The sequence below is a fragment of the Chiloscyllium punctatum genome, chromosome 26, assembly GCF_047496795.1.
Source record: "Chiloscyllium punctatum isolate Juve2018m chromosome 26, sChiPun1.3, whole genome shotgun sequence".
NCBI lineage: Eukaryota > Metazoa > Chordata > Chondrichthyes > Orectolobiformes > Hemiscylliidae > Chiloscyllium > Chiloscyllium punctatum.
The window spans coordinates 35105960-35250138 of record NC_092764.1 but is presented as its reverse complement, the minus strand read 5'-3'; positions in this window follow the sequence as shown (position 1 = coordinate 35250138).

The following is a 144179-nucleotide window of genomic DNA, read 5'->3' as shown; positions in this document are numbered from 1 at the left end:
TTGAAACAAATGTGTGACTATTGGGGGACTCTAGGAGGTGGGGGAGGTGGTAAAGTGTAGTGAGACAATGTATAGGGAGTAAGAGGCATCATGGACTGTTGGGAATATATGTAGGAGGACCCCAAGGTCCATTGGGATGTTGTGAATACACAGTACCAGTCCTACTGTCCTGCCATACTGGATGACAGTATGAGGGTTCCATTTGATAGCCTGACCAAGCGGACAGAAAGATCTATTTTGAATCCTGGGTTTAGGTTTGGCCTCTGTAGTTTGCACAAGTTCTGTCTTGACCTTGCCGATGGTAGCCTTACTGTTGGGATCCTTTAGTTCCCAGAAGTAACAAACCTCTCAGCTGAATTGTGAAACCTCAGCATCTTGCCAGTGGATATTGTATGTTTTAATAGCTTTCTGTACCTGATCAGGTAAGACGGTTATACATAGGGCATTAAATTGGGATGATCGCCCTTGTGGGTAGTTAGTGTCACCAGAGTAAGTGCCATAGAATTCCTTAAAATGGGTAAGGAACTCCTCAGCCCCTTTGCCCGAGCTGGGCTTATGTGTTAAGACTTTACCCACATCAACTGCACAACACACTGCTTGGTGGAGACAGGTATAATTCAATCTGATCTGTTGGGTTCGGCTGGACTACAAGCTGGGTATGATTATTACATTGTAAAATTTCTAAGAACTCAGCCCATTTTTTAGGGTGCATTCTATGAGGTGAAGTAGGTCTTAGGAGGCTGCATTATAAATGTTCCTAGTCTTATTAATGTAATTAACAACTCCCTCAGGATTCTTTCCATAATCTGGAGCCCTATTGATAATGCTTGAGAGTTCATGAGGTTTTCATGGTTGATAAAGATCCACAAATTGGGCTTGTCCTGAATTCAGGGCCTGTGGGTTAGGAACTCTTCTATTCAGAAAATCTCTCTTTGGCCCTCCCACATCAGGGTGAGTGCAAGGACTGATGTTAAGGTCCCGAAACTTTGATTGTCTTTGGGATTTCTTACAATAAGTGCAATGGAAATCAAAGGAGTCTCTTCAGTGTTCCTTCCATGTTTTAATTTTAATTGACTCCTAGTGCACTAGGCTACAGGTTCATGGTAAGCTGAACCCTTATTTAGCTGAACAGTTGGGGGAAGGGCATGGGCCTTGGCACGTTCTTCCTCAGAGTAGGGAGGAGAAGTCAGCGACTTTTTGTTTTATGAAGCGTGTTCGCCTTGGCTGTACTGTGGGTGAGTTTTGAGTGGGGAACCGGAGGAGGTCGGCTCACAGGATGGGAGGCATAAAATATTTCCTCCTTCGAATCTGAGTCCCATCTGTTATCCACAGATGGATCAGGTTTCTTTAGTAATCGGTCTTTGGGAGAAGAGAGGGTGGGGTATAAGGACCAGTCTTTGTTTTGAGTTTCATCCTGTGTGTCTGCAGTCTGTTGTTTATTCACCGGTTTTCCTTTTCTTTGAGGCCCCTGACAATTCAGTTTAGGCTGTGATTCTTTACTTTCCTTTTGTTTTATTTTCTCCCTAGCCAATTCTGCTTCTAAATCATGTGCTTCACATTTGTGTTTTAGTTCTATCTAATTTAGTTCAGATCCTTCCTCAGTTAATAGACTAAGTCCCTTTTTAATACAGTTTTGTCTCCATGATGATTGCATGGATATTTCCCATTTTCCCTCACTACCTTTTTCTACGCTGATACGGCTTCTTTCTGCTCACTTCCTTTTCTTTTTCCCAAATCCCTTGTTCAATTTTAATGAGTAGTTTTAAATCATGTGTGTCTCCTAAAGGCCAATCTTTATTCTGTTGAGCAGCTGCAGGTGATATTTCCCTTAATTGTTTCTCATAATTAGCATACAGACTTATTATTTCTGTTAGGGGACATTTGTCCTTCATCTTATCTAGGGTCGTACCCATACTTATCCTACTAACGTTAAACCTTCACAAACTACTGATCAACAGGGTCTCCAACCCCAATTACTAAGGGGCTCCAACCCCACAAAACTCAGGGGCTCCAACCCCACAAAACTCAGGGGCTCCAACCCCACAAAACACCGACACAAAACGCAAACATTCACTCACCAACAAGCAAATGTGCATCCAAACCAAATCTCAAAGGGTTAAACCTTCTGCAAGCTGCAGGGAGTCAGCCTCTTTCCACAATGTAGGGATTCGCTGATTCTCTCAAACTTGCTCATTCTCCCATTAACTGTCATGGTTGTGCTCTCAAACCACCCTCATGCTTGCAGTCTCTTTTACCTCTCCCTACTGAATCACCCTTGCTCTCTTTGTCTCTCTCAACCTCTCTCATATATTATCGCTCTCACTCTCACACATTTACTCACAAATTCATGCACTCTCTCCAATGCTTGTGGTCTCATGCACCATTATGCTTGTATTTTCATGCTGTCTCTCACATTTGGGCTGTCATGCTCTCTTTTACACTTGTGCACTTTCATGCATGAAGATATACGAGCAGAAATTAGGCCATTCAGCTGCTCCACCATTCAGTCATGGCTGATAAATTCCTCAATCCCATTCTCCTGCTTTCTCTGCGTAACTCTTGATCCTCCTTTACAATCAAGAACCTATCTATATCCATCGTAAATATACTCAATGACCTGAAATACTGTTTTCTCTGATTCTATCTTCTCTCTGTCAAAATGCGGAGTAAATTTGATCATGTTATGATCACTGCTTCCAAGGGTTCCTTCACCTTCAGATCCCTTATCAAATCTGCCTCATTGCACAGCACTAAATCCAGTATTGCCTGTTCCCAAGTGGGCTCCATCACAAGCTGCTCCAAAAAGCCAGTTCGAAAACATTCAACATATTCTTTTTCTTGCGAACTCACTACCAACCTGATTTTTCCAGTCCACCTGCATATTGAAATCCTCCATGATCACTCTAATTTTGCATTTCCTACACATCTTTTCTATCTCCTGGTGTATCTTGTTCCCTAGCTCATGACTCCTGTTTGGAAGCCAAAGACTTGCTTTTACCTTTGCGGTTCTTCAATTCTACCCAGACAGATTCTACACCACCTAATCCTACTTAATTTCTTACTAGCGATTTAATTTCATTTCTTACTAATAGGACAACCCCATCTGCCTATCCTTTTGATAGGATATATATCCTTGAATATTCAGCTCCCAATCCTGATCCCCTTGCAACCACGTCTCCATGATACCCACATCAAACCTGTCAATTTTGATCTGCGCCACAACCTCATTTGCTTTATTCCTTACAGCATGCATTCAGATATAACATCTTTAGACCTGTATTAACTATCCCTCTTCTCATTGTCATTCATTTGTCCAGTGTACTTGAAGTTTTATTGCTAATCTTTCCCAGATACTCTGTCCTACTTGTGTCTGTGCTGGAGATTTTAATTATCTGTCTTGAGTTCTGCATTCTTACCTCCTCTTTTAATTCAGATTTTCTAATTTCCCCTACAACTGAACTCCACCCCCTCCCCCCTTTTAGTTTACAGTCCTGTCCACAGCACTAGTTACGTGATTTGCTAGGACTCTGGGCCCAGCACGGTTCAGATGAAGGTGGGTTATTGTTCAGAGGGTCGGTGTGGACTGGTTGGGCCAAAAGGCCTGTTTCCACACTGTAGGGAATCTAAACTAATCTATCCTCCTAGTTACATCCTGCTAACCATAAAACTAACCATTTATCCTGACTCTTTGCTTTCCATTGGTTAGTCAATCCTCAATCCAAGCTAATAAATTACCCAAAATCCTCTGTGATATGTTATGACACGGGGTAAACTCTCCTCTTAAATTAAAACCAGCAGCACTTAAATCTGTGATAATGCATCTGCGATTACATTCTTCTGACCCGCAACATGGATGATTTTTAAATTAAATGTCTGTAACATAAGACTGCAACGAAAAGTCTCATATTCTTATCTTTAAAATGTTCTAAGAATGTAAGCAGATTATGGTCAGTGTACACAACTGTCTCCGACACACTGGTCGTGACATAAACATTAAAATGTTGCAAGGCCAGTACCAAACACAATAGTTCCTTTTCGATTGTGGAGCATTTCTTCTGGTAGATGCTGATCTTCTTCGAAAAGTAACCAACTGGCAGTTCAATCCCATCTTCATCTTCCTGTAGGGATACAGCTCCAACTCCAATGTCACTAGCATCAATGACAACTTTAAAAGATTTTGAAACGTTTGGTGTAGCTAAAACTGGTTTGATTGTTAATATTGATTTCAAATAGTCAAATACCTCCTGGCAAGGTTCTGTCCATCAAAACTTTGTGTTCTTCTTCAGAAAATCAGTTAATGGTGCCACTACACTGCTGAAGTTTGGAACAAACTTCCAATAGAATCCGCTGAGAATTGAAGCACCTCTTTCTTCGAGGTTGGTCGTGGAAATTCCTCGATGGCCTTCATCTTTGCGTTCCGTGGAGTCAACTTTCCTTGACTGATGTGATGCCCCATGGAACGTCACCTCTGCTTTCGTGAATTCCGCTGTATTTAAGTTTATCACCAGTTTTGCTTCTCGTAGTCATTCAAAGAGCTCTGTCAACTGTACCATATGATCTTTCCAGGACTTACTAAAGATCACTACATTGTCCAAATAGACTGCACAGTTTGTTAACCCAGCCACAACTCTGTGCATGAGTCTTGTGGAAGGCACACTCTTCATTCTAAAGGGCATAACTTTAAACTGATATAGCCCATTTGGGGTTACAAACGCAGAAATTTCTTTGCCAACTCTGATATGTGTACCTGCCAGTAGCCATGCATTAAGTCCAACTTGTTGATGTAACTGGCTTGTCTGACTTTCTCAATACAGTCCTCCAGTCTAGGAACTGGATATGAATCCAATTTTGTAACAGCGCGACCTTCCGATTATCCATGCAGAATTGTTGAGTCCCGTCCGGTTTGGGAGCTAAGACGATCTGCAAACTCCACTCGCTCTGGCTTGATTCGATGATGTCCTCATCAAGCATGGCCATCTGGACCTATCTGGCTTTGAAAGGATTAAGCCAATAGGGGTGTTGTTTTATCAGAACAGTATTTCCTACGCCTACTTTGTGTACATAGCATTAGTCCTCCCCCATCTGATTCTTACATAAGTCCTTGTACTGCATAAACAAATCTTTCAACTGCATTCTATGCTCCTGAGACAAATAGCTTACTAACCTATCCCACTCCTCGAGCACCTCTTCATTTTTTAATCTACCTTGAGGCACCTCAAAATCCACATCACCTGGATTTGATTCCTCACTCTGCGGGACAGTAACTAATACTTGTTTCTCTAATTCTATCTCTCTAGTATTATACGGATTCAACATGTCCACAAGACATACCCAATACTTTTATTTTCTATCTGGCATCTTTACTAAAATAGTTTACCTGACTGAACTTTTTCTGAATTTGATAGGGGACCACTAAACCTAGCCTTGAAGGGATCTCCTACCCCTGGTAACACTACTAATACACTATCCCCTCGGGAAAACATCCAAGTGTCAGAGCTTTTATCTGCCACCTGCTTTATTCCCTACTGTGCTCTCTTTAGGTGCTGTATAGCTAACTCACCTACTCAGTTTAATTTCTCCCTCACCTCCAATATATAATCGAAGTGTGAGACCTCCGATTTTGGTCAATTTTTCTTTACTTTCAAAGGACCTCTCACTCCATGCCCGAATACTTACTCAGCCCCTGCCTCGGCTGTGTATTCTCCTGCAGCTCCTCGGCTCTTCTTGGGGTCTCCTTTACTACCTTCACTAATGCCATTGGCTTAGCTTCTTTTACCACATCTTTTCCCACAGCACCTTTCTTTAATGACCAGCACTGTGTCTTCTGGCAGCAACAATACCTTTTCCCAGTACTCTTCTGAAACCACCGGCACTGTAATTTTCTGTGTCCCACTCCATTACAGTGAAACCACCTGAGGCCTTTCACCTTCTGTCCAACCTCTTGGGCTTCTTTAACCTGTGGTAAAATCTTAACAGTGCTCTCTTGGTTTCGTAGTGTAGGATCTCCCTTTCTCCCAACTTCTATCTCTCCAGGACGAAATTCTGGCCGAAACCTTGTCTTTTGCACCAACATATACTCATCTGCTAATTCCGCTGCCCTTCTCAGTTTCTGAACTTTCTGTTCCTCTACGTGAATTCTTACCATGTCTGGAAGTGAGTTTTTAAACTCCTCCAGCAGAATAATTTCTCTTAGAACCTGAAATGTCCTATTCATTTTCAAAGCATGCACTCATTGATCAAAATGACTATGTTTAATTATTTCAAACTCAACATAAGTCTGACCTGGTTCTTTCTTTGTGTTTCTGAACCGCTGTCTATATGCTTCTGGTACCAATTCATAAGCACTTAAAATAGTCTGTTTAACCTCTTCATAATCTCTTGACCCCTCATCTGACAGTGTGACAAACACCTCATTAGCTCTGCCTACCAGTTTAGTCTGAACTAGCATTACCCATAAATCCTAGGACCACTCCATCTGCCTAGCTAATTTTGTAAATGAAACAAAGAAGGCTTCAACGTCTTTCTCATCAAAATGTGGCAGAGCTTTTACATATTTATATATATCACTACCATCTCTATTAATCTCCATCCTGTCAACTTGAGTTTGATAACTAAGTCACAACTTCTCGAGTTCAAATTCGCTCCTTTTTTCTCTCCCTTTCTTCTTTCTCTCTTTGCTCAGCTAAAAACCTTTTCTCTCTCTCTTTCTCCCCCTCTCTCTCTTCTTTCTCTCTTTCCCTTTCTCTAACCCTCTCTCTTTCCCCTCTCTCTTTCTTTGTTTATCTCCTAACTCCACTTTCCTCAATTGTATTTGAAGTTTTTCTACCTCTACTGCGCTTATCTGTTTCTCTGACACACCTAAGTGTTCGAGTAACCCCTTTACAATTTCAGCTTTACTTTTGTCCTTGGTTAAACCCAAATCTAACTTACTTGCTAATTCTAAAAGTATGGCCTTTTTCTTTCCTTCAAAACTTTCTTGGCAAATTTGACAATCATCTTCAAATCCCAGAGCCTCTTTAGCAATTTTAAGAGCCATTTCTCTCACTTTTAACTTAATCAACCACAAGTCACCGAAGTTAAACAAATTGTCTCACCAATGTTTTATTTAAAGATCAAGGACACAAACCTGCAAGTGTTTATATCAGCTGGGATTTTTTTTTTACCCCTAAATCTGTTCAAATCTGTCTAAACCAGTTCAAATCATGGACCCAAACCCCTAAACTGCTAGGACATGGGGTAAACTCTGCTGCTTAATTTAAAATCAGCAAGACAGGAAAGATTTATTCCGCACAGTAATCTGTAAACATTCGAGTGGCCAAGAACTATTTAAAGTAAACATTAACAACTTTATTTCTTAAAGTATAGCAGAGAATAATTAACTAACAACTATGTACAAGTCCTTACTCTAACCTATCCTTTACCTTCCCTTCTATAATACTAGTCCAATAAAACTCCCAACCAAGATTTACAAAACAACACTCCTTATCTCAAAACCAGGCAGCTTTCGGTTCTTCTATATGGATCTTCCTGTGTCTTCTTTTCTTCTTCTTAGGGATTCTGCTTCACAGGTTACTGATCAAAAAAGGTACTTTTAAGAGAGCTATTTTTCAGGTAGTCTTTTACCTGCTGGGGCTTGGCAGTTCTCCTCCCAACTATTCAATTTTTCTTTGGTCTTATACCCCAGAGCATCGAATTGTGTCATTGGCTTTTAAGATTGCCAATATACTCAATTCAAACTTGATTGGAAATTAGCATTTTTTCCCGGGAATTGTCTAAACTGATTGGCCTAATTCAAATCTGTTTTTGCTGTTTTCAGGCGACCAGTTACTCCAGTAGCTGTAGCACATGTTACATTGTGTCTTATTAAGAACACTTGGTGCTGTCACTGCTAACTTTTAACTTTCTTAAAATGTATAGTTTACCCACATTTTCAATGTAATATACATTACATTGTATATTAAACTGTTGAATGACACCTTATCCAATGCCTTTTGGAAGTCCAGATATAATACATATACAGAATCCCTATTACCCAAACTGCTTGTTACATTTTCAAAGAATTCTCACAAATTAGTCAAATGTAATTTACCCTTCATAAAATCATGCATTTCATAAAACCATCATCTTCATCTGTTTTATGAATGCTTTCCCCCATACTCTTGAAACTAGTTTCCTAGTTCTATTCCTGACATAGCAAGTGACAAATAAGCAGTTAATTACGATCACGTTTTGCTCTCTGCCTTCCCTCCCTCAGTTCTTGCATTCTTTCCAGTATTCATGTAACAGATAAACATGGGTTTTATTTCATGTGTTATTTGTTTATTTTTCTCCATAGATTGAATTATGCCGAGTGATCATGGGATGTATCACCTAATAGTTTACCAAAACGTAAAGTATATTAATAAAGCATCTAGAGTGTTCATATTAAATAATATGGATATCTTAGGCTTCGAAGATGAACAGAATGTATAACTGATGCTGAAATGACTATTTCAGCAGCGCAGTTAGTCACTGCAGATATTGAGCTATTTTTAAACTCCTTGAGAGCATTTGAAGAAATCCTGTTTTTTTTTGGTTTTTTTGTTAGGTATGTATAGCTTTTCAGTCTCTTTAAAAAGAATGGCATTAGAACCTTTGATGATTTTTCAATTTTTAAATTTGTATTCTTTAATCAATTTCAGCTTGGAGCTGTGTGAGGATGTTGTGAAGCTTGAAAGGGTTCGGAAAAGATCTCCAAGGATGTTGCCACGGTTGGAGGAGTTGAGCTATAGGGAGAGATTGAAAAGGCTGGGGCTGTTTTCCCTGGAGTGTTGGAAGCTGAGGGGTGATCTTATAGAAATTTATAAAATCATGAGGGACATGGATAGGGTAAATAGATAAACTCTTTTCCCTGGGGTGGGGGAGTCCAGAACTAGAGGGCATAGGTTTAGGGTGAGAGGGGAAAGATATAAAAGAGATCTAAGGAGCAACCTTTTCACACAGAGGGTGGTGCATGATTGGAATGGGCTGCTAGAGAAAGTGGTGGAGGCTTGTACAATTGCAACATTTAAAAGGCATCTGGATAGATATATGAACAGGAAGGGTTTGGAGGGATATGGGTTGGGTGCTGGCAGGTGGGACTAGATTGGGTTGGGATATCTGGTCAGCATGGATGAGTTGGACTGAAGGGTCTGTTTCCATGCCGTACATCTCTATGACTGTGTACTTGGAATTGTGATCTGAAGATAATCTTTAGACTTTGGAAAGCAAGTTGTGGTAAAAGGAAAAGAACAGTCCAAACAAGCTTTTGTTTGTTTGTAATTCCAGCCCTAGAGATTGATTGCAAACTTGATTTTTGATTAAAAGGTTCCTACCTGGCACAGCAACCCCATAAAGGGCATTGTGTTTAAACGTATTGCAGAAGTTGGTTATGAATGAGGTCAGCACCTGGGAGCAAGTCTGGGAGAGACTGTATATTCAAGCAGATGGAGATGGTGAATGAGGCCTCAGGCAGTCTATCAGGCAGGGACCAGATTGAAGTTGTTTTTGAACTGTGGGGAGAAACTGAGAAGTTCTGGCTGCTGATAACACAGCATGAAGATTTTGAGATATCCATGCCTGACCTCCCTTGCCAGCTTTTGGAAGCCCAGAAAATAGAAAACTGAGTTAGAAGTTTGCCTGAGTGAACTGAAAAGATGATCCTTATAGATATCACCAGGTGTGAAACAATGCATCGTGAAAATTATTTAAGTAATTTGGCCAGTTTTCTTATTTTCTTTTATTTTCTTTGAACCAAATTGGTTTGTCTGTCTTTTTGTTATTGGGGGCTAGAAACTAGCAGACAAAAATTAAATAACAAATCTAATTAATATCTATGCCTTCAAACCAAAATGCTTGTTTTTGCATATTTAGTAAATTTTTTAGTCTCCTGTTTAAGATGCAAAACCAGTGTCTGGATTCAATTATTCAAAAGTATGGTTACCATTGGAGTAACTACTGAGGATCTTTACAGATTTTAATTTTACTCTGGTGTGAATACAGAGGTAGAAAGGCTGATTGGTTTGGCTGTCTTCTTGCAACAATGATATTATCTGAGCACATTGATTAACAGGGAATTAAGTTATACTTTTTACTGGAATGTTTTAAAAATTAAAACTGCAGAGAGATTTTGTGAAATGTGAACCATAGTCACAATTTGGAATTGTAGAAGAGAACTGGTGTGCTAAAGCAGCTAGCAAATAGATGATGAGCAACAAACTATGGATGTTGAGAATCAGAAATAAAATTGAAAATTCTAGAGACTTTCAGTAGAGAATAGAAAGTTTGTATTTTCATGGCGACGCAACCCTTCATCAATACTAGGAAAAGCTAATTGCTGAAAAGAAGTCAACCTTTTCATGTTATGTTCATAAAATCATAGAACAGAAATAGACTATTTGGTCCCAAAAATCTGCCCCTCAACTCATAAAAAGGTCTAGGTGTGTGCCTTTTGCAAAACAAAAATCTACTGCTTTGAATTCAAATGTCCTGTCATCTGCACAAGAAAACAGTCCCAATATTGAGCAAAGATATTGCTCCTAGCATTTAGCATATTGCATTTCTTCACACCTATTTATTCAGGAAGGAATTCGCTATTCGAATAGATCTTAAGCTATGAGAAATGATTTGATATAAATTACTGACTATACAACCACACTTGCAGTACTTAGCTTGTCAAGGTGCAAGGAAATGACTTTGAAATCACGTACAAGTCATGTTAAACAAGATTAGATTATCCAATTCACATGAAGGCCAAGATATTCATCCTGACCTCTCATTGATGCTCTTAACTATGAAGTTAAAGATGTGCTTAAGGTAGATCATGTTACACTTCAGCCACAGCCAGTTTAAACAGTTCCTATTGACAACAGCCAAAGATAGGCAACTACAAGACTTGCAGAAGACCATTATCCATAGATGGACTTACAATATTAAAAGATTCCTGAGAATATTTGTTAGTTTTGTCTGTGTTTGAAATTCAACTGATGATCTTTCTTTCTATTGAATCTAATGTACAGTTTCGTGTTCTTTCGTGTGCAAATTTGGAAAGTGTATCGAACATGATGAATCTTTGACTACTTTATGTCTTGACATTTATTAATGAAAACCTCTGTCTTGTAAATTTGATATTTTTGTCAGAATGATTTGACTATTTTCCACAGCAAGATGCTGTATAAAAGAAAACTACTTTTCAGTGTTATTTATTTGAAAGATTCAGTCAAATTTTAAATACTTAGAAAGTATAAGTTAAGGGATCCTGTTTTGTATTGACACAGTTGTAGTATAAATATGCCTGTGATCATACATTCTCTATTTTGAATTGTAGAACAGTGTGGAAACCGGCCTTTCAGCCCGACGAGTCCACACCGACCCTCTGAAGAGTAACCCACCCAGACCCAATCTCCCTACCCTACATTTACCCCTGACTAATGCACCTAACCTATACATCCCTGAACACTACAGGCAATTTGGCATGGCCAATTCACCTAATGTGCATGTCTTTGGATTGTGGGACGAAACCGGAGCACCCGGAGGAAACCCAAGCAGACATGGGGAGAACGTGCAAACTCCACGCAGACAGTTGCCCAAAGCTGGAATTGATCCCAGGTCCCAGTGCTGTGAGGTTGCAGTGCTAACCACTGAGCCACTGTGCCACCTGCACAGTGGAATACTTTGGAAAGTATTTTTCATGAAATTTTCATGTGTCATCATATTACATCTTCTGGAATCTCCATTCTCAGTGATACAAGAGTTTCTCTTGTCAAATACAGACACATTGCCCCATTAAATATGCTGAATTATTTATAAATTAATGATTTTGAAACCTCTGGACATCTGGCACAAATTAATGACCTATTTGCAAAAACATACAAATTTTGTGACTTTGAGCTGCATTCAAAGCATTGCATTCGTGATCATGTCAATATTATAAATGCATTACTTTTATCTTATCCAAATTTTATCCTTCTTCCACAACACTATTCTATCCTGTTACTTTAGTATGGAGGTATATAGGATTTAAAATTTCAAGACTGATAATATTGATGTGCTTTTAAATAATTTGGAGATGAAAAAACAGCGATGACTTCCTGAGAATGAAATCGTTCCAATAATGGTAAGAAATCTGAATGTCAATCTTTCCTTGTTTTAAGCTATTCAGCCTGTCTTATTTCAGGTAAAATAGGCTTGGATATTATTTTTGGGAACTTACTGACTTGCACTTCAACATCCTTGGCATTACCATTGACCAGAAACTCAACTTCACATGAACACAATGGCTACAAGCCCAGGTCAGAGACTTCGGATACTGCATTAAGCAATTCACCTCCTGCCTGCACAAGGCCTATTCACCATGGACAAGGCACAAGTCAGGACAGTGATGGAGTACTCCCTGACTGCCCAGATGGGTGCAGCACTCAAGCTTGATGCCATCTAGGACAAACCAGCCTGTTTGATTGACACCATATCCCCAAGCATCTACTCTTTCTATCACTGACGCTGAGTCATTAGCAATGTGTACTATCTACAAGATGCACTGCAAAAATTAACCAAAGATCTTCAAATAGCACCTTCCACACCTATGACCATTTCAACCAGAGGGACAAGAGCAGCAGATACATGGGAACACTACCACCTGTAAGTTCCCCTCCAAGCCACTTACCATCTTGTCTTCAATATATATCACTGTTCCTTCATTGTTGCTGGGTCTAAATCCAAGAATTCCCTTCCCACGGGCATTGTGGGTCAACCTTACAGCATGTGGACTGCAGCAATTAAGAAGGCAACTTACCACACTTCCTTAAGGGCAACTAGAGAGGGCAATAAAAATGCTGGCCAGCAATAAACACGTCCCACAAGTGAAGAAAACAAAATTTCCATCTCCTGTCTTTTTTCATGTATCTGAGGTCTTTGTTTTTCATTGACCAATGCAATCCTTCACTGTGACCATAAACTTCCTTCCTTATATACAATTGCTCACTTTCAAATTATTTCATCTGAATGCCAAGTAACTGGTATCATGTGTAGTACCTGATTTCCCGTGTTAGTTAATGGAAGTAAGTTAATTATCTTCAACAATGTTTATTCATATGGAAGCCACTGTCATTCTCACTGGTTAGTATTGTATTTGCTGTTGCTGCTCTCTGCAGGTGATAGTCTCACCCACTGCCAATTTCCCCGTAGCATGACCTCATTGGTCTTCTGAATAAGAGTGTTGACTGAGAAACAATTTTCATACTTTATCAAACAACATTAAGGGCATCCAATTTTATCATTCATATGGTTCAGGAATGTAACTTCTAGTTTGGGAATTGAGATGTTTAAGTTTTAGCTAATTGAGAACAGCTCGTTTGAGAACCTATTCACCAGAGTTAAGGTGATTGGCCATTGTTTGATTTGCAATGTTTATTTTATAAAGTTATAATGGGAAGTATTGGAAACAAAATTGTAATTACCTTTCTGAGCTTCTAGGAGGATACAGGATGTCCACAGCTGTCTGAAGGGATTTGCATTATTCAAATGGTATTCTTAGACAAAGGGGAGGTTTGGGAATTGTTGGCAATTAGTTTATTTTTCTATGTGGGACATTGCAGTTGTGCCATATTGCCAGGAGATAGATAGTAGGGACACCTTTTACAGTTTTGGATATTATCTATGTGATTTCTCACTGAAGGGGCCAGTTGAAGTCTAGGTCTAGAGCTGTTTGGAGTCACAGACTCTTGCAGCATAAACACAGACCCTTTGGTCCAAATCATCCATGCAGACGCATTTTCATAAAATGAACTTGTCCCATTAGCCTGAATTTTTCCCCTATCCCTCTAAATCTTTCTTATCCATGTACCTGTCCAAGTGTCTCTTAAATATTGTCATCGTACTCACCTCTACCATTTTCTTTGGCAGCTTTCTACCATTTTCATTCCATATATGCACTAATCTCTGTGTGGAAAAAGTTGCCCCTCAGATCCCTTTTAAATTTTTGCCCTCATCTTAAACCTATGTCATCTAGTTTTAGACTTCTCTGCCCTTGGGAAAAGACTTTTGCTATTCATTTATCTATGCCCCGTATAATTTTATAAACCTCTATCAAGTCATGCCTCAGTCTTGAAACTGCCAGAAGCTATAGAGCAGCTGTAGTTTAATAGCAATGAGCTAGCAGGTATTATGGTATTGATTTGAAATGACTGGTCCTTGACCTCAGGAGTCTACAGTTATGAGGTATGGATTCATTTGAGGATTCATTTAGTTGAATGCTAATGAAAACTCACAACACAGAGAACTGCTAGAACACAGGAATATTAAAGTGAATTCTTAAGAGGGGTGGAACATCTTGGTTTTTTCCCCAGAAGAAGAGATTGGGCTGTCATAATCTTGTGAAGCACTGCTTTTAAACATTTTCCAATTGTGATCCCATTTTGAGGACAAAAATTGTCTCGACCCTTAAGTGAGATTGAGAGGTGGGTGGGGAGGGAATCCAATGAGAGTGAATGGTATCTGTGTAAGTGGATGTTAATTTAGGATATACTTGTTATAAATCAGTCAGAGTTTGGTATTCGAAACTCATGATTCCCCTCCCCCCATTTTGGGGAGCCCTGCTATAAAAGTACAGGGAAACATTTGAATCAAACTAAAACTAGATTGGGAAGTGTTTAGTTCAGATTGTAGAGTTCAAAATATGAGTTTTTTGTAAATATCATGTTATGTTATTAGTACTTTGTAAAGTAAAAGGTCTTTGTTTAAAATATGAAATCTTGTGACAAAATCTGTTCATCTAGTAACGAGAAGCTTAATTTTCTCCTTCGAAGTTACTGATCTCTACTGAAATTGTAACACTAGTTCAGCAATAATTTTAACACGGTAGTAATTATTCCTTGCTTCTATGACAAATGACTAGCCTAAGTTTCAAGGGAAAGAAAGACTTGAAAATCACCAATCAAACACTTAACTGCCGACCTACCTAACTAATGCCTGTGGACTTCAACTCTCAGGTTTTATTATCTCTTGCTTGCGTCTCAGACCACTTTTATTAAATGAAAGAGTAAAACAAACCTCTTTCCTTGCACCCTCAGAAATTATTGAACAAATTGCTGAGCTCAGTACTCAAACATTAGTCTAATATTACTCCGTCAAATTAATTTCCATGTACTTTAGGTTCAAAATGTTAGAAAATTAATGCTAAGATATAAAACTGAGGTGGTAGAAATGCAAACTCTGATTGTGGCACATTTATCAATGGTCAAGCTAAATTATTAAATCAGAGATCTTGAGAGCATGAGTTCCTGAGACTCCTAGAGAACGATGTTAATGAAATGATGCTGCGTCAGAGAGTGAGAGTTTCTTACAGAGGGAAAATCTAAGATTCATTTTCTAAAAACATGATCTTTGTGTTTTTTCTCCTCCACATTGCTTGCATTTCTAGTTCTACTCCCATGTTTCCTCCAGATTTCACCATACCTTACTGCTATCATACAAAATCTTAATACAGCAGCATGGGCCAAAGTTGATTTTAGGAAAATAAAAACAAATATATAAGAGTGGAATCTGCTGCGTGTATTCAAATCTGCGTGTATTCCCTCATTTCAGTATTGTTCTACCCCTCAGTAACATCATACAAAAGCGCTGCATTAGTTTTGACAATCACACTGTCAACACCCGGCTGTTAGCTATCTATGGCCTCTCAAATCATTCACTATTGCCAGGTTATCATGTTGCTTATTTAACCTCCATAGATGAGTGGAAATTTTCTCCAATTAAGTATTAGAAAGTCTAAGGCCATTGTCTTTGGTTCTTGCTAATAGTTCCAATTTCATAATGACTGACTCTCTGGGATCATATCCGACAGACAATGCCCCAGACACTACCCAGCTATCGCTAAATTGCCCCATAATGTTAGGTGCATTAGTTAGGGATAAATATAGGGTTGGGGAATGGGTCTGAGTGGGTTACTCTTTGGAGGGTCAGTGTGGACTTATTGGGCCGAAGGGACTGTTTCCATACTGTAGGGAATCTAATCTAATCTAAAAAAAACAGTAATATGCAGTCAGGAGAGTGTCATCCAGGGAATTCTCAAAATTTGCTCCAGATTGCATGAGGTCGCATGGCATTGGCTCAAATCTGCGAACTAAGCCTCCTGCTGTTTAGCACATATTGCCCTTTCTTGGCAGAAAATTAATTGCTTCTCCTTTTTTAAAGATTACTTAGAGGAAACTCTGAGGGTGTTAAGGATACAGAACATACCAAGGATGGGCAACTTCAATCTCTATCAACATGGCTTGCTTGCATCATTACTGATTGAAATGGCTAAGTCCTAAAAGGTCCAGTTGTGAGACGATGTGATCTAATCATGTTGAGGATACTCTCCATAGTGCTATATGCTACATGAGACAGGTACTGAATAAATCTAGCAACTCAAAACTGGGCAACCACAAAGCATTCATTGATGGCAACTGTCTGATGCTAATGCAGATTAATGCCAACTTTGGTATATTTGATCATATGAGCTTCTGACTACATGTCTTTATCATCACTATACCTATGCCTACCGCTATAAAATTGCCTGGCCCCATGTTTACTGAGCTGCTGCTGAAACCCTCCCTGACCAAACAGGGTTAACACAAGACATTACTTTTCCAATGTGTTCCTGGTTAGCTTCTCACACTTCGCCTTCATTAACTTGAAATAATGTGCTTGCTGTCCTATATTCATTTATGATCAAATTATGCTTTGACTTGAAAAATGTTCATACTTGTTTTAAATTTGTCTATGATGCAATCTTTCTCATTGCAATGTTCCCTTATCCCCTGAAGTTCCTTTATGTTCATCTAATTCTCGCCTCTTGTAAGAATATAAGAAATAAGAGCCTGGTTGGCGATTTGATGTCTTGAGCCTACTGTCCTATTCAGTAGGATCTTGGCCGACGATTCTGGTCTTAACTGCACTTTCCTGCCTTTTTGCACCCCGATCTCAAACTTATTTGGTACTGAAAAACTAAATTAATTTGAAAAAGGAGTATCAGTTGTTGAAGAAAAAAAATTGAAGGGGAATATCTCTATGACTTCTCCTATCCAGGGAAAGAAAGTATTTAACAGTTCTTTTGAAATTATATTTTGAGATTGGGTGTTCATGACAGCACTTTATTACTGAGTGATCATTGTCTGAAATAATGAAATTTGACCCTGTTATTTGCAGAATGACCAATTGTTAAACCAGAAAATGCCAGAGAATGTCAGTGGGCCTGGCTGCACTGATGATACAGAAAAAGTTCATGTTTCAAATCCAGTATTTTTTTTGGAACCTATATTAAACTAGCATTGTCATTTTTATCCAAAGTACATTTGTACGCACAAGTTGTGTTGTCAGCACAGCTATGATAGGTTGGTGATGTGAGTGAGATCACAGATCGTCTAACGGAAGAATTTGAAATTTGGAGGAGTTTCCAGCTAACCAATGAAGGGACGTGAGTATATCCTTTGCTTGAGAAAAATACTCACGATCCAGTCTAAAATTTGCGTTATACAAATGGAATGGACCGATCTTTCATAATTGCTGTCCCTAAAGGGATTATTAGATGATTGGGGTAACATGAACAAAACAATTTGGTTTGTGCATGGGACATCTGAAAATGTTTTTAACAGCTAGCATTATTTTCCAAGTATATTCTGATAATCTAGCCTAATAATTAGTTAGAAAAGGAAAAGGGAAAATGCAATGGTTTTGACTTGATGCAGTTCTGGAAGTATACAATGCAATTGAGAATTTGCTGTAGTGAAGTGATTGGATGCAGCAATGAAGGACGTTTTGAGCAACTCTACAATCCCAATCCTTTAGAAATTGCAGCAAGTTTTGGGATGGAGAATCAATTACTTAATGATGTAAGTGGGAATAAAGCTGTTAACTGCTTATAATTTTGGAGAATTTCAAGAAAGAGTGTTCTGTGACAGTTTTGTTTTCAGCATAAAATGTGAATGCATTTGTATTACAACACGGTGGTGAACCCTTATGCAAATTAAACCAAACACACAGAAAAGTTTACCTCGCCTCATAATCTATTAAAGTATGAGTGACAGAAAACTACCCAAATTTGACTATTTAAAGAAAAAAATAACAATTTTATTCCTTAACTCCAAAAGAGAATATTGAACAACAATCATTTACAACTATAAGCCTCCTTTCCCTGAAAGACTTGTTATTGACCTCCCATTCTATAACAATATACTGATTCAATAAAGCCCCTACTAACTTTACAACAAATCAGTTTTCAAAACCAGACCCCGGTTGTCATCTTTGGGTGTTAATTCTCCCCTGTTTGTAGCTCTCCCTGGGCATTCTGTATGACAATGGCAGTTGGTGCTCTTTCTCTGGCTAACTGTCCAAAATGCCTACTTTTTATACCCCAGAACATCGGATCATCTCATTGGTTCAATGCTTTTGAAACAGTAAAATTCAAATTTGATTGTGTTTTAGTATCTTGGGGCATACCTTAAACTAATTGGTTGAATTCAAACTGATGTGAAAACAGCTCAGTATCTATGTTACAGCCAAAAATGTTATATCTTTCAATGTTCCAGCACATTCTGTGTCATCATAGGTGTTTATCACCTTTCACTCTCTCTTAAAGGTACAGTACATACCTTCAACTTCATAACATTTGCAAAAAGATAATGTTACTACAAGCAATTTTGGACACAGTTCATCAAAAGGCAGTATCCTTGGGCTTGGAGGAACATGAAGTTAACAACCATTATTCTTCTGCAAATATTAATAAACTGCAGATGAGTAAGCAAACAGTACCAATGATGGCAGTGGATGATAGCCATAAAAGAATAGGAGAAGACCATCTGGGTTGTAGTTTAGGCGCATTGTTTATTTGTGAAGGCAGAATGCTACAGCTGCATGAAGAAAATTGTATTGCAAAGGGATATCACAAAAGATTAAGGGGGAGAACATTGTCAGAAGGAAATGTGAATTGCCCATTCAATCCAACCAGTCTGTGTTGAACATTACCCCAAATTAAACTAATCCCACCTGCCTGCTCCTGGCGTATATCCCTCCAAATCATTCCTATTCATGTATCTATCCAAATGTTTGTTAAACGTTGTAATTGTACTCACATCCACCACTTCCTCAGGAAATTCATTCCATATGCGAAAAAAAATAGCCTCTCATATCTTTTTAAAATCCCTCTCCCCATCTTAAAAATGTGTCCCAAGTCTTGAAATCCCCCATCCTAGAGAAAAGACAACTACCATTAACTCTATCTATACCTCTCATTATTTTATAAACTTCTTTCCCATTGCCTCTCAACCTCCTACCAGTGAAAAATATTCCAAGCCTATCCAGCCTTTCTTTATAACTCAAACCTTTCATACCTGGCAAAGTCGTGGTAAATCTTTTTCCAAACCCACTCCAGTTTGAAAATATCTTTCCTATAACTGAGTGACCAGAACTGGATACAGAAGAGGCCTCACTTATGTCCTGTACAATCTCAAAATGACTTCCCAATGCCTATGTTCACAAGGACTGAGCAATAAAGGCAAATGTATCAAATGGTTTTTTAACCACCCTGTCTATATGTGACACAAACTTCAAATAATTATGGACCTGCACCCCAGGTCCCTCTGTTCTACAACACTACCCAAGACCTTAGCATTAATTGCATAAGAAGTCAGCAACAGCTAGAACAATTGTAAGCAGAGTTACATCGTTATAATGGGGAGAAGGTTCTCACAATTGGATGTGTTAGTTATGGACATGTACAATGAACAATGTACAAACTTGCCCACCTTTGCTGTTAAGATGAAATACCAGGCCTGTTAGGAAGAAACTGATTTACAGCACTTAAATTAGAGTGGAGTGAACAAGTTCACATTTAAATTAATTCACAATGTAAGATACTGTGGTCAAGTATCCTCAGGTATTAAGTGAAATCAGCAAACTATTTCAAAGGTACAAGGCTTATATGTGAGTGCAGAGGAGTCTTGAGTCATGGCTATGTTGTTGCAAATCGCATTTAGAGGGAAGGTTGAGCAAAAACTGAGCAGACTTGAGACTGAGAACATTATTTGAAGGTGGAGCAAAATAATTGGACTATTCCTTCATTGGTCATGTGAAAGTTAGGTGGGTTTATAGGAGCATGTGGTGTTTAATAGGAATGGGAATATAATCAGTTGATGATACTTTGCCAAATGTGAAGAATCCCTTCACAATGTTGACAAGGGGCTAGATTTTATCTAAGTTAGATCTGATAATTGATTATCTCCAATTTAGCTTCGACAAGGAGTTTATGTTATGGTGGATAATCAGTGCACAATTGAATATATATTAGTCTAATGCATGTCTCTCCAGGCCTATTCCAAGGAGTAATGAACAAAACTTTGCAAAACATGGAGAGAAAGGATGACATACTTATTTCATTTGTAGTTGTAATTTCATGACTGAAACAGTGTATAATACACTGGCTATTGTAAATCTGAAGTAACATGTACCCATATTATCTGAAGCTCAAATGCAGAGTTGGGGTTTAACCTTCTCTGTGTATGAGTACAACATTAAATGCAGGTAATTGGAAGAACATTGTAAAACTGGTGGGATGTTTCTACTACTCTCTCCTTAAGAGGCAGAGTCCATAAGGAAGGAATATTTTCTTTTCATACAGAGGTGAAGTGCCAGTCACGGTAGATTGTGATAGAACAATTGGTAAAAACCCTATATTGAGAAGGATGTATGACTAAAATGCAAATGGATGGTCAACAGAAATGCTGTATTTACAAATAAGGTAATATTTTCTGGATAGGAAAGAATTAATAGTTGATTCAGATTGTGGGGAGCGACAATAGTCATTGTTGGACAGTCCAGTTGCAATTGCTGTATTGATCTTCATGTTGAACACTTGACAGTGTGTGTGACAAAAAGCTGAGTTGTTGTTGGTGGTCAGGCTTATGCAAGAACATAGAAAACTCAGTGACTCACTGGTGTCAAGCAATAGAAAATAAACTACCTTTTGTGGTACCTTTGAGGAGCTGGTCAGCAAGGGTGTAGTTTCCAATGGAACAATAAGGTGCACAGTGTTAATTTAACTTTTTGCCATGCAAATTTGAAAAACCACTTGTTTTAATTAGATCACAGACCGAGTAACTTTGTTTACCTGAAATAACACAGCTGACACTGCTGCCAGCAAAATGCCAGCTGAATTGCTTCTTAGAAGACACTGTAGAAACTTTGGTTTCACTCCTGGAGCCACATGTAGCACCTTTAGTAGTAGAGGAATAACACATTTAGACTGAGAATCATAATAGCTGAGTGAAAGAAAGAAGTCTGAATTTGAATAAAATGTTAGTGTGAAGAATTATCACAAGTGGCTGATGTGGCTACCAGGAAGAATTGTAAACTTGTGTGGTTCTTGCACTTATTTTGTTTTAAAATAATTAGTAGTGGAAAGGCTAGCTTTGTGAATATAGATCATGTTTTAAGTTTAAAAGTTCACAAAAAAGAAATTTGGAAAGTATCAAATAAGTCTTATGAATTAGAAAATTTGGATGTGTGTCAAGTATCAAAAGTTAATCCAATCCAAAGTCCAAGTCAGACAAACAATTCTGTTCAAATGGAACATTCAGTTGTAGGTCAAGACCAAATCAGTCTTTGTTGGAGAAAACCGCACCTCTTCCTTTGATCAAAGATTGGTCAAGATCTTTCTATAAGTTCTAAAAGTCTTATCAGGAAAAGATTTTCTTTGGAATAAGAACCCAGTGGTTACGTTTGATAAAAACAAGCATTTATTAAGTTTGTGTGCAAATTGAACATATTGTTGATTGTGACATGTATTTAAAAACAGAATCTGAAAAAAATGAAACAAACACTAAAATTATTGTCATATTTCGCAACAAAATGAGTTGTATTATAAAGTTCCCATTTGAGATAGGAGTGTAACAGTGCCATCTTGTGACCATTTGTCTTTAAGAAAAATCAGTCTCTTGACTTCAATATTGCCCAAGAGTGATGTTGTCAGGAAAGACATGAAATGGCATGAGCTGGTAGACTTCAAGGTCATTTGCCAAAAATTGTGCTTAATCGGTTTTGAAAATATTGGAGAATAATTCAGTATGAACTTTGTCAAGTTAAACTGGGAACAAATGGGAATAAGGGATGGCATTTTTACAGGAGGCACAGAGGGAGGAGATGGAGTCGAGAGTGTGGTGCTGGAAAAGCACAGCAGAAGGAGCAAGAGAATCGATGTTTTGGACATAAGTCCTTTCATCAGGAAGGAGTCCAGGTCACTGTGGCAGCCCATGGGTTTGTAGTAGTGAGAATACTAGGCCATCGCTTGGAGGAAAGCTTTCAGGGAGGGGGAATGGTGTTCCCATGTATCTGCTGCCCCTTGTCCTTCTGGGTGGAAGTGGGCGTGGGTTTGAAAGGTATTGTCTGAGGATCTTTGGTGAGCTTCTGCAGTGCATCTTGTGACTGGTATACATTGCTGTTACTAAGCGTCAATGGGGGAGGGAGTGAGGGGATGTTTGTGGGTATGGGGCCAATCCAGGGGGGGCTGTTTATACCTGGATGGTGTCGAGCTTCTCGAGTATTGTTGGAGGTATCCCCATCCAGGGCAAGTGGGGAGTATTCCCTCACCTTCCTGACTTGTGCCTTATCGATGGTGGGACAGGCTTTGGGGGGAATCAGGAGGGGAGTTATTCGCTGCAGGATTCCCAGTTTCTGACACTTCTCTTGTAGCCGCTGTGTTGATATAGTGAGTCCAGTTGAGGTTCTGGTCAATGGTAACCTCAGGATGATGATAGTCGGGGGATTCAGTGACGATAACACCATTGAAAGTCAAGGAGGCAGTTGTTAGATTGTCCCTTATTGGTGATGGTCACAGCCTGGCATATTGTGTGGCATGAATGTTAATGGGGGAGGGAGAGATGGGGGTTAAGAAGGAATACAGTGGGACTTGGCAAGATGGTGGCGATTCTGTAGAACTGCTGTGGACAGCTCTGCCTAACAGCCAAGGCATACCGGTGTTTTTTGCCATCCCTGGCCAACTTATGTGGTGGAATTATTAGTTTAAAACCTTACAGAACACATATTTGTTAATATTTGGGAGTGGGAAGGATGCCAAAGGGAAAAGGAGCAAGTAAACAGCAGCAGGGAGGACACTCCCCTGCAGCACCTACAACACCAGAGACTGCAGCAGCAGCAGCCTCTCCTGACCCCCCCAGGGACCTGACAGACTCTCAGGCATTGGCTGCGGTGATGGAGAGACTTACCTTGAAAGTTGCAGCTGTGATTGAGGAAATCTGTGGGGAGATTCGTGCCCAGGTCCAACCTATTGCATCCATGCTGTCGAAACATGAACAGGAGATCCAGGGCCTCGGAGAGAGGCTGGAGGACGTGGAGGGTCAAACTAAGGCCTCGGAAGCTGCGAGGAGTTCTCATCCAGTTTGGATCCAGGTGCTGGAGCGAGAGGTGTGGGCCTTGTGAAACCATGGCGACGACCTCGAAAATCAAGGTCAAAGAATAAATCTCTGAATTGTCGGGCTCCCTGAAGGTGAGGAAGGTGAGCTGCCAGTCAGCTTCTTTGAAAGCTGGCTGCTGAAGTTTTTGGGCCTTCACATCGAGTCTAGCAGGCTGCAGATTGAAAGGGCGTATCGGGTTACAAGCACAGGTCAGGCCCAATGCAGCACCCCCGCTCGGTCCGAGTGCTCTTCCACTCATATAAGGGCAAGCAAAAAGTCATAGAAGCTTCCAGATTCCTGGGAAAAGATCCGCAGGCACTGCTATACAAGGGGTCAAAAATCATGTTTTTCCAGGATTTCTCTGCAGTTGTAATTTGAAAGAGGAAGTCCTTCGATGAAGTTAAAAAAAGGCTGAGGAACCTAGGCGTCCAGTACTCCATGAGATACCCCGCAGTACTTCATTTCAGCCACGAGGACTTAGTTTATACATTTGATTCGCGGATAAGGCTAAAAACTTTGTGGACACTTTAAAATAGATAGATTGGCCTGAAGAATATGGTTAATGTTTGTTCTCTTTCCTATCTTTCCCCATGTTTTACCTTTTTTTTATTCCTTTCTTTCTCCCTAATAATTTCCTTTTTGGAAAGGGGGGAAAGACTGGAATAAGTTGTTCCTTTTTTTTAATAATTGGATTTTCTGATGGGAAATTTATGGATGTTTTTTGTTGTCTCTCTCCCTTTGTTTTTTGTTTGTTCTGCTTCTCTTTTAGTCACAAGTTGGGGTGACATAAAGCCAGGGATGGGTGGAGTGCTCATCCTGACTTTGTCTTTTTTTCTGTTGATTTAAGGATCATCTCCTTGTTTTTTCTTCTGGCCTAAGGCTGGGGCACAGTCCAGGTTTGAAGGAGCTGTGAAAGAGGAGATGGGTAGGGTGAGTGCCCCCTGTGGGCAGGGAGAAGAGTCTTCCATTCAAGGTTCTATAATTGATTTTCTTTGTAGTTTTTTGGTAGCAATAGTTGTTTATAGTTATGATAGAGTAATTTTTGTATATATAGTTTTTCGATTCTATGAATCTTTATTTACTTATGCTTGGCGCTTTGTAAGCAGGGTTCTTCCTCCCAGGGGTTCAAGGGTGTCTGAAAGGGGATATGGCAAAGTGTCTTATTACATGGTGCACCTGGAACATTAATGGAAGTCATTCTCCTGTTAAGAGGAAAAAAGTGCTTTCTAGCCTTAAAAGGGTTGATATCGCTTTGTTGCAGGAAACCCATCTTGGTGATGGGGAACACCTGAAATTACAACAGGGGAATGGTGACCGGGTATTCTTCTCATCCTTTACTCCTAAAAGTAGGGGAGTGGCGGTACTTATCCAGAAAAATCTTCTGTTCACATTATCAGAGAGACTTTGAAATTAAGTTGATGTAATTTTAATAAGTGTTTATATTAGAACAGTATATTGTTAGAGAGTTAGAGGCAGATAATAAGCAGTTTAGAGAAAGGGGGGGCTTAGAGTTGTGAATAGTTGTTCAATGTTCACTTTTAGAGTTAAGGAATAACTTGATATTATTTTCTTTAAATAGTGGAATTTAGGAGTTCTCCATCATTCATACTTTAACAGATTATGAGGCATGATGAGCGTTTCTGGGTGTTTGGTTTAATTAACAGAAGAATTCCCTGCCATGTCATAACAATACCTCTCATAATCTTATACACCTCAATTATGTCTTCTTTGTTTTAAAGAAAGCAATACAAGCCTATGTCTCCTTATAGTTCATTTGGTCTATCCTCGGCAACATCCTCTGTACCCTACTACAACCTTCCTGTAGTGGGGTGACCAGAACTGCACACACGACTCCAGTTGTGGCATAATGCTCTGTACTACGCTAACATTACCTCTTTGCTTTTGTACTCTATGCCACTATTGATGAAGGCAACTGTCCCATATCTTAACTATCTTATTCACATGCTTACCAACTTCAAAGATCTGTGAATAATTACCCCAAGATCTCTTTCTTCCTCTAACTACGCAGTATCTGACCATTCATTAAATCCTCCCCCATCTTGCTTCTTCCAAAGTGCATCACCTCACAATTATCAGGGTTAAATGCCATCTTCCACTAATCTCTCACAGTTCCTTTTCCTGAATTCAGTACTGTTATAAAGTGGAAGTTGACATCTTTCTGAGAACTAAAACCAAAACACCCAAAGAGGAGCACCTTGCCCCATAATCTGTAAAAACAGTGTGAAAATGTGCAGTAACCTGCTTTTCAGCAGTTTCTAGTGGTTAAGTAAAATAAATCTTTGATACTCACTCTAAAATCTAACTAAGGGCGGCACGGTGGCACTGCCGGATCCTGTTGGGTGCTGGAAGGATGTTGAATGAATACTTCTTTTTGGTCTTCACTCTGGTAAAGGAGAATGTAGGTACTGTTGCAAAGTTGGGTACAGTAATTTTAGATGGGGAGACAGGATGTTAGGGGTTCGATTCCAGCTTTGGGCCACTGTCTGTGTGAGTTTGCACATTCTCCCCGTGTCTGCACAGGTTTCCTCTGGGTGCTCGGGTTTCCTCCCACAATCCAAAGATGCGCAGGCCAGGTGAATTGGCCATTCTAAATTGCCCATAGTGGTCAGAGGTGTGTAGGCTAGGTGCATTAGTCAGAGGTAAATGCAGAGTAATATAGGAATGGGTCTGGATGGGATACTCTTCGGAGGGTCTGTGTGGACTTGTTGAGCTGAAGGGCATGTTCCACACTGCAGGGGATTCTATATAGTAATAATTTATTTCCCTAACTGTAGTAGTGAACAAATTAACTGAACTATTAACAAACTGAATAAATCCCTTCTAACTACTAACTATTCCTGAATAAAACAAGATTCTAATGGTATGTTGTTCCAATAAAGACAAGTCTCACTCATATAACAAAAAAAATGAAATTTAGTCTCTCGAAATTACAGCCAGGTTTCATGTCTTCCGGAATGTTCTGTGTCTCCTTCATTGATTCTCCTGAAATGAATGCCTTTTTCTGTCATTGGTACCATCATTATTTAGTAGGTGCTTTCTCTAATACATAGATGACTGTGAGAGCCAATTTCTCTCAAGACAGCTGAGAGCTGTTAACTCTGGTAGATAGCAGTTAGCTCTTGCATTTTAAGTCTCTAAACACAGAAAAAGCACCAACTTTTAAAGGGACCATGCAATGCATTCCACATTTTACAATTTTACAAACACCAAATTCTAACTTCCTGTTTCCCAGTCTATAATTATTGTACCCAACTTCGCAATGGTGCCTACATTCTCCTTTTTCCAGAGTGCAGACTGAAAAGAAGTATTCATTCAACACCCTTCCAGTACCCTGTAGCTTCATATACAGGTCACCCCCTTGACCCCTAATGAACTCTACTCTCTCCATGGTTAACTTCTTCCTTTTACAGTATTTATAAAATGTCTTAGGATTTTCCTAATCCTGTCTGCAAATTATTTCTCATGTCCCCATTTTGCCTTCCAGTTTCTTTTTGCATTCCCTTTTGCACTTCTTATATTCCTCTCGGGTTGCAGCTGAAATGCTCCTTTTGGACTTGCTAAGAGCCACACTCTTCCTACTTTTATCCAGTCCTGAATTGTCCTCAACATCCAAGGTTTACTCAATTTTTTGCTCCTACATTTCCCTCTGAAGGGTACGTGTTGGACCTGTACTCTTTCTCCAGTTCTTTTTGGATACGTCCAATTGCTCCGCTGTTAACTTACCTGCCAGGAGGTGACCCCAGTCTACAATGCCAGCTCCTGCTTTATTTTAATAAAATCTGCCTTCTCCCAATCCAAAGCCACCATTGCAGGCCATCTTCATCCTTGTCCAGAACAATTTTAAACTGTACTGTATTATGATCACTTTTGCTTAAATGTTCCCCACGCCACATCAAACACGTGTCCAACTTCCTTACCCAGCACCAGGTCCAGTGTTGTGCCGTTCCCTGTTGGGCCTTCTGTGTATTGATAAAAAATAGTCCCCTGGATATATTTCAACAAATCCGCTCCTGTAAACCCTTAACACTATGACTATCCTAACTTCTATTGGGAAAGTTGAAATCCATCAGTATTATTAACCAATTATTACTCTTGCACACCTCTGTGAACTGTCTATGTATTTGCCCCTCTATTTCCTGCTTATTCTTTGGGAGCCTATAATACAGTCCCAGTGAAGTAACTGCACCCTTAATATTCCTAAGTTCTACCCACAAAACCTTTGTTTGAGGACCGTTCCAAGATATCACATCTCCTTATTGCAGTAATTGACTCCTTAATTAATGGTGTGACTCCTTAATTAATAGTGCAACAACACTGCAATTTTTACACCCTCCTCCATCTTGCCTAAAGATCCTATATTCCAGAATGTTAAGTTGCCAATCCAGCCCTTCCATCTACCATGTTTCTGTGATGACAACTATTATGAATTGAAGGTGTGTACTGTACCTTTAAGGGAGAGTGTATGCTATTCTGAACTGAGAGTTTACAAGCCCTGTGTATATGACTGATGGCAGTCTCAGAATGTATTAGAAAATTGAAAATATGTAACATTTGCCTGTGAAATGGATACCTGAGTTGGTTGCTGTTTTGACAGCAATTTGAATTTAACCAATCAGTTTAAATTATTCCCCAGGGTACTAAAACCCAGTCAAGTTTGAATTTATTGTTTTGCTAACATTGAACTAATGAGACTATGCCATGTTGGAGATAGAAAAATGCAGAGATTTTGAAAATTGGAGAGAGAGCAACTGCCATTGAGAGACACCCAAGAAATTAGAATCACACTCACTATCAATGGTATCATTTTCTCCCGGTAAAAAGAAAGATGACCTAGGGAATTCAGCAACTGGAAAAGTAAAGTCACAGAAGATGACAGTGGCTGTGTGCTTTTGAAATTACATTGATGTAATTTTAATAAATGCCTTATTGGAACAGCATATTGTGAGAGAATTGGAGGCAGGTAATAAGCAGTTAAGAGAAAGGAGGGCTGAGAATTGTGAATAGTTGTTTAATGTTCACTTTTAGAGTCAGAAAATGAATTGATATTATTTTCTTTAAATCGCGAAATTTGGGAGCTATCTGTCACCCATATTTTAACAGATTACGAGGTGAGGTGAGCTTTTCTGGGTGTTTGACTTACTTGACAGAAGGGTTCACTACTGTGTTGTAACACAAAAATATCATACTTCCATGCGTAAATCCATGCCATTAACTCATCAGTTTTATCTGTTATACTCCTCGCACTGAAGTCAAGACCATCCAGCCTTGGCATACTTTCTTGACACTCAACGTACCTGAACTCACTGTGACTTGCTTGCTTTGCTGTAGCTTGATGCGTTTCTGTTTCATTGCTATTCTGTATCCCCTCACCCTGTCAGACTAGTTTAAACTCCTCCCAACAGCACTAGCAAACCTACCTGGAAGGATGCTGGTCCAAATGTGATTCAGGTGCAGACTGTCCTGTTTGTTTATGTCCCACCTCCCACAAAAATGGTTGCAATGATCTAGGAATCTAAAACTATCCTCTTGCACCAACTCTTCAGCCATTCATTCATCTGTCCTATTTTCCTATTTCTAAACTCACTGGCGTGTGGCACCGGGAGTAATACATTGAGATTCTGTTTTTTAATCTACTGCCTAGCTGCCTGAATTCTTGATGCAAGACCTCATTCTTCACTTTGTCCATATCATTGGTACCAACATGTACAATGACCGCTACCTCATCACCCTTCCTTTTAGGATGTCCTGCCCTTGCTTAGTGACATCTCTGACCCTGGCATCAGGGAGTTGTTGTATCACCATAATCTTACCAGACCATAGGGCTGCTCTCTCATTAGAGAGAGAAGCGACTAGTGGTGGTTTGACCTGAAGACCACCATATCTCAGGCGAGGGAAGAGGTTGAGAAGGAGAGTCCTTCAGAGCAACCTCAAACCAATGATGGGAATTGAACCCACACTGTTGGCATCACACTGCTTAACAAACCAACAATCAGTGTGGACTTCACTATTTTTTCTCATTTACCTGCCCCCCCCCCCACCTTACCTCAGTTCCAACCTTCCAGCTCAGCACTATCCTCATGACCTGTCCTACCTGCCAATCTCCCTTCCAACCTATCCACTGCACTCTCCCCTCTGACCTACCACCTCCATCCCCACCCCCAATCACCTATTGTACTCTTTGCTACCTTCCCCCACCCTCTTCTCTGACCTATCACCTCCAACCCCACCTCCATTCACCTATTGTACTCTTTGTTACCTTCTCTCCCCCCCAGTTATCTCTCCACCCTGGAGGCTTCCTGTCTGTATTCCTGATGAAGGGCTTTTGGCTGAAACGTCGATTTTCCTGCTCCTCGGATGCTGCTTGACATGCTGTGCTTTTCCAGCACCACTCTGATCTAAACCAACAATCGAGCCAACTGAGCTAAACTGATTCCCACATTAGGGAGGCAACAAACCATCCTGGTGTCACGTCTTTGGCCGTGGAAGCACCTGCTTGCTCCCCTGTCTAAAGAATCTCCTATCACAATTGCTCTTCCTTTCTTCTTCTCCCCACAAATCAGAACCCTCGTCAGCTTCCATAATGTAATACTAGTTCGTGAGTGGGGTTCCAGGGGACTCCTGCTGTACCTGCCTGTTCTTTCTGGAGTATCTTATGGTCATCTATTCCTTTCCTTCCTCTAGTCCCTTGAGCTGTGGTGTGACAACCTCTATAAACATGGTATCCAAGTAACTCTCAGCCTCGCAGATGTACCACAGTGTCTCCAACTGCTGCTCAAGTTCTGAGACCCAGAGGCCCAGCTTCTGCTGCTGGGAGCATTTCCTGTACATGTGGTCATCTGGGATGCTGGCAGTTCCAGGACTCCCCATGTACTGCAAACTGCACATTTTGTATGTGTGTTATGAACTAATGTTTATTTTAGAAAGTAGAAGGAACTAAAATCAATGGTTTTGCTAAAGGATTGCTAAAGATTTGAAAAATTGAAAGCATAAACGAATATTTGAATGTTTTTTAGCAAAGGAGTAAAGGGCTTCTACCTCTGTTGGCTAAAAGATGTTGATCAAGTTAACATTTCCTCAACAAATAAAGCATCGCTACAAATGGTGACCCAACGTTTTGGCTAAAAGCCTACAATAATATTTCCAAGCAAATAAAAATTTGTCTGACATTTGAACATGATTTCTGATTATGGGACAAGTTCAGTTATGGTAATAATCATGTAACCTAGATTGACTTTGCACTTGGGTAAGTCAATCAGTGTATCTTGGGAATGGTAATTATTTCAACTGTTCTTCACAGTTGTTTCAGATTATTTGATTCTTCAGTGAATGCCGTGAAGACCTTTTGTTCTTTTGCATTTCAGAATTTTGAAACATTTGATTAGATTACTTACAGTGTGGAAGCAGGCCCTTCGGCCCAACAAGTCCACACCGCCCCGCCGAAGCGTAACCCACCCATACCCCTACATCTACATCTACCCCTTACCTAACACTACGGGCAATTTAGCATGGCCAATTCACCTGACCTGCACATCTTTGGACTGTGGGAGGAAACCGGAGCACCCGGAGGAAACCCACGCAGACACGGGGAGAACGTGCAAACTCCACACAGTCAGTCGCCTGAGGCGGGAATTGAACCCGGGTCTCTGGTGCTGTGAGGCAGCAGTGCTAACCACTGTGCCACCGTGCCGCCCACATTTGAATGAGCATCGTGTTTTGAACCTAAATAATTTACCCTACATCCCATTATATTTTGATCATTGAATCAGTCTATGAAGTACTCACTTATTCACATTAGAGTAGCAAAATACATTGCTGTGTCCTCTAAAAGATGCTTGTTAATTTCTTTCTTCTCCAGTTATCCTGCATGTTGGTTTTGGTGCAATGCAGTGTTTTGTGTCATGTAAGTGAATATATGTGAAAACATTGCTCATTCCTGATAAATTAGTCTGCTAGAGGCATAAAAAGTGATTGTGCACTGCTACTGTTATAGTTTCAGTAATTACAAGTAGCAAAGTAAATTTTACAAATTTAAAGTTCACAGAAATTTCAGACGCTCCACTTCGGGTAGTTTCTAACTCCAAAATGTTCAGTCAGCAGAAATTTCATATGTGCTATTCCATATTTTTCCAATGTTGTAATGAATTGGTATCTTTCATTCATCATCCTTCCAGAATTATATTCTCAACACCACTTTTATCCCTCATCTGACTGGCAGGTCTTAGTTTAATACTTCTTAAGAATGGCTTTCCTGACCGTGTAGCATTGTACAAAAGTTTGGAATTCAATTCAACTTTAAGTCTGAGATGGATTATTAGCTAAGGCCCAACTTGAGAAAGTTTGGTCTGGCTAAATACAAGAGAATTTTGAGTATGAATATGTTTAAACCAGTTTCATGAACTTATTATGTTTTTCAAAGCAAGTACAAAATAAATCACACTTCATAAACTAGTGGACTCATTTGATTCAAAATTGTATGCTGACTCGCACTTCTTTTCATGTGCTATTGATTGATGTTCTCCATCTGACTTCTTTGAGCACACTGGGCTTTATTAAGCATTACTAGATTCTAACCCCTGTCTGTTATCAGAGGCATCCTGAACTGTGATTGCTTTATTTATGCAAAAACAGTTCATAGTCACTTTTGGATTAGCTAGGTAATGTATGGCCAATTCTGATTATTTTTAAAGTAATGGTCTTCTCGGTAATTTCACTTCTTATTGTCTCCTTGTTCATTCTTTAACATGTCAATCACTTTGTAAGATTGTCCCTTTTGCAACAGCTTGTTCTTCTAAGCTTACAAATTTCATAGATCTTTATAATGACAATTTATGCATCTGTGAAGAGTATATAGTGTCACCTCCGAGTGATTAACTATCATTTCAATGTCCCAGTGACACATCAAAGAATTACAGTTTTTGTGGCACTGTGGTCATGTCCCTGCCTTTGCACCGTGCTGCCCTAATGTCAAGGAACTCCTAAGGGGCAGTGATTATTATATGACAGAATTTACCCTACATTTGAGAGGGAGAAGACAGAATCAGATGTGCCACAAAGGAGTAATGGTAACTACAGAGACATGAGGGTGGAGCTGGGCAAGGATGATTGGAAGGGAGCCTCACAGGGAAGGCAGTGAAGCAGCAAGGACAGGTGTTTCTGAGGATAATTTGGGGAGGCCCAATAGAAATTCATTCTAAGGAAGGAGAATCAGACGAAGGGGATGATGAGGTAAAATGGGAAGTCAGACAGTGCATGAAAGCAAAAGAAAAAGCATACAATGTGGTGAAGATTAATAGGAAGCCAGATGATTGTAAAGCCTTTAAAAACCAGCAGAGTATAACTAAAAGAGCAATAAGAGAGAGAAGATAAAATATGAGGGTAAGTTAGCGAGTAATATAAAAGGAGATTGCAGGAGTTTCTTTTTGATATAGAAAAGGTAAGAGAGAGGCAAAAATGGCAATTGAATCACTGAAAAATGAGGCTGGAGTAATGGGGAGCAAAGAAATGGCTGAGGAACTGAACAGGTACTTTGCATTTGCCTTCACAGTGGAAGACACCAGGAGCACATCAGAGGTTTGAGAGAGTCGTGGGCAGAGGTATCTGTAGTGGCCATCACTAAGGAGAAACTCCTGGGGAAACAGAAGGGTCTGAAGGTAAACAAATGACTCGATGGATTGTACCTAAGATCTGAAGGTGATAGCTGAGACATTTGTGGAGGTATTGGTGGTAATCTTTAGGGAATCATTGGAGTTAGGGAGTTGGCAGTTAGGAAGGCAAATGCAATGTTCATATTCATTTCAAGAGGGCTAGGAGCATTTCAAGAAGAAGCCCAGACCCTAGTTATTTTCTAGTTATTTTAAACAGATATAAGGTTAATATTCCAGGAGTGATGTAGCTGGTCAAACCACTCAGTTTTAAACAAAACATAATTTATTTACAGACTACCAAATTAAACATGAACAAAAGAGAACAGAATATAGAATAACTTAATCTATTTGAAAACCCAATCGACACAATATCCCCTTCAACTTAACAAAGAACTGTTCCAATTTCCTGCCTCATCCCATAAACACACCCCTTAACAAAAAGGATAAAATCACACATAGGTTCTTACAGGAGCAATGTTACAGAGAGAGAGAGAGAGGGGATCAGTATGGAGCCACATTTTACTCCAGCAGCTTCTCTGGGTTGCCAGCTAAAACTAAACTAAAGAAAAATCCCTGAACTGGGAGAACTGGCCACTCTCATTGTACAAGTGTTGCAAGAAAACCCAAACCTAAAAGCCCTTTACCCTGATTGTTGTCTTAGGCAGTATCTATGACCATAATTAAAGTAGCCAGTTCAGACATATCGGCATCTCTGCACTTACAACCCCTCTTGGGGAAAGAAACCAAGGGCAAAATAACTTTGTTAAAGGGGCAGCATTGTCACAACTGGATAGACCACATTTGGAATATTGTGAGCAGTTTTGGGTTACCCATACCTAAGGAAGGATGTTCTGGTGTTGGGGGGGTGGGGGTGGGGGGGGGGGGGGGGGGAAGGCAGGGGTCCAGAGGTTGTTCATAAGAATAATCCTGGTGATGAAGGGCTTGTCATATGAGGAGTAGTTGAGTCTGTACATTGTGGAGTTTTGAAGGATGAGGGGTTATCTGAAATGAAGTTTACAGAATACTGAGAGGCCTGGGTAAAGCGGAGATGTACAAGATGCTTCCACTAGTAGGAGAGACTAGGACCTGAAGGCACAGCCTCAGAGTGAAGATACGGCCATTTAGAACTGTGATGGGGAATAATTTCTTCAGCCAGAGGGTGGTGAATCTTTGGAATTCATTTCCATGGAAGGCTGCGGAAGCCAAGTCACTGAGTGTTTTTAAAATAGAGATAGATCGGTTCTTAATTATTAAGGGGATCAAAGGATATGGTGAGAAGGCAGTTGAATGGTATTGCGAAACGTATCAGCCATGATTGAATAGCAGAACAGACTCAATGGGCTGAATTGCCAATTCTTCTCCTATGTTTTATGCTCTAGAAACATACCTTTTTCCCTGGCCATGTGGTTTTTTTTCCCCCCATCAGAAATTGTTTAACAATGAACAACAATTACAGAGTATAATTTAATTTCTCACAATCAAGTCAAAATGATTAATTATTGAAAACTAATGCAATAATAACACAGAAATTTTGAAATATCAACCAAAATTATGCATTGAAGTTCTGTGTGGGACAACCAGTTTTGAGGGTGAAATATCTCCTCTGGCTCTAGTACACAGACCACCTTTTTGAAAGTGCAGTGTTACAAAGCTAAATCAAATAACACCAGGTTATAGTCCAACAGCTTTATTTGGAAGTACAAGCATTCAGAGCACTGTATCTTCATCAGGTAGCTAGTGGGGTAAGATCACAGGACACAGAATTTATAGTAAAACACCGAAGTGTCATACAACTGACGCTATATCAGCCATTCAATATATTCAAATATATATAGAATGAACCTAAATTGCTGTTAAGTCTTTTAATCACTTAGAATGGGGATGCAGGTTTCCATTAAATCAATCGAAACCTGCATCCCCATTCGGAGTGATTAAAGACTTAACAGCAATCTAGGTTTATTCAGTACATCATGTTAGTTATATGTAGGTGGGGTTACAGTGGAGAGAAATGAATCAGTACAAATGCTACAATATAGCACTAGCAAAGTAAAATGTTTTGCAACTGTATTTCCGTATGAAATCATTCAGTACGAGAAAAAGCAGTAATAATTGTCACATGAATTACTTTGGTACATCAATTACTTTCAAGTCTGTTTTAAATTTTCACACACGGATACATTGTATCATGAGAATTATTTGCATTTTTTGACATTAGATTGTATGCCTTTAAACTTTGTGAAACTAGAACAAGTTGCCAATTTTGTTTTTAGTACCTGCCTTATATAGCTGCAATAGCTAATTTACAATCCAGCACTACTGGAAAGGTAAGATGAACGGCGTTCAAAATGCTACAAAATATATCTGTGGAAGTTACTTGAATTTTGATTTTGGGCTCTGTTTAGTATGTTTAATTTGGCAAGGTAAGTTCCAACAAAAGCATTTGTGACTTATAGGCACAATGAGAGGTCTGTAGATTTGTTTAGAACAAAGAAAATGAAGTATCTTATTTTCAAAATAAGTTTTTTTTCTCTCCAGCTGATGTATTTACATTTGAAATACATTTTGATGAAATAAAACTGTCCAAACATGTTAATTGATTAAAGGAAGATGTTTGTTTAATTCCAGAGGTGAGGTGAGAGTGGACCGCCCTTGACATCAAGGCTGCATTCAATTGAGTGCAGCATCAAGGAGCCTTAGCAAAACTGGAATCAATGGGAATTGGGGGGCAAACTCGCTGCTGGTTGGACCCATATCTGGCACATAGGAATGTGGTTGTGGTTGTTTGAGGTCGGTCATCTCATCTCCAGGATGTGTCTTCAAGAGTTCTTCAGGACAGTGTTCTGAGCTTAACTATGTTCAGCTGCTTCATTATTGACCTTCCCTCCATCATAAGATCCGAAGTAGGGATGTTTGCAATGATTCCATATAGATCAGCACCTTTCACGACACTTCAGACACCAAAACAGTCCATGTCCATATGCAACAAGATCCAGACAATATCCAGTCTCAGGCTGACAGATGGCAAGTAATGTTTGTACAGCTCAAATGTCCGACAATAGCCATCTCGAATAACAGACAATCCAACCACCATCCCTTGACATTCAATGGCATTACTATCACTGAAGCCCACACTATCAATATCCTGGGGGTCAACATTTACCAGAAACTCAATTGGACTCCCATTTAAATACAATGGTGACAGGATCAGATCAAAATCAGATCATATTGCATCAAGTAATTCACTTTCCAACTCTCCAAAGCTTGTTTACCATCTAAAGGCACAAATCAAGAGTGTAATGAAATGCTCCCCATTCACCTGAATGACTGCAGCTCCAACAATACTGAAGAAGTAACACCATCCAGGACAAATCAATTTGCTTGATTGGCACAACATTCACAAGAGCTCACCCACAGCATCACTGGCATACATTAACAATCTACTGCTCCGCGTGTCTCCTCCAGACCAGTTTAGCCATAATCTGCACTGTATATGACAATATTCTCTTTGAACCATCACCACCACTGGAATCCATTTTTCTCCTGGTGTATAATATCAGACCAACACATCCATGAGGTACCCCCACCCTTCTGACCATCTATTTTCTTGATTTCACTCCGCTGCCTCTCTGGTCTCTTCTAGCTGCAGAAAGTCAAACATTAAGGTGGTTGAACATTAAGGATGCCAGCAAGCACTGAGTCGACTCATATGGTGTGTGCCTGTACAAGTTGAGGAACTTGTTGAGAGTTGTTGTCCTAGTGAACCTTCCCTTTGTAAAGCCTTTAAGGCCTGCTTCAAGATTTGTGTACATCTTGCCACCTGGTCATTTGTTACAAGATGATACAGAGCTGATCTCATATGTCTGACTCCGTGATTTTCTAAATGCTCCTTGAACCCGTGCACCACAAACTGTGGACCATTTTCGCTTCTGACTTGTTTGGGGTTCCTGAACCTGGTAAATGATTCATCTAGTTGGTTTATCATTTCTTCCACAGATACTGACTTCATGACTGTTCACCTCCGGCCACTTGGATTGGGTATCCATAATGACTAGCAATGTCTGTTTCTCTAATGATCCTGTGAAATCCAAATTAATTGTTCCCACAGTGATTGAGGCCACTCCCATGGATGAAGGGGCAACAACAGTGCCATGTTCCTTACCATGCAGGATTCCCGTGATCTTGTTTTCTCCTCAATCTAGGAGTCCACATTCAGCTACCATTCAGCCACCAAAAGTAGCTCCTGCAATTCCTTTAATTTGCACCATGCTGGGATGCCCCTGATGCACCCTTGTTAGAACATAGAACATAGAACATAGAAGAATACAGCGCAGTACAGGCCCTTCAGCCCTCGATGTTGCGCCGATCAAAGCCCACCTAACCTACACTAACCCACTATCCTCCATATACCTATCCAATGCCCGCTTAAATACCCATAAAGAGGGAGAGTCCACTACTGCTACTGGCAGGGCATTCCATGAACTTACGACTCGCTGAGTGAAGAACCTACCCCTAACATCAGTCCTATATCTACCCCCCCTTAATTTAAAGCTATGCCCCCTTGTAATAGCTGACTCCATACGTGGAAAAAGGTTCTCACTGTCAACCCGATCTAACCCCCTAATCATCTTGTACACCTCTATCAAATCACCCCTAAACCTTCTTTTCTCCAATGAAAACAACCCCAAGTGCCTCAGCCTTTCCTCATAGGATTTTCCTACCATACCAGGCAACATCCTGGTAAACTTCCTCTGCACCCGTTCCAGTGCCTCCACATCCTTCCTATAGTATGGCGACCAAAACTGCACACAATATTCCAGATTCGGCCGCACCAGAGTCTTATACAACTGCAGCATGACCTCAGGACTCCGGAACTCAATTCCTCTACCAATAAAAGCCAGTACGCCATATGCCTTCTTCACTGCACTATTTACCTGGGTGGCAACTTTCAGAGATCTGTGTACATGGACAGCATTTTTCCTCTTAACAAGGGAAAAATAACATCCCCCACATTAAACACTTGTCTGATACGAACATCTCCTAACTCCTGGAAAGGTAACAGCATATTTCTGGGTGGTTTCTATGACAGGTCCTTCCTTTCAGGACTACATCCACCTCTAGGCTCAAGACTGGGTCATTCCCAGTAGTGTTCTGCACCTGACTCGCTGACAACGGTACCTTCCTGGGAAAACTACATAATTTTCATGTTCCAGTTGGGAACATCCTTACTTCCCAATGGTGGTAATCTTGACAAAGTATCTGCATGGTGGTAATCTTGACAAAGTGCTTCTCCAACTGTCGGTATCTGACTTCACCTGAGTAGGCTGGCACAACCAGTGCAGGTGTGCTGTTGCCATTGATAGATTAGAGTTTTTTTAGATTACTTACAGTGTGGAAACAGGCCCTTTGGCCCAACAAGTCCATACCAACCCGCCGAAGCGCAACCCACCCAGACCCCTAATTTACCACTTCACCTAACACTACGGGCAATTTAGCATGGCCAATTCACCTGACCTGCACATCTTTGTGACTGTGGGAGGAAACCGGAGCACCCGGAGGAAACCCACGCAGACACGGGGAGAATGTGCAAACACCACACAGTCAATCGCCTGAGGCGGTAATTGAACCCGGGTCTCTGGCACTGTGCCACTGTGCCGCCCACAATAGTATTCTCATATATGGATCTTACATTTTTGAATGCGGCCTGTTGTCTGTCAGTAACATGAAGTGCCTGCTGTAAAGAAAATGGATGAACTACTGAACAGAGAACACTGATCCCCAATTCCTTCTTTTCCACTTGGACATATTTCTCCATTGTCTTTGGTAGTGACCTTTCCTTTCTGTTCAGCAAGGTGTGTGACAATACAGTGCCAACCCTAAAAGGAGAGAGATCAACACACCTAACTTTTTTAGAGCTTGCTCCCCCTTCCAGTAAGGCTTCTCACCTTCATGGGCCCATTTCCATAGTCGCCCTTTTCCTAGCAACTGATGCAGGAGCTTTATCACAGTGCCAAATCAGGCACAAACTTGCCACAGTAATTCACAAGTTCCAAGATTGATCTGAGCTAAGATACATTCTCTGTTCTAGGGGCCTTCTTGATAGCCTCCATCGTCTTGGGCACCTTATGCAGTCCTTTGCCATTGATTACATGGCTCAAATACTCTATGAAGTCTTTAAAAATCTTATATTTCTCCATTTTTACTTGTAGCCTGTTTTTCTGTAACTTATTTTTAAGAGTTCCCCATATGTTTTTCAAATGCTCCTCTTTGGAGTAAATATCATAGAGATAACATAGACACCTGACAATTCACTCAAAATTTGGGCTGTGGCTTCTGGAGTAGAACCGGCTCTGATGTGATATGAAAAGGCAGTCGTTCAAAGTGGAACAGTCCTCTGTGTGTCACTGTAGTCAGTAGTAGATGGCACGCCCCATTTGCAAGTAGACCTGCGAAAGATGCATTTTTGGGAATTTCTTTCACTAGTTATAGAGGGAGTTTAGCACACTGGTCCCCTGGCTGCATTTTTGCCAGTATATAGCCCCTCAGTGGCACCACTTGTTCCATGTATGTTTTTAAGCGTTAGTGACAGTCCCTATAAAGTTTCCCTATATTATTGATTCATGTGTCAGAGACACCACTGCACCTGGTATCCACTTGCATCTTTACAGTTTTACCTTCTGATTTGGAAAGGAGCCAGAAATGATTAGCTTCACCCTGTACTGACAGGATATTTAACCACATATTGGCCTTCTACTTCTCCTGCAGACCTGGCTTACTCTTGCTCTACTCCCTGGCTGGTGACAAGTACCTTATGTCCAGTCCTGTGAATTGTGTTTTTAAACAATCCTTCTTTTGCTTGAGTTGTACTTGGTAATTTCAGGCAATGTGGCTCACTCCCTGACATCTACAACACTGGGCTTCTCAAGTCCAACATCTTTACTCCTTATGGCCATTCTTGCCACATTGATGACATTCTACCAGACTGCTGAATTTCTGCTATTTTATGCATTTTATCATCATCTGCCTGTGTTGCTTCATTGGTGGCCAACTGCATCGAAGTAGTAATTTTGAAACCTGCCTTGAAACCCAAGTCTATCCAGATGAATTTCATTGAATATCATTGTGTTGGAAGCCACTAACAGAATCATCCAAATTTTTAATCTTCTGTTAAGCTCTTTAGGTTATGCCACAAGTTGGGCAATGGACTCTCTGTTCGATGAAGCACTCTACACTCTCAATCACCACACTCAGCCCACTCCACTGTGCATGCCATTCTTCCCTGATGTCAACCACAGCCCAAGTTCCCTCATGATTGCTTTCCTGATATTACTCCATAATTCCAAGCCATTTTTGGAGTCCAAATGTTGTCCTTCCTCCCAATTTTAAAATAAATGAGCATTCACATACAGTGTCTGCCCTGGTTTCATTCCTTGTTGGCAGTTGTGTTTTGGTTGACTAGATGGAGGGTAAACTAGAAGAGGGAATACTTCATTGACTCCTCTCAGTTCCATATTTGGTCTCAGACTGCCCTTCCAGCACCTGCTTCAGGGTCACCTGACCTGTTCTCTTAAAAGGTTGATATGCACATCTGAAAATGCTACCAGTTCCATGTTTTAACCATTGATGTATAAACTAATTTGAATCCATTGTGATGATGCTGCCCCCTTAAAAGGTTATTTTGTCTTTGATTTTCTCAAGAGGGGTTATAAAGGCATTGGTGCTAACAGAAACTGCCTAAGTCAATAATCACAGGAGGCCTTTTTTTTTAAACTGTTGTACAATGAAAGAGGAGTGGCAGTTCTCCTATTTCAGGTTTTTTCTAATTTTTACTGAGTTTTAGCAGGCAGTCAGGATCTGTTGGTAGCAGAGAAGCTGCTACAGTGAAAAACACTTCCAGGCTTCAAAAGATGTTTCTTGTCTGATTCTTCTCTCTGCAATCTCTCCTGCCTGTAAGAACCTGAGTTTGAATTTACCATTTGCCAAGGGGTGTGTTTTTGCGATGTTGCTGGTACTGGAACAGCTCCTTTGTTAACTTGTGATTTTGTGTCGGTTGGGTTTCTAAATAATTAAGCTTTTCTAAATTCTGTTTTGTTCTTGTTTCAAGTGTGGTATGTAAATAAGTTCTGTTTTGCTTCAAGCCAAGTGACTTGACCAGCTGAAATAGATCTCCCTTTAAAATAAGATAAGTTAGGGTCTGGGCTACCTTCTTAAAGTGTTTTGAGGGGGTCTGGCCTAGTCCATAATGCCATGTCCATCAGACATTAAATTTGGTCTTTTTAATGGAATAACTTGAATAAAGTTTATACATCTTACTTTTATGCATAGTGACTCACAATGTTATCTATATGTGCTGCATGACATTGTAACCTAAAAGTGCACCAGTATTACCCTGTGATTTGGACTGCATATTTCTATTTTTTTCACATATACTGCAGTCTCACTAAAGTGATAGCAGGCAATAATTTAGTGAGACAGTCCCCAGTTGAAGTCATTAAATTTTTTTTTCGTAGTAAGGTGATCGGATCAGGCATTATCATTAGACTCTCTTAATTAAAATAATTTTTACAGGGTAATACGAAGAAAGAAATCACACATTGCACCACAGTAAGCCAGTAGATCTGTTTCTTGACTGAAACATATTGTTTACTTTGTAAATTCTGCTCTTCTGTTTGTATGATAATCAAGGATCAGACAAGGCTTTAGAGCATTACAAGGTAGTCAGGAAGTAACTGAAGAATGGACTTAGGAGACCTAGAAAGGGGCATGAAAAAGCTTTGGCTGGCCATATTAAGGAAAATCCTAAGGCATTCTACACTTATGTGAGAAACAAGAGGATGGCCAGGATGAGAGTAGGTCTGATCAGGGATAGAGGAGGCAACTTGCACCTGGAGTCGGAGGAAGTAGGGGAGGTCCTTAATGAATACTTTGCTTCAGTATTCACTACTGAGAGGGACCTTGATATTTCTGATGAAAGCATGAAACATACTGATATGCTCAAAAATGTTGATGTTAGGAAGGAGGATGTGCTGAAAATTTTGAAAAACTTAAGGACAGATAAAACCCCTGGGCCAGATGGGATATACCTCCAGGTTACTGCAGGAAGTGAGGCAAGAGATTGCTGCGCCTTTGGCGATGATCTTTACATCCTCACTGTTCACTGGAGTAGTGCCAGATGATTGGAGGGTGGCAAATGTTATTCCCTTGTTCATGAAAGGAATAGGGATAATCCTGGGAATTACAGACCAGTCAGTCTTTATGTCTGTGGTGTGCAAAGTATTGGAGAGGATTCTGAGAGACAGGATTTATAATTACTCTGAAATACCATAGTTTGATTAGAGATAGTCAGCATGGCTTTGTGAGGGGCACATCATGCCTTATAAACCTTCTTGAAATTCTGAGGATTTGACTAAACATGTTGATGAAGGTAGAGCAGTGGATGTGGTTATATGGATTTTAGCAAAGCATTTGATCAGGTTCCCCATGGCAGCCTTATTCAGAAAGTAAGGAGGAATGCGATATAGGGAAACTTATCTGTCTGGATACAGAATTGGCTGGCCCATAGAAGACAGAGGGTGGTGGTAGATGGAAAGTATTCAGCCTGGACCTTGGTGGCCACTGTTGTTCCACAGGGGTCGATTCTGGGACCTCTACTTTTTGTGATTTTTATAAATGACTTGGAGGAGGAAGTGGAAGGGTGGGTTTGTACGTTTGCTGATGATAGGTCAGTGGAGTTGTGGATAGTGCGGAGAGATGCTATAGGTTGCGACGAGACATTGACAGGATGTAGAACTGAGCTAATAAATGGCAGATGGAGTTCAACCTGGAAAAGTGTGATGTCATTCACTTTGGAAGGTCCAATTTGAATGCAAAATACAGAGTTACAGGCAGGATTCTTGGCAGTATGGAGGAACAAAGAGATCTTGGGGTCCATGTCCATAGATTCCTCAAAGATGCCGTAGGTTTGTTAAGAAGATATATGGTGTGTTGGCTTTCATTAGCAGGATATTGAGTTTAAGAGCCGCGAGGCTATGCTGCAGCTCCATAGAGCCCTGGTTAGACCACACTTGGAATATTGTGTTCAGTTCTGGTTGTCTCATTAAAGGAAGGATGTGGTAACTTTAGAGAGGGTGCAGAGGAGATTTACCAGAATGCTGCCTGGACTGGAGGGCATGTCTTATGAACAAATGTTGAGGGAGTGAGGGCTTTTCTCTTTGGAGTAAAGAAGGATGACTTAATAGAGGTGGCCAAGATGTTGCGAGGCATTGGTAGAGTTGATAGCCAGTGACTTTTTCCTGGGGCTGAAATGTCTACTTCAAGGGGGCATAATTTTAAGGTAATTAGAGGAAGGTTTAGGGGCAATGTCAGAGGTAGGTTCTTTACTCAGAGAGTGGTGGGTGTGTGGAATGCACTGCTGGCAGTGGTATTAGAGTCATATACATGAAGGACATTTAAGCGACTCTTGGATAGGCACATGGAAATTAGTATAATGAAGGGTATGTAGGTTCGTCTGAACTTAGAGTAGGATAGAATGCTGGCACAACATTGAGGGCTGAAGAGCCTGTACTGTTCTATGTTCTTTGTTCAATCATCTTTAGCCTGTACTTCAAAATTTGACTGATTACTTTGTTTGGTGGCAGCTGTAACTCAGTTGGTAGAAGTATTTTGTGTGTCAGGTGACCCACAATAATCTAAGTATTGTATATTGTAAATGGTGTAATTAGTATTTGAATTAATCTGTCTCAGGTTTGTCAGTCTCCAGACAATTGAATACCAGACTTACTTTGAAAGATGTACATTGACACCTCACTGAACTCCCAAAGCAGGAAACTGAAACCCCAATAGGCAATTACTTGGTATCAGAAATTTTCCAACTAAATCCCGAACAAAGTTAAAGTTAGAGATTTTAAAGACTTAGTTATGTTTTTAGTTACTCAGGGAAAGTCAAGAGGGATTAAAATCTGCTCTAACACTACTAACTATAAAATTGCCAACCCATCTGACCACGACACCTCCTTGCCAATCACTTACACTGACATTCGGTGACATTCCTCAGAAGGCCTCGCCTGACTCCCATGCAGACATATGACCTCACTCTAACTGGATACCTGAACCACCCTATTCTCCTACTCATTTCCCTGCCACCTGCACTGTGCACCTATCACCCTAACCCCGTCTCCTATCCTTTTCTCCTTTGTGACACCACACTTCAACCCAGATTCTGTTTTCACTCATGTTTCTTTTGTATTCGGTTTGTTTCATTTTCCCTTCATTTAAATAATAATCTCTTCTAAATTATGGAGTCTCCATATGCATTTGTGTTGTCCCCATTTTGCATTTCTTTTCATTTGTCATTTATCTGTTCAAATCTAAAGTATGCTTCCATATTGTTAAGTCTATTCCTTACATTAATTACAATATTTGCAAATTGGTCATTCTGTTTGTGACTTGACCACTTACGAGGCTGCTTCCTGCCAGAAACAGTTGTCTTAAGGGCAATGTTTTAGCAGCCTGGGCAACACACATTGGTATTGGATGAATTTAAAGTGATCTCACTGAAACATTAAGAATTTTGTGGGTTCTTGTCAGAGCAGACACTGAATAGATATTTCTTCTGTTAGAAGAATCCAGAACTAGGGGGCACAGCTCAAAAGTAAGTGGTCTCCAATTTAAGACAATGACAACAAGAAACTTATTTTCTCAGATTGTTAGTTTTTGAATTTCTTAGTCACTGAAACCAGTGGAAGCTGGTCATTGAATATATTCAGGGAATGATGGCTCAGTGGTTAATGCTGCTGCCTCATACCAGGGACCTGGGTTAGATTCCAGCCTTGGGCAACTGTCTGTGTGGAATTTGTACGTTCTCGCTGTGTCTGCATGGGTTTCCTCCCACAATCCAAATGTGTTCAGGTTAGGTGAATTAGCCATGTTAAATTTCCCATAGTGTTCAGGGATGTGTAAGTTAGATGCATTAGTCAGGGGTAAATATAGGATAATAGGGCAGGGGAATGGGTTTGGGTGGGTTACTCTTCAGAGGGTTGGTGTGGACTTGTTGGGCCAAAGGGCCTGTTTCCACACTGTAAGGATTCTATGATAAACGTTACACAGATTTTTGATTAAGTTAAAAAATTACACAACAGCAGGTTATAGTCCAACAGATTTATTTGGAAGCACTAGCTTTCAAGGTGTTGCCTCTTCACCAGGTGGTTGTGGAACAGGGGTATAAGATACAGAATTTATAACAAGAGGTTTACAGTGTCACGGAACTGTAATGATATATTAAACAAATTCAGATGAAGTCTTTCATCTTTTAGAATGGGATATGCTAGTTTCGGTTCTTTAATATGTAAATCTCAGAACTCCTTTTAAGTTCCGTTCTCAAAATAGCTTCAGATTTTCTAACAATAGGTGCTATTGCAGTTCAGACAATGCATTAAAGGTGTGAGGTTAAAGTCTGTCTGTGTCCCCAATATTGAGTCAGACTGGTTCTATTTCTAAAGTGGGATTTACATAATCTTACATGAGTTCATGCAATTTTTGAGCAAAGTAAAATGTAATTCTGCAAATACAAATTCACCCCAGAAACGTGTATGAGGGAGACGCTCATGCAGGAGAGACAGAGAGAGTATGCGCGTGTACGTGTGAGTGCATGTGAAAGTGTGTGTGTGTGTGTGTGTGTGTGTGTGTGTGTGTGTGGTGCGTTCCCAGGTGAGACCATCCCCATGAGTACTGAACTTGGCTATTAGTCTCTGCTTGGCCACTTTGTGTTGTTGCTTGTCCTGAAGTCCGCCTTGGAGGATGGTCACCCGAAGGTCCGAGGCCAAATCTCCCAGATCGCTAAAGTGTTCCTGACTGGAAGGGAACATTCCTGCCTGGTGATCATCGCGCGGTGTCCATTCATCCGTTATTGTAGCATCAGCTCGGTCTCGTCGATGGACCATGCCTCAGGGCATTCTTGCCTACAGCGTATGAGATGGATAATGTTCGCTGTGTCACATGATACCTGCCGTGTACATACTCTGACACGTATTGCAGCGGCTGCCGTGACAGGGTTGTTCAGTGTCGCGGTTGATGTTGTCCTGAAGGCTGGGCAGTTTGATGCGAACAATGATCTGTTTGAGGTTTGGTGGTTGTTTAAAGGCGAGAAGTGGAGGTTTGGGGAAGGTCTTGGCAAGATGCTCATCCTTATCGATAATGTGTTGCAGGCCGTGAAGAACATGACAAAGTTTTTTGACTCCTGGGAAGTACTGGACAATGAAGGGTAGCCTTTCAGTTGCAGCCCGTGTCTGTCTCCTGAAGGGGTCATTATGGTTTCTCACTCTGGCACATCAGAACTGGCAGTCGACGAGTTGAGCATCACATCCTGTACTTATGAGGGTATCCTTGGGTATCATCTGAACAGAACCTGTGTATGCGTGGAGATTGTCCGTAGGGGATGGCTGTTTTAATATGTTTTGGGTGAAAGCTCGAGCCGTGTAGCCTTAAAATAAGGATGGAGTCCACACTCTCAGCTTGCACTCAAGATACAGCAGTACAATTAAGCAACAATGCCAAACTGACAAGGTGACAAAAGTGCACCATGTACATGCACACATCAAGAACACGAAACTGGAGAAATGTGGCATCATCGCCAGCAGTAGCCAAGACCCCCCCCCCCCACCGTACCATAGTTGAAAAGTACCACTGACAAAGTGGAATAGTCATCACATGGATCATTAGAGGAGCAACTGAAGAAGGAGTCGACTTAAGCCCCATCGAAGGGTCACTGCCCTGGGCTTGACATGTATGCTCAAACCATCAGGAAGTATGTAAATACCACATTCATCAGCTGCACCCACAAGATAAAGCAAAACATCACCCAGTCACAATGCAAAGCCATCCGTGCTCTCAAAATCAATTGCAACATTGTCATCAAACCAGCAGGTAAAGGAGGAGCCATCGTCAATCAGCATAGAACAGTTTACTGCATGGAAGTGTACCGACAACTGAACAACCAGGAACAATGCAGGCAACTACCGCCTGATCTGACCAAAGAGCACACCGGTGAACTAAAAACATTGACAAGACTTTTGACGCAGTCCTTCAGAGCTTCCTACACACTGTTACCCCACATTCTTCTCACGTAGATGACTTCTACTGCCTTCCGAAGATACACAAAGCCAACACATTAGGACATCTCAGGCAATGAGACTCTATGTGAGAACCTCTCTGGCTATATTGAAGGCATCTTGAAACCCATTTTACAGGAGACCCCCCCCAGCTTCTGTTGCGACACTATAGATTTCTTACAGAAGCTCAGCAACCACGGACCAGGCAAACTGGGAACATACCTCGTAACAATAGACATGTCAGCACTTTACATCAGCATTCCCCACAATGACTGCATCACGGCAGCAGCCTCAGTACTCAATACCAACAGTGCCAATCTCCGAGCACCGTCCTACAACTCATCCACTTCATCCTTGACCGCAATATTTTCACTTTTGACAACCAGTTCGTCATCCAGACACATGGAACAGCCATGGGACCAAAGTTGCAACCCAATATGTCAACATTTTCATGCACAAGTTCAAACAAGACTTCTTTTCTGCACAAATCCTCCAACCAACAATATACACCAGATATATGGATGATATTTTCTTCTTCTGGGTGCATGGCAAGGAGTCACTGAAACAACTCCACAGTGATATCAATGAGTTTCATCCCATTGTTAGGCTTACCAGGGACTACTCTTTAGTATCAGTCTCATTCTTGGACACATGCATCTCCATCACGCATGGCCACTTCAGCACCTCATTTTACCGCAAACCTACTGATAACCTCACAATGCGGCACGTCTCTTGCTTTTAAGCAACCACCAAACCTTAAATAGATCATTGTTCACAGCAAACTGCCCAGCCTTCAGGACAACATCGACTGCAACACTGTACAACCCTGTCACGGCAGCCGCTGCAAGAAGTGTTAGAGTGTTGACATGGATGCCTTCATTATAGGTGGGGACAGCTCTGACCATGTAAGTGGCAGGTGCTCATGTGATTCACCAATGTTGTCTATCTCATACGCTGCAGGCGAGGATGCCCTGAGGCATGGCACATTGGCGAGACCGAGCAGACACTACAACAACGGATGAGTGGACTCCATGAAACAATCACCAGGCAGGAGTGTTCCCTACCAGTCGGGGAACACTTTAGCAGTCTAGAACATTTGGCCTCGGACCTTTGGGTGACCATCCTCCAAGGTGGACCTTGGGACAAGCAACAACGCAAAGTGGCCAAGAGAGGCTAATAGCCAAATTCAGTGCCCATGGGTATGGCTTCAACTGGGATCTTGGGTCCATGTCACACTACAGGAGACCCAACTGCATGATACACTCTCTCTCACACACAAGCACACACACACACAAACCCATACACGTTTACAGACCTTCTGTCATACACAAGCTCTTTCTCATACTCACACACATGCACCCCCTGCACTCACACCATGCACACACCCTCTCACAGGCTCATACTCCATCACACTCACACACATACGTGACCAAGCATACACATACACATTCTCTTTCACATACAGTCACACCCATATTCAGATACTCACATTCACACTCTCACTCTGTCTCTCTGTTACGCCCTCACATGTAAGTTTATAGGGTGAATATGTATTTGCAGAATTACATTTTATTCTGCTCAAAAACACCATACAACCATGTAAGATTCTGTAAATGCCACTTAGAAATAGAACCAGTCTAACTCAGCACTGGGACACAGATAGACTTTAACCTCACACCTTTAATGCATTGTCAGAGCTGAGATGGCAAGGCGAAAGTGAGTACTGCAGATGCTGGAGATCTGAGTCAAAATTAGAGTGGTGCTGGAAAAGCAAAGCAAGTCAGGCAGCATCCAAGGAGTAGGAAAATTGACGTTTTGGGCAAAAGTCCTTCATCAATAATGAGCTGAGATGGCAATTATTGTTAGAAACGTTGAAGCAATCTTGAGAATGTAACTTAAAAGGAGTTCTGGGATTTTCATATTAAAGAACTGAAACTAACATATTCCATTCTAAAAGAAGAAAGACTTAATCTAAATTTGTTTAATATGATTACATTCCCTACAGTATAGAAACCGGCCTTTTGGTCCAACAAGTCCACACCGACCCTCCGAAGAGTAACCCACCCAGGCCCATTCCCCAACCCTAAATTTACCCCCGACCAATGCACTTAACACTATGGATAATTTAGCATGGCCAGTTTACCTGATCTGCACATCTTTTGGATTGTGGGAGGAAACCGGAGCACCCAGAAGAAACCCATGCAGACACGGGGAGAATGTGCAAACTTCACTCAGACATTCGCCTGAGGCGTATATCATTACAGCTCCATGACACTGTAACCCTTTTGCAATAAATTCTGTGTCTTATAGTCTTGTTCCGCAACCACCTGATGAAGAGGCAGCACCTCGAAAGCTAGTGCTTCCAAATAAATCCGTTGGACTATAACCTGCTGTTGTATGATTTTTAACTTTATCCACCTCAGTACAACACCGGCGCCTCCAAATCAGATTTTTGATTGACAAGGTTAATAACGGAATGGACAGAAAAGTGGAGTTGTAGACACAATCAGAACAACCATGGTCTTATTGAATGGTGGAGGAGATTTGATAGACTGAATGGGCTAATCATGCTCTTATTTTTTACGATTTTCTATTGAGCCTATTTATTGCATCTTCAAACAAACTGTGCATAAAGACTTCCAAAGACATGTAAGACCTAATTTTCTTCATTACACATCAAGTATATTTTATCATTTGTTTAGCACTTATGAGTAAGTGCTAAGGGGTATTATCTCTAACTGATCCACATTGAGTGTGAAACTAACTGATTTGTGGTTGCCAAGTAGTTTACCATGATTACTATCTTACTTTTTATACACATCCATTTATTTCCTTTATATCATACCCCAGATTATCATTATTGTTTGATGCATTTCCTTTTTTGCCTGTCCTTCCAGTACATCAAGTTTCCCAGCCTTCATCACCCTATAGTCACATCACTGTAACGGTATTTAGATCATACCCATTGCGTCTGTTTGTGCCAGCACTTCACAAGTGTTTTCTGTGCTTAATTTACTAAAATGTTCTAAAGAAACTCCCACCAAATTATTCACAAATTGCTTCATGTTCTGTTTTAACTCATTTACATTACATTGTTGTTCTTGCCAACTGCTAAATGTATTGTTGAGCAGCTGCATGCCTCATCAAGAGGTCCAGGTCTGTGTAAAACTTGTAACTTTTAAAGTAAACACATACTGCTTAAAGAGAGGTAGCACTCTTAAAAGAAAGCTACATTCCGGCTGGAGCAGATGCTGTAAGTCACTGGGGAAAGAATGCCAAATCTTTAAGCAGAGTGATTGTGGTGCATCAAAGGAGAGAGTTGTTGAGTAGATTGTGCTTCAAAGTTCTCACACATCCTGGATCAAAATTTCCAGTGCAATGGTAAGAAGGAGCAATGTTTTCCATCTGCAAGGCAATTGACATATTAGACAGATATTGCAAAGCCACTGAGGTCAAGTTGTAATCAAGGCAAGTAATCTAACCCCAAGCACCTGGAGCAGTAGAATATGACCTTCAGTGACCTAACATGAATGTTCAAGGTCAGTGAATGCATTTTTAAATTTTACAGTCTACCAACTGAACCATTTGGCTTCAGATTCTGCTCCAGTGTCTTTATGGTTTCGTGTACAGCCTGTAGGAATGGCATTCATCTCCAACCAAAAGAGAAAATGCTGGAAAATCTCAGCAGGTCTGGCAGCAAATGTAAGGAGAGAAAAGAGCTAACATTTCGAGTCAACTGACCCTTTGTCACTAGAGCTGCTAGTTTTCCCATCCATGCATTATACTGTCTCCAGTGCAAACTCTGGTTAAGAGCACTGTGGCATTGAATGTCAAGAGACAATGAAGTATCTTATTGGAGATGGTCAATGATAGTTGTATCTTAGACTCAAGATAGTTGTATCTTAGACTGTACTCTGAGGAACCCTTGTAGAGTTATCATGGACTTGAGATGATGGAACTCTAACAACCACAAGCATCATTTGTGCCAGATATGACTGATTTTTCCCTGATTCCAGTTGACTTCAGTTTTGCTGGGGCTCCTTCATGCCAGACTTGGTTGAATGCATCCTTGAAGTCAAGAGTTGTCACTCACACCCTCTCTGGAATTCACCTGTTTGTCCATGTTTGAACCAAGGCTATAATGAACTCAGGAGTTGAGTAAAGCTGTCAATATTGGATGTATGGATTTTTGTTCATGGTACGTTTCATTTCAATAATATAGCCAAGAAATCATGATGATCTCTAATAGAGGGAAGACATGTTTTATATACTGTTATCCATATGCTGAATTAGGCTAGAAAAGACTTATAGAGATGAGAAAAGATTTTATTTTAAATTTATAGTATAGCACAAACATCAGTTTCCATCTTTCCCTTCCTAGTCTCTTTCTCTGTGCAGAAGTCAACAGCCAACTGGAGAATAAATCAACTGTTCTTAATCAAACCAAATCAAGAAAAACAAAGCACTGCCCAGTAGGGGCTTTGTTACATTAACCAATAAACCAAAGAAAAATGCAAGGAGCTAAACCAAAATGGTGCTTGAGAGGGCAATAATGGATCCCTGACCCTGTGGTGCCCAATTATTCTGAATGGCTTCAAGGGTTACCACAAGTTTTACTCCAAGGACATCTGGGTGTGGACATTGCCATGAAAGTGGGTAGATAGTTGGGGATCAAAACCCTCTCTACAGCCCTCTTCTTGCACCTATTGATAGCTGCCTTGGCTTTGACCAGCATCAGGCCCACAAGGACCTCCTCTGACCTACCCGCACCCTTTTCTCATTGAGTTTACAAAGATCAGGGGTATGGGAATGAAGTAGAACCAAATGATTTCTTGGTTTACTAAGAAATTGTGCAATATTTCACAATCTATATACAACACTCCTGGGAACCCATGACCCACCTGTGCATGCAATACCCTCCAGCACAGATCTAATGGAAGGCAGGAGGTTTTCTGTGTAGCTAATTAAACAAGTAACAATTAACAAACACTGCCCAGTGAGACATATCATGGTTACAAGAAAAGAGGGAGGGAAATAGAGTTGGAGGGAGAGTTAATGGACTCCAGCTCCCCAAAGTACATCTCCCTTTAAAGACTTTGATGCTGCAGACATGGCATGCTCCCTTTCTAGAGGCTGTTGGGCACAAAAGCAGGCGCAGATGGTTGGGAATTTTGACCCCTTCCCCAGCCTGCCACCTGGACATTTTCACAGTTACCTGAGCTAGGACCAAGAGCAGGGCTACAAGGAGGAGCTCCAACCTACCCATTACCAACACCACCACCACCCTGCCACCCCTCCCCCCGCCCCCCCCCCCCCAACACACACACACACACAGACACACGCACACACCCTGTGCACTAGGTGTCCAATGATCAGGAGTATGGGTTTGAAGTGCAGCCAAAAGAACAAAAATAAGTTTTTAAATAGCTATAAACAGTTGCCATCACCCAAAACCAAAGGACAAGTTGTCCACAAACTCCACAGTGGAATAAAGAGTTGCGCTAGAAATCTGTGAGCCACCCTACTCTATGATTGCATGGATAGCTCTATGCCACACCTTCTAGTCCAGTCCCAAATGGAAAATTGGAGCACTGCCACATAATGAGCCCTCCACTGAGGACCCCAAATGTTTCCAGGTGGTGGATAATACAGGAGAATGCAGCAGCATTCCATGCAGGAAATCCTTCCATCACACAGAGGGAATTTCCATGAGATGGCTCAGTTTATGGGCATGGGCTTCTGAACAAGGAGAACTAAGATTTTTTTCTCCCCCTTCTGTTTAGATGTGCTATAACACACCTCTGGAGCAGGTGGGAGTTGAACTCCACCACCAAATCATCCAGTTAACAAATCAAAACAAACAAGTTACAAGCATTACCCAGCAGGGGCATTTCAACAACAAAAGTGAAAGGTTGATCAGGAAGGATGGATGGGTTAAATTAAAATGATGTTGGAGGGGGAGATGACACACTCTAGCCCCCGCAGTGTCCATCTCTCTCAATAGGCTTTGCGAGTGTTAATGGATACCATGTGCTCCTTCTCCAAGGACAGCTGGGCGTAATTGTTGTTGTGGCAAGAGAACAAAGCTTTTTTTTGGAAAAACCTACAACTATCACCCAGTTATCTAAATACTAAATAGCAATTAATGTACAGCAGGAACTCAGTTCTTTTTTCCTCCATCACCAAATCACAAAGGTAAATTACTGAATGATTATCAAGAAAACTCAGCTGTCTTGAGTTATGGTGCACTGAGAGTATCCCAAGGTCAGAAGGTCTGGTTTCAAGTCTTACCTTCCACTGACATGTTATAACATGTTCAAAAATGTTGATTAAAATAACTACATACAAACCCATTGAAGATTGAGATACAAAAAAAAACTCAGCTGTCCCTCCTCGTGGTCCTTAAAACGCTCTGTCAGTGGGCTGTAGAGGGGTGTTATAGTCCCCCATTACCCCTATTCTGTGGTTACATTCAGAATCAAGTGTACTTAGAGAGGGAGTTTGCAATATCCATCACACCCTCAAAGCCTTTAGTGAGAGTTGGGAAACTCTGTCCTTACTTCTTAGCCAAAAGAGCCAGGTTCAAGTCCCATCTACTCCAGACATGATAATGTTTGAGCAGGTTGAATAAAAATATCTAAAAACAGTGTTGGGGCTCTTGTCTTTCCCTCTGAGTCGGGGGGCATGGATTCAAACATTACATACTCCAAAGGTATGTAATAAAATCTCTGAGCAGACTGATGAGAAAGTATCACAAAGCTGAGTTCTTTTGGGCCATAGAGGAGGCTGTAGTTCCTAAATGCTTGCATCTCATCCAGTTATATTTGCACCAGCATGCCTATAAAGTCAGGGCTCTCAGTGTCCAACAATACCTGCAAAGCCTTTAGAGAAAAATGGGCAATCTAGGGATTGGAGTGTATCATTTGCCCCTCCAACCTCATTTTAACTTATCTGATGAAATAACCTAATGTATGACATCAGACTCCTGAAAAATCAAATTTATGCATCCACTACTTCTAATGTAGATACCTTGTTTGTTACCTCCTCAAAAAATTTGATAAATTTGTTAGGCATGATTTCCCCTTCATGAAGCCATGCTGACACTACTTGATTGTATTCTATATTTCTGAATGTTTTGCTGGTACATCCTTTACAATAGAATCTTAACATTTTCCCATAATAGATGTTAAGCCAACTGGCTTATAGTTATTTGTCTCCTCTTTTCAAATAAAGATGTTACATTTGCAGATTTCAATCTATTTTCAGAATCCAAGAATTAGTGGATGACCCCCATTCACTATCTCTGTACCTACTTCTTTTAATATTTGGGATGCATTTCTATCAGGTCCAGGGAATATAATGATCTTTAGCCCCAGCAATTTTTCTAGTTTTAACTCTAGTGATGACTATTGTATTGCTTCCTTTCCTCCTTTTGCCCCTTAATTACTCAATAATTTTGGAATGCTGTCAGTCTTCTGCTGTGAAGGCTTATGCAAATTACCTGTTGAACTCCTTTAACATTTTCTGATTTCCGATAATATTTCCCCAACTACATTCTCTTAAGGGACCTCTGTGCCCTTTGGTTTCTCTGTTCCTTTTTCTATATTCAAAGAAGCTGTTACTCCTCTCTCTTGATATGACTCAAAGGTTAGACTCAAAGTTTATTTTCTGCTTCTTTGTTTTTTTTATCCGTCCATTCTTAATTTTTAAAATTTTCCCAATCCTCTAGCATACTGTAACTCTTTGCCACATTGTATGTTATACTTTTAATTTTGATGGTACTGTCAACTAAAAATGGCTAAACCCAATAGTTGATTCATCCACTTTCTAGAATCGTTTTTCCTCACTGGAGTATGTCTTCGCTGTGAGTGTTATGGACTGGACCAAACCCCTCAAAACAGATCGAGGAGATAGCCTAGACCCTAACTTACTTGAAGGCAAGTGTAAAGTGCTGTGTTCCAGATATGATTTGATCGGTCAAATTATTAGGGTAGAAGCAAATCACACTTTATTCTTAGATCACAGTTAAAGTGCAAACAAGAAAGACTGAGCATAACTTTAATTCTATCAGAATACTTAAATTAAATAATATATCATTTAACTATGACTTATCAACTGATCCAAAGTAGCAGCATCCCATTAACACACAGTTGGCAAAGGCAAATTCAGCAAATCCCACACTTGCTATCTTCTCCAGTCCAGGAGAAGGAACACTGCCAGAATGAATCTAGCAGCAGAAAAAGCACTTAAGCTTTTACAGCAACAAGAGAGCTATATCTTGCATCTTCAACTCCAAAACTCCAACTTCAGCAACTGAAGGTGAAACTAAAGCCCTGAGTCTATGGGCCTGATCCCACTTACTCATGTTTCTTTTGTCTAATTGAAAGAAAACAAAACTAATTACTCTGCTTTTCATGGAGCAGACACTTCACCACTAGGTTTACAATGCCTCTCTTCGAGAGAACCAAGGTAGAACAAATCCCTCTTAAAGGCATATTTTGTCACACCTCTCCCCAATAATGAACCTTCATATATAGAAAGGCAGCTTCATTATCAAAGACGTGAGTCTTGTTATCAGAATGCTACATTATGTATAAATACATTACATTAAACCTAAGCATGCAAATATTCAATACTACAGTTCATCTCAGTCTATTTCACTGAACACCTCTATCTTCCTTTATCAAAATCACAATAAAGCATTGGCAATTACATTCTTTCATCTTGCTATGTGTATAATTTTCAAATTGAATGGCTATTACAATGAACTCCATCTGATAATTTTAAGGGCTTGTCATCAGTGTATACAATTGTCTTAGATACATTGCTGTTAACATTAAATGTTGCAATGCCAACATCAAATTAAAGGTTTCTTTCTCAATGATAGAATATTTCTTAATTTGAATATGCACCTTCTGCAAAAATATCCAATAGGTCTTCCTAGCCTCTTATTATCCTGTTCTAAGAGTACAGCACCAACACCCATATCACTTGCACAAATAGCCACTTTGCAAGGCTTTGCATAAATAAGTGTTGCTAACACTGAGAAGTAGTCAACACAGCTTCAAAGCTGTCAAATGTCTCTGACGCTCCTCTATCCACTGAACTTTTCTGCACTACTTTAACAGAGCAATGAGTGGAGCAATCACATTGCTAAAATTCAGAACAAATTTTCAATAAAAACCACTCAGTCCCAGGAATTGGAGTATTTTCCTTTTCAGTGACAGTTTGGGAAATTCCCAATAACCTGTTTTCAAATCCCATGGGGGTCATCTGTCCATCTGATGTGGCCTAGAAATGTGACTCAGAATCATAGAGTTAAACAGCACAGAAAAAGACCCTTCAGTCCACCTTGTCTGTGCCAACCAGATATCCTTAACTGATCTAGTCCCATTGAAAACCACTCCAAGTGACTTCTTCCACATCCACGAACCTCTTAGCCACTGAAAGAGTCATTATTACACAAGGAGCACTCTATTTAAATCAACCAAATGCAACAACTGAAAAGAGGATACTAATACTCACCAATCACTGCCTTTGAGTCGAATAATCCTAAACCAACTGTTTAGAAATTTTGATCCTGAAAAGAGCACTCAGTTTGTTATGGACCAGAGGAAATCCCCTCAAAATATATCAAGGAGATAGTCTAGACTCTAACTTTTATCTTATTTAAAGGAAAGTGTGAGGTGCTGCTTTCTAGATGTCATTCGATTGTTGAAACCACTAGGATTAAGCAAAACTTTATTCTTATACCACAGTTAAAATACAATCAAAAAAAGTGACACAACTACTGTCAAAATACTTAACAAAATAATATACTCTGCAACTACTACTCATCAACTGTTCCAATGTCTCATAAACACACCACTGCCAAAGGCAAAATCAGCATCCCAAACTTGCTATCTCCTCCAATCCAGGAGCAGAAGGAACATTGATAGAATGAATCTAGCAGCAAAAAGAGCACTCAAGCTTTTCCAACAGCAGCAAGGAAGCTGTATCTAGCAGCTTCGGCTCCAAAACTTCAACTTCAAGAACTATAAGCAAAACCAAAACCTGGGTCTGTGAGAGCCTGACTTTACCAATGCATGTTTCTTTTCGCTAACTTATAAAAAAGCTACTTACTCTAATTTCAATATGGACACCATGGTTTACATTGGTGTTAAGATACCTGAAAGTTTAACACACCTCTCTTCAAAAGAATGAGTGCAGAACAAGCCACTCTTAAAGATACATATTGTCTCATGAGGCATGAACCACATTCTTCAATGTCTGCCATTATTCCTCAACCATATTTCCTGCTAAACTCCTTTTCCAGTCCACTGCAGCCAACTCTGTTCTCATTCTTTTATAATTACCCTTATTTAACCTTTATATGGTTGTCTCCCAACAAAGTTCCTCCCTCTCAAACGGAATGCGACACACTACCACATTCTAGGAAACTGGCCTGAATACACTCTATACATTCTTTCTTCTGCCAACCTAACTATCCCGTTTTACATGATGACTATAATAATCCACAATTAGTGTTTTTTCATGCCCTCTTTTTCTCTGATTTCTGTCCCACACTATATCTAATGTTAGCGGTGCCTTTCAACTACTCTGACAATGTCTTCTTTCCCTTTTTATTTCTTGCCTCCATCCATATGTATTCTACCTTTTCAGATTCAAGATCATTTTGTGCTATTGTATATATTCCATCCTTTACCAACAGTGCTAGTCCATCACCCTTTCCTTCATGCCTGTTCTTTTGAAAAGTCACTTACCCCTGACTATTCCATTCTCAATTTTCTGTGTCTCCATAGTAGCTATAGGATCATACAAAGAACAAAGAAAATTTACAGACCAGGAACAGGCCCTTCGGCCCTCCAAGCCTGAGCCGATCCAAATGTACTGTCTAAACCTGTTGGTCAATTGCTAAGCATCTGTGTCCCTCTGCTCATGCATCTGTCCAGACGCATGAAATGAATCTACCGTACCTGCCTCAACCACCTCTGCTGGCAATGTGTTCCAAACACCCACCACCCTCTGTGTGAAGTACTTACTGCGTGTATCCCCTTAAACTTTCCACCTCTCACTTTGAAAGCATGACCTCTCGTTATTGCAGCCTTCACCCTGGGAAAAAGCTTGTCTCTATCCACCCTGTCTATACCATTCATGATTTTGTAAACCTCAATCAGGTCCCCCCTCAATCTCCTTTTTTCTAATGAAAATAAACCTAACCTACTCAACCTCCCTTCATAGCTAGCATCTTCCATACCAGGCAACATCCTCGTAAACCTTCCCTGCGCCATCTCCAAAGTGTCCACATCCTTTTGGTAATGCGGTGCCCAGAACTGTACACAGTATTCTAAATGCAGCTGAACCAATGTCTTGTACAATTTTAACATGACTTGCCAGATCTATACTCAATACCCCGTCCAATGAAGGCAAGCATACTAGATGCCTTCTTGATCACTCTTTCCACCTGTGCAGCAACCTTCAGGGTACAATGGACCTGCACTCCCAGATCTCTCTGCCCATCAACTTTTCCCAAGGCTCTTCCATTCATTGTATAATTTGCTCTCGAATTAGCCATTTGCCACTTTTCCGCCCAACTCTCCAGTCTATATATATCCTCCCGTATTCTCTGACAGTCCCTTATGCTTTCTGCCACTCCACCAATCTTTGTGTCATCTGCAAACTTGCTGATCATACCAACAGTGCCCTCTTCTAGATTATTTATGTAAATTACAAACATCAGAGGCCCCAATACTGACCTCTGTGGAACACCGCTGGTCACCTTTCTCCATTTCGAGAAACTCCCTTCAACTACTATCCTCTGTCTCCTGTTGCTCAACCACTTCTTTATCCACCGAGCTAGAACATCCTGTACATCATGTGACTTCACTTTCTCCATGTCTACAATGGGGAACCTTATCAAACGCCTTACTAAAGTCCATGTACGTGACATCAACAGCCCTTCCCTCATCTTAACAACTTGGTTACTTCCTTGAAGAATTCTATCAAGTTGGTAAGGCACAATTTACCCCTCACAAAACTGTGTTGCCCATCACCGATAAGCTAATTCCTTTCCAAATGTAAATAGATCCTATCTCTCAGCACCCTCTCCAGCAACTTCCCCATCGACGTCAGGCTCACTAGTCTGTGGTTACCCGCATTATCCCTACTACCCTTCTTGTACAGGGGGACAACATGAGCAACCTTCCAGTCCTCCGGCGCCTCACCTGTATTTAAGGATGCCACAAAGATATCTGTCAGGGCCCCATCTATTTCCTCTCTCGCCTCCTTCAGCAACCTGGGATAGATCCCATCCGGTCCTGGGGATTTGTCCACCTTAATAACCTCTAGCATACCCAACACATCTTCTCTACTTATGCCAACGTGATCCACACTAATCAAACTTCTATCTCTAACCTCAAGATTCATCATTTTCCTCTCCTCAGTGAACACTGATGCAAAGTAATCATTCAGAATCTCACCCATTCTCTCAGGTTTGACACACAGCCTTCCTTCATTATCTTTTAGTGGACCAATCCTTTCTCTAGTTTGCTTCTTATATAAGAATAAAATGCTTTGGGGTTCTCCTTAATTCTGCCAGCTAAAGCTATTTCATGACCCCTTTTAGCTCATTTGATTCCTTGTTTAAGATATCTCCTACTCTTCTGATATTCCTCCAGGGCCCGTTCTGTTCTCAGCTGCCTAGACCTTATGTACGCTTCCCTTTTCCTCTTGGCTGGTCGTACAATTTCTCCTGCCGTCCATGGTTCACGAATCTTGCCCTTCCTATCCTTTGGCTTCAACGGGACATGCCTATCCTATCTTTAACATATCTTTAAAAGCCTTCCACATCTCAAATGTGGACTTCTCTTCAAATTGCTGTGTCCAATCTACATTTCCCAGCTCATGCCTGTTAACCTGCATTTAAACTGTTAATTATTTTATTTAATTCAGAATAATATGTGCATTCAAGTCAAGGACGATTGAATTTGTCTGTTTACTGTTTTCCCCCCTTTGACCCTATTTAAATGTTTTTAAAATATGTTTGCACCCTTCTCATGCCATCTGGATATTACTATCCAAGATAGCTACCATGTAAAGCTGTCATATCCTGTTGACAGAAGTGCGTAAGGTAGTTCGAAGGGTTGAGGGCTCTGTCAACTGCTTTGGTATGTGGAAGTCCTTGGTGAGGATAAAGGATGAAATGTCGGTGGCATCCCTAACTGTCAACATGACATTGGCTACCTTAATTTTATCTGCTTCCCTTACCCATTCTTACCTGTCTCTCTCTAAACTTGCTGCACTCCATTCTCTGAGATCTAACCCAAACTTTGCATATCAATCCTGCTGAGATTTATTTTTTCAAACTCAAGCCCTCTTTTATAGCCTGGCCTCTTGGAGGCTGACAAAATGAAAAAAAGAGTAAAGCTCCACACTCCCCTATTCACTGTTAGTCATGAAGCACTCAGTCATTTCATTCTCTTCTATTACACTCATTGAAGTGGCAGTTCACCTCAAACATGAGGTATGCAATTTCCCAGCTAAATTAAGGCTACCCACAGTTTTAGTGGCTTTCATCCTTCTATGACCTAATTGAAGAAGCATTCTGAACTTAATTAATCAAGATCTGTAATTAATCAAGATCTATTTATGTATTCCTCAGCCAAATGTTTCCATATATCTTATATGTAACATTTTAATTTCCAACCTAAATATTATATTCTTAAACCTCAAAACATTAATTGGACGAATTAGTAGATTTTGAATAAACTTAATTTGTTCAACAGAAGCTTAATGGCTATGATGCAGTCTTGAAAAGTATTTTATAAAAATAGGATTTCAGAAGTGGTGCTGAAATTGATATAGTTAAAAACATTAACCATGTATTTAAACCGATTTGAGTTTAAGATATTTGCGTACATAAAATCTGTTGTTTTTCCTTTGGACTTTCTGACACTCATACTTTGTTCATGATGCTACCAAAATTTGTTAAAATTCTTGCTTATTCTTGATATAATTTTATTTTCTATTTTTATCATTAATTTCTGCATTTCTGATAGCCCATTTTAATTCAATTCTTGTATGCCTATAGCTTTTAAAGTTTTTGTGTTTATGTAATCATGTAAGTAACTTTGTTTTACTTTCCTATAATTTGCCAGATTAAATCCAAAGAGTTCATCATAAAATTAAAAAGTTAGAACATAATTAGCCATGTGATGTTTAATGGATGTAAGTACATTTACAAATCTGCTAATAAGGATCTTCTTCAAAAGTAGTCTATTACAAAGACTTAAGCCAGCCTGCACCAAAACTACTCTTCCAATGGGGAATAAAAACTGCTCAAGCCAGAAGTAGAAATAGGAGTATACAGTAAAGTCAAGGTGAAACTCCATCGGATTTAGGAGCCCATCAGGTCAACTCTGCCATTCAATGAAATCATGACCGATCTGATAATCCTTAACTGATTAGCAAGTTTGCACATACAGTAAGATTTGTAGAGTAGCAGATAGTGAAGGGGACTGTCAGAGAACGTAGCAGAATATAGATAGATTGGAGAGTTGGGCAGAGAAATGGCAAATGGCGTTCAATCTGGGCAAATGTGAGGTAATGCCTTTTAGAAGATCCAATTCAAGAGTGCACTCTGCCATAAATGGAAATGTTACAACATGACAATGAACCCTTCTGTTAATTAAACCAAACACCCAAAATAGCTCACTTTACCTCATAATCTGTTAAATATGAGTGACAGAGAACTCGTAGGTTCCACTATTAAAGAAAAAATACAAATTTATTTTTAACTCTAAAAGTAAACATTAAACAATTATTTACACCTCTAAGCCTCCTTGCTCTTAAATGATTGTTATCAGCCTCCAACTTGAAAACAATATACTGTTCTCATAAAAACCTACATTAAAATTACATCAATTTAATTTCAAACCACACAGTGGCTGTCGTCTCTGGTGACCTCCTTCTTTTGACTGAAGATCTCCCTGGGTCATCTTCTGTCTCTTACTGCCAAGATGTTTCATATGAAAAAAGGTATCTTTGATAGATAATGTTTTGAATGGTGGTCTCTCTCTCTCTCTCTCTCTCTCTCTCTCTCTCTCTCTCTCAATGGCAGTTTATTCTTTAACTTTCAAATGCCTGCTTCTTTATACCCCAAATATCGGATTGTCTAATCAGTTCAAAGTTGGCAAAAACAATAAATTCAAACTTGTTTGGGTTGTAGTATCCTGGGGTATAATTTAAACTGGTTAAATTCAAATTGTCAAAATAGCAACCAAGTCAGGTATCTGTTTCACAGCCAAATGTAACATATTTTTAATTTTCCAGGATACTCTGAGACTGCTAGCTAATCATACGGCAGGTGCTTGTAAGCTCTCAGTGCAAAACAGTGCAGAGGTACAATACACGCCTTCAACTTCATAACAGAAAAGCCCTGGGGAAAATTAATATGCAGAGAGATCTGGGTGTTCAGGTCCACTGTGTCCTGAAGGTGGCAATGCAGGTCAATAGAGTGGTCAACAAGGCATACCACATGATTTCCTTCATTAGACGGGGTATTGAGTACAAGAGTGGACAGGTCATGTTCCAGTTGTATAGGACTTTGGTTTGACCACATTTGCAATACTGTGTACAGTTCTGATTGCCACATTACCAAAAGGATGTGAATGCTTTGGAGAGGGTTCAGAGGAGGTTCACCAGGATGTTGCCTGGTATGGAGGGCACTAGCTATGAAGAGTGGTTTAGTAGATTAGGATTATTTTCATTAGAAAGACAGAGGTTGAGGGAGGACCTGATTGAGAACTACAAAATCATGAGAGGTATAGAAAGGGTGGATATCAAGAAGATTTTTCCCAGTGTGGGGGACTCAACTACTAGGGGTCACAAGTTCAAGGTGAGGGGGCAAGGTTTAAGGGAGATATGCATGGAAAGTTCTTTATGCAGACAGTTGTGAGTGCCTGGAATGTGTTGCCAGCGGAGGCGGTGGAGGTGGGCATGTTAGCTTCATTTAATATGTATCTAAACAGATACATGAATGGGCAGGGAGCAGAGGGTTATAGATCCTTGGAAACAGGTGACAGGTTTGGGTAGAGGATCTGGATCGGCGCAGACTTGAAGGGCCGAAGGGCATATTCCTGTCCCGTAATTTTCTTTGTTCTCTTTGTTCTTTTTTCTGACCTTCTGTTCAAGGCAAGAGTGGAATGCATTGAGTGCATCAGGGAAGAATGTGTTTTTGTTTGCTATGTAACTTCATTGCTTAAGAAAGTAAGGAGAGAGAAAAAAACGGAAAGTACAGCCCTGTGAGCCTGACATCGTTCTGAGGGAAAATACTACAATCTATAATGAAGGATATGAGTTGTGAGGAGGATGCAGCATAGCATCAAAGTAATATGGGGTTAATGTGGGAATATGGTATTGAGGAAGGAAATTAGCTGTGTCCTAGAATGTGTAGTACTGTATGGGAAGAAATTCTAAAGGAACAGCAAAAGTAAATTCGATGCACCACTTCAAGGTACACTTAATTGAGTAGGCAAAAATTAATTTGATGAAAGGCAAGTCAGGACTGATGCAAGGAGGAAGAAGACAGAAGTTACACAACACTAGATTATAATCCAACAGGTTTATTTAGTGCGCTGCTCCTTTGTCAGGTGAAGTAGAGGGAAACACACAGGTACAGAACATATAGATGAAGAGATAATGGCAAGATAATTCCAGGTATTATGACTGTCAACAGATAAGTACAAATATTGTGAGTGGAGTGTCAACAGGCTGAATAACAAGTCTCTACAGGTGATCAAAAGTTTCAAATGGTGTGAGTAAAGTGTCAACAGCTGAATAGCAAGTGAAGGGATGACCTACAAACCAATTAATTAAGGCAGAAATATAATCACAAAGAAATCAAAAATAAGATGGTGCAAGAGACAAAACAAATGGCAGGAATAACATGATAGGTATCAGAGTTGCATGACGAGAGTCTAACCAAAGTAACAAGTAATCCAAATTTAGAAACCAATTAAAGTTGAGAAATAATAACAAGTTCTAAAGGGGTTGGTGTCAAAAAATAACAGTAAGGAAGACTTTACAAAGAAAGAACAGTATGGAGGGGTTGCATTTAGCTTGACATGAACCCAAGATCATGATTGAGCCCATCCTCATTGGTACGAAACTTGGCTATTAGTTTCTGTTGGGCTGTTTCTTCTGTTGTTTATCTAAAAGGCTGCCTTGGAGGATGCTTACCTGAAGCTCAAGGCTGAATGTCCTTGACTGCTGAGGTGTTCCCAACTGGAAGGGCACACTTCTGCCTCGCAATTGTTGCACAGTGACCATTCATCCATGTGGTAGCATCTGCATGGTCTCGCCAACATACCATGCCTCAGAGCATCCCTTCCTGCAGCATATGAGGTAGCCAAAATTGGCTGAGTCAATTGAGTATATACCGTGCATGTGTTGGATGGTGTTCTCACATGTGATGGTGGTATCCTTGTTGATGATTTGACATGTCTTGCAGAGGTTGCCTTGGCAGGATTGTGTGGTGTCATGGCTGCTGTTCCCCTGACGGCTGGGTCTTTTTCTGTGAACATTGGTCTGTTAGAGGGTAGGTGGTTGTTTGAAGGTGAAAGGTGGAGGCGTAGGGATGGTCTTGGTGAGATGTTCATCAGCAAAGACATGTTGAAGAATGCGAAGAACATGGCATAATTATCTGCTCCAGAGAAGCACTGGATGATGAAAGGTCCTCTATTGGTTGTGCCCTGTGTCTGTCTTCTGAGGTTGTTGCAGTTTTTCGATGTGGCAAGTTGAAACTTGTCGTGTGACATCTGACTTTGTCCACTCAAGACCAATACCAGCGCATCCACATCATGACTAGGAGGAAGTGTCATACGCAAAGATTTATCAAAGGTTGAGTAGACTTCAGATTGAGTACTGAATACAAATTTTTCAAATATTTAAAAGCCACGTAGATGTCTGAATAAGGAGATTAAATATCTCATTTTGAATTTGTGTGGCTGAGTTGGATATCTTTGTGAAATTTGTGAAGTTTATGATAAAGAACATAGAACATAGAACATAGAACAATACAGCACAGAACAGGCCCTTCGGCCCACGATGTTGTGCCGAACTTCTAACCTAGATTAAGCACCTATCCATGTACCTATCCAAATGCTGCTTAAAGGTCACCAATGATTCTGACTCTACCACTCCCACGGGCAGCGCATTCCATGCCCCCACTACTCTCTGGGTAAAGAACCCACCCCTGACATCTCCCCTATACCTTCCACCCTTCACCTTAAATTTATGTCCCCTTGTAACACTCTGTTGTACCCGGGGAAAAGGTTTCTGACTGTCTATTCTATGTATTCCTCTGATCATCTTATAAACCTCTATCAAGTCACCCCTCATCCTTCGCCGTTCCAACGAGAAAAGGCCGAGAACTCTCAACCTATCCTCGTACGACCTACTCTCCATTCCAGGCAACATCCTGGTAAATCTTCTCTGCACCCTCTCCAAAGCTTCCACATCTTTCCTAAAGTGAGGCGACCAGAACTGCACACAGTACTCCAACTGTGGCCTAACCAAAGTCCTGTACAGCTGCAACATCACTTCATGACTCTTGAATTCAATCCCTCTGCTAATGAACGATAATACTCCATAGGCCTTCTTACAAACTCTATCCACCTGAGTGGCAACCTTCAAAGATCTATGTACATAGACCCCAAGATCCCTCTGTTCCTCCACCTGACTAAGAACCCTACCATTAACCCTGTATTCCGCATTCTTATTTGTTCTTCCAAAATGGACAACCTCACACTTGGCAGGGTTGAACTCCATCTGCCACTCCTCAGCCCAGCTCTGCATCATATCTAAGTCCCTCTGCAGCCGACAACAGCCCTCCTCACTGTCCACAACTCCACCTATCTTTGTATCATCTGCAAATTTACTGACCCACCCTTCGACTCCCTCATCTAAGTCATTAATAAAAATTACAAACAGCAGAGGACCCAGAACTGATCCCTGCAGAACTCGACTTGTAACTGGGCTCCAGGCTGAATATTTACCATCTACCACCACTCTCTGCCTTCGACCGGTTAGCCAGTTTTCTATCCAATTGGCCAAATTTCCCTCTATCCCATGCCTCCTGACTTTCCGCATAAGCCTACCATGGGGAACCTTATCAAATGCCTTACTAAAATCCATGTACACTACATTCACTGCTCTACCCTCATCCACATGCTTGGTCACCTCCTCGAAGAATTCAATAAGACTTGTAAGGCAAGACCTACCCTTCACAAATCCGTGCTGGCTGTCCCTAATCAAGCAGTGTCTTTCCAGATACTCGTAAATCCTATCCCTCAGTACCCTTTCCATTACTTTGCCTACCACAGAAGTAAGACTAACTGTCCTGTAATTCCCGGGGTTATCCCTATTCCCTTTTTTGAACAGGGGCACAACATTTGCTACTCTCCAGTCCCCTGGTACCACCCCCGTTGCCAGTGAAGACGAGAAGATCATTGCCAACGGTACTGCAATTTCCTCTCTTGCTTCCCACATAATCCTAGGATATATCCCGTCAGGCCCGGGGGACTTGTCTATCCTCAAGTTGTTCAAAATGTCCAACACATCTTCCTTCCTAACAGGTATCTCTTCTAGCTTAACAGTCCGTTTCACACTCTCCTCTTCAACAATACGGTCCCTCTCGTTCGTAAATACTGAAGAGAAGTACTTGTTCAAGACCTCTCCTATCTCTTCCGACTCAATACACAGTCTCCCACTACTGTCCTTGATCGGACCTACCCTCGTTCTCGTCATTCTCAGGTTTCTCACATACGCATAAAATGCCTTGGGGTTATCCTTGATCCTATCCGCCAAGGATTTTTCATGCCCTCTCTTAGCTCTCCTAATCCCTTTCTTCAGGTCCCTTCTGGCTATCCTGTATCCCTCCACTGCTCTGTCTGAACCCTGTTTCCTCAACCTTATGTAAGCCTCCTTCTTCCTCTTTACTAAACATTCAACCTCCCTCGTCAACCAAGGCTCCCTCACACGACCATTTCTTTCCTGCCTGATAGGTACATACATATCAAGGACATGTCGTATCTGCTCCTTGAAAAAGTTCCACATTTCCACCACATCCTTCCCTGACAGCCTATGCTCCCAACGTATGCTCCTCAAATCCTGTCTTACAGCATCATAATTTCCCTTCCCCCAATTGTAAAATCTCCCTTGTTGTGCGCACCTATCTCTCTCCATAACCAAGGTGAAAGTCACAGAATTGTGGTCACCATCACCAAAATGTTCACCCACTAACAAGCCCACCACTTGTCCCGGTTCATTTCCGAGTACCAAATCCAATATGGCCTCCCCTCTGGTTGGACACTCTACATACTGCGTTAGAAAAGCTTCCTGGACACACTGCACAAACACTGCCCCATCCATTCTACTTGATCTAAAGAGCTTCCAATCAATATTTGGGAAGTTGAAGTCGCCCATGACTACGACCCTGTGGCTTCTGCACCTTTCCAAAATCTGTTTCCCAATCTGTTTCTCCACATCTCTGCTGCTATTGGGGGGCGTATAATAAACACCCAACAAGGTGACTGCACCTTTCCTATTTCTGATTTCAGCCCATACTACCTCCAGAGGCAGATCCCCCTCAAACTTCCTTTCTGCAGCGTTATACCATTTCTAATTAGCAATGCCACCCCCCCCTCCTTTTTTACCACCCTCCCTAATCTTACTGAAACATCTGTAACCAGGAACCTCCAACAGCCATTCCTGTCCCTCATCTATCCATGTTTCCGTGATGGCCACAACATCGTAGTCCCAGGTACCGATCCACGCCTTAAGTTCACCCACCTTATTTCTGATACTCCTTACATTGAAGTATACGCACTTGAGCCCATCTCTGTGTCCGCAAGTAGTCCCTGTCAGTGCTACCTTCTCCACAGCCTCCCTACACTCTTGGGCATCCTGACACACAGCTAGCTTACTTGCTGGACTACAAGTCCGGATCCCATCCCCCTGCCAAATTAGTTTAAACCCCCCCGAAGAGTGCTAGCAAACCTACCCCCCAGGATATTGGTGCCCTTCTGGTTCAGGTGCAACCCGTCCTGTTTATACAGGTCCCACCTTCCCCAGAATGCAGTCCAATTGTCCAAATATCTGAAGCCCTCCCTCCTACACCATCCTTGCAGCCACGTGTTCAACTGCACTCTCTCCCTATTCTTTGCCTCACTGTCACGTGGCACCGGCAACAACCCAGAGATGCAACCAAATAAACATAAAAGGTATGTTTATTTGGTTGCGTACAAAAATAGCTTTAATTTGATAATTATTTTGTGAGATATTACTTTCATTGGTATTTCTCAACTTTCAGTAGAATGGATATAAATCTTAAATGTTCAGTTGGGTCTCAAAAATATGAGTAGTGGAACGTTAAAAATCACACAACACCAGGTTATAATCCAACAGGTTTATTTGGTAGCACTAGCTTTCAGAGCACCACTCCTTCATCAGGTGGACCACCTGATGAAGTAGCAGTGCTTCAAAACCTAATGCTTCCAAATAAAAACCTGTTGGGTTATAAACTGGTGTTGTGTGATTTTTAACTTTGTCCACCCTAGTGCAACACTGGCACCTCCAAATCATGACTACCATTGATAGTAGTGGAAGGTTTATTCTTTCTTTACTAGGAAGATGAAATACAGACATCATATTTTTATATGCCTGACAAATATTAGAAGACTGGTCCTTGGAAAGTATATGAAAAAATTAACAGTGTGAAATTAGCAAGTTATTTCAGAAATGAATTATTTTAAATTGTATCATTAGTTTTATTTTCAAACTTAACTTTGGGAAAATTTTTTGTTGAACCAGATGAAAGATGAATAGATAAAGTCATAGATGTATTTATAACACAGTAGGAGTTCCACCAAGTTAATGCTGGCCTTTTTATTACAGATGTAAGATGGGTTAAATGTTTCTTGTACACCTTAACCAATTTCTCCTTCATTTCACATCAGTAGAGTTTTTCTATCCCTTCAAATAGCCATTCTCCGATATTGAGAAACATGAACAGCTAATATTATGTAATACACAGTTATGTGCTACAGGTTCTCCTTGCTTGCCAGGACCTGGCTCCAAAACACTGAATATTTTTATTTAGGGCATACAGAGCCAACTAAGAAATAACATTTAGTTCATTAATCCAGGCTGAAAACACATCTATTTTCCGGAAACAAGTTTTTTTTTTACTGAACTTGTGCAGTTGGCATGCATATCTATTCGTCTTAAGTGAAGCGTAAATTTTCAAAAAAACTATTGGGTTTTCCATTAGTATACATTTTTCTGCAACATATTTGTGGTTCAACTTATTAAACCATCTCAGCATGCAACTTGCTTTCTTCCTCCTCCAGTTTTCAGAATCTTTGTGCGAAGTTTCATGTTCTCATTTATCTCTACCTTCTCTATGGTTGTTAATAATGATGAATGCTTCTGCACTGTCTGGAATGTTCTGGAATGTAGTAACTTAGAGAAATTGATGACTATAATGAAGACACCTAATTACCAAGAAAAAAATGTCAAAACAATAACAATTATCCATTCTTTGTGAATTAATATGCTTCATGGAGAATTATCAATTATTCATAAGTATTTACAAAAAAAGTCACAGTAGGTGTCTTAATGGGTGGTCATATCTCAAGGAAAGTTGATGAGGGAGAAAATGTTAGCTATAACATGTTAGCTGGAAGCTTTTACCACTTAATATTTAAGTCTCATAATCAAATTGTCTATTTTGATTTGTAATAATTGTTTCTCACCTGAATCAAGTTGAACTATTATGCTCTTTGAAATGTTCAGTTAGAGAGAGCATCAATAGTATTGCATAGAATTTACGCCATGGACACTAGCCATTTAGCCCTAAGGATCAATACTGGTATTTATGCTCCATATTAGCCTCCCCCCCCCTGCTTCTTCAAGTACCCCATGTACATTTCCTTCTATTTATTTCTTCTTTATATGATCATACACATTTTCATTGAAAATATATATGCTGGCTGTCTTTATAGCTACTTAGTAATGAGTTCTACCTTCTAACTGCTCTCGGCGATAAAGAAATATGACTACCTTAAACTTGCCTCTGGTCTGGCCTCTTCTGCAACTAGAAGTATCTACTCTGTCTACTGTCTACCTTATCAAACCCTTTCATAATTTTGTAAGCTTATTTCAGATCATGCTCTGATCTTCTCTTTCCCAGAGAGCAAAGCCCCCAATTATGTTCAGTCTTTCCTGACGGTTGAAGAAGAACACATCAGGATTTAATGAACCGAAGTATACCAACATGTGACAGTCAGAAAGGCAGTTGTCTCATATTTGAGTCCCAACCACCCAGGAAAAGATAGGCCTCCAGTTTCTGACAGTAGATTAGATTAGATTACTTACAGTGTGGAAACAGGCCCTTCAGCCCAACAAGCCCACACCAACCCACCCAGACCCATTCCCCTACATTTACATTGCACATTTTTGGACTGTGGGAGGAAACAGGAGCACCCGGAGGAAACCCACGCAGACACAGGGAGAATGTGCAAACACAGTCAGTCGCCTGAGGCGGGAATTGAACCCAGGTCTCTGGCGCTGTGAGGCAGCAGTGCTAACCACTGTGCCACCTTGCCGCCCAGTTGGGAAATGTATGAATAAATGTTTTTTTCAGAAAATATCCATATTTTTAACATGTTATTTGTAATATTACTTGTGTGAATGTAATCATGTTGTTTGAGCAGATGGCTTAGATTAATTTCCATTCTGTATTCCTTCTGCACTACATTAAAACTGCGGCATAGGTTATGTCACTCCACAGTGATATTGTGTAGTGAGTTTCAGGATTTTGTCTCTGTGATGTTGAAGAAATAGACATATTGAGTTAGGGTAGTGTAAATAGGAGCATCAGCACTTGTATTTCCAATGTTCTTGATGCCCTTGACCTTCCAGGTGGTAAAGATCACCAATCTGGACAGTGCTATTAAGGAAGCAACAGCGAGTCCTGAAAATATCTTGTAGATGATATATACAGCATACAATGAAGTGGACTGCTTTCGTCTGGAAAGCATTACTATTTTAAAATACTGTTGAAATTGCATCCGTCCAACATGTGGAATTATTTTGTCACATTCCTGACATGCTTTGTAGATGGTGGATGGAATTTAGGAGGTTAGAAAGTGAGTGACTGGGCATCTAATCTCTGACCTGTTCTTGCAGCTACGGAAGGGTGATGTTAAAGAGTGCAAGGGAGGAGCACCATCTCTCACAGGAAGGCTTGCTGCATTCTTTGCTGTGGTTCATCCTGTATGGCTCCACACCTTCACCCAGTTCTTACCTGTGACTCTGGGTAGTCAGACATGTGACAATGGTTAGACCCTGGTTACGTTCTTTGACAGGCAATCCAATACAAGTGAGAGTATCTGTCTAGTTTCTTATAATGGCAACTTTGGAATTTCTCTACCCTGGCATCAAAACTGATTCTAGGCTCCAATGATCTTCATAGTGGATCAGTACTGTGTTGTGCAAAACATGTAACTTGGCAAGACACAGAGGCAACCTAGTCACCAACTGGAACTGGATTTATCCCCAACCATGTAGATTTATCATGCCACGAGACCAAAGGAGGTCAGGATGAGAGAGTAAGACTAACAACACAAAACCCTCCCTCACTTCAATACAATTCAGATACAAGACATGTTTATTATCTTTGTATTGTCATCAACCATGACCCACCTGTTACAATTCTCATGGTGATTGGCTGAGCAATGTAGCAGCAGCAGGCTTAGATTCACTGGGATAGACACTAAAGGGACTTAAGTGCACATAAAATACTTTTCCCAGTTTTTCTTATCTATATCATATTTTAAATAAAACTAATCTATCAACTCGATTTCTTTAATAAACAATTGTTGTTGATTATCAAAGTAACGCTATTCAAGGAACATGTAATAGTTGGCTAACATACACATTTTGTAATATAGAAATGTAAATGTTTATATATCTAAATAACCGAAAACACAAACCTTTGCATACAAACATCTTAAAAGAGAACATATTTAGTTTTGAAGCTTTATTCTTGAAGGTGAAAGGAACAAGTTGTATGATATTTCAAAGTCTGTTATTCTGAAGTTCTGTGTTGTCAAGCCACTAATTATGTCTGGAGTCGAGGCAAACAGGAAATATAAGACATTCCTTTAATCACACAGGTTTCCTTAGCAAGAGAGTTTTCCAGAAATAGACATCAGACTGGTGGCACTCTCGACCATGACCCCACCCCCCAACACCAAACCATCATCTCCCAGACGATACAGAACCTCATCACCTCAGGAGATCTCCCACCCACAGCTTCCAACCTCATAGTCCAGGAATTCCGCACTGCCCGGTTCTACCTCCTTCCCTAGATCCACAAGCCTGACCACCCTGGCCGACCCATTGTCTCAGCATGCTCCTACACCACTGAACTCATCTCTACCTACCTCGACACTGTCCTGTCCCCCCTAGTCCAGGAACTCCCCACATATGTTCGAGACACCACCCATGGCCTCCACCTCCTCCAAGACTTCCGTTTCCCTGGCCCCAATGCCTCATCTTCACCATGGATATCCAATCCCTCCACACCTCCATCCGCCATGACCAGGGCCTCCAAGCCCTCTGTTTCTTCCTCTCCAGACGTCCCCAACAGTACCCTTCCACCGACACTCATTCGTTTGGTTGAACTGGTCCTCTCCCTTAAAAATTTCTCCTTCGAATCCCAACATTTCAACTCCCCCTCCCACTCTGCCGAGGACATGGAGGTCCTGGGCCTCCTTCACCGCTGCTCCCTCACCACCCAACGCCTGGAGGAAGAATGTCTCATCTTCCGCCTCGGAACACTTCAACCCCAGGGCATCAATGTGGACTTCACCAGTTTCCTCATTTCCCCTCCCCCCATCTCACCCCAGCTCCAAACATCCAGTCAGCACAGTCCTCATGACTTGTCCTACCTGCCTATCTTCCTTTCCACCTATCCACTCCACCCTCCTCTCTGACCTATCACCTTCATCCCCACCCCCATCCACCCATTGTACTCTTTGCTACCTTCCCCCACTCTCCTCCCCGACCTATCACCTTCATCCCCACCCCCACTCACCTATTGTACTCTATGCTACTTTCTCCCCACCCTCACCCTCCTCTCATTTATCTCTCCACCCTTCAGGCACTCTGCCTGTATTTGTGATGAAGGGCTTTTGCCCGAAATGTCAATTTTCCTGCTCCTTGGATGCTGTCTGAACTGCTGTGCTTTTCCAGCACCACTCTAATCCAGAATCAGCTGGTCAGTCCTTCCTCTCAGGCTTCTTGTCTCTACTAATTCCAGATACCAAAATGCTTTCCATCCAGTCAAACAGACCCAGAAGGGACCGACAATAGAACAAGCTGTAATCACCAGTCGTAGGATTTCTAGGAAACTTTATTTAAAAAGAAACTCTCCTTCTTTTAAAGAAACTAGCTTTTCCACAAAACTTGAAATAAATCAACTTTTCTTTCAAGATTTCAGTTCTCCAATAAAAGTTAAACATGAAAAGTTAAAATGAAGTTAAAATCTCTACCCTGGAAAAAAATGTGAAACCCTGTTTTTAAATATGTTTCATTGTAATGTGGGGACAAAGCAAAAATTATCAAAAAAATTAAAACATTTACAAGTCATTCTCATTTGCTCTTAACAACCGACACAATGTCTCTACCTTCTTAGGACTTACATAACACCAGTTATAGCCCAACAGGTTTCAAAGCGCTGTCTTTTCTTCAGGTGGTTGTGGAACATGTCCATACAACACAGAATTTATAGCAAAAGGGTTACAGTGTCATGGAGTTGTAAAGATAAATTAAGCAACTTTAGTTAAAAAAAATCATACAACACCAGGTTATAGTTGTTAAACAAATTTAGATTAAGTGTCATCTTTTAGACTGGGAAATCGTGGTTTAGGTTCTTTAATATGTAAATCTCAGAATTACATTCTCAAGGTGACATCAGCTTATCTAATAATAGGTGTCATCTCAGCTCAGGCAATGCATTAACTATGTGAAAGTAAAATCTGTACCAATGTCAAGTCAATTCTATTTCTAAAGTGGGGCTTACAGAGTCTTAAATGGATTTATGCAGTTTTTGAACAAAATAAAATGTAATTCTGCAAATACAGATTCACCGCATAAACCTATATGTGTGTGCGTGCAAGAGAGACAGAGTGGGTGTGTGTATGTGAGTGCATGTGAAAGACTGTGTGTATGTGTGTGTGTAAGTTTGGTCAAGTATGTATGAGTGTGTGTGTGGGGGGGGGTGAGTGCCGGGTATGCATGTCTGTGCATATGAGAGTGAGCTTGTGTATGAGAGAGGGTCTGCGTGAGTGTTGCGAGTATGTAGTGATGTGTGCGTGTGTTTGTGTATGTGTATGTGAGAGAGAAAGAGAGACAGAGAGAGAGTGTATAATGCAGTGGGGTCATCTGTTGTGTGATATGAACCCAAGGGCTCAGTAGAGGCCTTCCCCATGGGTAGCCAACTTGGTTATCAGCCTCTGCGTTGTTGCTTGCCCCATAATCTGCCTTGGAGGATGGTCACCCAAAGGTCCGAGGCTGAATGTCTTAGACTGCTGAAGTGTTCCCTGACTGGGAGGGAACAGTCCTGTCTGATGATCGTTGCATGGTGTCTGTTCATCTGTTGTCGTAGCGTCTGTTCAGTCTCGCCAATGTACCAAGCCTCAGGGCATTCCTGCCCACAGCGTATGAGATAGACAGTGTTGGCTGAGTCACGAGTACCTGCCTCGTATATGGTGGGATATTTCTCCACCTATAATGGTGGTATCCATGTCAACACTGACACATCTTGCAGCGGCTGCTATGACAGGGTTGTACAGTGTCGTGATCGATGTTGTCCTGAAGGCTGGGCAGTTTTGCTGTGAACAATGATCTGTTTGAGGTTTGGTGGTTGTTTAAAGGCGAGAAGTAGAGGCGTAGGGAAGGTCTTTGCAAGATGCTTGCCTTCATTGATAATGTGTTGCAGGCCATGAAGAACATGGAATAGTCTCTCAGTTCCAAGGAAGTACTGGACAACGAAGGGTAGCCTATTGGTTGCAGCCCATGTCTGTCTCCTGAGGAGGTCATTCCGGTTTCTCATTGTGGCACGTCAGAACTGACACTTTCAGGTGTCCATGCTCAAGATTCAGTGGTCAAGGTTCAGTGCTTTTACTTGCTCTTGTGAGAAACATCCCCCCCGTACTTTAATCTTCCCAGGTTTTACCACCTGCCTCTCATTCCAGAAGGCAAACAGCCCACATGGAGCAAAAAGAGTCAAGACTAGGAGCTGCTGCCTGTCATTTAAATGACTCACCCATTATGAAGAGAAGATCCTAACTCTGACCAGCCTGAACAGGTCTAGAACAGCTATGGGAGGCTGCTGTTGACTTAACATTTGGAACCCTCAGTAAAGGCTATATTACTTGACTTTACCAAGAGCTGCTGACAGCAATGATGAACCCAAACAAAAATAGGAATTGCGAGCAAAACTCAATGAATCTGGCAGCATCTGTGGAGAGAAAGCAGAGTTAATATTTTGGATCCAGTGACCCTTGTTCAAAACCAAGTTTCTGCAGCAATTTCTGTTTTGTTGCTTCAGATTTCCAGCATCCACAGTTCTTCATTTTATTTTAACTCTGATGAATTTCCTGGCTTTATATCTGTGCTATATGGCATAGAGACTGCAATGATATAATTCTGGCTGTAGCTGTATGATGTGAGAGCTGGCTAATCCCATTGTGAATGGCAATGACCACATCTACAGCAACTGTCGGTTGCTGGAAGAACTCCAGATCAGAATTGATGATCTGGAATCTGAGCTTCAAACACTGCAGTATATCCAGGAGGGGGAGAGTTACTTGGACGCTTTGTTTCAAAAGGAAGCCATATCCAGCAGATTAAGTAATTCGAACTCAGTCAGTGATCAGGAACAACAGTGTGTGACTGTAAGTGAGGCTGGTAGGGGGATTCTGAGTTCAGGAGTGGAGAAGTCTCAACCCCATTGACCTTGTCCAATAGGTATGAGAGTTTTGCTCCCTGTATGGATGAGGAAGAGGATGAGCCAGCTGACCATGGCACCAGGGTGCAGAAGGCCATTCAAGAGGGGAGTGCAAAAAGACAATTAGTTGTTATAGGTGATTCTATAATTAGGAGGATAGATAGTATGCTTCGTCAGCTGGATTGGGAGTCCTGCATGGTGTGTTGCCTGCCCGGTGCCAGGGTGCAGGACATCTCCAACCGGCTTGAAAGGATAAAGGGGCAGGAGGGAGAAGATCCAGTTGTTGTGGTCCACGTTGGCACAAACAACATAGGCAAGGCTATGAAGGAGTATCAAGCACTAGGAAGGAAATTGAAGAACTGGTCCTTGAGGGTCGTAACCTCTCGATTACTGCCCGATCCATGTGCTAATTTGCATAGGGCTGAGAAAATTAGGAAGTAAACACGTGGCTAAGAGATTGATGTGGGAAAGAGGGATTCCATTTCATGGAACATTGACATCAGTTTTGGAATCGGGGCGATCTGTACCGATGGGACGATCTCCACCTGAACCGATCTGGAACCAGTGTTCTGGCGAAAAGGAAAAATAGGGTGGTCACTAGGATTTTAAACTTGTGAGTCGGGAAGGGAAAGGAAAAGCAACAGGGAGTATGGAGTCAAGTAGAAAGGTGAGCAGCAGGTTAGCATGTGTGCAGGGTTTAAGTTCAAGGCAGACGAGGAATGAAGCAAAAAGGAAGAATAACTTAGGACATATTACTAGAGATGTTGGAAATCATGAGGACAAGAAAATTATCATTAAGGCCCTTTACCTGAACGCTCATAGTATTCTTAACAGATGAATTTAGATGAATTAACAGCACAAATCATTGTAAATGATTATGATGTGGTAGGCATCACAGAGACGAGGTTGCAGTGGTTCAGGACTGGCAGTTAAACATGCAAGGATTTACAATTTATTGAAAAGACAGGGAGGTGGGCAGAGGGGGTGGGTTGTCTTGTTAGTTAAGAATGAATTTAAATCTATGGCACTGAATGACATAGGATGTGGAGTCTGTGTGGGTGGAGCCACAAAGGCGAAAAAACCATAATGGGGGATATGTATAGACCTCCCAGCAGTGGTCAAGACCAGGGGCGCAAGATGTACCAGGAAATAGATAAGGCGTATCAGAAAGGCAAGGTCACGGTGATCATGGGGGACTTCAATATGGAAATGGACTGGGTGAATAATGTTGCCAGTGGATCCAAAGAAAGGGAATTCATGGAATGCTTACCGGATGGCTTTTTGGAACAGCTTATGATGGAACCCACAAGGGAGCAGGCTATTCTGGACTTAGTGCTATGTAATGAGCCAGACTTTATAAAAGTTCTTATAGTAAGGGAAAACTTAGGAGGCAGTGATCATAATATGGTAGAGTTCAGTCTGCAGTTTGAAAGACAGAAGGCAAAATCGGATGTAATGGTCTTACAGTTAAATAAAGGTAATTACAGGAGCATGAGAGAGGAACTGACTAAAATTGACTAGAATCAAAGCCTTGGGGAAGATAGTAGAACAACAATGGCAGGAGTTTCTGGGTGCAATTGAGCACACAGTACAGAAGTTCATCCCAAACAAAAGAAAGATTATCTGGGTGCGTGGGGTGCTGGTGGGGAAGTAGGTGGGATTACACAGCCATGACTGACAAAGGAAGTCAGGAAATGTATCATAGAAAAAGAGAGAACCGATGAAGTGGTCAAGAGCACTGGGAAATCAGAAGATTGGGAAGACTACAAAAACAAACAGAGGATAACAAAGAGAGAAATAAGGAAGGAAGGGATCAAATATGAAGGTAAGCTAGCCAGTAATATTAGAGATGATATTAAAAGTTTCTTTCAATACATAAGAAACAAACGAGAGGCAAGAGTAGAAATAGGGCTGCTCCAAATGGATACAGTAAATTAATAACAATAAACTAATAGAGAAAATGAAGTCACATGGTGTGCAGGGTGTTCTAGCTGGGTGGATAAAGAACTGATTGAGCAACAGGAGACAGAGAGTAGTAGTTGAAAGGAGTTTCCCAAAATGGAGAAAGGTGACCAGTGATGTTCCACAGGGATCAGTGCTGTGGCCACTGTTGTTTGTGATATACATAAATGATCTGGAAGAGGGCACTGTTGGTATGTTCAGCAAGTTTGCAGATGACGTGAAGATTGGAGGAGCAGCAGAAAGCATAGGGGACTGTCAAAGAATACAGGATAACATAGATAGACTGGAGAGTTGGGCAGAGAAATGGCAGATAGAGTTCAATCCAGGCAAATGTGAGGTGATGCATTTTGGGAAGTCTAATTCTAGAGCGAATTATACAATGAATAGAAGAGCCTTGGGAAAAGTTGATAAGCAGAAAGATCTGGGAGTTCAGATCCATTGTACCCTGAAGGTTGCTGCACACGTGGATAGAGTGGTCAAGAAGGCATATGGTATGCTTACCTTCATCGGACGGGGTATTGAATGTAAGAGCTGGCAGGTCATGTTACAATTGTACATGACGTTGGTTCTTCTGCATTTATAATACTGTGTACAGTTCTGGTCGCCATATTACCAAAAGGATGTGGACGCTTTGGAGAGGGTACAGAAAAGGTTTATGAGGATGTTGCCTGGTATGGAAGGTGCTAGCTATGAAGAGAGATTAAGTAGGTTAGGTTTGTTTTCATTAGAAAAAAGGAGATTGAGGGGGGACCTGGTTGAGGTCTATAATATGAACGGTATAGACAGGATAGATAGAGATAAGCTTTTTCACAGGGTTAAGGATTAGTAACAAGAGCTCACACTTTCAAGGTGAGAAGTGAAAAGTTTAAGGGGGATACACACAGCAAGTACTTTACACAGACAGTGGTAGGTGCTTCGAACACTTGCCAGCAAAGGTAGTAGAGGCAGGCACAGTAGCTTCATTTAAGATGCATCTAGACAGATGCATGAATAGGTGGGGAGCAGAGGGATACAGCTGCTAGGGAATTGGGTGACAGGTTTAGACAGTAGATTTAAATTGGCTCAGGCTTGGAGGGCTGAAGTTTCTTTTCTTGGGCTGTAAATTTTCTTTGTTCTTTGTTGAGGAAGGCTAGTGATGGGAGATAAGGAAATAGCTGAAGCACTTAATAAATACTTTGTGTCAGTCATCACAGTGGAAGACATGAGTAATATCCCAACAATTAAGGAGAGCTGAGGGGCAAAGTTGAGTACAGTAGCCATTCCAAAAGAGAAAGTGCTAGAAAAGCTAAAAAGTCCAAAAATTGATAAATCTCCTGGCCCCGATGGGCTACATCCTAGAGTTCTGAGGGAGGTGGCTGAAGAAATAGCAGAGGCATTAGTTGTGATATTTCCAAAACTGGAGTCAGGGAAAGTCCCATATGATTGGAAAATTGCTGTTGTAACCCCCTTGCTCAAGAAAGGATCGAGACAAAAGATGGAAAATTATAGGCCGATTAGCCTACCCTCGGTTGTACATAAAATTCTAGAATCCATTGTTAAGGATGAGATTTCTAAATTCTTGGAAGTGCAGGGTCAGATTAGAACAAGTCAGCATGGATTTAGTGAGGGGAGTTCATGTCTGACAAACCTGTTAGAATTCTTTGAAGAAGTAACAAGTAGGTTAGACCAGGGACACCCAATGGATGTTATCTACCTAGACTTCCAAAAGGCCTTTGATAAGGTGCCTCATGGGTGGCTGCAGAGTAAGGTGAGAGCCCATGGTGTTCGAGGTGAGCTACTGGAATGGATTGAGGATTGGCTGTCTGACAGAAGGCAGAGAGTTGGGATAAAAGGTTCTTTTTCGGAATGACAGCTAGTATCAAGTGGTGTCCAGCAGGGTTCAGTGCTGGGGGCGCAGCTGTTCACTTTATATATTAACGATCTGGTGGAAGGGACTGGGGGCATTCTGGTGAAGTTCGATGATGATACGAAGTTCGGCGGACAGGCAAGTATTACTGAGGAGGTGGGAAGATTTAGACAGTTTAGGAGAGTTGTCCAGGAAATGGTTGATGAAATTCAACGTGAGCAAATGTGAGGTCTTGCACTTTGGAAAAAAGAATATAGGCATGCACTATTTTCTAAACAGTGAGAAAATTCATCAAGCCAAAGTACAAATGGATCAGGGAATGCTGGTCCAGGATTCTCTAAAGGTTGACTTGCAGGTTGAATCCGTGGTTAAGTAAGCAAATGTAATGTTGTCATTTATCTCAGAAGGGTTGGAATATCAAAGTGGTGATGTGCTACTGAGACTTTATAAAGCTCTAGTTAGGACCCCTTTAGAATATTGTGTCTAGTTTTGGGCCCCGTACTTCAGGAAGGACATACTGGCACTGGAGCATGTCCAGCGGAGATTCGTCTGGATGATCCCTGGAATGGTAGGCCTAACTTTCGATGAACGGCAAATTGTATTCATTAGAGTTTAGAAGGTTGATGGGAGATCTAATAGAAACTTACAAGATAATGCATGGCTTAGAAAGGATGGATGCTGAGAGATTGTTTCCATTAGGCAGGGAGACTAGGACTCGTGGGCACAGCCTTAGAAGTAGAGGGGATCAATTTAGAATGGAAATGAGGAGACAGTTCTTCAGCCAGAGAATGGTGGCCCTGTGGAATTCATTGCTACGGAGCAGAGTGGAAGTCAGGACGTTAAATATTTTCAAGGCAGAGATTGATAAATTCTTGATCTCACAAGGAATTAAGGGCTACGGTGAGACTGCGGGTAAGTGGAGTTGAAATCCCATCAGCTATGATTAAATGGTGGAGTGATCTTGATGAGCCGAATGGCCATACTTCCACTGCTGTGTCTTATGGTCTTATGGCTGAAGGGGAACATGCAAAAAGGGAAGGCAATGCAAAACAGCATGCTGTGGGCATCCAAGTAGACTTAGAATGAGTGATGATAGCAAGCAAAGAAACTGGAGATGTAGCCTGTTCCTCTGCACATGGTCCTTACATTACAATGAGAGTTGATAACATGGCCTGAGGTGCAGCATTAAAGGACAGATGCATCTTGTAAGTGGATCAGAGATTTGCTATGAGGGTCCTTAGAAGTTGGCACATGTTGGATGTCAATCATGAATGCGAGATACATGTTGCTGGTATCCATGGGGCATGCTATGAGGGGTTAGTGCTCAGATTCCAACATTTGGGGGTCTTTAGGAGCAAGCAATGAGCTGAATCCTCCAGCTGTTTACTCTGGTTTTGATGTCGAGTTTTTCAAACATTGGGTTTGTTCGGCGACTTTAGTAAGATGGGAAGCTGAATATTAACAAGTTGCGCTGCTAACATGTCATTTAACAAGCAATAGTCCCTGTCAATTGATAATTTGCAGGGAGAATGTAAGGACTGCAGATGCTGGCAATCAGAGTCAAAAAATGTGGTGCTGGAAAAATACAGCCAATCAGGCAGCATCTGAGGAGCAGGAGAGTTGACGTTTCGAACATCAGCTGTTGATCAGGAATTGACAACTTGCTGCCACCTGGAGGGAATCTCACCACACTGTTTGTAAAAACCGTAAAAGATGTAGCAAGTTGTTCCTGACATTGGGATGGGCCTCCCCACGTTGTTGCCTGATTTTGCCACACATCTTGCCTAGCCCAGATCCATCAGACACCTAAAAGATTCCCCCCTGTAGTATTTATGTCGCTGCGAGTTAAATGTCTGGTTAGTAGTGTGTGACCACAGGATGTTGATAATGGGGCATTTAACATAATATTTCCATTGAATGACAAAGAGAGAAAGTTTCATTATGGGCAAATTCCTTAATGAAGCAGCTGAAGATATTATCTGAGGAATTCCAGTAGTGATTTTCTTTTGAGTTGTGGTGATTGTTTTCCGACAAGCGCAATCATATTTTGTGCTAGGTATGACTTTAACTAGTAGAGAGTTTTCCCATGATCCATATAGATTTTTTTTTTCGCTATGACTCCTCAATGCCTCATTCTATTGAATACTGTCTTGATGTTGAAGACAGCTACCCTACTATAACCTTGGGAGTAAGGTCTTTTTGGCTGTGCTTGGACCAAGACTGAGAGTAGGTCTAGGTTCAAAACTGGGCACCGATTTAGGAACTGATTGATGCATGGAGCAGATTACTTGTGAAACTAATTTCTCATTAGTTTAGTTGACTACTGAAGAAGTTTAGGAAGTGATTTTTTCTTGTTTAAAGAAAATTATTCCTAGTAATGCTGCAGGGATCTCAAAAATTATTTCATTGCTTTGAAAGAAAGTGATGTAATTCAATTTTCAATAAATTACATTTCACTGTTAGTATTTTGGTGACAAAGCTGTTTATATAAATTGGTCTTGCAAATTGAACTAAGTTTGTGTTTCTTTAAAATTAATTTACAATGCATGCATTAATGTGATGCACCATGAAAATATTTCAGCAGTTGCAACTTGAAACTGCTCTTTGTCTATGAGCAGGTGAAGAAATATGACCTATGTTGACTGTCTGTTTTCAGAAAATAGTTGCATTTTCTTATTAGTTAAAATGACAAAGTAGGGAGGGTGTTCTATGTACTCAACATTTTTTTTTCTAAGTCAATGAATGGTAAAAAATATACTACCAGTGTGTTAAGATTCTTGTTACAGATGAGTTAATCTGTTATTTGCTACAAGCACTGTGCAAGTGCAACATGTTAGTCTGTACAATTCCAGTAGAAATTATTGGATAAGTGTGAAATAAAATCAGAAGCAAAATGGTAAAGGTAATTTGTGTTTGACTAATTAGATATTTTTGATGAGGTGGCAAAGGGGTGAGTTTTTAATTTATTAAAGGAATGTTGGCCCAGTTGGCTATGCTAGTATTTATTGCCAGTCCCCAGTTCTCCTGGAGAAGTTGAAGTGAGCTGCCTTCTGGAATTGCTGTAGTTCATTTTCCATTAACTTGACTCAAGCAGGCTACTTCATCCTGCATGGTGTCAAGTTTCCTGAGTATTGTGAGAGATGTATTCATCCAGCAAAGTAGGGAGCAGGGACTCCAGCATCTGCGTTCTCATTTTCTCCCACTCTTAAATTGTGCCTTGTAAATGGTGAGCAGGGTTTGGAGAGCCATAAAATGAATTACTTAACTATGGTATTCTTAGCCTCTGTAACCATTTATATATGACTAATCTATTTCAGTTTCTGGTCAGTGGAACCTCCAGGATGTTATCAGCATTGACATTCAATGAGGCAAAAGTGACGACTGCAGATGCTGGAGATTAGAGTCAAGATTAGTGTGGTGCTGGAAAAGCACAGCAGGTCAGGCAGCATCCAAAAAGCAGGAAAATGATGTTTCGGGCTGAAGCCTTTCATCAGGAGTGAGGCTGGAAGCCTCGGGAGTGGAGAGATGAATAGGAGAGGGTGGGGCTGTGGAGAAGGTAGTTGAGAGTGCAATAGGTGAATGGAGGAAGGGGTAGAGGTGATAGGTTGGAGAGGAGGGTGGAGCAGATAGGTGGGAAGGAAGATTGACAGGTGGAACAGGTCATGAGGATGGTGCTGAGTTTGAAGTTTGGAACTGGGGTAAGGTGGGGGGAGAGGAAATGAGGAATCTGGTGAAGGCCACATTGATGACAAGGGGTTGAAGGGTTCTGTGACGGAAGATGAGGCGTTCTTCCTCCAGACGTCGGGTGCTGAGGGACTGGCAGTGGAGGAGGCCCAGGACCTGCATGTCTTCGGCAGAGTAGGAGGGGGAGTTGAAATGCTCGGCTACAGGGCAGTGGGATTGATTGGTGCGGGTGTCCCGCAGATGTTCCATTAAACATTCTGCGAGAAGGAGACTGCAGTTTTGTTGGACATGGTCAAATTCTGGAACTTGTGTCGTGTGAATGTCACTAGACCATTTTTCAGCCTGGATATTGTCCAGATCTTGCTACATTTGGACTCAGACTGCTTCAATATTTGAGGTGCTGTGAAAGCAAACATGTGAATCAGGAGCAAGAGCAGGCCATTTAGCCCTTCAAGCTTGCTTCACTATAGAATAAAATTATGGTTCAGCTGATTACAACCTCAAATCCACATTCCTGCTTTGAATCCATTGCTTAACAAAATTCTAGTTACCATTGTCTTAAAAATATTTAAGGACCTTGCTTCCATCACCTTTTTAGGAAGAAAGTTCCAAAGTTTCATGACCTTCTGAAAGGGAAAAAGGGAACCTAATTTCTATTTAAATAGGTGACCTCTGTTTTTTTAAACAGTGGTTCAAGATTCTCTTATGAGAGGAAGCATCCTCTTAATATCTATCGTACCAAGATCTCTCAGGACTTTACATGTTTCAATCAAGTCATCTCTTAATTTTCCAAACTCCAATGGATACAAGTCTGGCCTGTCCAGTCTTAGACAATCTAGTTATGCTTGATATTAGTTTGGTAAACCTTCTCTCAACTGCCTCCAATTCATTTATGTCCTTCCTTAAGTAAGGTGACCAATATTGTTTGTAGTACTCCAGATGCAATCTCACCAATGTTGAAATGCATTCAACAAAAAACTGAAAGAGCTGCAGTTGCTGGAAATCTGAAACAAAAACAGAAACTGCTAGAAGGTCTCAACAGGTTTGGCAGCATCTTTGGAGAGATATCAGAGGAAGTATTTTGGGTCCAGTGAACCTCCTTCAGAACTGAAACATATTCTCCCTAATTTTGTATTCAATTCCCTCACAATAAAAGATAACATTTCATCAGTTTTCCCAATTATTTGTTGTACTTGCATACTAACTTCTTGTAATTCCTCCCATGTTTAAGGACACACAGATCTCTCTGCATCTCAGAATTCTATGATCTCTCTCTATTTTGACAATATGCTTTTGTTTTACATTCCTTTCCAAAATGAACAATTGTCCTCCTCACAACTTATTTTTCTAACTATCATTGTGTCTTAAAGAAGATATAAGTAAAAGCCCAGAGCAATGATAAATCAGGAAATGTCAAAAGTGGACTTTATGTTAAGGGCAATCATTTTTGCCTCATCTCTGGATTTCAACTTTATTGTCCATGTTTGAATCAAGGCTGCTGTGAGGACAGGTACTGAGTGGCCTAACAGAACACAAACTGAGCATCATTGTGCAGGTTATTGTTAGCAAGTGCTGCTTGATATCGCTGTTGATGACATCTTCCATCACTTTACTGATGATCAAGAATAAGACAATAATTGACCTGATTGGGTTTGTTCTGATTTTTCTTAACAACACATACATAGGCAATTTTGTGCATTGTTGGGTAGGTGTCAGTGTTCTTCATGTAAGGATTAGCTTGACTAGGATGATGACAAGTTTTTTGAGCATGAACTGTCATAAGTCTTCTGTACTATTGCCAGAATATTGTCAGTTCCCCATAGCATTTGCAGTATGCAGTTCCTTCAGCTATTTCTTGATAGCATGTGGAGAGAGTCAAACTGGCTGAAGATGGCATCTGGGATATTCAGGAAGCTTGGAGGAGGACAAGGTAGATAATTCACACTGCATTTCTAGCTGGAGATTATTGATAATTTTTCTTATCTTTTGCACTAAAGTCTTATCCTTTGCACTGATGTGTTGGCCTTCCCTATCATTGAGGATTGATATGTTTGAAGAGCCTTCTCTTCCAATTAGTTTTTTTTTTAGTTGTCCATTGATGCACCCATATATTGGTCAAGGTTCCCCAATTTGTTATGGTTGCAGATTCTCCAATGGTGAGAAGGGATAGACTGGTTTCCTATCTTTATTCCTGACTGTATCAGTTGGTGACAAGGTTAATTTAAAAATGTATTCTTTTCCTTGTGAATACCTTTTTGCCCAGATCCAAATTACCTTGTGTTTTAAAGCAGTCAATTTAAACAGACTTTTTGAGTTAACAAGTAGTAAATTTATTAATGAGTAAACATGTCAAGGGAATACATGATGAATGATAGGATCCTGGTAAGCACCAAAGATCAGAGAGACCTTGGTGTGCATGTTAGGCATCAGGACGCATAGATAAAGTGGTTAAGAAGACTGCGGTATTATTTGCTTTATTAGCCAAGGCATAAAATTTAAGAGAGGGAAGTTATACTGAACCTGTAAAACGTTGGTTAGGCTACAGCTAGAATATTGTGGGAAGTTTTGGGATCCACAATATCGGAGGGATGTGATAGCACTGGAAGGGGTGCAGAAGCGATTTACTAGGATATTGCCTGGACTAGAGAGTTTTAGCTATGAAGAAAGACTGGACAAACTGTGGTTGTTTTCCTGGGAGTAGAGAGATATGATTGGATGCATAAAATTATGAGGGGCAGAGGTAGGGTAAACAGGAAGAAACATTTTTCCCTTGATGGAGGGATCAATCATCAGGGGCTTAGATTTAAAGTGAGGGGCAGAATGTTTGGAGGGGACGTAAGGAAATGCTTTTCACCCAGGAAATGGTAAAAATTTAAAATTCACTGCCTGTAAGTGTGGTAGAGGCAAAACCCTCAAATATTTAAGAATTATTTGGATGTGCACGTGTGATATCAAGATATAAAGGGCCATGGGTAAAGTTTTGGAAAATTGGATCAGAATAGATAAACAGCTATTTTTGACTGGCATGGACGCAATAAGCTAAAGGAACTTTTTCTGTGCTGTGTCACAATGGCTATATGAGAAGAATTAATGCAACACATATACAGACCGATTAGAAATAAAGGAGGAATCCAAAAGGATCAGTTACTGAGTTTTTCTTAAAAAGAAAAAGTTGAACATTGCAGACGTTACAGTGGAGTGTTGACATTGGTATATGAACAGTCGATTTCACAATCCTTAGTTTATAGATTGGGCGGATTCTTTAGTTCTGACTCCTTTTGACTGTGATTGAATTCCGGCATTCAGTCTGTGTTTTTTATTTGTCTGGCTGCTGGCGAGCTGTCTTCTTTCAGGGAGGGGGAGTCCTTTTTTAACAACAGAGGATAGTTTTTCAGCTGTGATTTCACAGCATGCTAACACTTGAACCAAGGTTGGTATAAATTAGCACACTAATAGAGTTGAAACTGGCTTTTTAAATTCTGTCCCTGTGTTTTCTTTAGAGAGAAAAAACCAAATGTGTCTGCAGTTTGGGACATAATCCAAAATGGTTGGCATCCTGTTGAGCAGATTGTTGTCAGCCTTTGTTATGTTTGTCGTCACAAGAGTTCACAGTCCAAACTGTTTAGACTTACCATTTTACCTTTAAAGGGCTGTTGTTTCAAGTTCCCTTTCCATCTTTAGATGAGACACTCCATGGATCCCTCTCACTACACTTGATTTAAATCCATTGCCATTTTTGGCTGTATCAACTGCTTCTAAAAAAACACATTTTGGTACGACAGGTTAAAAATGTGATCATGCCACCACCAATCACAACTGGATGTGGCAGACCTGCAGAGATTGGATCTGCTCCATTGGTTACAAAATCACTAGTTCTGTCCGTAATTTGCTGCAATATTGTTTGTCATGTAGTTAGTCCTGTGTTATAGTTTCCTCAGATTATGCCTCTTCTTAGCTATACCTAGTGTTGCATCTGGTATGTTCTCCTGCACTGTTCATTGAACCAGGATTGATTCCCTCACTGATCTAAAAGCAAAATACTGCAGATGCTGGAAATCTAAAATATAAACAGAAAATGCTGGGGAAACCGAACAGATCTGACAGCATCTGTGGAGAGAGAAACAGATTTAACGTTTTAAGTTCGTAATACGCTTCATCAGAAGCCCTATCTGATGGTAATGGTAGAGTGGTGGATATGTTGAGCTATGAGGTTGCAGATTGTGCTCAAGTACAATTTTTCTGCTGCTGATAGCCCACAGTACGTCATGTTGCTTGATCTGTTTGAAATCTATTCCAAGTAGCACGTTGGTCATGCTACACATGATGGAGGGTATCCTCAATGGAAAGATGGAACTTCATCTTTAAAAGGACTGTGCAGTGATCACTCCAGCTGATTCTGTCATACACAGATACATCTGTGGCAGGTGAATTGGTGAGGGTGACGTCAAGTAAGTTTATTCCCTCTTATTGATTTACTCACCATTTTCTGCAAAGCCCGTCTAGCGGTGAGTTGTTGAGTCCCTTTTGGTGATGGGCATTAAAATTCCCCACCCAGAGCCCTTACGCTAGCGCTTTTCAGTGCTTTATCTAAGTCAGGATTCATCTGTGTGGAAATGGTTGAGCATGTGATAATCAGCAGGAGATTTCCTTGTCCATGTTTGATTTGATGTCATGAAACGTCATCAGAAATCATTGTTGAGCACTCCTAGGACAACTTCCTCTTGAGTGTTTATCAATGTGCTGCCACCTCTATTGGATTTGATAAGGATAATTGAGTTGATGCTGTGTTTAATATAAAATACTACATGTTAGACTTGTTAACAAATTCAAGCCCATGAAGGGGCTTTAGTAGCATGGGTACAAAATTATCTATATGATAGAAAAGTGAATTGTGGTGAATGGTTGTTTTTTGGATTGGTAGGAAAAATAGATTTGTTCCTGAGGGTTCAACATTAAGATCACAGAATTTTTAATCTATGTTAAATGACTTGGACTTGGGATACAGTGCCGAATTTTAAAAATTGCAAATGACACTAACTTGGAAGAAACACAATAAACTTAAAGTGAGCAAAGACACAAAATAGAAGGGCACATGACAGATGAAATTCACTATAGTGAAATGTGATGTATTTTGGTAATAAGAAAGAGGGGAAATAAAAGAAGTCGAATGGTACTGTTTTAATGGTATGGATGGTGGGAAGAACGGAGACTTGGAATGTTATGTGCATTGATGGTAGAAGAACAGCAAAACAAAAGTACAAAAGCCAGAGGTTTTGCTAAACCTTTAGAAAAGTCTAGTTTGATATGAATTGGAATATTGTATCTAATTTTGACTCAACTTTATGAAGTTGATAAGGTCTTTTAAAAAGTAACAGAAAGATTTAGTATAATGGTTTTAGGAATTACAGTTACATGAATTGACAAAAGAAATGGGCATTTCTCTTCTTAGAGCAGTAAAGGTTAAGGAAATATTTGATAGAGAGGTTAAAACTATAAAGTATTAGGGCAAAGAAAGGCCAACTGTTTTCAACAATTTAAACATTGATACCCAGAGGCTACTACTTTAAAATGATCAACAAAGGAGCCAGAGGTTCAATTGCTCAATTAGGATTTGGAATATATTATCTATTTGGCTTGTAGGCAGGTATAATAATAGCTTTCAAGTGAAATTGGGTAAGTACTTTTGAAAGAAATTGTAGGACGATAGTAGAAGAGTCCAGGAATGGGCTAACTTGATTGCTCTTCTGATAAGATGGTATGGATTTGATTAAATTATATTAGATACCCTACAGTGTGGAAACAGGCCCTTTGGCCCAACCAGTCCTGACCCTCCAAAGAGCAACTCACCCAGACCCATTTTCCTCTGACTAATGCACCTAACACATTGGGAATGTAGCATGGCCAATTCACCTGACCTCCACATCTTTGGATTGTGGGAGGAAAGCAGAGCACCCAGAGGAAACCCACACAGACACAACTGCAAACTCCACACAGACAGTTGCCCGAGGCTGGAATCGAACCTGGGACCCTGGTGCTGTGATGCAGCAGTGCTAACCACAGAGCCACCATGCCGCCCAACGGCAAAAACATGTGGCTCTTGTTCTGTATAGTTCTCTATTCATATGTATAACAAAAAGTACAAAATGCAATACCCTCCAAATCAATGATGAATGTGTATTTAAATTAACAATGTTTTGTAAATTAAGTGTGAATATGCATCTGTGTGCACAAAAACCTCATAAGATGCAACATTGCATTCATGAGCCTGTGATTGAAGAAGAAAAACACACTTGTATTTGTACTTCACTTTATTTTATAAAAATTTCTAAGCATTTTGTATACCATGATTTTACAAATTTGGAACATGGAAGAAATTACTCGATTTAAATTACTTCAAAACACAGTCAATGTCACTTATCAGGCAAACATGGCAGCTATGAGATGAATGAGCAGCTAAGATGTTAGTGATTTTAGAGTTGAAGGTAGTAAAACATTTTCCCCAAAATGGACAATTTCAAGACCGGGGGCACATTTTTAAGGTGAGAAGAGAGAGATTGAAAAAAGGCATAAGAGGCAAATATTTTACACAGAGCGTGGTTCCCATGTGGAATGAACCTCCTGAGGAAATGGTTGATACACGTACAATTACAACATTTAAAAGACATTCAGATGGATACATGATTAGGAAAGGTTTGGAGAGATATGGGCCAAGAGCTGGCAGGTGGGACTAGTTTATTTTGGAATTATGTTCGGCATAGACTAGTTAGACTAAAGGGTCTGTTTTCGTGTTGTATAACTCTACGTTGGTTGAGGGGGGGCTGTCTGTCAGCATACTGCAAGGAGCTCCCTGCTGTTCAAAGTTATGCCTTGGATCTTGAACATCCATCTCGACCATTGAAACAAACAATCACAATGACTTGGCAACATCCTTAAAAGGCCACCATGCCCCACTTTCATGCTTCATTTTAATGAAAATAAGATCTCTAAATGTATAAAAACTAAAATAGAAATTGTTGGAAAATATCAGCACATCTGGTAGTATCTTGGGGAGAAATCAGAATTAATGTCTCAGGTCCAGTGACCGTTCTTCAGAGCTCTGGGTCACTGGACCTGAGACGTTAACTCTGATTTCTCCACAGATGCTACCAGACCCGCTGAGATTTTCTGGCAATTTCTCTTTTGTTTCTAATTTCTAATGCCTGTATTTCTTTTCTTATCTCTAAATTATGTTTAACATCAGATTTCCTGCAAATTAATGTGGGGTTATTTGGAGTTCTAATAAGCTTGTAGTCTTTCAGTGCAACTCCTAAAGCCTGGACTGGTTTCTAATTACATTAGATGAATATCACTATTACAAGTCTTTTGCATCGATATTGCTCATTTAATTTTATGGTTAATTTAACTGATATTTTAATAATACATCTGGATCCTTCTGCAATGAAGCATTTTGAAGTTTATCTCCATTTAGATAACCAGTTACCTTTTTATTCTTCTGACCAAAATGGATAACCTCTCACTTATGCACATTAAAATCCATCTGGTAAGTGTTGACCCACTCACCTAAACTATCCATATCCATTTTTAAATTCATTAATTCTTTATTGCAACTTACTTTTTACCTATTTTATTGTCTTCTGTAAATTTGGTTAGAGTGCATCCTATCCCTGCATATAGGATTTTTCTATTCTATTATCAAGAAATTTGAGTCATTCTTCTACAATCCTTTTAGCCGTGACATTGCATAATGAATGGCCTCTGCAAATTTAATTGATGTATCAATTATGGCCAACAAATATTGATTCCCACTTTTTCTTTTAGATAGTGGTCCTATACAATCAATTAAGACTCTTGTAAAAGATTCCTTAAATGCGGGAATAGGTATTAAGGGTGCTGGTTTTGTTGCTGGCTGAAATTTTCCAACTACCTGACACGTATGACATATTTTGGAAATTTCAATCACATCCTTTTGCAGTCCAGGCCAATAAAAATGTTTTTGTGTTTTGGCCTGAGCTTTCCTTACTCCCAAATGATCTCCTACTGATAATTCATGTGCTATCCACAACATTTCCTTTCTGTAACCCACTGGTAATACAACTTGATGAACCCCTGCCCATTTCTCATCCACCTGAATATGTCTTGGCCTCCATTTCCTAATCAAGATGTCATTTTTAAAATAGTGAAATTCTGGGATATACTCAGATTCATCTTTTGTGTAGTCTTTTTGTTACAGCTGCTTTAGCTTTTCATCTTTCTGTTGTAATTCAGTTAATTCCTCTGAACTAAAAATATCCATTTTGTCATCTACGTGTTCTTGTTTTTTCTCAACCATTTGATCAAAAACAGTCTCTGACAAATGAACTTCAACTTTCTTTGATTTCTTCTCCTGCTTCAACCTGTGGCTTTGTGACCTTGTTACCACACAGTCAGAAAAAAACCTCCCAGGATACACTTCCTATAATACCTCTGTTGTCTGATTTTCCATTGGTTTATCAACCACAGTCGGGATCACTCCCACCTATGATCCAGTTATTTCATTACCAACAATAAAGTATATTCATGGAACCGAGAATTGCTGTGTTATGCCCACAGCCACTTCACCATTTTTCACCAGATTTTCCAGCCTTACTTTACATAATGGAACACTGCTCTTCTCACCATGAATTACATATATTACTGCCTTTTCTGGCAGCACTGTTTCTGAATTCATACCTTCTAATCTCTCACCATTAAAGACTGACTTGCTTCTGTATCTTTTAAAATTATAGCTTTTTTACCTGCTGCTCCTGGCATATGTGAGTACAGAAGATCTGGCACTTTCTTCTCAAACAAACTCTGACCAGGTTGCACATTCTGTTGCAGCCTTTTAGCTTCCACTGTGCTTTCACCATTTCAACAAAACTCACTGGCTTATCCTGTTTTCCCATATCCATCTTCCCACTGCTTTTTGTTTTGGGACTTCATGTGGCCTCCTTTAATGCAGTGAAGACTCCTGAGCTTTTTAACTTCTCTTGCCCCCTTATGAGCTTCCTTTTTACACTGTGGTAAACTATCTATACTATCTTCAATGAAATCTGCTTTACCCTCACCACCTGTAGATTTCTCTTTTCCCCGATTTCTATTCCGGTCAGATTGAAATTGATGTCAGAAGCCAAATTTTGATGCTGCTAATCTTGCAGTTGTAATTCTTACTCTTCCACATGAGTTCTTACTACTTCAGGAAGTGAATTTTAGGACTCCTCCAAAATAATTGTCTCTCAATGCCCTTAACCATCTGTCAAAATTACTTTGTTTGATCCTTTCAAATGCAGTGCACATTTGACTAGGGTTCCTCATTTCTAATTACCAGCTTCTGAAGTTCACAAACTCTCTATTTTGCTGCTCATCTTTTGCTATGGCCTTCTATTCCTTTTCTCTTTACTCTGTTTTCAACTGTAATTCAAACTTCCTTTTCCCTTTCTTTTTGTTCAGCCAGGGCTATTCTTTCATTTTCCTTTCTCTTTTCCCTTGCTATAGCATCTAATTCAAGCTGCTTCATTTGTAATTGAAGTTTAGTCATTTCTAATGATTCCAATGGCATTTTTGGCAATTGTAAATACTGCACGATTGCCACAATTATTTGCCCTTTTTTTCACAGATACAGGCAATCCCAACTTCAACTTTTGTGCTAATTCCAAAAGCTTTGCTTTGATCACTTTATGCAAAACTCTTGAAGTGATCTCTTCCACCCTCAGGGAGCTCTTAGTTACTGAAAGACGCGTTGCTACACAATGCACACCCTGTTTACATCAATCAAATTCAACACCAAAATAAAAGACATTAACTACCACTGGTTGCCTTTGGGTCCGATGACCTGAAATTTGAAATTATGATTCCAACAAGAGCCCCCAGTCTGTTATGGACCAGACCAGACCCCCACAAAACATTCAGGAGATAGCCTAAGCCGTAACTTTTTCTTATTTTCAAGATAAATGTAAGGTGTTACGTTCCAGATGCAATTTGATGGTCAAACTACCAGATTTAAAGCAAAACACACTTTGTTTATCCACTATACTTAAAATATAACAAAAGAAAGAAGGAATTTAAGTGATAACTCTATTGGAAATCTTAACAGAATAATATATACATTAATTATTATTAACTAACTGTTCCAATTAGTAACATCCCATGGACCCACCCTTGGCAAAACACACATTCAGAAAGCAGATCGCCTCACATGCAATTCCAGTAACAGGAAAAGAACCTCCAGCCTTTGGTTGTAAACAGGAGAGAAAAAAAAATAGCTTCCACTTCTTCAAAACCCCAACAGCAACTGCTGAAAATGATGAACTAAAATTCCTAATTCTTTGAGATGTTGACCACGCTCATTCAGGCTGCTTCTATTGTTCCACCTTTTAAAAAATAACCCAAGACCTCATAAGCTGTTTATTGTAGTGGATCTGGTAGACTGCTCACACCTCTGCCTTAAAACTTCTTTTCAAAACAAACCAGGACAAAATATACCTCTTAAAGCCACAGTATTGTCACAATATATATAACCCATTTGCAAATACACCAGTTCATTCAAAAACAGCAACACCAGACAACTAAGTCATCATCCAGAAATTTGCATTGTGTTTAATTCACTTTTGAAAGATAATTTTACAAATTGCTAGATTAAATGTTCATCTGCCATTTGTCAGTTTGGAGCAGATTCAGAAATATGCAAATGAAGCTATATAAACAGCTGCTTGTGGTTGCAGAAAGAGACAAGGAAAAGTAGATATATATGCAAGAGTGGAACACTCTTGTTCTTCTTTCTGTCTCTTGAAAATCAGTGCTCAGTGAAAAAGAAATAACGAACAACTGAGAACTCAAGGTGGACAAATGTTGCAACTGTGGAAGAAAGAAGACAACAGCTGAACAGTCATAACTGAGATTTAGAATCTGACACCTCAAAATACTCCAGAACTTCAAACAGCAACTTTCCTGCCACACATTTTCTTCCCACTTCCTTTTCAGTTTATTAATTATGTTTGTGTGTTGAAATCACTTTTTGAGTATTAAATAATAAAATTCCTATTGCTTCCACTCCTCCTTTGGAATTGGTTCCTTCATTTTGATGCAGTTAAAACCAACTTTTCATTGATATGTGGTAACTGTGTGCTGAAAAGGAAATTAAAATATTTGTTGTGACTTATCAGGAGTAGATTATACATGGGATAGCTGATTCCCCATCCCCATCTGTTCATAACAGATTCCAAATCTATTTTCACTGACCATTTTCTGTACAGAATTGCATGATAAAGGAGAATGTACTTACGTGCATTCCTTATTCCGGGACAGTATTAATGGTGTAATTATCCAGGGATTTTAGTTCACCTTGCTTCTGCTGAGCTTGATGGGACTTAGATCTTCTGACTCCAAGCCTGGGAATAGAAATACAATTCAGTGACAGAGAAAGAAAATTGCTCCATCATATTTGTATTCAAGTATTTGTCTATTTGATGGGGCAAGTTTGTATTCCTATCATGTTGATCCTTCAGGGAAAGTGTGTTGATTTCTGTTTTCTCTATGTGGGTGGTGCCGCTGATGTGCTATTGCAGGTGCTGTTTATTGCCTTGATCACTTTCAGAATCTAGTGCCAGGCAGAGTCCTTTGCTGATGAAGGGCTTTTGCCTAAAACATCGGTTTTCCTGCTCCTTGGATGCTGCTTGACCTGCTGCACTTTTCCAGCACCACTCTAATCTTGACAGAGTCCTATAAAAGGCTACAGTCGGCTCTGCAAAATTCTACAACTCTATCTTGTTGTCTGAAAAGTCATAGATTTTGCTCATATGATTACCTGTGATGTAAACAGATCCACAATCATTGTAGGTATGAGTACATGAGTAACAGTAGAACTGTTACAGAACAAAAGAGATCCACTTTCACCTTTATCAAATGTTGTATGTTCTAATTCAAGAATCAAAGTGTCAGGATATTCTTCACTTGATTGCAAAAGTTGCCTTTGTATAAATTACTGTTATGCTATTAGATTACTTACAGTGTGGAAACAGGCCCTTCGGCCCAACAAGTCCACACCGACCCGCCGAAGAGCAACCCACCCAGACCCATTCCCCTACTTTTACCCCTGCCCCTAACACTATGGGTAATTTAGCATGGCCAATTCACCTAACCTGCACATTTTTTGGACTGTGGGAGGAAACCAGAGCATGTGGAGGAAACCCACACAGACACGGGGAGAATGTGCAAACTCCACACAGTCAGGTGCCTGAGGCGGGAATTGAACCCAGGTCTCTGGCGCTGTGAGGCAGCAGTGCGAACCACTGTGCCACCGTGCTATCTTTTGGCTTCTTGTTAAAGGCTTCTCTGATTTTCTTGAAATAAATATTCTGTCACTTATTATAACTGGGAGGAATAAATTGAAGTAGCAGCTGACTGTAGAGATGGTGTAATGTTATTGGGTAAGTCTGTGTTTGGATTGGCAAATACCTTTTCTCAACCAAAGCCTCAAGATTATTGAAATGTATAACTTGCTATGTACTATTTTCTAATCAGGAGGTATGCCATAACACTCTAGTGGATTAGACTCTGTGCATTCCTACATTTAAGTGACTTCACAGGTTTGTGCTGATGTGAAAAAAAACATTATTGATTCTAAGTCTGTACTGAATTGACAGGAAGTGAAGGGTAAGGAGCATTTCTAGGCTGCAAGAATTTATTTTATTTTCCTTCAGTAAAATGTGACTAATTCATAAGCTTAGCTTTAAATAACTTTGAGAATGTACTGTCAAAGGATTTCAAATACTGTAGCAAACTTAATATTGAATTGTAAATACTATTTTCATAGAAAATTATGTTCCTCCAAATGGCAACAAATTGACATTTATTTAAGATTTGTAGATACCAATATTAGACTGGGGTGTACAAAGTTAATAAGTGTGATTTGTAACATTTGTTTAGTCTTTCTAATGTTCAGCATGGTTCAGAGTACTGTACATAGGTTTATCAGAGAAATATGACAAAGAACTGAAGTCGAGAAAATTAGAAAATTAAAAATGGTAGACCTCACATGCAATGTTGAAATGAAAAAAGAAATGCTTAGAACAGTCTATTACAGCTCTCACTTTCACTTGAAAATGGAAAAACTCCCATTCATGAAATAAATTCACAGTTCTTAAATTTCAAGTGGTTAATCTGTTCTAAGAACAAATAAACTTGTATTCGGTGGCTACATTAAAGACAATTATTCCTTTAACAGCCTCATTAAGCAGTGAATAAAATTGTAAACAGAACAACCTGTTCAGAGAGTTGCTTAAAAAGCTGTTCAAAACTTTGTCAGAGTGGTGGATGTTAAGAAATATGTAAATAAGGAGGGAAAGATTTAAGGATGTAATTATGGATCGCAGTGTCTAAGTGGGTGAAGGCATACATGCAACAGATATAGGCATAGAGATGTACACCATGGAAACAGACCCTTCGGTCTAACCCGTCCATTCTGACCAGGTATCCCAACCCAAACTCGTCCCACCTGCCAGCACCCGGCCCATATCCCTCCAAACCCTTTCTATTCATATACCCATCCAAATGCCTCTTAAATGTTGCAATTGTACCAGCCTCCACCACTTGCTCTGGCAGCTCATTCTATACACGTATGTGTGAAAAAGTTGCCCCGTAGGTCTCTTTTATATCTTTCCCCTCTCACTCTAAACCAATGGCCTCTAGTTCTGGACTCCCTGACCCCAGCGAAAAGGCTTTGCCTATTTACCCTATCCATGCCCTTCATAATTTTGTAAACCTCTATAAGGTCACCCCTCAGCCTCTGATGCTCCAGGAAAAACAGCCCCAGCCTGTTCAGCCTCTCCGTTTAGCTCAAATCCTCCAACCCTGGCAACATCCTTGTAAATCTTTTCTGAACCCTTCTTCCATTTAAGGATATGAATGTTAGGACATTTGAAATGGTAAAATTCTGAGCTTGTCCAATTATTCTTAGTACAGAGAAGTGCAGGTTAGGTCGATTGGCCATGGTTAAAAATGCTGGAAAGACACAGCAGGTCAGGCAGCATCTGAGGAGCAGGAAATTGACATTTCGGACATCAGCCCTTCATCACTTGATGAAAACCTTATGCCCGAAACATCAAGTAATCCTCTTCGCTGTCCTCTACGCCTCCAATTTTGGTGTCATCTGCAAACCTACTAACTGTACCTCTTATGCTCACATGCAAATCATTTATGTAAATGAATAAAACTAGAGGACCAAGCACCAATCCTTGTGGCACTCCACTGGTCACAGGCCTCCAGTCTGAAAAACAACCGTCTACCACCAACCTCTGTATTCTACCTTTGAGCTGGTTCTGTATCCAAATGGCTAGTTCTCCCTGTATTCCGTGAGATCTAACCTTGCTAATGCATCTCCCATGGGGAACCTTGTTGAACGCCTTACTGAAGTCGATATACAACACATCTACCCCTCTGCCCTCATCAGTCCTCTTTGTTACTTCCTCAAAAAACTCAATTAAGTTTATGAGACATAATTTCCCACTCACAAAGCCATGGTGACTATCCCTAATCAGTCCTTGCCTTTCCAAGTACATGTACATCCTGTCCCTTAGGATTCCCTCCAACAACTTGCCCACCACCGACATCAGGCTCATTGGTCTATAGTTCCCTGGCTTGTCCTTACCACCCTTCTTAAACAGTGGCACCGCTTTAGCCAACCTCCAGTCTTCCGGCACCTCACCTGTGACTATTGTTGATACAGTTATCTCAGCAAGAGGCCCGGCAATCACTTCTCTAGCTTTCCACAGAGTTCTAGGGTACACCTGATCAGGTCCTGGGGATTTATCCACCTTTATGTGTTTCAAGACATCCAGCACTTCCTCCTCTATAATCTGGACATTTTGCAAGATGTCACCATCTATTTCCCTATAGTCTATATCTTCCATATCCTTTTCCACAATAAATACTGATGCAAAATACTATTTAGTATCTTCCCCATGTTCTGTGGCTGCACATAAAGGCCGCCTTGCTGATCTTTGAGGGACCCTATTCTCTCCCTAGTTACCCCTTTGTCCTTAATGTATTTGTAAAAACCCTTTGGATTCTCCTTAATTCTATTTGCCAAAGCTCATGTCCCCATTTTGCCCTCCTGATTTCCCTCTTAAGTATACTCCTACTTTCTTTATACTCTTGTAAGTATTCACTCAATTTATCCTGTCTATACCTTATATATACTTCCTTCTTTTTCTTAACCAAACCCTCAATTTCTTTAGTCATCCAGCATTTCCTATACTTAGCAGCCTTTGGATTCTCGTTATCTTATTTCTGAAAGCTTCCCATTTTCTAGCCGTCCCTTTATCTGCGAAGGTCTGCCCCCAATCAGCATTCGAAAGTTCTTCCCAGTACTGTCAAAATTGACCTTTCTCCAATTTAGAACTTCAATGTTTAGATCTGGTCTATCCTTTTCCATCACTATTTTAAATCTAATACAATTATGGTCGCTGGCCCCAAAGTGCTCCCCCACAGTGAACAAACATTGTTGGGAAATACGGAGTTCCAAAACTTGTGTAATTAGGATTGGTTTTTCACAGAGTTAAGATGATGTCTTAGACTTTTAAGAATGGCAGGCAGTCATCAGATGAATTTCAATATTTCCAATTTTTGCCTGGAAGGGACTGGGGTGGATCACATAATTGGGAGATCCAAACTCAACAGGGCCATTCAAACCTGATTCAATTATACCCATTTTAGCTGTTCAAAGGGCATGCATGTGGTGTTTGTGCCACAAATTGATGCAATCGACATCAATACTCTTGAAAAATTTGTTAGGTTTGTTTAATTGTTATAATCTGAAGTTCTTTTTAAACTCACCAGCTCCTCAAGCTGAAATTGTTGGTCAGAATTAATAGTGCATATTCTGCTAGCCTGCTTTGATTGACAGGCCATCTTGTATATGTTAGATTAAAATGACGTGTTTCACAATTTTTATTGCCATCTCCAATTGCTATCACTTTACCATTATGAAAGCTTGACAGAATTTCAAAAGTGATAACTGAGCAGGTCATTGTAATCACAATTTTATTGACTGTCTCATGAGGCTGTTAGAGGACTGAGTTTCTTGAATGTGTCCACTGAATAGAAGTTTATTTGTTCTTAGAACAGATTAACAGATTAACCACTTAAAACTTAAGAACTTTGATTTTGTTTCATGAACAGGGTTTTTTCTGTTTTCAAGCAAGAAGAGCTATTATAAGAATTTTGTCTCATTTCAACATGACTTGTGAGGAGTACCCTTAGTGGATACTGAATGAGTGGCTGTAGGTGAAGCATGAGATGGATGGGATTGTGGCTTGGGTGTGGAATGGGGACATTGGAGAAATAGTGATATCTGGAGGCATAATTGGCATGAAGGTGATATGGGGTATAAGTGGACTATGAGGTTCGGTGGGAGGTTGTAGGCGGGAGGGGAGTCTGCTGGCTAAAGGCCCAACAGCTTCTACAATCCTGGGTCAAAGTCCCAGAGAATCAAGGTGTGCTTTCTAATCAGAGCTGAAAATGTGTTGCTGGAAAAGCGCAGCAGGTCAGGCAGCATCCAAGGAATCCTGAAGAAGGACTTATGCCTGAAACGTTGATTCTCCTGTTCCTTGGATGCTGCCTGACCTGCTGCGCTTTTCCAGCAACACATTTTCAGCTCTGATCTCCAGCATCTGCAGTCCTCACTTTCTCCTCATGCTTTCTAATCAGGCTGTCTCAGCATTTGCCTGACTTTGAGGGCACCTAAGATCTGCTTTACACTTGGCTGTATCCTGCTTCCATCTTCGGAGCAAAGATTAGGTCTACTATTGCTCTTTAAGCTAAGGCCATTTGATTAATTTTCTGATTCAAACTACCCAAGTCAGCAGCAAAATATCAGGCCATTAGTAGTCACAGTTCTATAGATTATGAAGAGATTGAAAAAGAATAATGACATTTTTAAACCTTGACTTATTGGAAACTGAGAACTGTAGCAAGTGCAGAAGTGGGCAAATTTATGGCTATGAAACAGTTTATGATGGAGAAGAAGAAATGGGGCGAGTAGCTCACAGTTGATGTCACATATATCCATGATGTTCAACTTGAGACAATCACTGGGAAGGCAAATGGAATCATTGGCAATGGTTTTTTTTGTTAATTTGTTCATTGCATCTAAACTGCCGTCTATAATTGCCCCGAAGAAGGTGACAGTGAGTTGCCTGCTTGAACTGCTGCAGCCTTGTGTTCCAAGTGCATCTATGGTGCTGTTAAGGAGGGGGTTCCAAGACTTTGACTCAGCAACAATAAAAGAAGAGCTAATAAAATACATTCTTAAAAACCTACCATGTTGACACAACCTTTGGTCATCTGACTAATATTTGGCATCATATTTTGTTTTATAATGCTCCTGTTAACTACCTTAAGACATTTTATTAAGTTGAAGATATGTAAGTAAAAGCTGTATGTGGTTTTGTGATTAAAGTTAAGTGGTTGTGTTCCCATGTATCTGTGGCCCTTATAGATTGTCAAGGTTATCGTTTTGGAAGATGCTAACAAAGGAAGTTCGGTGAGATGCTGCAGGACATTTTTTTAGTTAGTACAATATGCCACTGTGTCTCGGTGGTGCTTGAATGGAAATGATGTCTTGTTAAGTATGCTGCTTTGTTCTAAGTAGTGTTGAATTTCTTGAGAGTTATTAGAGTCATACTCATCCAGGCAAATGGAGAGTTCTCCATTATATTCTTGATGTGCTTGCAGATGGGGGAAGAGTGCTTTGGGGAGCTAGGAGATGAGTTAATAATGCAGAATTCATAGCTTCTAATTTGCTTGTTCAGCCAGAACATTATAAGGCTGGCCAGTTAGATTTCAGACTCGGTTGATAATAGTGGGCAATTCAGTTATGGTAATGCATGAAGCACTTAGAGTAGATGTTAAGCTTCTCTTGTCATTGCCACGATGGGGCATGAATGTTACTTGCCAAATATGAGCCAAAGCCTGAATATTGCCCTCGACATGTTGAAAGCAAATGTAATTTCCTCAGTTTCTAAGGAGTTGCAAATGGCAGTGAATGCTGTGCAATTGTCAGTGAGCATACTCACTTCAGATCTCATGATGAAATAATAAACAGCTGAAGATAGTTAAGTAAACGACCCTAAGGAATTCCTGTAGCGATGTCCTGAACTGAACTGATTGGGACCAATAACTACAAGCATCTTCAGTTGTAATGGTATAACTCCAAGCAGTAGAGAATTTTCCACATGATTGTAATTGACTTTACTTTTGCCAAGTCACATCTTGGTGTTAAGGGCAGCCACTTGCACCTGCCTTCATGAATCAAATTATCTTACCTGTCTTTGATCCAAGATTGTAATACAATCTGGAATTGCATAGTACTGTTTGAATCCAAACTGAGAAAATTCTTGTGTAAATGCCACTTGATAGCTCTGTCAATGACATGCTTTGTTTCTTTGCTATTGTTTGAAGGTAGACCATTGGTTGATAATTGGTTAGATTGGATGTGTCCTGATTTTATGTGGACAAGACATGGGTGGGCAGTGTTCCATATTGTCAAGTAAATACCAGTATTATAGCTGAATAGCTGCAAGTGGCACAGTTATTTTTAGAGCACAAGTCTTCAAAACCGCAGCTTGGAGTTTGTCAGGAGATGTAGCCTTTTTTGCATTCAGTTCATTCAGCTGTTTCTTGATACGAGAGACTGAAATGGATCATCCATTTGGCAGTTCTGGCTAAAGTTGATAGCAAGTTCTTCAGCATTGTCTTTTACATCCCTAGTGCCTTTGAGTCTTTCTGTTTATGATTGGATTAGATTCCCTCCAGTGCGGAAACAGGCCCTTCGGCCCAACCAGTCCACACCGATCCTCCGAAGAATAATCGCGCAGACCCATTTCCCTCTGACTAATGCACCTAACACTACGGGCAATTTAGCATAGCCATTTCACCTAACCAGCACATCTTTGGACTGTGGGAGGAAACCAGAGCACCCGGAGGAAACCCACACAGACACAGGGAGAATGTGCAAACTCCACACAGACAGTCATCTGATGCTGGAATTGAACCTGGGACCCTGATGCTGTGAGGCAGCAGTGCTAACCACTGAGCCGCCGTGCCACCCTAAACCTTTGATTTTTCTAACTGCCCAGTTATAACCTAAATTAATTAGATTCTAATTTGAGTGAAGTTTGAAAATTAACATCGGATCACCCATTACGACATTAGATATCTCTTTTTAGGTCCAACTATGTGGTCTCTCAGGTCTCACGGACTTCTCAGCTCATACATCCATTAGTATCTTTCATTACCACTTTCCTGGAAATTATATTAAAATGGGCAGAAACCCAAGTAATAGTTACTCTATTTACAAGTTTTTCCTTTCTTAATTTTGCTCAAACTTGATTGTGGCACAATATTCTGCTCATTGTTGTGGATCTCAAAGACTGAATTTCAAATGAGATTTGGTTGTATGTTTTCCATTGCGAGTTGATTCTTGGATGGAAATGTTAGTTGAAGTTTTCTATGGGACATAATGATTCTTTTCTACATCTTGACTGAGTTCATTGACTGAGTTCTCTGAAGGTCATTTTTCCTGTTCACAAAATTTATTATCAAAATAGGGAAATGAGTAGGCTTGACTTTGCAGTCAACAGTTCAGGCAGCATCCAGCGAGCAGCGAAATCAACGTTTCGGGCAAAAGCCCTTCATCAGGAATAAAGGCAGTGAGCCTGCAGCATGGAGAGATAAGCTAGAGGAGGGTGGGGGTGGGGAGAGAGTAGCATAGAGTACAATGGGTGAGTGGGGGAGGGGATGAAGGTGATAGGTCAAAGAGAAGAGGGTGGAGTGGATAGGTGGAAAAGAAGATAGGCAGGTCGGACAAGTCAAGGAGACAGTAAGTGAGCTGGAAGTTTGAAACTAGGATGAGGTGGGGGAAGGGGAAATGAGGAAGCTGTTGAAGTCCACATTGATGCCCTGGGGTTGAAGTGTTCCGAGGCGGAAGATGAGGCGTTCTTCCTCCAGGCGTCTGGTGGTGAGGGAGCGGCGGTGAAGGAGGCCCAGGACCTCCATGTCCTCGGCAGAGTGGGAGGGGGAGTTGAAATGTTGGGCCACGGGGCGGTTTGGTTGATTGGTGCGGGTGTCACCCGCACCAATCAACCAAACCGCCCCGTGGCCCAACATTTCAACTCCCCCTCCCACTCTGCCGAGGACATGGAGGTCCTGGGCCTCCTTCACCGCCGCTCACTCACCACCAGACGCCTGGAGGAAGAACGCCTCATCTTCCGCCTCGGAACACTTCAACCCCAGGGCATCAATGTGGACTTCAACAGCTTCCTCATTTCCCCTTCCCCCACCTCATCCTAGTTTCAAACTTCCAGCTCACTTACTGTCTCCTTGACTTGTCCGACCTGCCTATCTTCTTTTCCACCTATCCACTCCACCCTCTTCTCTTTGACCTATCACCTTCATCCCCTCCCCCACTCACCCATTGTACTCTATGCTAGTCTCTCCCCACCCCCACCCTCCTCTAGCTTATCTCTCCATGCTGCAGGCTCACTGCCTTTATTCCTGATGAAGGGCTTTTGCCCGAAACGTTGATTTCGCTGCTCGCTGGATGCTGCCTGAACTGCTGTGCTCTTCCAGCACCACTAATCCAGTATTTGATTTTCAGCATCTGCAGTCATTGTTTTTACTTTGCAGTCAACAGTCGAGAGTGTGGTGCTGGAAAAGCACACAGGTCAGGCAGCATCCGAGGAATAGGAGAATTGGCTTTTTGGGAAAAAGGCCTTCATCAGGAATGTTGATTCCTGATGAAGAGTTTTTGCCTGAAACTTCGATTTTCCTGCTTCTTGGATGCTGCCTGACCTGCTGTGCTTTTCTAGCACCACACTCTCGACTCTAATCTCCAGCATCTGAAGTCCTCACTTTCGCCTTTGCAGTCAACAGAGTAATAATTGTGGCTCACACTGAGGAAAGCTGTCTATCACAATCTAGCAATCAATGATGACCATGCAACTATTGTTGATTTTTGGGGAAAACTCATCCAGACCATTAGAGAAGGAAATCTGTCATCTTTACTTGGTCTGGCCGACATGTGACTCCAGACCCACAGCAATGTGGTTACTCTTAAATGCCCTCTGGATAATTAAGGATGGCTAAGAAAGACTAGCATAGCCAGGGACGCCACATCCTCTGAATGAATTTTAAAAATCTGTCTTGTCGTTTCCCTTCTCTAACATTTCCCCAATTTATTTTGCAGTGCTAAATATCCTGCAACAGAGATGTCACAAAACAGGGTAAGCAAGCAATTTTAATGAAGTATTTTTATAAACAGCAAACCAAAAAATAAATGCACTGTTCGTCTTCATTTTTAATTGCATTTTATAGAGAGCTACTGAAATAGTATGGACAAATACACAGGAATAAAGAAAATGTGAAATGTCCTGAACATTTATTTAAAATGGTTTTAAAATATTCATTGTTTTCTTAATCACAGTGAAGACATTTTATAAATGTAAAAATAGCTTATAAGGGCCTGAGAATCTGGACCTTAGCTCAAAAGAAAATATCCTGATCAGGCCAAAATACATACAACAATTACTATTCTCAATTCATGGTTCATGTGTTTTGTATTGTTGCATAATGTTTACTGAAATGAATGCACATATCTAGACAATGTGTTAATTGTAGTCAAAACCTCTGTATTTAGACCTAATTTTTAGCCGTTGTGTATTTTTTTATTTTAAGTCTTAGGAACTTGACTTGGCTTTAACAAAATGCAATGTTACAATGACTTTCCCCAAAGTAGATTTCCCTCCTAAGTTCAAAATTGCAAATTTGTACAAGTAACTACTATTATTGTTTTTTGATGTACGGGCGAAGATGTTAAGTGCATATTTTTGTTTATTGCTTAGCCTTCATGATTGGCATGCACAAAGCATTTTTCTTCAATCTGATCATTGAATAGAGTTAATGAATGCTTATAAAATGAATATGTTGTGAAAAGAATTTGATGCATTTGTGATCAATGCATGGATGTTTATGTATGTCCAACTGTTACTCAAGGTTGGTTAGTTGCAACAATTGATGGTATTTAGTTCTGACTAATGGGGTAACTTATGATTAGATTCTTAAATTGACATTTTGCTTTAGTTTCAAAAAACAGACTTTGGAGAGTTGAGCACCGTGGATCAGTGAGATGTAGCTTTTCCCTCGTTGTCCCCTGGAATCAAATACTTCATCTTGATTGTAATGTCATGTGAGGCAACTGCCTTCCTGATGGGAGAAAATAGAGACTGCATTAGATTGTCATTGTATGCCTTAGAACTGTTTACTAAGATGTTGTATCAAATGCAATATTGAAACTTGTGTTGAAATTTGACAGGGAGCCAAACAATGTAGTATTATTACTTAACCAGATAGACAATACTACTGGTTTGTTCACTGGTCAAAGTGAAAAAACCTGTAGCAATTTAAAAAAGACTGGAAGATGGTGCCCTGCGGAGGTGGGAAGAGGAAATCACCAGAGTGGGTCTTACTTCTAAAAGTCAATTTGAGAATTCCTGGAGGACTGAGTGACCTTCAGCAGTCCCTCAATGTTAAGACACAGCTAAGAAAAATGAGATGTGAACCTATTGCAAGCTGTGAGTAACTTTAGACTATTACCTGAAAAGATTGCAATTCTGTGGAAAGCATACACATGGCATTGAGATTGTATTTTATCTCTGAAGGGGCTAATTTTTCAGTGGCAATGAAAACACTTTAACATACCAAAGCAAACTTTTGTCTTGACATTAATGAATGGGAGGACCTTGGTAATGATCATTCAGAATGCTGGCAATTTGTCCATTTAGCTGCATTGTGCTTTGAGTCAGAATGTTTTAATAATCAGGCAAAGGAATGCAGAAGAGGAAAAAAAGAAAACAATCATGAACTCTGGATTCCACCTCCTGAAGGGATATTTTACCTCTTGTAACCCAAAGATATGAAGGTTCAGTCACATGAAGACAGAAGATAGAGCTAATGACCATAGTAGATATATGTAGTCTTGGTAATCAGTTGCATCAAGATGTGAATAAAAAATTAGCATTTCTTTAGTGTAAAATATTGTTTACTAACTAAATATCCACTTGAGTTTAATTTTAGTTTGTTTCTTACGGTAAAAGTTTTAAGATTTTTAAAGTCTTAAAAGTCTTTGTTATGCATTTCTTTTAAGTCAGCCACTGGGAATTCAAATATCTTCATAAAAGTATGCTGGAACAAAATTTAAAAGTTGATGTCATGTTTTGTTCCAGTTTTGAAGATCTACTGCTCTTTCACCTGTTCTAATTAACAAAATATGACTATCTTTTTTCAGCAGTTCATTATGTAGTGGCCGCCCAGCTAAATATAGTGTTACCATGAAAACATTATATTACAAATGGCATTCGCAATATTGTCCTCACCCTGTTAAAAGTTGGATACCAGAGAGATCCAAATGCAGCCTAACCTTTCATAATGTTAAGTTTAATTAGTTCTGTAGCACATAAGCAGTAAGTTTCATATGGTATTATTTTGAGGGACTTAAAACCATTTTTTTCAAATCTAAATTTCTGGTTCTAAGAAAGAAAAACCTTCAATTAAAGGGTGAAATAAATCCAAAAGTAACTGCAATGTCAGATGTATGTGGGGTAGAGACTGCAATCCAATTGAACATAGTTCCAGTTATGGAATTCTTTTATGGAAGTTTTTTTTGTCCATGAATGGCATTTTTCATTGCTTGGCTTTAATAAGTTTCCCTTTCCTCTTTTCTACATGCCAGTTCAGAGTACTGTACCTTCACCAGTCATACTGAACATGTAGATTATTACTGTAAATTTAAATCAAGCATTTAGTGATACATATAACTTGAGATGAATATGAGATGACAGTAGTGCCTTTATACATTAACATTTACAAACAAAACTTGTTTGATTGTACCTTTTTGGAGGATGTAAGAAATAGTTTGAAATCCTGTAGATAGGTATACTAAAAGTCATTCAAAATGATTATAAAATCATAAGATGACAGTGGTTGTTTGGAAAATATTGTTAGGTTTTGTTTGTTGGAAAAGTGCATTACTTCAAGAAAGCTTGATACAAATAAATCAACAGGATGTTACAGCTGGCTCCAGCCTGAAGTCATTGAATGCATTTGGTTGGAATACATAAGTATCAAATGCACAAACATTTTATGTTGAAGAGAATGGATGAATTATGCTTTTAAATTCACACCTTAATGATGATTTGTTTTCCTATTGATTTCAATAAGGGTTGTATTTAATATATTCTGTTGCATTTAGTCCTGCTGTCTTGATTTATCTATGATTGCATTTATCGCAACAATTTGCCGTGAACTGTGCACAGGTTTATTTGAATTTTCAAGTAACATTCACCTTGAATGTCAGGTTCCAAGGTTCTTCTGGTAATCAGTAGCTTTTTGTTTTTGGCAAAGTAATACAGTCCTCATGGATGATATTCCAATTGTCCATTTTTTGCAAATGCACATATAAGTAAAATGATGCAGATGCTGGAAATCTGGAATAAACACAGAAAATGTTGGAGAAATGCTGAAGATCTGGCAGCAACTGTGGAGAGAGTAGCAGTGTGAACATTTTAAGACTATTATGACTCCTCTTCAGAACAGCTCCTTCCACCCACCTGCCCAAAAAATACCTTTTAACTGATCTGGGCAGCCTTAATTATTATTTCAATCAAGTACTTTTTTTCACTACACTTCCAAACACACAGAAAAACAGAAATCGGGTGTAACTCTGAGAATGAAAGACCATCCATAATTCTAAAATATTTCAGATGACAGTTTTCCGAGATATATTAATGTATCGGTGATTTTTAACCAATTTATCATGAATGTATTGCAGAAGATATTATTTTACAGTGAAGCCACAGTCTGATTAAAAACCGAAAGAACTGCAGAAAAAGCTGGAAAAGCTCACCAGGTCTGGGAGCATCTGTGGAGAGAAATCAGAATTAATGTTTTGGGTTGAGTGACCCTTTCTCAGAACTTAGATTATCTTTTTATTTCTCCTTATAATCAGGATGAGTACACATTTTGAAATGTTGGCAGGTTTCATGCAGTGGTATGGGTCATAGTTGCGTGATGGAAAACATTGGAACTTGGATTTCAAGTTGAATGCATGACTATATTTCTCCACCTAGCTTTTGCATGTCAAAGCTATGCTTTCAATGGCCGCACAATGCAATCTTAAGTCAATAATTTAAAGGTCAAATTCCAAAAATAATTTGGAAGAGCTGGGCGCTTTGGGAAGATGAAAGTAAATGGTTATTTTTCATGGATTCAGGATGAGCAAGATCAGCACCAAGACATAATGTTCCTTCTCTCACCTTACTGCTGAAACATGAGGAAGGTAATTTTTCCAAATAATGGGTGAAAGAAATCTACTGCTTTCATCAAGTAGGCATGGTTGGACTTGGTTGAAGTGGAAAATCAGAAATGTTGCAGCTCCGTTTTTGTGCATTGGAGAATGTGCTTTAATAACTGAACCAGGCCATGGAAGGAGCTTACAATCACTGATGTACCCACATCGTGTAATATACAACTTCTGCAGTATCCTAACCATTATCTTGCCAAGTGTATTCACCACTTCCTTCTTCATATCCAGTTTATTGCACCTGTAATTCACTTTCTGTCCCGTTTCTGCCTCCCCATTTATCCATCCACCACCGCCACTCACCCAAATCCTTATGTAATGTGCTGTGTCTTTCTGGAGGTCTTCTTTGCCAAATACGTTGCAACCATCAAGTGAACATGTAATTTTGAAGCACTCCCAGTTCTTTTCTTTCACTGCTTGTGTCTGAAGACAATTAGAAATGCAAGAGAAAAGACAGGACTGACATGCTACAAATTATGCAGCTGACAGAGGCAGAGAAAATGACATACCTGCTTTGAATTGCCTGCTTATTCTGGCCATTGTTGCCAGCATAGAAGCTCTCATAACAACGCTTGACAAACAGCTCATTCATGACCTGCCTTATGTATATTTGTGATTAAGATGTTTCCCATGGCACAATGGAAGAAATCAGAGTTAATGTGAACTCATGACTTTGACAGCAATGGATGGGCACAAGATCAAGCAGAGACATATCTTTAAGGAGTTTGCATATGTTGCATTTGTCCAGAACTACCTGTTGTGCCAGTCCATGGTATCTCCTATCCTGATATAGATGTTTGAAAGCTTCCAAATTTCTCAAAAATGCCAATCTCATGACAGCTTTCTTGAAAATGTTTGCCAGGGGGAATTAGGAAATTAAGTATATTGGGACTTCAATCAGAACATTAAGCGTCTTATTTAAGTGCTATTTAGTCTTGCCTCTGTTCCATGGCAAGGTTCCAAAACCCTGTGGCCTAGATGCTGGAGGTATTAAATTCAATTTTTTTTTGAAATAACTCTCTCCAAAGCTGCCTCATTAGCCTGTGATAATGACCCACTTTTCATGAAGTGGCCAAATCTTCTTCTGTTAACATGGAAATGGGCAGCATGGAGGTGAGTTGGGATTAGTTTTGAGAATTTTACAATTTTTGTCTTCTCTTTTCCCATAACCCACCCTTCTTGGGTGGATGGAGGTTTAAAATTTCTCCTGTTGTTACCTTTTCTTCCGTTATATGGGGATGAGTGTTTTCCTCCTCCATGAGAATCTAATTGCTATATTAATTTATGAAAAATTGTCTCACTGTATAAAATATATATTGTGGGCGGCACGGTGGCACAGTGGTTAGCACTGCTGCCTCGCAGCGCCGGAGACCCGGGTTCAATTCCCGCCTCAGGTGACCGACTGTGTGGAGTTTGCACGTTCTCCCCGTGTCTGCGTGGGTTTCCTCCGGGTGCTCCGGTTTCCTCCCACAGTCCAAAGATGTGCAGGTCAGGTGAATTGGCCATGCTAAATTGCCCGTAGTGTTAGGTAAGGGGTAGATGTAGATGTAGATGTAGGGGTATGGGTGGGTTACGCTTCGGCGGGGCGGTGTGGACTTGTTGGGCCGGAGGGCCTGTTTCCACACTGTAAGTAATCTAATCTAATCTAAAATTTGGACATGTCTGACAATGAAGGGACTGAAGTATGGGTTGAATTACATAAATGTTACTTAACAGCTGTAGTACAAAAAAGATATTTTGGGTTAGTGGTGCTGGAAGAGCACAGCAGTTCAGGCAGCATCCGAGGAGCAGCAAAATCGACGTTTCGGGCAAAAGCCCTTCATCAGGAATAAAGGCAGAGAGCCTGAAGCGTGGAGAGATGATCTAGAGGAGGGTGGGGGTGGGGAGAAAGTAGCATGGAGTACAATAGGTGAGTGGGGGAGGGGATGAAGGTGATAGGTCAGGGAGGAGAGGGTGGAGTGGATAGGTGGAAAAGGAGATAGGCAGGTAGGACAAGTCATGGGGACAGTGCTGAGCTGGAAGTTTGGAACTAGGGTGAGGTGGGGGAAGGGGAAATGAGGAAACTGTTGAAGTCCACATTGATGCCCTGGAGTTGAAGTGTTCCGAGGCGAAAGATGAGGCGTTCTTCCTCCAGGTGTCTGATGGTGAGGGAGCGGCGGGGAAGGAGGCCCAGGACCTCCATGTCCTTGGCAGAGTGGGAGGGGGAGTTGAAATGTTGGACCACAGGGCGGTTTGGTTGATTGGTGCGGGTGTCCCAGAGATGTTCACTAAAGCGCTCTGCTAGGAGGCACCCAGTCTCCCCAATGTAGAGGAGACCGCATCGGGAGCAATGGATGCAATAAATTATATCAGTGGATGTGCAGGTAAAACTTTGATGGAAGTGGAAGGCTCCTTTAGGGCCTTGGATAGAGGTGAGGGTGGAGGTGTGGGCGCAGGTTTTGCAGTTCCTGCGGTGGCAGGGGAAGGTGCCAGGATGGGAAGGTGGGCTGTAGGAGGGCGTGGACCTGACCAGGTAGTCACGGAGGGAACGGTCTTTGCGGAAGGCAGAAATGGGTGGGGAGGAAAATATATCCCTGGTGGTGGGATCTTTTTGGAGGTGGTGGAAATGTCGGCGGATGGTTTGGTTAATGCGAAGGTTTGTAGGGTGCAAGGTGAGCACCAGGGGCGTTCTGTCCTTGCTACGGATGGAGGGGTGGGGTCTGAGGGCGGAGGTGCGGGATGTGGACGAGATGCGTTGGAGGGCATCTTTAACCACGTGGGAAGGGAAATTGCAGTCTCTAAAGGAGGCCGCCATCTGGTGCATTCTGTGGTGGAACTGGTCCTCCTGGGAACAGATCCAGCGGAGGCGGAGGCGGAGGAATTGGGAATACAGGATGGCATTTTTGCAAGAGGTAGGGTGGGAAGAGATGTAATCCAGGTAGCTGTGGGAGTCTTTGGGTTTGTAAAAAATGACAGTGTCAAGTCGGTCGTCATTAATGGAGATGGAGAGGTCCAGGAAGGGGAGGGAGGAGTCAGAGATGGTACAGGTAAATTTAAGGTCAGGGTGGAATGTGTTGGTGAAGTTGATGAATTGCTCAACCTCCTCGCAGGAGCATGAGGTAGCGGAATGCAGTCATCAATGTAGCGGAGGAAGAGGTGGGGAGTGGTGTAATTACGGAAGATCGACTGTTCTATGTAGCTAACAAAGAGACAGGCATAGCTGGGGCCCATACGTGTGCCCATGGCTACCCCTTTGGTCTGGAGGAAGTGGGAGGTTTTGAAGGAGAAATTGTTAAGGGTGAGGACCAGTTCGGCCAAACGAATGAGAGCGTCGGTGGAAGGGTACTGTTGGGGACGTCGGGAGAGGAAAAAAACGGAGGGCTTGGAGGCCCTGGTCATGGTGGATGGAGGTGTAGAGGGATTGGATATCCATGGTGAAGATGAGGCCTTGGGGTCGGGGAAGCGGAAGTCTTGGTGGAGGGCGTGGGTGGTGTCTCGAACGTATGTGGGGAGTTCCTGGACTAGGGGGGAATAGGACAGTGTCGAGGTATGCTAAAATGACCAGAGAATGTGTTTAATTCCACTTAAAAATGATGGGCAGACTCTCAAAGCGTAAAACTTAGGTCACTTTGGGAAAATACATGAAATGATCATGAACTGCCAGAAGGCTATTGACAAACATTAGCCAGATTCCTGACGGTGCGGCAATGATGTGGTGAACTTGCAGATTTACTGGATTTCCAGTTGACCTCTGACTAATAGCTTTAAGTGGCCTCCTAAAAGACTGAAGAGTCTATCTAACTCTCACAGCGTGGGTGGGGGTTGGGGTTGGTGGTTAATCTGCACATGACTGACATTCAAGATCATGTTGAGGAATTTGAATGCCAGCTGAAAATGTGTTGCTGGAAAAGCGCAGCAGGTCAGGCAGCATCCAAGGAGCAGGAGAATCGACGTTTCGAGCATGGGCCCTTCTTCAGGAGGGCTCATGCCCACGTTCTCAAACATTCTACAAGAATTTGAATGCCAACCAGCTTCAGAAAGTTCAGCATCTGCCCCTTTCCTCCCCCCTCGCCATGTCAGCACCTATATCTGCCACGTTTAAGGTTGATGACTTTTGTGAGAAATTCTCCACTTCTTTTTTTTATGATCTGTCTCTCTTTCCTGCCTCCTTCTGTCTGTCTTTCCCTCCTCTGTCTTTCTTATCTCTTCCCACTCTCTCTTGTTCTCTCTTTCCCTCTTTCTGCCCCCTTTGACACCCCCTTTCTTGCCTCTACTGTCTGCCTCACTTTCTTCAAGTTCTTACCTTTTGTTTTCCTCGGTTTCTCTTTTCTCATCTTGTTTTCCATCTGTCTCTGCCTTTTTCTATTTCTCCCTCTCTGCCTCTTTTCCCATCATTGCCTCCTTTTCCCTTCTCTTTCCGGCACTCTCTTTTCAACTTACCTCTTTTACTGCCTTTTCTTATCTCTCTTTTCTGTCTAACATTTTTCTCTCTCCTCTTTTTTCTGCTGTAGCCCTCTTTTCTTTCCCCTTCTCTCATTCTCTCTCTCTCTTTCCCCTTCTTTCATTCTCTCTCTTGAATTCCCTCTTATGTTTCTTTACTGTCTTTTCTGCTCTTTGTCTTCTCCCCATCTTTCTTTTCTGCATTTTCTTTTCCCCATTATTCTTTATCGCCATTCTCTTTTTTCCTTTCTCTCTTTCTCTCCTCCTCATTTTCTCCCCTTCTCATTTCCCCCACATCTCATTTCCTCATTTTTCTCCCCATCTCTGATCCCTCCCCATATCTGTTCTCTTATTCTCTTAGCTGGTCTTGTCTCTTATCCCCAGTCTTTTCCCTTCTCTCTCTCTTTTCTCTTCTTTCTTTATTTTCTTTTTTTCTTTCTTCATTTAACTCCAGTCAATTTTCCCCACACTTGCTCTTCTCTTCCTTCCCTCACACTTGTCTTCTACTCTTCTTCTGCTCCCCTTTAACTATCCATCTCCTTTTCTTTGTCTTCATCCTCTCTTTTCCCTTGCTCTCTTCATCTCTTTGCCCCCTCTCTTTCCCCTTTTTGCCTCTCCCTATCTCTGTTGTCTCCTTTCTTCCACTATTCCTTTGGTCCCTCATTTTTTTTTCACACTTTTTCTCCAACCTTTTTATTTCTCTCTCTTCCTCGCACGCTCTCCTGTTTCTTTACCTCATCATTCTCCTTTTCATCTCTTCTGTTCTTGTCTTTCCTTCCTGTATCTCTCTTCCCTCCACTTTCTTTACCCCATCTCTCAGCCCTATTTTCAAACATCTTCTTGCCACTCCCTACCTCTCGTTTCTCCTTTTTCCATCTCTCTCACTTCTCCAATTCCCCCTTAATTTGTCTCCAATTTTATTGTCTAATGAGTAAAATAGCTTTTGGAGAGTTCTGACTCAAGACACTCATTTGGCTAACACTGGATGACAGTTCCTTATGTTGCAATTAGTTGTAATTATGGGAAAAAATTATTCCCTACTTGACAGTTTATGCTCAAATATGAGATTTGTTCATTCTGAAATTTGATTTTCTTTCGGGTTATCTTGGTAACTTTTTCAGTTCTGTGGATTCACTCAATTTCAGCACTGTATATTGATTGTCAAGATTCTTGTTGTGACCTTTATTCAAAAATGTTTTGTTACATGTAATAAAACATTGAAATAACAAAACTTAATAATATGAAGGTATGATAAAACACTTAAATTCTCTAAATTGCGGTTTTTATGGGTCAGCATTATATGCCCTTCCATTTGTTTGACTTAAACCCATTTCATGGGTATTATTTTAAATCAGTTTTATACTTGTGTTTGCCAAATATTCTCAAATCAAATAGATTCTGTGTGTTTCACTGTAATGAGCTGTATGTTGAACTTCACAATTTGCATCTTGTAAACTACTTACTGGTAGAAAGTGAGGACAGCAGATGCTGGAGATCAGAGATGAGAGTGTGGTGCTGGAAAAGCACAGCAGGTCAGGTAGCATCTGAGGAGTAGGAGAATCGACATTTTAGCCATAAGCCCTTCATCAGGAATGGGCAAGCGTGTTGTTGATGTTTGCAAGTGGTCACTGTGTCAAAGTTGGTCCTTGTCAAAGTTGAGCACAGTGGCTCAATGGTTAGCACTGCTACCTCACAGCACCAGGGACCTGGGTTCAATTCTTGCCTCAGACAACTGTCTGTATGAAGTTTGCACATTCTCCCTGTGTCTGTGTGGATTTTTTCCAGGTGCTCAAGTTTCCTCCCATAGTCCAAAGATGTGCAGGTTAGGTGAATTGGCTATGCTAAATTGCCTGACGTGTTAGGTGCATTAGTCAGGGGTAAATGTAGGGGAATGGGTCTGGGTGGGTTGCTCTTTGGAGGGTTGGTGTGGATTTGTTGGGCTGAAGGGCCTGTTTCCACGCTGTAATCTAATCGAATTAATTAGGTAAAGTATATTTAAGTGTCTTATATTTTGATAGCTGCTTCAGCATTCAAATTTGTATCTGATGAAGGGATCAATAACAATATCTGATGGAAGAACCTAATCTAGGTGGTAATTTGAATTGGTCGAAGCTGAAAAAGTGTGCTTCAAGAAGAAATTTGTCTTTTTGACAAGGTTATTTTTTTAAATATAAATGCTAAACCCATCATGATTTCTACTTTTTTTTTATTTCAGAGTTTTGTAATGCAAGAACTATGATTGAACAATAGTCAGTTGTGAAAATTTTCACCTATTCAAGAAGGAATAAAATCCTAAGATATAACTGAACAAAAAATTCAAAATTGCATCGATGTCCATTGTTAGAATGTTGCCAAAGGCTTACAAAATGCATTAGTACAATATATTTTTGTTTCAAATTCTAATGGCAGAGGTTGCATTAAGTATATATTGCTTCTGAAGTAGCTCTTCCAATTCTTGAAAACAAAATTATATCCCTTTTTCAAACTCGATGTACTTTTCCTAGTTTCTCCACATAATGTACTAAATTGATCTTAACTTCAGTGGGAGCTATACTATAACTCAAACTTAGCTACTGCAAATCACCCAGAGATGTATGCAATAGTCTGGAAATTCTGTTGTCTGTACTATTAGATAACTGTTTCACCCATTTGTCGGGGCCCATAGCCTTTGTAGTATCCGGTGTCTCCAAGTGTTTTTTGATATCACATGGAGCGAATCGAATTGACTAAAGACTCATATCTGTAATGCTGAAGACTGCAGGAGGAGACCGAAATGGATAATCCGTTCGGCACTTCTGACTGAAGATTGCTGCAAAAGCTTCAGCCTTATTCTTTGGACTGATGGATTTAAATATTATAAGTTGCCTGAAGTCATGCCTGGGAGATACATGCTGAATGTGGCCTCAGTTTATCATCTTGATGATGATAATGTAAGAATTGCTTCCTCCAGTAATTGCTAGAACTATTAAGCATGTCATGTTGTCAATGTAAAGTTTTAGAAATATTCAACAGATCAAGCAAATTCTGTGGAGAGAGAAATAGAGTGAACAGCCTGGATTTTCTTCTGGCTAGAGAGTCGTTATTAGAGCACTTGGGGACCTTGCAGAATCCTCATTGTTGAACACACCAAATGAATTGCATGGAAAACTGCAGTTTCTGCTGGGCAATTCCTTTATGTCTGTAGCCCTCTCAAAATCACCATCTAAATTGATGACTTCAGAGGATTATGAAGAAATTAAGTAAAATAGTTACTCAGGAAAGTTAGAATATTAAATACATAATGTAACTTTTGATTAAGTGTTCAACAGACCCCGTTATGTACTTGCATACACCTCTCCTGGACCATTTACACCCCTCCAGACTTGAGCCCACATCTCCCTCACTGGACCCAATTTGACTCTGCTGCTGCTGCACCTGATGCAAAAAGTACCCCACTCCCCAAAAAAACACATTGGCCTAGTACTGACTGCACCCCACTACCCACTTCTCACTGGACCCAATTTTTCCCATACACCCAACCTCTCTAATCACAGCATCACTTAACTTGCCACCATACACTCTGGCATCCTACTGAGCTGCTATCCTACCCAGTTGGTACCCAATCCCCTACTCAAATTGCATCCATGGAAAGAAAGCAGAGTTAACGTTTTGGGTCCAAGGACCCTTCTTCAGGACTAATTGTAACTCGTGAAAGGTTGCTGTGTATGCGAGAGAAGGGGTCGGGAGAAAGAGTAAATGATAGCTGGAGATGGAGCCCAGAAAGAGACTGGCATACAAAGGACTGGGTAAAGGCCTTTCTGGGAGAATGAATAGCTGCTAATGAGGACCAATAGTGGCTGATAATGGGTTGTTTGTGGTAGCAGTCCATGTGATCACAGGGTCTGGCATGTGGGGGTTGGGGTAAGGAGATGCAAGAAGGTGCTCAGGCCCTAAAATGTTTAACCTCGAGACCAGAAGGTTGCAGAGTTCCCAAGCAGAAAATTAGATGTTGTTCTTCCAGCTTGTGCTGAGTTTCCCTGGAGCACTGCAGCAAGCTTGATACAGAGATGCTGGCCAGGAAACATGGTGGTGTGTTGAAATGACAGGCATCTGGAAGTTCAGGTCATTTTAGCAGACAGAATGTGGGTATTCTGCAAAGCAGTTGTCCAATCTGCACTTCATCTCTTCAACGTAAAGAAGACCAATTGTGAGCAGCGAATACAGCAGGCTAGATTGAGTGCAGTGCGGGTGAATTGCTGCATAACCTTGGATATGGAGGAGGGAGGAAGTAAACAGGCAGGTGTTACACCTTTGATGATGGCATGGGAAGGTGCTGTGGGGCTGTGTGGTTTTTAGGAGAGGAGGAGGAGTGGACTAGGATGTCCTAGAGAGAACAGTCCCAGCAGAACACTGACAGGGGAGGGATGGCATCCTACTGGAGATGGTGGAAATGGTGGCTAATAATGCTTTTGGATGTTGATGTTTGTGGGATGATAGGTGAGAACAAGGAGGACCCTATCACTCTTATGGAAGGGAAGAGAGGGAAGGAGGGCCAAAGTGTGAGAGGTGGTTCAGACTCAGCTGAGGGCCCTGAGGTGGTGAGCAATCCTTGGTTGAGGCTGAATATGAAAACCTTGGAGGCCCCCTTGTCAAAGTTGGCATCATTGGAACAGATGTGACAGAGGCAGAGGAACTGGGAAAATGGAATAGTATGTTTACAGGAAGCAACGTGTGAGGATGTATGGTTGAGGTAACTATGGGAGTTGGTATGTTGTTGTGGATAGTCACTTTGTAAATTGTCGCAGCATGGGAGGTTAAAAGAAAATGCCAGCATTGAACAGGAGTTAAAAAATAAAATATGTTGGAAATGTGCAACACGCAGATAGAATTTGTTAGGATACAGTGAGGTTTGGAAATACTGGAGATCAGAGGTGAGAGTGTGTTGCTGGAAAAGCACAGCAGGTCAGGTAGCATCCGAGGAGCAGGGAAATCGACGTTTCGGGCTGGAGCCCTTCATGAGGAATGTAGAATTTGATCACATCGGATTTGTTGTTGATTGTAAGGGTTGTTTATCCAGCTGAAATATTAAGGTGGTTAAAAACAAGGACTGCAGATGCTGGAAACCAGAGTCTAGATTAGAGAGTCTAGATTAGAGTGGTGCTGGAAAAGCACAGCAGGTCAGGCAGCATCCGAGGAGCAGGAAAATCGACATTTTGGGCAAAAGCCCTTCATCAGGAATAGAGGCAGGATGTCTACAGAGTGGAGAGATAAATGAGAGGGGGCTGGGCATGGGGAGAAAGTAGCATGGAGTACAATGGATGAATGGGGTTGGGGATGAAGGTGATAGGTCAGAGAGGAGGGTGGAGTGAATAGGTGGAAGGGAAGATAGGCAGGTAGGACAGGTCATGAGGGCGGTGCTGAGCTGTAAGGCTGGAGCTGGGGTGAGGTGGGGTGTGGGGGGGGTGGGGGGGGGGGGAGGGGAAATGAGGAAACAAAATGAAATCCACATTGATGCCATGGGATTGAAGTGTTCCAAGGCGAAAGATGAGGCGTTCTTCCTCCAGGAGTCGGGTGGTGATGGAGCGGCGGTGGAGGAGGCCCAGGACCTGCATGTCCTCGGCAGAATGGGAGGGGGCCAGGGGGCGGTGGGGTTAATTGGTGCAGGTGTCCTGGAGATGTTCCCTAAAGCGCTCTGCTAGGAGGCGTCCAGCCTCCCCAACGTAGAGGAGACCGCATCGGGAGCAACGGATACAATAAATTATATTGGTGGATGTGCAGATGAAACTTTGATGGATGTGGAAGGCTCGTACTAAGTCAACATTCCCCTCCATTAATGCTGTCTGGCTTGCTGAAGTATTAATTATAAATCTGCAAATAATTATTCATTAGTTTCTTTTATTTTTATCAGCTTTTCATCATTATACTTTGCATGCTATTGCTATATAAACACATTACTATAAATGCTAGCTTCTGCCAACTGAAGGTGTAATATACATATAATACTCCTTTTGTAGCCTGTATTTTGTTAGTCATGAAAATAGACGTTGGGCAATGTATTTACAATGGATATTTGGATGGATTGTCAAACTCATCACTTGTATTTTTCACTGAGTGCTTTTCTGTTCCCATCATATCTGAAATGTGTAACCTGAACTCTGTTTATTTGGTTGCAGCTTTCATTTGCACAATAATAGCATTCTTTCTCCAACTGAGATTTATCACTTGCTTTGTGCAATGGAAGTTCTTCTATATTTCAGTTTTGCCATAATGTTTCAGACCTTTTAACAGTGCATTTCATGGCGTTACTTTCAGAGCTGGGTTGTAGGGTCAGATCCATACCAATGTCATGATGTTTTGCGAGAATTCAAGTTTTTCATATAATCATTGAAATTTACAGTATAGAAGAAGACCGTTGTCCATCTTGTCTGTGTGGGCATTAATGGCAACCCAGTGTGAACCCTCTTTCCAACATTTGTCTGTAGCCTTGTAGGTGATAGTGTTGCAAGGACATATCCAAGTACTTTGTAATGAATAGTGAGATTTCTGCTACTGTCACTTTTTCTTAGAGACAAAACAACTGCAGATGCAGGAGGCTGGAAGAACACAGCAAGCCAGGCAGTATCAAGAGGTGGAGAAGTCAGCACTTTGGGCATAACCCTTCTTCAGGATTGGGAATGGGTGTAAGGGGAGTTGCAGATAAAGTGGGTGGGGGAGGCAGGGTGGTGAGGTGGGGATAGGTGAGCACAGATAGAGGGTACAACTTGATTGGTTGATGGGAGGAATGAGTCCAGTTGGTGGCTAGAAGGAAGGATCGATGAGAGGAGTGGAAGTGGAGAGCTGAGAAGGAAGTCGGGTGATGGGAAGGTAGTTTATTTGAAATTGGAGAACTCAGTGTTGAATTCTCCAGACTGAAGACTGCCCAGGTGGATGATAAGATGTGGTTCCTCCTATTTGCAGTCTGATTCATTGTGATAATGGAGGAGGCCAAGGATGGTTATGTCAGAAAGGCAGTGAGAAGGGTAATTAAAATGGGTGGTGAATGGGAAGTCAAGTTGGCTTGTGTGGGCCTGGCTGTGATGCTCGGCAAAATGTTCCCTTAGTTTACGTTTGGTCTGTCTGATATAGAGAAGACCAAATTGGGAGCACTGGATACAGTAAACTAGGTTGGAGGAGAGGCAGATGAACCTCTGTCTCACCTGGAAGAACTGTTTGGGGCCCTGCATGGAGGTGAGGGGGAGTGGTGTGCCAGCAGGTTTTGCATCTTTTCCAGTTGCAGGGGAAGGTACCTGGGGGTTCGGGGGAGTTGGTGGGGAAAGTTGTGCGAACCAAGGATTGGTGAAGGAAATGTTCCTTGCAGAAGGCAGAGAGAGGTGGGGAGGGGAAGATGTTCTTGGTTGTGGGATCTGGTTGGAGTTGCGGAAGCTTTTAAGGATAATGCGTTAGGACTTTGGTTAGGCCACATTTGGAGTACTGTGTGCAGTTCTGGTCGCCTCACTTTAGGAAAGATGTGGAAGCTTTGGAGAGGGTGCAGAGAAGATTTACCAGGATGTTGCCTGGAATGGAGAATAGGTCGTACGAGGATCGGTTGAGAGTTCTCGGCCTTTTCTCGTTGGAACGGCGAAGGATGAGGGGTGACTTGATAAAGGTTTATAAGATGATCAGGGGAAATAGATAGAGTAGACAGTCAGAAACTTTTCCCCCGGGTACAACAGAGTGTTACAAGGGGACATAAATTTAAGGTGAAGGGTGGAAGGTTTCGGGGAGATGTCAGGGGTGGGTTCTTTACCCAGAGAGTGGTGGGGGCATGGAATGCGCTGCCCGTGGGAGTGGTAGAGTCAGAATCATTGGCGACCTTTAAGCAGCATTTGGATAGGTACATGGATGGGTGCTTAATCTAGGTTAGAAGTTCGGCACAATATCGTGGGCCGAAGGGCCTGTTCTGTGCTGTATTGTTCTATGTTCTATGTTCTATAGATGTGGAAACTAGTGGGGTAGTAGGCGAGGACAAGGGAGACTCTGTGTTTATTACGTTTGGAGGGGTGTGTTTAGAGCAGTGGAATGGAGAATGGAGGCAGTGCAGTGGCGTGCTGTCTGGATGACAGAGGGGGGAAAGCACATTGTTCAAAATAGGTGGACATCTGGGATGCTTGGGAGTGGAATGTCTCCTCATCCGAGCAGATGTGGCGAAGGCAGAGAATTGGGAGAACGGGATAGAGTTCTTACAGGATGCTGGGTGGGAGGAGGTGTCATTTTTGATTTTCTCTACATCAGGGAGACCAAATGTAAATATAGTTGTGAGCACCTGTGGGTTTATAATAAGCATCCAAATGGAGACTGTTGCCAGAGATGAAAATGGAGAGGTCAAGAAAGGAGAGGGAGGTGTCCGAGAGGGACCAAGTAAATTTGAGGGTGGGGTGGAAGTTGTGGATGAAGTAGATGAACTGCTCCTGTTCAGCCTGGGTGCAGGATGCTGCATTGATGTAGTGATCAATATAACAGCAGAAGAGTTGGGGCACAGTGCCTGTGTAGGCAATGAACAGGGACTATTATACGTAGCGAACATGCCCTCCACCTCTTCAGTAACTTCAAGTTCCCTGGCACCCAGTGCTTTATCTTCACTATGGATGTGCAGCCCTTATACACGTCCATACCCTGCATGAATGGCCTTCAGGCCCTCAGCTTCTTCCTCTCCAACAGACCCATTCAGTCCCCCTCTACCAATACCTTCCTCCGCCTTGCTGAACTAGTTGTCACCCTTAATATAACAGGTTAAAAATCACACAACACCAGGTTATAGTCCAACAGGTTTAATTGGAAGCACACTAGCTTTCGGAGTGACGCTCCTTCATCAGGTGATTGTGGAGGGCTCGATCGTAACACAGAATTTATAGCAAAAATCTGAGTGTGATGTAACTGAAATTATACATTGAAGAATTGATTGTCTGTTAAGCCTTTCATCTGTTAGAATGTAGTGATAGTTTCACTTCTTTCATGTGTAAATCACAAAACCCTTTTTTTTTAAAAGTTGCATTCTCGGGTTAACTGTTAACAATGGTGATAGCTAGACAATATGTTGAAGGTGTTAGCCCCCTGTGTTCTCTGTCTATGACCTGATGTTTAGATTGATTCCAATCTAAAAAGTGAGATAACAGAGTTTTACATAAATTCATGCAGTTTCTGAGTTCAGAGTTCGACATACATACATTCATGGGGCTAACGCCTTCAACATATTGTCAATCTATCACCATTGTTAACAGCTAACCCGAGAATGCAACTTTATAAAAAAAGGGTTTTGTGATTTATACGTGAAAGAAGTGAAACTATCACTGTATTCTAACAGATGAAAGGCCTAACAGACAAATCAATTCTTCAATGTATAATTTCAGTTACATCACACTGCAAATTTTTGCTATAAATTCTGTGTTACGATCGAGCCCTCCACAATCACCTGATGAAAGAGCGTCGCTCCGAAAGCTAGTGTGCTTCCAATTAAACCTGTTGGACTATAACCTGGTGTTGTGTGATTTTTAACTTTGTACACCCCAGACCAACACCGGCATCTCCGAATCATTAATATAACAGGGTTTCCTTTAACTCCTCCATTTCCTCCAAATCTAGGGGGTGGTCACGGGCACTTGGATGGGCCCCAGCTACGTCTGCCTCTTTGTTGGCTACATCGAACAGTCCATCTTCAGTACCTACAGAGAATTGTGTCCCAACTCTTCAGCCATTACTATTGATATCTGCATTTGCACAGTGTCCTGCACCAAGGCTGAACTGCAGCAGTTCATTGACTAGACCCACAACTGTCACCCCACCCTCAAATTCACTTGGTCCATCTTGGACATCTCCCTCCCCTTTCTTGACCTCTCCATTTCCATCTCTGGTGACAGTCTCCAGATGGATCTTTACTATAAACCTACAGACTCTCTCAACCACCTGGACTACACCTCTTCCCACCCTGTATCCTGCAAGAACTCCATCCCGTTCTTCCAATTCCTCCATTCCCATCACCTGACCCCTTTCCCAGCCCCTTCCCCTTCCTTCCTTCCTTTCCTCTCATCAACCCTTCCTTCTAGCTACCAACTGGATTCACTCCTCTCATCAATCAACCAGGTCGTCGTACCCTCTTAAGTGAGTTCACATATCCCCACCTCACCACCTTACCCTCCACCCACCCCCTTCATCTGCAGCTCCCCTTCCACCCACCCCCAGTCCTGAAGAAGGGATACACCCGAAGCGTTGACTTCTGTACCTCCTCCTGCTGCCTGGTTTGCTACCTCAGTCACTCTTTCTGGCAGTAATTCCAGAACCCAGGCAACCCTTTGATGAAAGAAATCCTCTGTAAATCTCACCGTTTATTCAAAATCAATCCTCCCCATAAAGAATCCCTCAACAATGTATATGCAGGATTTTCCATTGAATCATTTATTGATGAAAGTATTTTGCTTCAGCTAGGGCTTTTTAATGCAATGTTTGCTGGCAAAGGCAGAATTTATTGCTTATTTCCTGAGTGTTGAGCTACTGTCTTGACCATCCACAGTTCATGCAATATAGGATTGTGCACAATGCTTTTGGGAAGGGAATACCCAGTGATGTTGACCCAGTGATAGTGAAGGAGTAGGTATAATATGACAAGTAAGGATGGTGTGTGGCTTGGGGAAGAACTTGCAAATGATGGTGTTCTCATGTTTTTCTCTAACAGTGGAAATCACAGATTGGAAGATACTGTTGAAAGAGGTTTTGATTTTAAATATGGTAAATACTGATGTAACTGTGTATCAGTGGTAAATTGGGTATACATTCAGCAGGCTGCTTGACTCAGATAATTGGAAAAAGTGAGGACTGCAGATGCTGGACATCAGAGTCGAAAAGTGAGGTGCTGGAAAAGCACAGCTAATTTCAGACATAAGCCCTTCATCAGGAATTTGGGGCGGGGGGGGGGGGGGAGGTGCGGGGAGGTGAAGGGACTGAGAGATAAATTAGAGAATAGGGATATGGCTGGGGGGTTGGGGGTGGGAAGGTAGCTGGGATAGTGTTAGGTAGATGCAGGTGGGGGGTGATGGTGATAATTCCGAGCAGTGTGTGGAGCAGATAGGTGAGAAGGAAGATAGACAGGTAGGACAGTTCAAGAGGATGGTGCTGAATTGGAGGGTTGGATCTGGGATGAGGTGGAGGGAGGGGAGAAAAGGAAACTGGTGAAATCGACATTGATGCAGTGTGGTTGGAGGGTCCCAAAATGGAAGATGAGGCGTTCTTCCTCCAGGTGTCAGGTGGCTTGGGTTTGGCAGAGGTGGAGGCTCAGGACTTGCATGTCCTTGGTAGGGCAGGAGTTGAAGTGTTCGGTCACAGGACAGTGGGGTTGTTTAGTGCGTGTGTCCCGGAGATGTTCCCTGAAAAGTTCCATAAGTTGGTGTGCTGTCCCCCCAGTGTCTCCTCCTTTTAGAGGAGACCACATCGAGAATAATGGACACAGTAGATGAGGTGTTTGGGTGTGCAGGAAAATCTCTGACGGATGTGAAAGGATCCTTTGCAGCCTTGGATGGAGGTGGTGGTGGGGGGAGGGGTGGGGGGAAGGTGCGGGTACCGGTGGGTATTCCTCATTGCGACCAATGTTTTTTCTCCTACCCCTGTTCTCCAGATCATCTACTTGGTCACACAAATTACGGACCTGCATCTCCAGGGCTTAGATCCTATCCTTGGATGAACTGGCACCAGCTTCCACCACTGTGACCCTGTGTTCCATCTCATCCATCCTCTCTTCTAGGTCTCCCAGCTGCTGCTCATGCTTCTGCAGCATGAGAGAGATTGGAACCAGTTTCTCTTCTATCTGTTTCTCTAACATCTCATGAGATTTTGCGAGCTCGTTCACCAGGGCCTGGAAAATAATCGACCACGAGGTTCCTGCAGGCTGGGCTGCAGACCCGGCCTTGGACGCTCCTCCTCCCTTTTTCAGTATCTCTGGACGGCTGGACATGCAGGTAAGTTATTGTTTCTTGGGACTCCATGATTTTTCTGGAGTCCCAAGATATCACAATGGTCCGGGTTGAGTGGGTTGAAAGTTCTTCCCGCTTCTGCTGCGATGTGGAGCTCTGCAATGTGATCTTCCTAGATCACAGCCATCTTGGATCCCCCTTAGTGGCACTCTTAAGAACAACTGTTTTGTTTTAATTTCCAGCAGTCTGCTCTTGTATGTTCTGTCTGTGACTCTGAAAATACATTGGTCTCTTGAGCCATTTTTACCTAATCCACAGACACTTTCACTAATTTTAGGAGATCTTTCATTTCATTTACCAATTCCGTCATCATCATTAATATTAGGTTGTTTTTCACTTTTCTTCTCTTTCCAGTCCTTTTGTTCATTTGCAAACAGTGGTTTACTCTCTCCGAGGAGTTTGAGAGTTTAGTCAAAGCTCACATCTATAATAGCCATTTTCCTTGGTAAGAAATTTTGCAGTCTTATTACTTAATACCATAAGGCAGGGTTCCCAAGCAGGGATTGATCCCTAGTGGGAGGTGTGGACTCAAATTCGGGAGGTTGAGAGTTCTGAAGTAGTAATGACTGGTGGAGCTGCAACCCCACTTCTGGGGTCTCAGTTTTTTCATCCTTTACAGCCTTCTCTCCTAGGGTATCTAACCTCTCCCTCTACTCTCACAGTTATACTGAGGGGCAACAATTTTTAAGACTTAAAGTTGGGTCACATTGGGAAACAGTTTGCGAAGCACTGCCTTAACGAATACTGAATTTAAGTTCTTCCATTGAAAATGTATCACTAATGTTACGGACCAGACCGAGGTCACGTCAAATGTATCAAGGAGATAGCTTGGATTCTAACCTTTATCTTATTTACAGACTAAGGTGCTGTGTTGCAGTTTACATTACTCGGCTTTAAGCAAAATGTACTTTATTCTTACCATAGTATTAAAATACAAACACAAGAAAGAAGAATTGGAATAAGTGTAACTCTGTTGGAAAACTTAACAGCATAATAGATTATTTAGCTGGTAGACAGCAACTCTTCCATTATAGTAACATCACGTATATACACCCTTGAGAGAGAGAGAGAGAGAGAGAGACAGAGAGAGAGATATTCCACAAACAACTTCCAAACCGCAAATGTGGGGTGGCATGGTGACTCAGTGGTTAGCACTGCTGCCTCACAGCACCAGGGACCTGGGTTCAATTCCTGCCTTGGGCAACTGTCTGTGTGGAGCTTTGCTTGTTCTCCCTGTGTCAGTGTGGGTTTGTTCCAGTTTCCTTCCACAGTCCAAAAATGTGCAGGTTAGGTGAATTGGTCTTTCTAAATTGCCCATAGTGTTAGTTGGATTAGACGGGTAAATGTAGGGGAATGGGTCTGGGTGGGTTGCTCTTCAGAGGGTCGGTGTGGACTTGTTGGGCCGAAGGGCCTGCTTCCACACTGTAGGGAGTCTAATCTAATCATAACAACAATAACTGTTAGATCGGAGCCTGACTCTACCCATTCATCCAGTTTCCATCGTTCCAATTTTAAAAAAAACCCCACGGTTTCACAAGCTGTTTACTCCATTGGCTTGGAAGAGACAGCACAATATCTATGGTTCAAAACCTCTCTTCAAAAAAAAAGATGAAATACACCTCTTAAAGTCAAAGTCATACCTCCCCCCTTAAAAGAAAAGAACCATCAATATCTAAAGATGGCTTCATTTTCAAAAACCTTTAGTCTTATGCAGGGGTGGGGAATCTGCGGCCTTCTAGGCCATTGTGTGTGGCCTTTTGAATGAATCCAAATTTTGCAGAACAAATCTTTTATTTTTTATTAAATTTTGGGCCTTTATTATATTTATTTTAATCTGAAAATAAATGTATTTAAAATACCAGAGAGTAAAAGAAAATTCAACGAAATAATCCTGACAGACTGACCGCCACAATTAAAAAAATGTGAATTTTGAAGAATATATAATTGAAGTTTCTTGGATGTGGCCTTATTAGATTACAACTAACGTAATGTGGCCTTCCAACATGAAAAGGTTCCTCACCTCTGGTCTTATACTTACACATGAAATTGATTCTAAGAATGCAAACATTTAACACTAGAAATCCATTTCAATCCATTTTTTTGTGCCACTGAAAACTTTTGTCTTCCTTCATCAAAGTCATGACAACACATTGGCAATTACATTCCGTCATCCAGACACATGTATACATTTTGAATGAAATGGTTGTAACAAGATGGTCCATCTAACCAGTCTGGTATTTTTAATTATTAAACTTTTCTAAAAACATTAAGGGGTTGATCACTTTATACAATTGTATCAGACACATTACTGTCAACATAAATGTTGAAATGTTGCAGCGCCAACAACAGAGTCAAAGTTGCCTTCTCAATTGTGCAATATTTCTAATAATGAATATTCAACTTTCTGGAAAAAATACCCAATAGGTCTTTCTATCTTCTCATTGTTTTCTTGCAAGAGTACAGCACTGACAACCACATCATTCAAATCGATAGCTACCACATTCCTGATGAAGAGCTTATGCTCGAAACTCTGACTCTCCTGCTCCTCAGATGCTGCCTAACTGGCTGTACTTTTCGGCACTGGATGTTTTGACTCTGATCTCCAGCATCTGCAGTCTTCACTTTCTCCTAGTTAATTATAATCTTACTGCAAAGCCTCTTCCAAGGATGCCCACCTTGAAGAAGTTCTCCTCCCTCCACAAAGATCTCAGTGAGTCTCTCTCTCACTGCATACCTCCCAGGTCATCTCCTCTGCCCTGAAGCTCTTCAGCCACGTCCTGAAACAGACCTGCTACTACAGCCACATCTTCTTCCTCAGCACCTCATTTCTGATGAAGAGCTTATGCTCGAAACATTGATTCTCCTGCTCCTCAGATGCTGCCACACCAGCTGTGCTTTTCCAGCACCATACTTTTTGACCTTGATCTCTAGCATCTGTTGTCCTCACTTTCTCCTCAATAGCTACCATGAATAATAGCTTGGCGTAATTAGGTGTGGCTAACACTGGAGGGGGGTGGGTTGTTAACACAGCTTTCAGTTTATTGAATGTCTTTTGACAGTCCTCCTTCCATTGAAATTTTCTACAGTTCTTCAACAAGTCAGTCAGTGGATCAAAACCACTCAATCCCAGGAATTGTAGTACTTACCTCTTTGTCAATGGTATGGGAAACTCCCCAGTACCCTTGATTTCCACATCCCATGGACCTATCTGTCTATGTTCAATGTTATGGCCTCTGAGCATGACTTCAGCTATTGCAAACTCACTCTCAGCCAGGTTAATCACCAAGCCTGCCTTCTGAAGTCAATCGAACAATTCTGATAGATACTCCATATGTTTTTTGCATGTGTAACTAAAAATCACCAGATCAATGTACATTACAGAGTTAGGTATTCCCGAAAAAACTGTATTGGTTAGTCTTTGAAATGTAGTTGGTGCATTTTTCATACCAAATGGCATAACTTTAAACTGGTAAAGTCCATTCAGTGTCATGAAAGTAAAAGTTTCCTTCACACTGTCTGATAAAGATACCTGCTACTATCCTTTGAGAAAGTCTAGGTTCAAAATATAAGTTGCTTGTCCCACCTTCTCAATATAGTCTTCTAGCTGTGGAAAAGGAGGTGAATCCAATCTCTTGACTGCATTGACTTTGTGGTAATCAACACGCAAACATTCTGTCTGGTTTTGGCACCATAACTATAGGTGTGCTCCATTTGCTGCAACTCACTTTGATTATATTGCTTTAAATCTATATTTTCAATTTTTTTTAACCTGTGCCAATTTTAAAAGGCTAAGTCTATAAATATTTTGCTTCACTGGAACAGCATTTCCTATGTCCACATCATGCTTAATCATGTTAGTACTTCCCAGCTTATTTCCACATTGTTTCTCCATGTGATTGTAAAACTCTTGCAGTTCATTTCAATTTCCCTCTGGAAGGTTACTCAATAATTGATCCCTATCTTTGAAAACTTGATCATTGTCCAATTTATTTAGAGGAATATCAAATTCAACTTTATCTGAATTTGGTTTTTCATTCAAGTTGTAACAAGCACCACATTCTCCTTTTGCTTACCTTCCCTCTCAAAATAGTATTTGAGCATAATCACGTGACACACTGAGTTGTCCTTCTATCTGGCGATATGATGAAATAATTCACCTCACCCCAATTTCCTTTTGATTTGATAAGGCCCACTGACCTGATTTCTTGTCTGCTTCCTGTTTCATCACATGCTGCACTACTTTCAAATGCTATGTAACCAATTCATCCACTCTATTTTTTCCTAAAATTTGACACATAATCCAAATATATGGTCTCTGAACTCTGACTTATCAATTTTTCCTCAAGTAATTTCAGTGGTCCTCTCACCTTATGTCTGAAAACTAAATCAATGGACTGAATTTAGTTGAATTATTAGGTGATTCCCTAATTGCAAAAGGTACAAATGGAATTCCTTTATCCCAATCCTCTGGGTAGTCTGGACTATAAGCCCTCAACATGGTCTTTAAAGTTTGATGCCACAGTTCTCAAGTGCCTTGTGATTCTGGATGGTATATAGTGGATTTGAATTGTTTTATTCCTAAGCTATCTATAAATTCCTTGAATAATTTTGATATAAAATTTGAGCCTTGATTTAGTTGTATCTTTGTGGGTTGTCTGTATCTAGTAAAACAAAATTGAGTGATTCTTCTACAATCCTTTTAGCCATGATATTGCACAATGTCTTCTGGAAATTGAGTAGACACATCCGTTATGATAAAGGGCTTTTGCCCGAAACTACTTGGTAGTTTCGAAGCTACTTGGATGCTGCCTGAACTGCTGTGCTCTTCCAGCACCACTAATCCAGAATCTGGTTTCCAGCATCTGCAGTCATTGTTTTTACATCCGTTATGGTCAACAAGTATTGATTCCAATTTGTTGTTTTAGGTGGGGTCCCACGCTATTAAGACTCTAGTAAGAGGTTCCTCAAATGCTGGCATAGGTATTATTGGCGCTGGCTTTATCACTGCCTAAGGTTTTCCTATTATCTGACGTCTGGCAAAATTCAACTACACCTCTATGTAGTTCAGGCCAATAAATATGTCTTTTTAAAATTCTGACTTGAGCTTTCCTTACTCCCAAATGTCCTCCTACTTGTGAGCTCATATATTACTTGCAATACCTATTTTCTGTGACCACCGGTAATACAACTTGATTAATATCTGCCCATTTCTCATCCACCTGAATATGTGATTGTCTCCATTTGCTCAAGATATCATTTTTAAGATTGTAACATTCTAGGATATACTCAGATTCTTCTTCTGTGTATGCTTTTTGATAAAACTGCTTTATCTTTTCATTTTTTGTTGCAATTCAACTAACTTTTCTGAACTAAAAATATCCACTTTGTCCTCTATCTGCATTTGTTTTTTCTCAACATTTGATCAAATATAGTTTCTGATTATTGAACTTCAACTTCCTTAACTTTATTCTTTGATTTCACCTCTTGTTTCAACCTGTGGCTTTGTGACCTTGTTAGCACACAATTAGGAAATATCCCAGGATGTATAAAAAACTGTACGGAGGCCACTATTCTGACCATCAGCTCAGAGCCGGTCCCTATAATGAGGAGACTCTGAATCACCTGTTGATTTGTCAGTCAAGGCTCCCTGATTGGCCTAGGTTAACAACTCCAATCGAGCATCTCACTGTCAATGAGATCTACCTAGCCCTCATTCCAAACACTACAATATATTTCCTGTAACACTTCAGTTGCCTGATTTCCTACTGTCCTTTCAACCAGAGTAGGCATCACTCCCCCCACCTGTGATCCAGCTGTTTCATTACCAAAGATAAACTGTATCTTTAGAATAGGGAATTTCTCTATTACTCCTACCACCACTTCACCACTTTTCACTGGGCTCTCTAACTTCACCTTATACAGTGGAAGACTACTGTTCAACACATTACCATCTTTTCTGACAATACTTCTTCCAAAGTAACTATCGCAAGCCTGCAAAGATTGATTTGTTCCTGTGTCTCTTGAAATCTTAATGTCTTTACCTGCTTCTCCTGGTATACATGAGTTAGCCTTACCTGCACAGGTAAATTCTTTAAAGAGATTAGGTCCTTTTTTATTAACCAAAACAGTCCAGGCTGTACATTATTTTGTAGCTCTTCAGCTTTCACTGGGATCTTCTTTAATCACTTTAATAAACTGCAAAACCTTATCTTGTTTTGCCACATCGATCTTCCCAGTGTTTTCGTAAACCACTTGCAACCTCTTGTATCCTACTTTGTTACAGTGAAAATATATGAGGATTTTTAAAATGTCTCTTTCCCCCTCATATATGTTTCTTTTTTTAGCCTATGGTAAAGTACCGTTACTGTCCTTTCCCTTTACTATCTGAGGATTTCTGTTTTTCCCAAATTCTATCCCTTGCAGATTGAAAGTGATGTCAGAAGTCAAACTTTGATTTATGAACCAACTCAATCATCTGTAATTTCAGCCACATAAGTTCTCACTACTTCTGGAAGTGAATTTTTGAACTCCTCCAAAATTGCTGTCTCTCTAAAAGCATCATGTGTTTGGACTATTTTCAATACCCTTATTAACCTATCAAAATTAATTTGTTTGATTCTTTCAAAATCACTGTATACTTGACCAGATTCCCTCCTTAGATTTCCAAATGTTGTCTACAGGCTTTTGGCACACGTTCATATACACTTAAGATGGCATTTTTCACATCATTATACTCCAGATACCTTGCTGATAGTGATGCAAAAACCTCACTAGCTTTACTTATTGATTTAGTTTGAATCAAGAATATTCACATGGTCACTGGCCATTTGATTTATTTTGCCATTTTCTCAAATGAAATGAAACAAGCTTTGACATCCTTCTCATCAAACTTTGGTTACACTCAGGCATATATAAGCAGATCCCCAGGGTTTTGGCTACAATAGGTTTGCTTTTCATCACTGCTCCCATCACTACTCCTACCTTTTATCTTTTCCTCTACCATTTTCAACTTTCCTCTTTTATTGCTAACTTCTGAAGTTCAAAACCTTTCTCTTGCTCCTTCTCTTCTGCCAGGGCCTTCATTTTATTTTCTTTTTTCTGTGATTTTAATAGTAATTCAAATGGTACCATTTCCTTTTCTCTTTCATTTTGTCCCACCAGGGCTATTCTTTCTTTTTCTTTTTCCCTTGCCATTGCCTCTAATTCAAGGTGCTTTGTTAGCAATTGAATTTTATCCATTTCCAATGATCCTGAATGTATTCCTGGCAATTGTAAATATTGAGCTATTGCTACAATTATTCCTGTTGTCCTCACAATTCCAAGTTCAGCTTGCTTGCCAGTTCTGTACATGCTGCCTTGCTGACTTTGTGTAAAACACCAGAAATGACTTTTTCCACCTCCAGGAAACTCTTAGTAACTGAAAGACTCGTTATTATACAAGGTGCACTCTGTTTAAACCAACCAAACACAATACCCAAAATAAAAAAAAACACCTCTCACTACTCACTGTCTTTGAATTCATTTATTCCAAACCCAACCTGCAATGACAGAGTTTGATCCAGGCTAGAGCCCCTAATTCGTTATGAACCAGACCAAACGCCCTTCAAATATATCAAGGAGATACCCTAGACCCTAACATTTATCTACAGGCAAATTTGAGGCGTTTAGTTCCAGATGTAATTAAATTGGTTACACTACTCAACTTTAAGAAAAACCACACTTTATTCTCCCCAGTTAAAATGCAAACAAAAGAAGAATGCAAAACAAAATGCAAAGAAGAATTTGTATAACTTTATTGGAAAGCTTAATAGATTATTTAACTGTTATACAACTGTTCTGATATAATAACATTCCATAATCACACACTTGGCAAAGGCAAAGTCAGTAAAGTAGATTGTCTGACCTTGAATCTCATCAGCAGAGAGAGAACCCAAGCTTTTAGCTGTAGTACAGAGTGAGAGAGACAGCTTTCACAGCCAATTCCAAACTCCAACAACTACTGGAAGCTAAGGTAAAATCCTGGTTCTGTGGGAGTCTGACTCCATCCATTCATGCTGTTTCTATTGTTCCAACCTTTTTAAACAAAAAAAAAACCAAGGGCTGACAAGCTGTTTATTTTATTGGTTTGGAACAGACGTTCGGTACTTCTGTCTCAAACTTTTCATTAAAGAAAAAGGGTAAAATCCACCTCTTGAAGCTCACATGCTCACACTGGAAAATATGATATTGATCAATATCTTCAGAAAATTAATTAAGAGACAATCCCATGTATTTGTGAATCAACATATCATGAAAACTGCTTAAATAATCTGAGCAGTTTTGTTATATTTACACTCTGTACTTTTGAAGCCTATGCCCCTATTTTTAATGCAGTGTACATATGCTTTCTTTTTCTTTATCAAGCTCTTGATGTCCCTTGACATCCAAGATTCCCTGAACTTGCTGCCCTTGCCCTTTTACTCTTAGAGGACCATGCTAGCCCTGAATTCTCACTATGCTATTTGAGAAGATTCCACTTTCCAAATATACTCACTTGCAAGTAGCTACTCCCAGTCTATTTTTGACAATTGTCCTTCCCCAGTTTAGACACATAATTTCTGCATTATCCTTACCCCTTTCCATAATGACTTCAAAACTTAAAGTTATAGTCACTATTCCAAAAATGCCCATCCACTGAAACTTCAACCACTTGACTGGCTTTATTTCATGGGTCTCGCATTGCCCCATCTCTAGTCGGACTATCTACGTATTGGCACAAAAAGCTCTATTGGATGCAGTCTAAAATTTTTGCCCTATCTAATGCTTTGATACTCAGGCAATCCTTGTTAATATTGGCAAAGTTGAAATTCCCTAAAACTATAACCCTGTTTTTCTGTCATCTTTCTACGATTCCTGAAGAAGGGCTTATGCCTGAAACATCGATTCTCCTGCTCCTTTGATGCTGCCTGACCTGTGGCGCTTTTCCAGGAACACATTTTTCAGCTCTTTCTGCGATTTGCCTACATACCTGCTTCTCTGTCTCCTTCTGATTATTGGGAGGCCTGTACTTTAATTCCAGCAAAGTAATCATGCATTTTTTTTATTTATAAGCTCTATCCAGCTGTCTACATTTGAAGACTCTCTAGGTCATCCTTCCTCATAACAGCAGTGATGGTTTCCTTTCTCAAGAATACAATGCCCCCACTGCTCTTACATTACCTCCCCCTCCAATCCCTTTATATTGCACCTGAAACTTCTATACCCTGGAATGAAGAGCTTCTTTTAACCATGTTTCAATGATAGTAACAATATTATATTCCCACATGCTGATCAACAGTCTAAATTCATCCGCCTTACCTCCTTACATTGAAATAGATACAATTTAGCTTTCTGGACCCTCTCATGTGCCTTATCATTGTCCATGACTTCTCTGCCTTCTGAACTCTCCTAAGCATTCTTTTTATATCTGTTTGGACCTTTCTCCTAACTTTACATCTACTTTGTACCCCATTCCCCTGCCAAATTCGTTTCAAAACTCGCCAAAAGCACAAGCGTATCTCCCAGCAAGATATTAGACCCATTCAGGTTTAGGTGCAAACTGTCCAGCTTGTACATGTCCCACCTATCCCAGAAACTGTCCCAATGAATCAGAAATCAAAAGCCCTCCCTCTGACACCATCCATTTCGTGACATGTTCATCTGACCTACATTCCTGTTCCTATACTCAGTAACTTGTGATGCTGGAAGTAAACTGGAGATTACAACCTTAGTGATGTTTCTCTCTAATCTACAGCCTAACTCACTCAATTTCTGTTGCAGGATCTCATTTTTTTAAAGCCATACCATTGATACTGACATGTTCCATGACTGCTGGTGGTTCACCCCCTTCAGAATGCCCTTCAGCAGCTAATAAACATCCCTGACCCTGGTACTAGGGAGGCTACATACCATTCAACAGTCTCATTTACTTTCATAGAACTAGATATCAGTTGCCTTTACAGTTGTGTTCTTATCACTCAGAAGAATCACAAAATTGTTTCTACAGTTCAAGAAAAAGAACTGTAAGGAGTCAGTCAAGTAGAATTTTAATGAAATGTAGTGTTGAGCTATGAACATAATTTTTCTGAACTTGATTATCTGTTGCAGATAGTGTTGGAAGCACAAATTTAATCTTTCTGCTCAGATCTTTTTAACTGTAGTGTGTATAGTTTGGTTTGTTTGTGTACAATACAATTATTTTCTGTCATTAAAAAAAATTTGGGACCACACTGTGTTAATTGACTAAACAAGGAAAACACAATTAACATAGGATCACTGCCTTTATTCCTGATGAAGGGCTTTTGCCCGAAACGTCGATTTCGAAGCTCCTTGGATGCTGCCTGAACTGCTGTGCTCTTCCAGCACCACTAATCCAGAATCTGGTTTCCAGCATCTGCAGTCATTGTTTTTACCTCGTTGATTTTAACCCTACTGCGAATCCTCTTGCAAGGATGCCTGCCTTGAAGAAGTTTTCCTCCTCTCTCTACAAGAATCTCAGGAAGTCCCTCTCCCACTGCAACTCCCAGGTCATTTCCTCTGCCCTGAAGCTCTTCAACCATGTCCTGAAACAAACTCACTACCACAGCCATATTTGCTTCCTCAGTGCCTGCCTCCGTAACCAACTCATCCCACACGGACTCCAGACCACCTTTAAACCAGCAGAGTTCAGACCCGAACAGGACAAACAGTACAGACTACAGATTCAAAAACACCAGCAACAGTTCTCCATCAAGATCCTCCGCTCCACGCTTGCAGCAGTGCGCCAGCACCTAACCTGTCTACAGACAGCCCTGCCTCAGCTGAGGGCCACACTCTCTCAGAATTGCAAAGGACCCACTCTGTACTACATCCTCAGGAGAATTCATACTCTCAACAAGCAGTATTTCAATTCCATCTCAAACATCAAAAACTGTAAGTACAACAAACTTTTATCCACCAACCTCCATAACCAGCGCTCCTCAAACATTCCAGAAGATTCCCCTGGCCTTGGAATCTATGGCACCATTAGCCATATGGCTGATGCAGCTACCACCCCCACGCTGATTGATGATATCACTTCCACCCCCATCATGGCCACTCCCACAACCACTTCCACCCCTCTCAATTCCTCACGCATCACACGTGACATCACTTCCGCCCTTCACATCATCGCTGATGCCACATGCTCAGTGACTTCCGCCACCCCTACTGCCGTGGTCAACACCACTTCCGCCCCCACCATTGCCATCACTTGCATTCTGCTGACATGCCCCCCCACAGACCCCACTGTCACTATCCCCACCCCCAAAACCCCAAGGGGAACACTACCCCTGCTCCTGACTCCACCCCCATTCCCCCCACCATCACACCCACTCCAGTTACAGGTTCCGCCCCCACTCCCAGCTCTACACCCACACCACATCCTAGCTCCCAGCCCTGCCGGGTTTTCACCATGCCCCCAGACCTCCCCCTCACTGAGGACGAATGATCAGTCCTCAGCAAAGGACTCACCTTCATCACCCTCTGTCCACGCATCAATGAATTTAATACACGTCGTGACGTCGAACAATTCTTCCGTCGCCTCCGCCTCCGAGCTTACTTTCACAATCAGGACTCCCGCCCACTTCCGAGGACCCCTTCGCCCACCTCCAACACACTGCATCCACCTGGACACCCCGCGCTGGCCTGTTATCTGCCCTCGACCTCTTCATTTCCAACTGCCGCCGGGACATTAACCGCCTCAACCTGTCTACCTCCCTCCCCCACTTCAACCTCTCACCCTCACAACGCGCAGCCCTCCACTCCCTCTGCTCCAATCCCAACCTCACCATCAAGCCAGCGGATAAAGGGGGCGCAGTGGTAGTCTGGCGCAGTGACCTCTACACCGCTGAAGCCAAACGTCAATCGAGGACATCTCTTCCTATTGCCCCCTCGACCATGACCCCACCCCCCATCAACAAATCATCATCTCCCAGACCATACAGAACCTCATCACCTCAGGGAATCTCCCACCCACAGCTTCCAACCTTATAGTCTGGGAACCTCGCACTGCCCGGTTCTACCTCTTTCCCAAGATCCACAAGCCTGACCACCCTGGCCGACCCATTGTCTCAGCATGCTCCTGCCTCACTGAACTCATCTCTACCTACCTCGACACTATCCTATCCCCCCTAGTCCAGGAAATTCCCCACATATGTTCGAGACACCACCCACGCCCTCCACCTCCTCCAAGACTTCCATTTCCCCGGCCTCCAACGCCTCATCTTCACCATGGATATCCAATCCCTCTACACCTCCATCTGCCATGACCAGGGCCTCAAGCACTCTGTTTTTTCCTCTCCAGACATCTCCAACAGTACCCTTCCAACGACACTCTAATTCGTTTGGCCGAACTGGTCCTCACCCTTAACAATTTCTCCTTTGAATCCTCCCACTTCCTCCCTACCAAAGGGGTAGCCATGGGCACATGTATGGGCCCCAGCTATGCCTGTCTCTTTGTTGGCTATGTACAGCAGTTGATCTTCCGTAATTACACCGGCACCACTCCCCACCTCTTCCTCCGCTACATTGATAACTGCATTGGCGCCACCTCGTACTCCCGCGAGGAGGTTGAGCAATTCATCAACTTCACCAACACATTCCACCCTGACCTTCAATTTACCTGGACCATCTCTGACACCTCGCTCCCCTTCCTGGACCTCTCCATCTCCATTAATGACGACCGACTTGACACTGACATTTTTTACAAAACCACTGACTCCCACAGCTACCTGGATTACACCTCTTCCCACCCTACCTCTTGCAAAAATGCCATCTCATATTCCCAATTCCTCCGCCTCCACCGGATCTGTTCGAAGGAGGACCAGTTCCACCACAGAACACACCAGATGGCCTCCTTCTTTAGAGACCACAATTTCCCTTCCCACGTGGTTAAAGATGCCCTCCAACACATCTCGTCTACATCCCGCACCTCTGCCCTCAGACCCCACCCCTCCAACTGTAACAAGGACAGAACGCCCCTGGTGCTCACCTTCCACCCTACCAACCTTCGCATAAACCAAATCATCCGCCGACATTTCAGTCACCTCCAAACAGACCCCACCACCAGGGATATATTTCCCTCCCCACCCCTTTCCGCCTTCCGCAAAGACCGTTCCCTCCGTGACTACCTGGTCAGGACCACGCCCCCCTACAACCCACCCTCCCATCCTGGCACTTTCCCCTGCCACCACAGGAATTGCAAAATCTGCGGCCACACCTCCTCTCTCACCTCTATTCAAGGCCCTAAAGGAGCCTTCCACATCCATCAAAGTTTTACTTGCACATCCACTAATATCATTTATTGTATCCGTTGCTCCCGATGCGTTCTCCTCTACATTGGGGAGACTGGGCGCCTCCTAGCAGAGCGCTTTAGGGAACATCCGGGATACCCACACCAATCAACCACACCGGCCCGTGGCCCAACATTTCAACTCCCCCTCCCACTCTGCCGAGGACATGGAGGTCCTGGGCCTCCTTCACCGCTGCTCCGTCACAACCAGACGCCTGGAGGAAGAACGCCTCATCTTCCGCCTCGGAACACTTCAACCCCAGGGCACCAATGTGGACTTCAACAGTTTCCTCATTTCCCCTTCCCCCACCTCACCCTAGTTCTAAACCTCCAGCTCAGTAACTGTCCCCATGACTTGCCCGGACTTGTCCTACCTGCCTATCTCCTTTTCCACCTATCCACTCCACCCTCTCCTCCCTGACCTATCACCTTCATCCCCTCCCCCACTCACCCATTGTACTCTATGCTACTTTCTCCCCACCCCCACCCTCCTCTAGCTTATCTCTCCAGGCTTCAGGCTCACTGCCTTTATTCCTGATGAAGGTCTTTTGCCCGAAATGTCAATTTCGAAGCTCCTTGGATGCTGCCTGAACTGCTGTGCTCTTCCAGCACCACTAATCCAGAATCTGGTTTCCAGCATCTGCAGTCATTGTTTTTACCTATATGATCTATCAAGCCAGGTTTCAATTTGGGATCTGACTTGGCCAGTTGTAGCATCAGCTGGGACCATAACAGGCTCAACATATAATTTCACCTCTTTAGAGTATCATCAGTGTGTAAAATTCAAGGACACCTTAATATTTAAGTTAATGGTGTGAAGAATGCTTGTTTGCCATTATTGTGAAGACTGTAATGTTGCTGGCTATGCTCTGGGCATAATTTTAAGCATGCCCAAAGAATGGCCAGTGCACGTGTAGCAGTGTCACGGTGTGCTGCATCTAAGTTTTGTTTTACAATGAAAACAGCTGGGTATTTTAAGGACACCAAATACGTATGTATTGTGGACAATGGTGTGAAAAGGAGACTACAGGACTGGGGAGCATGTGAAAGGGCACTCTGTAGGACCGGTGTACTTACTCAGAGCAATTTGAATCCAGAGTATGCTGCTTTTGAGTTTCCATGCAGGTTGGTGGTTAGAAGCAGGCTGAAGAGGCTGCAGGTAGCAAAGGTACTGATATTTGCAATCTCTAGGCATTTAAGGCTCAGGAGAAACCCTGGGAAACTGAGAAGACGGCATATCATTATGGAAAGAGTACGCTGGGAGTCACCAGTAATCAATACAGCTAAAAGTAATAGTGATAGAAGCCTACACATGGTATTTGTTTGCACAGCTGAGAAATATCAGAGCTTGAACAAACTATGGGACCATATTAGCTTAGTAAAGTTAGCTGTCTCTGCAAGGACAGAGATTGTGCCTGTAGATAGCTGTTAGAGTGTAATCTTGAAATACAGTTTCATGGGAAGAGATTCCAGGGATGTGAGCAATCATTGATGGAGTCTGTGAAGTAATGATCTTTTAATCAGTTTGAGATGCTAGATCTTTGAAAGTGAAAATTTGGAATGCCTTGGAAAGGAGATGTTTAAAAAATGGGATTTGGTGGCCTACTTTGTAACTGATATATACATGGGTTGCTGAGAAATCTGTGGAATCTGTTTGATCAGTTCTGCAATTTGATGTGCTCTGTGGGGTGTCTGACTCCAGTTTGCCTGTTAATTCATATTTATCTGAAGTTAATTTTGAATGTTGTAGTGTAATTTGTGTGTCTTGTTCTACTTTATCTTATCTTATCTTATAAAGTTTAATTTGTTTTTTCAAAACCATGGGATCTTGTGCTTTGTTATTTTATTGAGCACTAGTATTTCAAATTTGGTTCACTTTTAAAAAGTGAAAATTACTGGTCCTGAATCAAATTGGAATATAAATGTGGCATTCTTGCCCAGGATTGTAATGATGGACGTACTTCAATGACTGGGATATGATTTGTATTTGCCTATAAGCTCACTTGTGATCAAAAATATACTTTGTTATAAGTTTTGTGGGAATTTATAATAGTGAAAGACCAGGCTGAGAACTGTTGAGAGCTCAGGTTGGGACCCGTGCTGTAAATCAAAAGCAAAAATAGGAATTGCTAAAAAAGCTCAGCAACTCTGGCAGCATCTGTGGAGAGAAATCTAAGTTATGTAGAGTACTGCTGACAAGGGTGGTGCTGTTGTTTTCTAGCAGACTGACCTCTACTTTGCAGAGACTGAGCAGCAACTCTCAGATATCTTCTCCTATCTCTCCCAAGGATATGACCCCCACCATGGAACATCCAGCCATTGTGTCAACTACAGTCACCAACCTCATTTCAGCAGGTGGCATGGTGGCTCAGTGGGTAGCACTGCTGCCTCACTGCATCAGTGAAATGGGTTCCATTCCACCCTCAGGCGTATGTCTGTTTGGAGTTTGCACATTCTCTCATCTCTGTGTGGGTTTCCTCCAGGTACTCCAATTTCCTCCAACAGTTGAAAGATGTGCTGGTTAGATGGATGGCTATGCTAAATTGCCCGTAGTGTCGAGGGATTTGCAGGCTAGATAGATTAGCCATGGGAAATGCAGGGTTACAGGGTGGTTCTGGGTGGGATGCTCTTCAGAGGGTCGGTGAGGACTTGATGGGCTGAATGACCTGCTCCCAAACTTTAGGGATTCTATCTGGTGATCTACCCTTCTCTGCCTCCAGGCTGATCGTTTCTGAACTCTGCACAACTCGCTTCTACCTCCTTCCCAAAATCCACAAACAGGCTGCCTGGGCAGGCCCATTATTTCTGCCTGCTCCTGTCCCAAAGAACTCATCTCTTCCAACCTTCACTCAGTCTTTTCTCCCTGGTCCAGTCTCTGCCTACTTACATTTGCAGTTCCTCTGATACTTTACACAAGCTTTAGAATTTCCAGTTTGTGTGCTCCAGCTGCCTCCTTTTTACCATGGGCATGCAATACCTTTACATGCCCATCCCCGATCAGGATGGTCTTAGAGCTCGTTGCTTCTTTCTGGAACAAAGGTCAGAACCATCCCCAACCTCTTCTGTTGACCAAACACGTCCTCACCCTTCTCATTTTTTTCAGGTCAGAAGGATGGCCAGGGCACCTGCATGAGCCCTAGTTGTACCTGCCTCTTTGTGGGGTATATGGAACATGCCTTGTTCCAGTCCTATTTTGGCCCTGTCAAGAAAATTACTTAGTCTGAGACTTCGTAACTTGTTTCAAGAAGCTTTATGTTTTGTGAATTCATGGGGAGGCTGCCAGTCTTCACTGTCTCACAGCACTGTCTCGAACTGAACAGTAAGTTTATATGTATGCTTGTTTGGCTTAGATTACATTTTGCACTCAAGTAATGTCGAATACAGTAATTCAAGATAAAGAAAAGCACAATTGTTCCCGACGTTGCTCAAGGACAGAGAGACTAACTAGGTTAAGATACACTCTCTATATTTTGTCAAACCATATTTCACAGCCTCAGCCTTTATCTCCAGCAATATTTTTCCACTATGGCTGTGAGTCTGAGAGCCAGGTCACCGTTTATTGAGGTCAAAAATCCCATCATGCAGCAGTATATCAAGTTCTTACTACTTCCACAGGCCTCCACCCACAATTGTTTCTCTGGTATTTCAAAAATCCTACTGAAAAGATAGGCAGGTGGGCAGAGGGGTAAAATTGCCTTATCAGTCAGAAATGAAATTAAATCAATAATAAGGAATGAAAAAGGGTCAGATGGTGTAGAATGGTGTGGGTGGAATTGAAGAATGGCAAAGGGAAAAATAAACCATAGTTAGAGTCATGCATAGGCCTCCAAAATAGTCAGGAGCTGAGGTGCAAGATACATCAGGAAATAGAAAAGATGTGCAGGATCTTGGGGGATTTCAATATGCAGGTGGACTGGGAAAATCAGGGTAGTGGTTAGCAAGAAAAGGAATTTGTGGAATGTCTATGAGATGGCTTTTTTTGGAGCAGCTCATGGTGGAACCCACTAGGGAACTGGCAATATTAGATTTAGTGTTGTGCAATGAGGCAGACTTGATAAGGGAGCTCAAGGTGAAGGAACCCTAAGGAGTCAATAATCATGATATGATTGAATTTATTCTGCAATTTGAGAGGGAGAAGATAGAATTAAAGGTAATGGTATTAAAGTTGAATAAAGGCAACGACAGAGGCGTGAGGGAGGAGCTGGGTAGAATTGACTGGGAGAGGACCTATCAGGAAAGACAATGGAACAGCAATGACAGGAGTTTCTGGGAGTAATTCAGGAGACGTAACAGAGATTCATCCTGAGGATAAAGAAGCATTGCACATGGAGGATGAGGCAACCATGGCTGACTAGGGAAGTCAGGATTACCATAAAAGCAAAAGAGAAAGCATATAATGTGACAAACAACAGGGGGAAACCAGAGGATTGGTAAGCTTACAAAGACCAACAGAGGGCATCAGAAATAGAAATAAGGAGGGAGAAGATTAACTATGAGTGTAAGCTAGCCAGTACTATAAAGGAAGACTGTAAGAATTTATTTAGATGTATAAATGGCATAAGGAGGAGAAGGTGAGCATAGAGCTGCTGGAAAAGGGTGCTGGAGACATAGTAGTGGGGAACAAGGTTATGGCTGAGAAATTGAGCAATTACTTAGATTCAGTCTCTACAATGGAAGACACGGTAATATCCCGAAAGTTCATGAGGGTGAGGGGGCAGAGCTGAGTATGGTAGCCATCATCAAGGTGGTCGAAAAACTGAATGGCCTGAAGGTGGATAAATCACCTGGACCAGATGGACTACACCTCAGAGATCTAAAGGAGAAAGCTGAAGAGATAGAGGAGGTGTTAGTGCTGATCTTTTAGGAATCACTAGAATCAGGGAGGGCCCCAGAGGACTGGAAAATCATTAAGGTGACACCCTTGTTTAAAAAGGAAGTAAGGTAGAAGACAGAAAATTACAGACCAATTAGCCTAACCTCTGCCATGGGTAAGATCCTGGAATCCATTGTGAAGGATGCGATTTCTGAATACTTGGAAGTGTATAGTAAAATGTGGCAAAGTCAGCATGGTTTCATCAAGGGGAGGTCATGCCTGAGAAATCTGCTGGAACTCTTTGAGAATGTAAGTTTAGTCCAAGGAGAGCCGATGGATGTTATCTATTTGAACTTCCAGAAGGCCTTTGACAAGGTGCTGCACAGGAGGCTACTGAGTAAGATAAGAACCCATGGTGTTA